Source organism: Patagioenas fasciata, chromosome 16 (assembly GCF_037038585.1).
Source record: "Patagioenas fasciata isolate bPatFas1 chromosome 16, bPatFas1.hap1, whole genome shotgun sequence".
In the NCBI taxonomy this organism is placed as follows: Eukaryota; Metazoa; Chordata; class Aves; order Columbiformes; family Columbidae; genus Patagioenas; species Patagioenas fasciata.
This window is the reverse complement of record NC_092535.1, coordinates 10,175,568-10,314,750: the sequence shown is the minus strand read 5'-3', so window position 1 is coordinate 10,314,750 and position 139,183 is coordinate 10,175,568. Positions and strand designations below refer to the sequence as shown.

The window sequence follows — 139,183 nt, the reverse complement described above, 5'->3', positions numbered from 1 at the left end:
GGCAATGGGTGCAAACTGAAACACAGGAGGTTCCATTTAAATGTGAGAAGAAACTTCTTCCTGATGAGGGTGGCAGAGCCTGGTCCAGGCTGCCCAGGGAGGTTGTGGAGTCTCCTTCTGTGCAGACATTCAAACCTGCCTGGACACCTTCCTGTGGAACCTCAGCTGGGTGTTCCTGCTCCATGGGGGGATTGCACTGGATGAGCTTTCCAGGTCCCTTCCAACCCCTGACATTCTGGGATTCTGTGTAATCCTCTGGTTTGTGGTGTGGGCTGGTAGGAAGCGTGCTGGCTGGAGCAGCTCAGCTTTTCCTCCCATCTAGCTAGCCAGTCTTTTTGCTGAGGTTTTTGAAGGAGGAGAGGCAGCTTCCTTGAGGTTAGATTGTCCCACCTGGTCTTCTGGTCTTAGAGCAGAGGCCACCAGTGGGTGTTGGAGAGAACAGTGACCAACAGTGTGCCAGCAGAGGAGCTGGAGAGACCAAGATGTTCTCTTCTTTAGAGAAACAGTGGAAACAAGTCTATTGGAATTGTCAAAGCTGGAAATGCTCAGAGAGGTGGCTTTTGCAACGAATGTATGAACATATATTATGAGATATATCAGATAACTATCTATGTACCCCATCGCTTACTGGGTTATGAAACTCAGAACACTCAGACATGCCGGTTATGAACCCCAGTACGTTCTAGAAGTGAGGCCCGGGCTAATTATTTTTTTAAAGTCAAACTCTGTTTTGTTTGGGTTTTTTGCTTTGGTCTGGGTTTTTTTACACCTTTGTGTACTTTTCCTGGAGGCCACATTCATTATTTCTGGAAGGTAAACCTTTTATACTCACCAAGCCAGACACTGTGATTTGAACATCATTCTGGGTACCAAACCATTCGGGTACCCTCTATCACCACGTGTGATAAGTGGGAGCAATGCAGAGGGGGATGCTGGAGGTAGCAAGTGTCCAGGAGTGGGTGTCACTGGGGAAATGTCTTCGTTCTCATCAGGTCTGCAGCTGTTACACCAGAAGCAATAGGTTTTGCACAGGTATAGAGGGTGTAATGTAGCACATGAGCACTTCTTCCAGGAGGGAGTGTGTGTGATTGCCAGTAAGTGTCAGGGAGGCACCTAATATCTGTATCCCTTCCAGATTCCAGGATGAAATTTTGTTTATTGTATTAAGGGATTTTACCCCTGCTCACTCTCGCCCTCAGTCACTTCTTCCAATCCGTTTTTGTGATACCTTTTTGTATTTCCTGCAGCAACTGTCAGTTCCCTCCCAACAGACTTAATTCTTTCTTCCCAATTGCATGTCATAGAATCATAGAACCATTTTGGTTGGAAGAGACCCTCACTAAAATAATCTGCATAGAATTATTATCAACATTAGCATGTAATGGTGGCTTTCCACATGACTGCCTGTGGGGAAGAGGAGAAATTAATCTGTATTTTAGGACAGTATCTTCTGATGGTTACCTGTGAAAATGAGTTGCTTGGTGTCTATCTTGCTAAACAGAAATCTGAAAATCCAAGCACCAGTGTGACTGCTTGATTTCTGTAGATTCAGACCATTTAATGAAAAATTACTGTCTCCTGCAGGTAGCTGGAAATTTCCACTTTGCTCCAGGAAAAAGTTTCCAACAGTCTCATGTACACGGTAAAGTATTTTCTTCTCGTGCTTGTGGTGACCTTTAGCTTCCAAGTGTATCCGACTGTGTTCTTTGAATACCTTTGCATTGCTGTCCCTAAGAACAACGGCACTGCTTTAGTGGGGAGGCTGTTGTTGAAGTTTTGTTCCAGAGGTTTAGAACCACCACGAACAAGTAGAAAAGTGTTTTCTGGAGGTGCCGCCACGTGGGTGTGGAAGAGCTTGGAGGAGAATGTTCCGGGCAGTCTCTCAGTCTCACTTGTTCCACAAAACTTTGCTGTAAAACAACCTCAAGTCAGGTGTTCGGACCAGGACCTGAATATCAGTATCTCTGGAAAGGGGTATTTTGGAGAATGTGTCAGGAGAATGTGAAAGCAATTCCGAACTTTTGGAGTGGAGTTGTAAAGGACTTTCACAAGTATGGAAATAGATATAAATGCACAGTGGTCAGCGTAATAGTGATAGCTTACAGAATCGTAGAATGGTTTGGGTTGGAAGGGACCTTCAAAGGTCATCTAGTTATCATATCACTTCCTTCTTCCTTGCCATCTTCTAGTCAAGGGGAAGCTGAGGCTTCTCATTCATCCTTTAGATTATCTTTGCACCATTCTGCTGCTGAGGTGCCATCTTCACTATTTTTTAGGGAAGATATTGCCCATCGTGCTGTATTGGATTTGTGCTTTTCAGGATGCATTAAAATGTGTCATTAGATTCCTTCAATTCCCTAGAAAAGAAGCTGATGCTGATGACAACATTCAGGACGTTCTCTGTCCCAAGGACACACTCTCTGTGACTATTGCTGTGGGTGAGGAAGTTCTGTACATGGTCCAGATTTTGTGCTTATCTTACACCCTACGTGGTCAACTGGAGGAACAAAGTTATCTCTGAAGGCACTGATTTTGTGATTACCATTTGTTTTCCTCCTCAGTTGTGGAAAGAAGAAACCCAAGTAAGCTGCTCTTTGAGACGATGATTTTGGAAAAGGAGCTGCCTCCTCAGGGCCACCCAGCTGTGCCTAGAAATGGGTGAAGCTCTTTTAGCTCTCTAAGAGCACACATTCACGGGTCAGTTGTACATCTTCGTTAACGCTCTGCCCATGTATTTAAGGGAGAGTTTATTCCCATCTCTACTGGAGATTTGTTTGACAACCAGAACTGATTTGAAGGCATCCTTGGGCACTATGGATAATCCCTCACAACCTCTCTTATTTTACGTACTTTTTAATGTTTTGAACACTGAAGACTGGTTGTCATTTTTTAGGTCCCTTGGCATCTTCTCATTGGCAACCAAGAGCAAGTGAGGCTAATTCTCTTTTTTGCAGAGACCGCAGCCTCTTCCTGTATTCTTGTCATGGAACCCAACTAGTTTGGGGGCTGTCTTTATTGCACAGGCCTTCTGCAGATACCAGTTCCTCATCTGAGCTCTTCTCCTGCCCATCAGCATTCTTGGAAAAAACATAATGTGAGACTCAATCTCTGTCAGTCAAGGCCACCATTTCAGTGTGGAGGAGATCCAAATCCTCCGCTTGATGACCTCGACCGGATTCCTTCCGTAGCGGGTGTTTGTGCGAGCTCACTGTAACTTCTGTCCCAAAGTAGCATCTGACAGGGAGTTAATGGTTTTCATCCCCAAATTGGATGCTGGAGCCTGAGATTCTTATTTCAGCCTCAGCATTGCTAAGGACTGTTCTTCTTATGCTGGTAAACTCCGAGTTTGGTTGTCTTGGTGTTGAAAGGTGCAATGTCTCACCCATCTCTGGGCAGATGAACAAACTGTTTTCAGGTTATATCAAGTGTGTTTTGGAGACCACAAATGTGACATTTCCCTTTGTCGCTGGTTGATAAGCCATCAGGGCTCAAGCCATACCAGTTGTTGGGAATGCTTGACATTTGTCACGGCTCTCCATACCTTCTCCCTACCAGAAAATGCACCACTGGGGATGCAGCATTTGGCAAAGTGGTTTGAAATTGCTGTGTGAAGGATTCGGAGACCCATCTCTGAGGAGGTGTAAGTCGATGACACTGGTTAGCCATGCACAGTGTTGAATACATGTCAACAGTCTTTCAGAATAAGAAAGGAGACTACTCAACCTCATTTGAGATACGCCATCCAAACATACATTTCCCCTGCACCCCGTCCTTCCAGGTATTCACATTTCTTGGGATCTTGCAGCAGAATGGACAAAAACAGCCTCATGGTTTGCCGCCTTCTCTGTGCGTCAGGTCTGATGAAAGAAGCGTGGGACTGATTAAGAACAAAAACTTGTTGCCCAGGTTTGAATGTTAGTATGTTGTGAATGTAACCCTTGAGTGCACTGCTGAATAGCTTTGCTCCTGAAGTGACCTCACCGTTAAGGCTGAAAAAGAACCTGAATATAAGCAGCATTGTTATCTGGCATGCTGCGTTAGAGCTCAGTTAACATATGGACATAGCACTGTATTTTCCCTTTTAGTGATTCATCCTGCATTTTTGTTTCTCTGTTACTCTTTAAATGATTGCTTGTCCGTGTATCAGTCCTTTGGCTAGCTAGGGAGTAATTTTACGTGGCCTAGAAGGCTGTCTCTCTTCCCCTTTCTGGTACGAGTTTTAAATGCTGCTCTATCTGAATCTCTGTATCTTTTCATTGTAAGGATCTGAATATGTCTCTTTTCTCTCCTACTTTGCCGATTTTTGCAGTGCACGCTGTTGAGAGTAAGTGTTGCCGTATCCATTTTTATTTTCCAAAACTGTTTACTAGAGAACTAATGTGATTTCTGTTACTTACTGTGCCCATAACTGTCCTTTGGGAGGAGCTATTGATCTAGGCTGGGATTTGAGAAGGTTTCCTGGAAGCTCAAAGGAGAGCTATTTCAGGTCATTCTTCTGTGGTAAATGAGGTCACCAGATGGGAAAGGTTGAGAGTCTTTGTCTTAAATGATTTTAATTATATCAGTGTTGTAGATAACATGTTGGTGGATTATCAGTTGCTCTGTGCAGATGATGTAATTGAGGGGGACATTGTGACATGCTGGAGACTCTTCTGCCTTTTGAAGTCAGATGGGATAATTATCTTATTTAATCTCATTTGTACAACAGGCTAGAGAGTTTCTCCTGGGAATCCATGCACCAATCCTGCTAATCTCAGAATACTCAGTAGGAGGTTTTCCATGGGTTTGTAAACTATTGGATTTTTTTAAGGGTAATCATAGAATCACAGAAAAGTTTGTGTTGAAGGGACCTTCCCAGCTCCCCAGTGCCACTCCTGCCATGAGCAGGGACATGACTTGATAGGTGCTTTTGAAACCAACCTGACTCAGCTACAGAACGCAGGTGACATCTCTCCGGTGAACTTTCTGCACCCCCCGAACTTGGTCCAGAATTCAGTCTTTCACAAACCTTTTTAAATATTGACCTCAGAGATATAAGTCTAGTTGTTGGCTCCAAAAGTGGATTTTTCTGTCTGTACCTTTGTATTACTAAGCCAACATCTGGGGAGAATAAAACTTGGTGTGGGAATCATAGAATCACAGATCAGTTTGGGTTGAGGGGACCTTCCCAGCTCCCCCAGTGCCCCCCCTGCCATGAGCAGGGACATCTTCACCAGCTCAGGTTGCTCACAGCCCCGTCCAGCCTGGCCTGGGATGTCTCCAGGGATGGTTCAGCCACCACCTCTCTGGGTACCTGGGCCAGGCTCTCACCACCCTCAGGGCAACAATTTCTTCCTTATATATACTCTAAATCTCCCCTCCTTTAGTTTAAAACTATGACCCTCTGTTCTGTCGCAACAGGCCCTGTAAAAATCTGTCTCCATCTTTCTTATCAGCCGCCTTTAAGTACGAAAGGCTGCAATAAGGTCTCCCGGGAGCTTCTCTTCTCCAGCTGAACACCCCAGCTCTCTCAGCCTGTCCTCCCAGCAGAGCTGTTCCAGCCTCGGGTCATTCCTGTGGCTCCTCTGGCCCCTCTGCAGCAGGTCCATGTGTGTCCTGTGCTGAGGACCCAGAGCTGGACCAGCACCGCAGGGGGGTCTCAGCAGCAGCGGTCGGGGTGGTTGAAGGACGAGAGCTGGCGAGTATGATGGCTTCTGTAGCTGCAGTAAGAAACCATCAACAGGTTCCCCTTGATTGCGCAGTGTGTAGTAGTCACCAACCACAAGCTTCCCCTCATTGCCTCGGTCTGTAATTCTTATCCAAATCAGGGTAGTTACGGGTTGAGATGTGATGTTTCAAGTCAGCAACATCTCTTGGAGGGCTCAGTCTCTCGGCTTTGCTCACTCCCTCCCCTACCTGCATTTTCTCTGTTGCTCCCTGCCTCAGTGCGCTCTTCACAATGCATCCTTATACTGCCCATCGTCTTCTGCCACTGTGCTCCTGTAAGGTGTTTTCCTCCAGAAAATTCATCTCCAGTTTGAAAACTGGTGTCCTAGCTGTGTCCTGGGTTTCTTGCAGTCTAAATGCATTTATTGACAGAGTTCTGAGTGGTCATAAGTGCTACAAGTGAGAGCCTGGCCCAGGTTGCCCAGAGAGGTGGTGGATGCCCCTTGCGTAACCCGAGGCCACTTTTCCTTTCTTTCCGTGCCTGCCATTTCACATCTATTTCCAAATTATTTTAGTAAGTCTCTTTTGTAAAGCCAAGCGAGTTCTGTGGTCCGCTTGCCGGTTCAGGCACACACAGCGCTGCGCTGGCGGCAGCGGTAGGGCCGCGCGCTCCTCAGAGACAGAGACGGCAGCGGGAACGGCTGAAGCCAACGCAGCTCTGAGCTCTTCATAATGCAGAACCAGTGCGTTCATCCCAGTGATTGCAGCCTTAGGTTCTGGGCATTTTAACTGTGGAATGCAAGGGTCTCTCCCTAGGTCAGAGCATTAGGAGGAGTATAGTTGAGGCTTAGCATTTCATTTTCCAACTGTACATTCTCTGTTTTGCATATCTATATCTTTGGGTTTAGTAAGGGTTTTACACAAACACAAGTAAAGCTTCTGGATGGATGCTAATGGAAAAAAATGAGTTCACAGCACACTGATATTAAATAAATGTTTCAAAGGAGAGGCTGTTTTCAATCAGTTCTTTAGCTTTGCAGGCAGTCTTGTGCCAGGCTGTGTATCAGAAACCCTTCAAGGGAGCAGCATTCCTAATCTTGGTTAATAGTGTAGCAGCACTTGGTGATCTGACTCCATCAGCTCCTGAAATAACAGCCCACGGTTTCTGAAGTGCGTTTTCCTTTGCTAAGGCGAAGGGTGAGCTCTGCTTTCCTTGAGCACACGAATTTGCCTGTTAAAACGCACCACCGCCTCTGGCTGCTTTGAGATGATTGTGGGACTTCAAGTAAACCCGGTGATCGCTTCTTTAGGGCACTTGCATGTGATATTAAGGCCTGCGCTCTGCTCAGCTGCTAGTTTAGATCTGTTGTGCCTCTGTGTTTTACAGTAGTTAGAGGAGTTGTGGGCATCAGGTGGTGACTGAGATAACAGTAGAGTTTCCCTTGCTTGCCCCATGGGATCTTAGTTTTGCCCTAGGTTGAGAATACATTCAGGTGAGGACTGAGATACACAGTCTGAATTAACCCCGAATTAAAGTTGCTTCACTCCAGCAGTGGCTGGTCTGCGTTAGGAGGGGAGTTGCAGCAGTTTTATCTGTGACATGCCTTACTGCAAACAAGAGAGACACTCAGGCGATTTTCTGGCCATTTTAGATCACGATGGAAATGAGAGGAGCTCCCTTATAGGATAGAATGAGGTAAATAGATACCACAGTGTGAACTATATTGTTAAACTATTTTTCTGTTACAGTTCACGATCTGCAGAGCTTTGGACTCGATAATGTAAGTGTTGCCAAGATAGTGTTGTAGTTCTCTTTGTCTGTTTTCCTCCTGGATTTCCCTCCCTTTGCCACACTGAGATCCTGGTGTGCTGCACACAGCCGGATTTGGCTTGATGGGTCTGAGCAGAACCTGGGACCTGCTTCCCCACAGGGCTCTGAAGTATGTTCTGGGACATCTGCACGTTGCTTGGCAAGCCTGTTCCCCTCTTCCTGAGACTGCCTTGCTCTTTCATCTGTGCTTCCCAGGTTTCCAAGGTTGTCATTTTCACAACTGCTGTTGGATCTGTTGGGGGAAAAAGCGGGTGATGCCCATTCCTTTGCCACCGGGGCAACTGACAGCGTGTGCTCCTGTGGGTGGGAGACCCTGCTCTGTAGGTGGGAGGGAAGGGCACTGCGGTCTGGGGGCTTCCAGCAGATAAAGGAGAAATTCTACATCTTGGAATCTCCCATGAATAAGAAAAAAGAGCAAGTGCTTTGGAGTTTAGCATATGGATGTGCAGAGTAAGGGACGATTCATCTCAGTTCCAGAGCCACACTCCAAAAATATACATATAATTAACTTTAGTCCCCTTATCTTCACACTGGGATGTTGTGCCATTGATTGAGTTATTACTATTTCCATTTCAGATCAATATGACACACTACATCAAACATCTCTCATTTGGAAGGGATTATCCAGGCATTGTGAACCCTCTGGATGGGACGGACGTCACTGCACAGCAAGGTAAAAGCCAGCTGAGAGAAATCACTTTTTAAGTGCCTGTATGAATAAGCGCTAGAGGAGAACAGAGCGAAGTTCCCAGTCTTTAACAAGAACCCTGACAGCGTTGTGTAAAACGTGGACTCCTCCACTTTGTGCTCATTCTCAGACAGTCACCTCCATTCATCTGGAACGAATCTGCCAAGGTGTTTTGGTTGTGACCTTTCTGAAAGATCTCTTTCACTGTTCATGGGTGCACAGCAGCACGTCCAGCACAGCGTTGCTGAACACCTGCACCAGGTGTAGCTCAGGGACAGCCCTGTCTGGCTGCTGTGTGTGGTGGGAGATAACCAGAAGATGCAGGACAGAGGAAAAAAGCCTAATTGATAGTTGCTGGAAAGCTGTGGTGTCTGCTTGGCCTTGATCCACCCAACAGGAACAGCTGAACAGCTGCAGGGCAGTGGAAATTTTGCTGATCTCTTCTAGAGAGCTTGAGTTTGCTGGAGAGAGAAGGAAAAGCAGTTCCCATGCAATTGCTGCTCAAACTGCAATCAGTTTATTCACATAAACCTGCTTGTGTGTGTTCTCCATGAAAGATCCTGACCGTACCACTTTCTGTGCCACTGCAGACTTTATTATCTTTTTAGTTCTGCTGAAGTCTGCAAACTTTGTCCTTGCAGGTACTCAGGGTGCTGATAAAGCCTGGAGAAAGCAGCTGTATGCTTTGAAGTTCTGGTGGGGTTGCTAATCCTGCCTGAATCCGTTCTTTTAAATTTTCCACCATCAATTTTGATTCTTATACCCAAACCGAAGGATGGTGCTTAAAATAAAATACAGAAAAAAGAAAAAGTGTCAGAATGCTCGATACAATCATGGTGCCATAATTTTTCTCTCTGGGCGGGCGCCTGGAGCTGGCTGGTCAAATGCTCTGTAGGGTGAAGGTTTCTGTTCTGGGCCTCAGAGAAAAAGCTGCCAAATTCCTGAGGAGCTGAGATCGAAGATGTGCTCTGGAAAAGAAGTGGGAGAAGTAGATTGCAGGACAAATTTATGTTTATTGCAGACCAGCTAAAGATATTATATATGAGAATTACTTCTTCTGTAGAAATGGATTAATAGTCTTCTCCTCTAGGGAATCTCATAGAAAATACGTTTCAAAACGACTCCTGCCTTCCATTATCCTTAAAAGAACTGAAGGAACAGGCTGGTCTGAGCAGCAGAAGATCTCCTATTTTTATTTTCTTCACTGGTCCAGATGGTCCTTTTCATCTCCTACAGGAATAAACTGTAGTGTTAATTGAAGCTGATGTGGGATACTCATTTAGAGTTGAGTATGTTTTCTTAGGGCTATGCTGTTAAAGTTTTTCATGTGCTAGAATGTGTCACTAATTGTGTCTCTGTCTTTGCTCACAGCTTCCATGATGTTTCAGTATTTCGTCAAAGTGGTCCCTACAGTGTATATGAAAGTAGATGGTGAAGTAAGTACCATTTTCCCTGTTTTTTTGGCAAGTGAAAGCCTGCAAACTGTCTCCTCATATCCTGACGCTGACCATATCTGACCTCTGGTGGAAGCAACACAATCTGTTCAACTTTCTTGTAACCACCCCAGCAAGAGTAAGTGTCCACGGTGTGATGTTGTCTGTAACGTTGCAGCAGTGATGATACAGGTCTCAGACTCATCCATCCCACCTCAGTCAAAGTGACCACGCCATGTTCATCCTGTTCCCTCGTGAATCCCTCCTTGTGCATGCTCAGGTGTAGTCAAAGCAGCAAGGAGATCCTAAAAATGTTCTTTGGAGAATAACCCAGAATCAGCTTGTCTCCAATGTGGAGATTCCTTTAGCCTCCAAAATGGTGTGGCTAGATTTCCAGCCCTGCTTTCAGAATATATCTTCTTTTGGGACAGGTAAAATAAATTACTGAGGAGATACCTGGGTGAGACAAAGATCCTGAGAACAGAGACAAACTTCTGCTCTCTTCTGAAACCAGCCTGAGGGAGCAGAAAGAGCTGTGATTTCTTTCATTCATTTGGAAACGTTTATCTTGGTTGCTGTCATTCTGCAGGGGATCTCAAGAGCTATGGAGAACCTCTTTTAAACACCAAACCCAACCAAACCAGACCTGTCAGTTATCATTTCTGGGCCCCCATACTCTTAGGGCAGAAGAAAGATGTAAGCTGTTACATTTCTTTTGCAGAGAAAACCCCAGTAGAGACAGCAACTCCAGACTTCCCTGCTGGCGCTACCCCATGTATGTGTCTAACCCTGTGAGTGAGGGAGTGAGTGAGTGAGGTGCCAAACATGATTCCTCTGAGGTGAAACCCAGGTGTGGTTCTGGGGCTGGTTCAGTGCAAGGACTGATGGACTGATCTCCATGTGGATGAAACTACGCCAGAATTTGACTCCCTTGTCTTACACAGTTTTATAAGGCAGTGCAAACCGCACAGTGCTGGGACCACCCAGCTCTTCACCCAAACCCACGGTGCTCTGGGGCACGTACCACATACCCCTGCAATCAGAACAACGTTCTGCTGCACATCCACACAACCTTTATGTTGCTTTAGGCACTCTGAAGTGTAAATCACCGGCAGATTATTAGTAATGTCCAAGGCTGTGTAGGAAACACAAATCTGAGGAGCCACATGGCCACAGGAGATAGAGTGCAGACCTTGTAGTGAAGCTGTCCTGGAGCAGTGTGGGCAGAGCAACCCAGCGGAATCCACTGGAAATGCAGATGTAGTTTGTATTTCTTCATTTGCCCTAAAGATTGAAACTGTTTGCAAGACACGGTTCTTGTGTGATAAATCCTTATGTGGACCACTCTTTCTAGTCCCTGCCTAGAAAGGACCCATCTGACTTCTCCAGGAAGTTTGGTGAAAGTTATATGCCATGAGGTGATGTTGGGAGAACCTTCAGACCATGTTTGAAGCTCATTGTGCTTGGATTCAGGATGCTTCTGGAGATGATTGAAATTCCTGAAGTACAAGGGATAGTTAATCTGAGCTCTTATTATTGCGGCCACCTCTCAGTGCCGTCAAGCCCCCATGGTTTCTGTTTCTCTTGCTGAAATCTCGCATTCTACTGTAGAGCTGTGCTGTTCTCAAAGGATTTCTCCTGTCAAAAGAATTACTTTTTATTAGTCACCAGGTGAGGAATCCATGCAGACCATGATGCTTATAGTAACTATGGATCCAAGTGTGCTGCCAGATCCCAGGCTGGTTGGGGTTGAAGGAACCTCTGTAGATCCCCAGTCCAACCCCTGCTCACACAGGGTCACAGAGCAGATCACACAGGTGGGTCCAGGGGATTTGAATGTCTCAGAGAAGGAGACTCCACACCCGCTCTGGGCAGCCTGGGCCAGGCTCTGGCACCTCCCAGCAAAGAAGTTTCTGCTCGTGTTCAGATGGACCCTCCTGTGTTTCAGTCTGTGCCCATTGCCCCTCACCCTGGCGTTGGGCACCACTGAACAGAGTCTGGTCCATCCTCTGACACCCACCCTGAGATATTGATCCCATTGATCAGATTCCTCTCAGCTTCTCTTCTCCAGCTGAACAGCCCCAGCTCTCTGAGTCTCTCCTTATCAGCAAGATGCTCCAGACCCCTCAGCATCTTTGTGTCCGTCTGCTGGACTCCCTCCAGTAATTCCTTGTTCAGGACCTGGGTTATACATTCAGTACTTGGAACCCCCAAATGTGGAATTTGGTAAAGAAGCTGGAGAGTATCTTTCTTGGCTTGGATTGTAATTTGTGTTAAATAGCTTATTAAGGATCATAGAACATAATTTCCTTTTACAGGTGTCACGGGGGTGTAATTTAGAGTTCTGTTTGCTGCAGAACAGTGTTTAGATTTCTTAAAGAGAAGCGTGACATAAAAGAGTTTGGTGGCAGGTTCACTCTGTTATTTACTGCATGGGGAAAATACACCAAGCTGAATGCTGCTGAATTTCTCCCCAGGAGCCTGTACCTGTTCATGAAGAAAACTTTCAGACATCTTCTCTCCGTGGTAACCGTTCACTCTGGAGCTATTTTTAAAGCTCCTGTGGCAAACTTTGAGGCGAGGCCCTTAACGCGTGTAAAACAGACTTTCAGGAAACTAAATTCTCAGAAAATAAAAGATGTAATAGAGTAGAACAGCGGAAGGGCTGGCTCACGCTGGGTACCTGCGCAGAGCTCCGCCCCAGCATAGAAAGCTACAGACTTTTATATCTTTACAGACCATTCACACTCAGATTCAGTCCAATAGCAAAATTTCACCACTGGGTTCTTTTCTGCCCATTGGGCCCTTTTTCCCTGACTCCACATGGGCCTTTGTTTTGTTCAGATGTAGACATTGGTTTTGGTCCATATCCCTGAAGGTGCCATTCTGTCTGGATAAATCCTTTCTTCTCAGCAAAGTGCAAAATAGACCGTGCTTTGCGGATGTCTGCGATGTCTGTGTTAGCCTTGGGTTGTTGTTTTCCCAGTCAGTTCCATTTTTCCCAGCAAAATGCAAGCTGGACTTTATCTTGCAGGTGTTTAATGTAACCTCCAGTTGCTTTTGGTAAATACGAGCTTAAAATTTGAGCAAATCTAGTCTACCAAGTAACATGAATCAAAGAGTATATTAAAAGTCATACAACCTTATATCTCTAAATAATCCATTACATTTGGTGTGGATCTACTTAAGCTAAATGATTAATATTGAACTTGAATTGAGCTCATCTGCTGACCTCTGAGTAAGCAAAAGCATTGCCATACAGCTCGCTTATTTAGCAGGGAGAGCTCAAAGTGGCTCACCCAGGCTGTTGTATCTATAGAATGAAGTGGCTGACTCATAGTCAAATTGCACACAGTAGGAAAAGTCTGCACGAGACTCCCTGTGCCCACCAGCCACTGGCGTTCGGTTGCGGTTCTGCTTCCTTGTGGGTCTCCTGGAAGAAGATCTTGGCCTGGCTGCAGCTCAGGCCCTTCCCTCCTCTGGAGCCTGGACCAAACTGCTCTGGTTTGCTTGGGGGGGTCGAGTGCGTCCACCACAACAAGAAACCCAATTTGTTTGCTCTAAGGATAAAACCGGTATGCACAACGTGTAGAAGAACAGCAGGGCACAGAAGAATGCTGCAGGGTGGTTTTCTTTTCTATAAAGATGGGCAATCTGTGTCCTGCAGCCCTGGCACTCTCCTGCCTTTACGTATGATTTCCTGTTTTCTCACTCTTGAATATATATGGCTTTCTCAAAGCAGTTCTGTCCCCTGAAGCAGCTTGTGTGGACTGCATTTTGGGAGAGGATGATGTGGACTTGGCGTTGAGGCCGAGAGGGGCAGCTTGTGCCATTACTTGCCCACAGAGAGCAAAACAGTCCAGCCTGGGGACCGATGCATCTCGCATTCCTGAGGCTGAATGGGGCTTTAGCTGGCAGACCTGATCCTGGTGGTGCTCTTTGTCACCCTTTGTGACATTGTCAGGCCCTTCACAAGGGCTAAGTTTCACTGAGCTCATGTTTTAGTAGCCTTTCCTATCCCTCGTTAACAAAACGTTTCCTGTGCTTGTTTCCCTCTAGGTGGTGAGAACTAACCAATTTTCGGTGACACGACATGAGAAGATAGCCAACGGGCTACTGGGAGACCAGGGTCTGCCTGGTGTGTTTGTGCTGTACGAACTTTCGCCCATGATGGTGAAGCTGACAGAGAAACACAGGTAAGAGACATGTCAATCTGTTTCATTCACCGTCCATTGATTTTTCACATTTTGCATAGCTTAGAACTGTCTCCGCGATTAGACAGGACAGTGCAAACGCCTGAAAGCCATCCAAGCTCCTTCCCAGCTGGTGATGAGGAAGAGGCACTCCTGGGTGCCATTCCTCCCAGTGTGAACATCTGGAAGGGATTGAGGTTATTCTGATATTACTTGAGGTGTTTTAATCCAGTGTCAAGACAGAGAAAGGAAATTGGCACAGTGGGCAGAAGTCTGATATAATGGTTCTCGGTTCAGACTAATTCCTCAAAGTCTTTTTCAAAGGGAAGACTAGAGCAGCACCTACAGCAGCACCCATGCTCATCCACCCTGCTTACTTACTCTGCATTTGCTATTGCTTCTCTGCATGTCGTAGTCAGTGTGCAACCTCTTCCTTCTTTCTGGATCCTCCATTAATCACAGGCATGTAACTGCAGGGGAATGGAAGGGGCTGTAGCTGTCCCATCTTTTGGGATCATAACGAGGGACAGCCAATGTCTGTACCTTAACATATGCCTAGGGATTTAGTTTCTGTGGTAGAGCAACCTGCTGTGCATTCTGACTGGGTAGGAATGGATAGAATCTTAGGGATTAAAATGCTCTCCTTCAGGTTTATCAACTCGGTACTTGCCTCCTAAGGTTGCCATTGAGCTCGTTAGAACACACTGCTCTAATGCTGCTCAGTAAAGGTATCAGCGCCAAACTCCATTCTGTAGCCAGTAGGAGTTATTTTATTGTTAAATCTGGTAATTTTCAGCTATTAATATTTACATAATGTATACTTCTGTGCTGTGATGAACATTAAGATAATTGTTAGTTTTTATTAGCTAACAGTTACTTATCTGACATTGGTATCTGAGCTCGTTGTTCCAATTGTTTTCCTCATTCTAGGTCCTTCACTCACTTTCTCACGGGAGTTTGTGCCATCGTTGGAGGCATCTTTACAGGTATTGCACCCTTCAAGATTTTTTTCTTTCTAAAGTGTAAACACTTGACGTCTTAACTCCTCCTAAAGTCTGCATGGCTAGTAATAAATCTCTGTTTGATGGGAAGACATTATTTCAGCCTTCAGGATGGAATATAGCATGTTCTGCAGAGCCATGGGAACAGCAGCAGATGGTAATTCACACTGCAGACTTCTGAGATGCTGTAGATCAGGGGTGTCAAACTCATTTTCACTGGGGGCCACTTGGCCTTGTTCTTGCCTTCAAAGCACCCAATGTAATTTTAGGACTGTATAAATGTAGTAGTAGTTACATTTGTACAGTCCTAAAATTACATTCAGCCCTTTGAAGGCAACTGCGAGGCTGATGGGACCCCTGGATCTGATTGTATTAATTTTGATGGCTGTCTCAGGGAAAGGTTTTCGAAGATTATTTTGATGAGGAATGCAGGTGCCCTCTAACACTGATCAGGTTTGACAGCCAGTTTGTCGTGCTCACTGCCATATGCCATGTTCAAACTCCACATTCTAGAGGACAGACCACGTCAGCTGTGTATCAGTTTTTGTGTTGCAGCATCAAATTGGTTCCACAAATAGGGATAATTTTAGGGCAAAATAACCACAAAAACAGTCATCTGAAGCATTACCCAAAGACCGAAATATAAGGCCAGTAATTCCATATTCTACAGTAATAAACAGAAGACTCAGTTCCCATTTTAGCTGCTACTTTTAATCACAGAATCACACAGAATCCCAGAACGTCAGGAGTTGGAAGGGCCCTGGAAAGCTCACACAGCGCAATCCCCCCATGGAGCAGGAACACCCAGCTGAGGTTCCACAGGAAGGTGTCCAGGCGGGTTTGAATGTCTGCAGAGAAGGGGACTCCACAGCCTCCCTGGGCAGCCTGGGCCAGGCTCTGCCACCCTCACCATCAAGAAGTTTCTTCTCATCTTTAAGTGGAACCTCCTATGTTCCAGTTTGCACCCATTGCCCCTTGTCCTGTCATTGGTTGTCACCAAGAAGAGCCTGGCTCCATCCTCCTGACACTCCCCCTTTCCATATTGATCCCCAGGAATGAGTCCCCCCTCAGTCTTCTCTTCTCCAGCTCCAGAGCCCCAGCTCCCTCAGCCTTTCCTCACACGGGAGATGCTCCACTCCCTTCAGCATCTTGGTGGCTGCGCTGGACTCTCTCCAGCAGTTCCCTGTCCTTCTGGAACTGAGGGACCACAACTGGACACAATATTCCAGGTGTGGTCTCCCCAGAGCAGAGCAGAGGGGCAGGAGAACCTCTCTGACCTACTGACCACCCCCCTTCTAATCCACCCCAGGTACCATTGGCCTTCCTGGCCACAAGGGCCCAGTGCTGGCTCATGGTCACCCTGCTGTCCCCAGGACCCCCATGTCCCTTTCCCCTACACTGCTCTCTAACAGGTCATTCCCCAACTTATACTGGAACCTGGGGTTGTTCCTGCCCAGATTCAAGACTCTACACTTGCCCTTGTTCTATTTCATTACATTTTTCCCTGCCCAGCTCTCCAGCCTGTCCAGGTCTCTGGATGGCAGCACAGCTTCCAGTGTCACCACTCCTCCCAGCTTGGTGTCATCAGCAAACTTGCTGACAGTCGCTCTATTCCCTCGTCCAAATCATTGATGAATATATTGAATAATACTGGTCCTGTGTAGTATTGAAATGTGTGTGTTTGTGTAGGGCCAAGTAGTATCTTACTTATTCCTTAGATTGAGGTGTTGAATAGAAGAAAAAAGAACCTGAAGCTTCCCGAAGTTGTTGAAAACGCCTTCACTGACTGGCAGCCCCTGTTCCCTTCCTGGCAGGAGCTCAGGATTCCTGTCCTGGGAGACGCAGGGCTGTCCGGGGTTTGTGCTGCAGCAAACCCATTCTGAGCTTCTCTGTGGTCCCAAACAAGCACTGAATTATTAATAACAGGCTCCTCCAGTGCTGGAGAGATTTGGGGAAAGTCCTACAGGAAGAACTAAAGGCATTGGTTTGTTTTGCTATGTGTCCTCGCTGGGGGAACGTTGTGGTCTCCGATAAAGAGCATCCTTAGCGGGCAGTGTGGGGTAGAGCAGCTCACCTGTGAGGTTACTGTGAGATGGCAAGAAATGGGAGACAAGCCCTTGGTGAGCCAGGTCAGGCCATGACATGGCACCAAGCTCTCAGCATCAGCTTCCTCCACAAACCCTTCTCACTCCTCAGTAAACACAGGGGACTCGGCCTGGCTCATTTTTACTTCTGTAAGAGATTTTTTTGGGAAGCAGGGTCGCCTCTGCCCTGCAAGCTGGATCTTGTCTGTCCTAATGAGACGAGGAGTTGTTTCTTCTGAGCAGCAGCAGCTGTTTTGTCTGGGGGAGCTGGAATTCCTTTCCACCAACAGAATGGTTTGTGTTTCTCTCCCTGGGAGTTGTTCTCTCTTTGAGGCATGTCCGGCTTAATCTGTTTTTTCCTTTTAGTTGCAGGATTCATTGACTCCTTGATCTATCACTCAGCACGTGCCATCCAGAAGAAAATTGAACTTGGGAAGACAATATAAACAAGCAACGACCTCACCCCACAAAAAAACTCTAAGGAGAACTAAACAGGTTTTTCAAAACACAAGTGATGCACAAGAGAAGAGGTTTGGAATTACCAGATGGCCCGGACCACTGCCCCATCATTCCTCAGCATTAATTTGTGGATGGAACTGTTTGAACCTTGCTCCTATAAAGATCGGCCGCCTGGTCTGGCTGTGCAGACCCTACTGTAAAAACCCCTTTGTGTCAGTCCACGTTCAGCCGGTTCCACCCCTCCCCAAAAGAGCTGCTGGAGATGCTGCGTTCTGTTCGCCTCCAGACCCAGGATGGATTCAGGTTGCCACCGAATAAGCTTTCTAGTGGCACCATCTAGCTTTTTAGTTTTCCCTAAACATGTTTCGGAGTGTCGTGGTGCTGCACACCAGACCCCTGGGAAGACGTGCCGGATCCCGCACGCCTTCCTTCCAGCTGTCCTGGGCAATTGGGATGCGCTTACGGAACTGGGGGTGTTGCAGTTGCTCCAGGTTCCTCTTAAGAAAGATGCAATTTCATGTTTCAGGAAAAAAAAAAAAAGTGAAGTTTTAATTGATTTTTAAATTGAATTGTGTTTTTCACTTCCTCTCTGATTATATTTCGAAATAAAGTCCATCCTCCGTGTGTTTTGGTACAGCATTTGAAAGAATAATTAAATTATTTGAACTAATCCTGGTGCTGAATTGGAACTTATGATTAAGAAACACACCTGCATTGCAGCAAAGTTTGTTGATACCCTGATGATGATGGATTTATTTTCCTTTTTAATGATCTACACAAGTGAGTGAAGCGCTTGGTATGTGAAGTTATATTGGGAGGAAACTGAAAATAATGAGGAAGAGTAAAATATTGTGAATTCTTGCCTAATTTTGAGGCAAAATAGACTCATTACTCTTACATCTCAGCTCTGGATTTGCTTTGGTATTGACTCTACGCTTGGTCCAAGCAATTGGTCCAGCAGCGCACAGTGAGCATGACAGGCACGGGGTCAGATAATGCAGAGAAAGCTCTTCTGTAATTCACTTCGAAGCGGTTTTTGGGGTTTTGTGTGTGTATTTTTGTTATTATTGGGTTTTCTTAAATTAGCTGAACTTATCTACAAACTAGGGAGTATAAAAATTTGGGTTTTTTCTGTCAGGAAGAGGAGCAATTTGAGGTGTGGGTAAGGAGACTGGAGGGAACATGGTATCTATGTAGTGACCTGAGCAGCTTCAATTGCTCCAAAGAGCACATGGCTCTCTGACTCAATTAGAAAGAATAATCAAGAGGGGGAAGATGAATGGAAATAATGTAGCAAGAGTTTAACCCACGGTTAAACAACGAGCAGCTAATGGCTTGGCTTTGATGAGAAAGCCAAGTGTAAACCTCAGGAAAGCACAAAAGCACCAGAGACAGGGAAGGAGCAGTAAGGGCAGGACTTGTGCTCATTGGGAAACTGGATTAACAGAAGAGAAAACACAGAAATGGAGATTCTGTCTGGAGAGGGAGGGAATCAATGAAACTGATAGTTGGCTCAAGTGATACCGGCTTCTGCTGTAAAATGGGTGGTTTTGAGTCGGAGAGATCTGGTGATTCTAATAGATTGAAAGAGCAAGTAATAGCCATGGAAAAGCCGAGTCTGGTTTGGGAGGTTTGTGTTTGTTACTGAAAGCAGAAGATGCCCTGCTAAGCCTGTTCTGGAGGAGAAAACCTTTGGGGAGCTGTCTGCCAGGTCTGCAATGTTCTAGTGCTGTCTTTCCAAAGCAGTAAGGGCTCAAAAAGTAAAGCAAATCTTAATAAGAGATCTCCATGTGTTTTCAAAGTTTATTCAATATAAGGTAGTTTCAACTGTACCTGATTCTGTTAACATGCTTGATTTTTTTCCTTTTTTACTCTTCTTTGATATATTTTCTTAATATTTCCTTAGTTATAAAATGACAGGAAGGGAAGATGCCTTTCTCCCCCTGCCCGAAGAACAACTACAAACCTCCCCCAAAAGCCACCAGTGGGTGGAAATATCAGCTCTGTCATGTGGACAGCCACGTTTGAGCAGCTGCCGTCACCACCACCACTGTCACCAGTGGCTCTATGGCCACCACAGGGACACGCATAGCAGCTCCCGGGCCACACACCCACCTCCAGCCCCACCGTGTCCTTCTCTCCTGGCAAACGTGGGCAGGGCTGCGCCCACCCTGTGTCCAGCCAAATGCAGCGTCCCCGGTGCCACAGGAGTGCGTCACCTCCTGGCACCCAGAGTGCCCGGCTGGTGGCACCAGGACAAGCAGCACCGAGACCCTGGGAGCGCACGGTCTGTGAGTGGAGCATCTCCCGTGTGAGGAAAGGCTGAGGGAGCTGGGGCTCTGGAGCTGGAGAAGAGGACACTGAGGGGGGACTCATTCCTGGGGATCAATATGGAAAGGGGCAGTGTCAGGAGGATGGAGCCAGGTTCTTCTCAGTGACAACCAATGACAGGACAAGGGGCAATGGGTTCAAACTGAAACACAGGAGGTTCCACTTAAAGATGAGAAGAAACTTCTTCCTGGTGAGGGTGGCAGAGCCTGGCCCAGGCTGCCCAGGGAGGTTGTGGAGTCTCCTTCTCTGCAGACATTCAAACCCGCCTGGACACCTTCCTGTGGAACCTCAGCTGGGTGTTCCTGCTCCATGGGGATTGCACTGGATGAGCTTTCCAGGTCCCTTCCAACCCCTGACACTCTGGGATTCTGTGTGAGCCCGAGGACGCAGCAGCACTGGGGGACAAGCAAGCTGAACAGCTGAAGCAGCTGCTGGCCACACAGGGGCTGCCAGTTCCTGCACTAACAGCCTGGCTTTGGCTTCTTAGAAATGCATCATTTGTAGAATAAAATCCTGCCTTCGGCTGCCAGTCTCTCGATGAGGCTGAATTCCACGTCAGCGTCGTGGACCCTCGTCCTGCGAAAGGCTCCGGACCAGCGGTTTTTCTCCCAGTAGTGGTGCCAGTTCCCATCACTGTCTGCTCCGAAGCCAAACACGGAGACCTGCGCACACCCAGCAAGAGCCATCACTGCACAGGTGCTCCGGCAGCCCGAGGCCGCACAGACATCAGTTGCAGCGCTGGTGAGGTGACAGCGCCCGGTCCCGCGGCCACACTCACCTGCTGGCAGGTGTGCAGGGCAAAGAGCAGCGCTGTGAAGCCGGTCGAGGGGTATCGCCCGTGGTGCTGTGTCCAGTTGTCGTGGATGTACTTGAGGAAAGCCGGGCTCAGGACCAGCACCTGAGTGGGGAGCGGTGGAGCCATCAGCTGTGAACAGGACAGCCACCCCAGCGCAGCCATCAGCCCCAGAGCAGCCATCAGCCCTGCCCTCCCGCTCTGCCCACATCCCACTGATAAACAAGCCCGGTCTCTGCCCAGGAGGAGCTGGAGCCTGTTGAGCCCCTACCTTGTTTCTGTCAGCTTTGATGAACTGTTTCACTCTCGTGTAGGTGCTGCAAAAGCCAGAGGACAGCAGTGAGCGTGGGGCACTCCTGCTGCCGCGGCCCCTCCTTCGGAGGCAGCTGTTTGCGGAGGGCGGCTGTGCCAGCCCGTGTCAGCCTCATGGCACCCCCAGCCCCCTGGGCTGGCCCAGCAGCATCCCCTGGCTCTGGGAAGAGACACACCAAGCCCATTGCCCCACAGTGGGGACAGCCACCATCCCACCTACTGGGAGTGTGGGACTGCAGGATGCCTGAGCCTCAAGTGGAGGGGTCAGTGCCCCCTTCGCCAAACTGTGGTGTAGGGGGATGCCAGGACCCCACCCAGTGGCCCAGCATCCCACCAGGACCATGGTACCAGGGCCCCACTGAGGCACCAGGGTCCCCAGGACCACTCCACGTCATCCCCCGGGTCTCCAACACAAGAAGTGCTGTCCGCTGAAGCCAACGCACCGTGTGAGCGCTCCAGTGGAGAAGGCGCTGGCCACCCACTGCAGGTCCAGCGGCTTGAAGGGGACAAGGACGAGGTGGACACCAGGCCCGAGGTTCACTGCGCTCTCCGGGTACATGAAGTGATGGGTTGTTCTCATGCCAACATCCAGCTCAAAGCCAGCAACCTTTGCTCTGTTCATCCTAGGGACAGCAGGAAGGCACATCCCAAAGTGAAGGTGGACACCGCGCCAGTCCCAGGCTGCTGGTCCCACCAGACAGGGACACCAGTAACCTGTTTAGCAGCAAAGAGGGGTCAGGGCTGTCACAGGGCCTGCATGTGCCCCAGGGCGAGGGGCTCTAAGGAGCTGGGCCAGCAGCCCCTCTGCCTTCACAGGGCTTGTGCTGGCAGCTTTCACAGGGCAGCTGGGCTGTTGCACACCAGAGTCCCGGGGAGACAGGCGCCAAGTCCCTTTGGGTCACCCACCTCAGCACCCAGTCATGGGCATCGATCTCCAGCCCGTGGCCAGAGCCATTTAGCCGCCCTGAGTTCCCCACCACCGCACAAGTTCTGCAGCGAGACGGGTCCCACATGTCGCTGGTCGGTGCTGGGAGGACAGTGAAGAGCTGCTGAATGATGTCCTGGAGCTGGATGCCATTCGGGTGACCCTGCAGGGTCTGGGGAAGTGAGGACAGCGAGAGGCAGCATCAGCCCCCCCCACCACCAGTGATCGCAAAGGGGACAGAGCCCCACTCCTCCCAGCAAAACCCCGGGAAAGGCACAGAAAAACCTGACGGGTTATTAGGAAAGGGGGGCAGGACAACCCAAAGAGGTGTGGAGGGTGGTGAGCTGGGGTCCCTGCCCCCCTTCGTCCTCCATCACATCTGTTGGACTTCACCTTGGCCCCGCCCCACCACAAACAGATGCACCCACCCATGTCCCACTCACCAGCCACCACCGCACCACGTCGGGGGAGAGCTCGTGGGCTGCGCCCGTCAGCAGAGGCCCCATGGCCGCATCATAGCGGGTGTGGAACCACGCGGAGCTGTTGGCGCCGGCGGTGCAGCGGGCAGCAGGGGTGTTGAGGAGGGAGGGAGCCCCAGGGAGGGGACCGAGGTTGTCTGAGGGGGCTCGGAAACATTGCCACAGGGCCAACAACCCGCATAGGGCCAGCACCACCTGCATGCGCCTCCGGCACAGCATCCCTCATGCCACCTGCAGAGAGATGTCACAGAGACCAGTGACACTGGCACCACAGGACCCCTTCCCACCCACCCTCCGTGCCCAGCCTCCTGGGACACCCCTTGGCTGCTCACCAACCCTGCAGGGACCTGAAACAGCCTGGTACGCATTTCCTTTTCAAACCACTCCATGGCTTTAGTGCTGTGCTCTGCTCCTGGCACTGCCGCAGTTCCTTAGCTCTGGGCAGGGCTGGCTGGCAGCGTGTGCTGTACGCGGAGCTGCTCCCTGCCTGCAACACTTTCAGGGGCTGCAAATGGACTCATGAACAAGCAGCAAAGCGTTATCGCCTGGGCCACGAGCCAAACTCCAGCTCCGCTCTGGAGCAGCAGCAAAGCAGCTCCTCAGCTGTGGGCAGCCCCGCCGCCTGCTCCCCACACCCACGGCTCTGCCAGGGAGCCGCCGGGCACAGGAACCCGCGGCCTCTCTGCCGAGCCCACGCAGGCGCTGTGCAGCCGCCGAGACGCTCCACCCCAGCAGCCCTGGGGTTCTGCAGCTTCAAGGGCATTGAATCATTACCAGGAGGAAGGAGCAGGCAGTACTATCTGCCATCTGTGGGCATGAACCTCTCATAAATACCCATATTTAAGTGACATTTCCGTTCTCCATCTAAAAGCACCCATGTTAACGTAAAGTCAGGGCAAAGGGTTGTCTCATCCTCAGGGAGCTCACTAAGTGCTCATCCTCTCAGGATCTGGCTTCCCTGGACCGAGGCAAGAGTGATGCGCAGGGATGCAGGGACAGCTGCCATCCCAGGGTCAGAGTGACTGTAGCAGGTTTGGGGGGGTGGCCCTCTGTACTGGGAAAGCTGAAGGATAGAAGCCCCTCCTGTCCTCACAGGAGCACCCTGTGCTTCCCCCTGTCCCCTGAGTGCTGACATGGGGCCACGGATCAGCACCAGCTTCATTGCTCTGTGTGAACTGTTTGCAGCTCTTGTGGCACAGACGTACCTGCTGGCTGTGGGATCCACCCAGCTGCACTCACTCTGACCCGCAGGATGGCACCTCACAGCAAAGCTGCTGCTCCCCGGGGACTGAGCAACAAACAGAGACAGGAGTCGCTGGGGGGAGCTGGATGATCCCAGGTGGCCACCATGGGTCTCAGCCCCCTGCAAGGCTGCCCTTTCCCAAAGTGACAGATCCGTCACTTCTCAAAGGGAAGTGCGAACAAGCCACCACCAGCACGCTGGAGACACTGATGTGGTGGTTCCCCGGCAGGAAGCAGCCACAAAATGCCGGCTCTGCACCCTGCAGGTTCGGTGGGAACCCAAAGGCCCCTGATGGTCACCCTGTCAGCAGCTGCAGATCCTCGTGACTTAATCTTCTGCCATCCTGCAGCAGCCATGAGCATTTGACATGATGGAGGCAAAGAGTATCCATCTGATGTGCTGGTCAGGCCAGGAGCCAGCGGTTCCCCGGGCTTGGATCGGATGATCATGGAGCCTCAGGGGTTATTCAAACTGCAGCCCTTGGAGGGGGACGAGCTGGCTGGCAGCTGCATGATGGGTGCCAGTGGCTCCGTTAAGCCCAGAGCCAGGGGGCTCGGGCAGTGCAGTGAATATTTCACAAAGCTTTCTGCAGTCGCCTGTCGCCAGGGAGGACAGGGTGGGCGTCCCCATGTCCCTGCCTGTGCCCACATGCAGCCCCACAGCATCTCTCTACCTGCACCCCCACAGTGGTTGAACCTCCCCAGCCCCACACCCAGAGATGACCTTGCCTTGAGGTTCCCAGCCCAGCACCATCAGCCACAAGCCACTGTGCTGCGGCCCTGCAGCTGCCACATCAGGCTGCACCCAGTCCCCACAGACCTGTCCCTGTCCCCACTCGGCCCCAAGGGACACCGCCACGAGTTCCCCAGCCCCACAGCCAGGAAACAGGGCCTCATGGCGCCACAACCCCCTGGTCCCCAGCCAGCTGTCCCCAGGGCCCCTCACCTCCTCGGAGGACGCGCCACTGAGCAGGGCCAGGTGAAGCTGACGCTCCCGGGCTCGATGGCCTCGCCAGCACTGGCTGCAAGTTGCAACAACCACCACGGGAAGAGGAAGTGTTGCACCATGACGTGGGGAGAACGGAGCCTCATAACAAGCAGCGGTGAGGGCAGGACTGCCCCCTCCTCCAGCGGTGCCCACCACCCTGGCATGTCCATCCCACACAGACCAGTACCACAGTGGCTACTGATCCTGCTGGAGCCAGGTGCCCTGGTCGTGTTCCCAGGGCTCAATTGGGAAAGTCATCACCTAAATGTTGCCCTGAGGGTGGGAGGAGCTGCCTGGAGTGGAAACACCCTCCTGCCCCTACAGGTCCTGCTGGGGCAGCTCAACTTTTGCCACCACTGACACCAGCAAAACAGAGGTGTCAACAGCCTCATGCATTCAGCACAACACTGGCTGGTTTCTATTGCCCTCCAGGATGGGATTTTGGCTGAGCGGGGGCTGGAGAAGGATGTGGAATGTGCCTCGGCAGCTGGAAAAAAACACAGTCAGTGGAGAAAAGCCATGCCAGCTGAACTCTGAGTAATTTTACCCGAGGGGAGGTCAGCCTCCTTTGGTCTGATGCCTGTGAGGGGTTTGGTGACTGGGAGAGAGTGGCAAAGAGGAAGGATCTAGAAACTCAAACTAGAACAGCCCTGTGAAATACAGAGCACTGAAGAGCTGTTATTTATTGGCACTGGGCTCCAAGGGGCTCTCCACCGTTACTGGCAACGCAGGCACCGAAGGAGCAATGCCCTGCGCTACCCCAGGGCACACACAGTGAATTAAGGACAGCGCAGGCTCGGGGTGGTGCTGGCTCGACATTTCCAAGCTCCTGGTGTGCTTGGCCCTCAGCAGAGTCCATTTCCCAGGGTGTACATGCCAGCACAGTGTCACCTGCAGCTCCAGAGTCCCACATGGCACAGCACTGCCTGCTCTGCCATCCTGTTAGCACCAGCCAGGCAGGGAGCACCACGGCACAGACAGCATGGTCAGGGCAAGGCAGGGGCTGGGAATGGAACCACATGGTGCTGCAGGGATGGTTCCTGCGTGGGGATGATGATGGGGCAGAAGCATAGCTGTGGAGCATATAGGTTGCTGTGCTTTCTCTGTTTGCTTGGCCAGGTGTTCCCTGGGACAGCCCAGCACAGCCAGCATGGACAGACAGGGATGCTGGGGCAGTGGAGCTGAGGGAGGCAGCAGCGGGTGAGATGGTGCTCACAGCCTGCTCATCGCTCATCACTGGGGCCCTCGATGCAGTTGGGAGTTTGGGGAATTGCATTTTAAGCAGCTGATCAGATCTTCTTGAATTGAAGAGGTCCTACTCACTGAGCACATGAACAAATGAAGCAGGGAAAACACCCTGCCTGTGAGGCTGTCCTTCAATCCACCCTTTCTGTGGGGAGAAAGGAAGGAAAAGGAGCAGTGAGCACAGCACAGGGGTGTCCAGTGTTTCCAAGGAAAAGATGGAAGATGGAGAGACAGATGCAGAGCAGGAGAGGACAATGGGTGCCACAGTCACAGGACAGAGGTGAGAGGTGGATGGAGAGGGGATCATGTGCATCCCAGCACCGGTCAGCACACATGGGTTCACTCACCCACCAGTTGCTGTCCTCCTTGTCAGACACCACAATGACCTCGCCTGTGCGGAACGTCAGCTCATCTTCCCGGTCAGCATCGCAGTCGTAGAGAGCACGGACCCTGCGGAGCAGCAGCTTGTCCTGTGAGCAGGAGAGAGCATCGCCAGGCCTCCTTAGCTTCATCAACACAAACAGAAACAGCTCTAGTGTCTCGATCCCAGAGCCCCAGGCGAAGATGTGGGGAGCAAGGAGGAGAGACTGCGAGGTTTCTTGTGGCAGGTCACCTGCTGGGAGTTTGGGAGGGACAGGGAACCAGAAGACACCTCCTTCTGCTGGAGCATCCTCCTGGGGCCACCTGCTTCTCTGCCGCAGGACTGCAGCATGTGCAGCTGCACTGGCCGGGGTCCCAGTTCTCTCAAGGCAATTCTGTGCAAGGAGTCAGCGCTGCTGCTCAGCACAACCCCAAGGCCAGGCAACCCAAGTGAGGTCCCCTAAGGAAAGGGCTCTGCCTCTGCACAGTGTCCCTGGGGAGAAGGGTGTCCCCTGGAGCACAGAGAGGCAGGGCCATTGTGGACACCGCACCCTTGTCCGTGTCCAAAACTGTGCTCTGACTTGCTGACAACCTGAAATCATGAATGAGGCTTCCCTCAGAAGGCAGTAGAGCCTTATGGGGATTCTGGTAGCATTCCCAGCACCTAGCAGGGAGACGTCAAGGCCAGGGAGTCACAGCAGAAGTCCTAGGAGGACAAGTTTCTGGGGCCAGCCTCAGCTTGGTTCAAAACTGAAGGTGATAAATATGGGCAGATGTGGGACCTGAGCTGACCTTGGCCACTGGCTACCTACCAAACTGCTCCTCTGAGGAAGAAGAGGTGGACCATCCCAGGCACGGCCAGGACGTGGATCTGGCTCCTGGAGGGATTGGTGTGGGCCAAGCTGTCCCACTTTGCTGGGGTCAGGCATGCAGACAGAGTCCGTGGCTTTCAGGGCACCTGTGACACAATCAGGCTGGTCATCTCCCACCTTTCATCACACGTGGGCAACAGCAAGCACCATTGTCAGGCAACACAGTGTGGTGCTGTCCTCCACGGTACAGCGTGGGCAACAAGCATGCAAAAAAGGCGAGGAACTGGGGACAGGATGGAGAGGGGCAGCAGGCGAAGGGGACGTGGCCAGGAAGGACATAGAGTGGAGGCTGGGGTGAGAAGTGTGTACTTGGAGATGAGCTGTGCAGCTCCAAGGTGCCCCATGAGCTGCCAGCACCAGGGGAAGGATGCAGCTGCCATGGGTTGTGCACTTGGCACCCTCCATCCCACCATGTTCCCCTCGTTGCAGAGCCCTGCTGGAGTGAGGCTGTTCCTGGAGACACCTGGGGGCTCCAGCTGCCCAGGTCTCCATCCTGGAGCACCTGGGACTGCTCCGGGCAGTGCTCACCCCTCGGTCACAGGATTGTGTTGTGTAACCCACAGCCTCAGCCCCAGGCTGCCACCCTGCCTGGCTGTGGCGAGTGTAGCATCTTTCTGCCACAGTACACCCGTGGAAACAAATCCACTGCCTGAAAGATAGGAACGGGGTTATTCCCATCTCCAAATTCAGCATCTTCCACAGCCCAGCGAACCCCAGCATAACCCTGCCCTGGAGGCACTGGTGTCCAACAGCCAGGGTGCAGGGAGCCCCCCTCATGCTCGGCTCTGGGTGCGTTGCCCAGCACTGCAGCTCCCGCAGCTCTTCCAGCCCCACAGCCTCGCAAGCAGCCTCGTGGACCTGTTCATGAACCACAGACAACCCGACCTAGTGTGGGTGCTGGACTGCAGACTTGCAGCAGGCCCTCCACATCGGTGTGCTCTGGCTCCCTGTCCTGCGTTACCTGGAGCCAGGCTGGTCAGGCTGGGCTGCTCAGGGCTGAGCAGGACGCACGGTGCTGGCTCTGAAGATGGGTGCTTGTGCTTGATGCTCGGAGGTAGAGGTGGACTCCTCCTGCTTCTTGTGTCCTCAGCAAAGACAGACGAGCTGGTGAGGAAGGGTGAATATGCCCTCTGGGGAGCTAAACACAGAGGGAGAACAGATCAGAGGTCAGCAGCAAGCTGGTGAGCTCCTGGGGCAAAGCTCCAGGAGAGGCTGGTCACAAACAAATAGGCAGGGATTTTCTTTTCTCTGCTTGCAGGTCTGGCTTGAGAAATGCATCAGGTTGGCAGCAGAGCTGAGATTGGCAGAGGGGAAGTCAGGTAGGACCTGGTGAGTCTCCCAGAAAGCAGGGCGGACTCTTGGATGTGGGGCACACCAAGGGAAGGCTGGGCAAGGAAGGTAGGTGCCAGTCTTGCTCCAGACCTGAAGTGCTGCTGTTTCTGCTGGTGGCTTTGTCTTCCCAGCCCTGCCTTAAGATACTCTGCCTCTCCCAACAGCAGCAGCATTGGGGAGGGGACAGTGCATCCAGCATAGGATCTCCAAGGGCAACCATGTGCTGTCCTGCTCTTCAAAGCAGGGATCAGCGCCAGGACAGACGGGCCAGCAGAAGCCAGCCCTGGTCCCTCAAGGAGCCCTGGGGCACCAGACAACCCCTCACACGCCATGGGGGCCCAGCTCCCTCCCAGACCACCCTGTGCTGATGGAGCCAGGCTGCAGCCCCTGCCAAAGGCTCTCACCTGTCTTTGCCCGCTGGGGCGGGACTGGAGGGGCATAGGAGGGGGCTGGTGGCACATCCAGGTTGCAGAGGTGGGTGGCTGGGGGAGGACAGGTGTCCGGCCACCCCTCCCAGGGCATTGTTCCTTCTGTCTCTGGCCTGAGGGCAGCAGCAGGGGGACGGTAGCAGGTCTGGGGACAGGCAGACACGCTCCTCACATGACCCAGCTGGGAAAGGGATTTTGTGGGTTAGACAGAGCAGGTACGGCCAGGCAGGTACTCAAGTGCCCACTCCAAAGTGTTAAGAGTGGGAGCAGTGGCAGCACGTGTGGCCCCAAGCCAGAGCCTGTCAGGACCTCACCTTTGCATCCAGGTCTTCATCACTCTCATACATGTCACCCTGGCACAGCCGCCACTCATACTCCACGTGGACATGGGGGTTGAACTGGTTGCTCTGGGCCTGCAGCAGCTGGGGCACAGAGGAGCTGCCTGAGGACCCACCAGCCCTGTCCTGCCCCATCTCTGACCACCCACCCATCAGGACAATGTTTGCAAGTGGTGCTTCTCAGCAGCAAGGAGGGTTGCAAAGGTCTCCAAACACACAAATCAGGCCTTGGCAGAAGAAAAGCTTGGATTTGCTGAGATGTGTTCACCCCACACAGCCTCAGCACAGCTCCAGGTCCCTTAGCCCAGGCACAGCGTGACCCCTGCCTGGCCTGTCCCCAACCGCTCGGCCCTGAAGGACCCCACACCAGCACAGCCAGCACCCGCTCAACCCCTCCGCACCCTCCTCTGCATCCCACCCTGGTGCTGGAGATGCCAAGGGGTGCGGGTGGCCCTACGGGACACGTCCACATGGGTGTGGGTACCCACTGGTCTCTGTCACTGGGACACATCCTGAAACTGGAGGGGTGACAAGACACAGTGTCTTACCAGCTCTTCACACAGGGAATGTCTCATCCTCCTGGCAACATCTAGGGCTGTCTCTCCCGCTTTGTTGGCTGGGGGGGGGAAATTGCAGCCTGGAATTCCACGAGCCCACACTGCGTTTAGCAAATTGAAGAGCAGTGCTGCATTTGGGGTATCTAGGGGCAACCAAGCTTAAAGGAAGGGATAGCCTGAACCCTGACCAAGCAAAGGAGCTGAGACACCCACATAAGGAGAAGGAGCATGAATAAATCCTGATGACTCACAGGTAGTACAGGATAGAGGGACAGAAGAACTCAATCACTACCAGAGTCTAAAGGCTATAAAACCAGAGGAGGATGCCATAGCCAGCACACTTTGTCATCTGTGTCACTGCAGGGAGCTTTGGGCAGACCCAGTACATGTGTACTGATGCCTGACAGACACAAAGACTGCCCAGATACCCAGGTCCCCGTGCTTGCAAGCAGGGGTATGAGTGCAAGTGTGACCAAGTGACAACTGCTTTACTTCAGTTTCACTTTAAACTAAAACCCCCTCCTTCCTGGGAGGTCTGAGGGTGGCACCTGTGATGGTGTTGCTGTAACTCTGCAACCTTCTTATTTCTGCAAAATTCCTCCTTGCAGAGCTGCAGCACAAGTCTGGCTGGGGAGGGGTGGGCTGGGGAGACTCTAGAGAAGAGGGATGGTGGAGAAGGGAGCAGCAAGAGGTCTGCACCCTGAGAGGCCACAGAGCATCCCCAGGCCAGCAGCAGGGTCTGCTCTGTGAACTCAAGAGGCTTGAGGTAGCGGTGGCAGTCAGCAGCCACAGATCAGGAACGGTTGTGACCAGCATGGCCAAGGCAGCAAGAAATTTGGCTGCCACATCACTGGGGGACACACACACAGTGCCTGTCACCCCACCACAGTCTCTCTGCCCTCCAAGGGGCAGCCACGATGCTGCTTGAAGGGGGAAACGGGAGCATCCCAGGAGGCAAGCCTGAACACACCGACCAGCTCAGCTGGTGCCTGATGGTGTAGACAGTTTTGCCCCCGCGTTTCATCAAGGATCCTAGTTTTTAAGCTCATTTCTGCGTTGTGAGGAGGAGATTCATGGGCCGTATAAATGGCTGGATCTGTGATCTGGGCTCCAGAGCAGCAGCACAAACCAGCACTTGGGCAGCCCACCCACCTGCTCTCCAGCATCATAGCATTGGCTTTGAAAATGAGCTAAGTGCTGTGCAGGTGCTGTGTGTGGAAGAGCAGCTCAGGTAGTGTTTGCCTTGCTGGGTGAGCCCACCCCGGCACAGTCCCACCTCAGAGATGCCACCCACAGACAGGCCTGCGGCTGCGCATCCGGGAAGGGGGCAAGCGAGACAGAGCAGAGGTGTGAATGAGCTGCCTGGGGTCAGGAGCACTCCAGAGCAAGCTGGTTCCTCCCTGGGAACAGAGAGGAGCATCCCCTGCTCCAAGCTGGAGAGCAAAGCCACCGCTTCTGACCCAGGCTGTCAAGAGCAGGAACCTGTGAGGTGTGGTCACCCCACCGGTGGAGAGCCACATGCACCCCGAAACGCTGAGCCTGGAGAGCCAACCAAGAGCTGTATCAGAGCAGGGCACCTCACTGGAGGTGCGGAGAAGAACCTGGGGCTGCGACCGTCACCCTGTGGCCATGGTCCCCACCCACCGCTGTTAACATCCCACCTCTCCCCAGCCGCAGACGAGCACTGCTGAGCACTTCAGCAAGGTTAAGGAGGTGTTTACGGAGAAGAGCTAAGACACCCTGTGTGTGCATTGGGTGGGGGGTCCTACAACCACTCACTGATGGCGATGTCGGCTTTGGCCTTCAGCAGCAGTTTGACACAGTTGGGTTTGTTGTGAGAGCAGCTGTAGTGAAGTGGTGTGTTCCCCTCCACCGTCCGCCTCGCCAGGCTCCCGCTGCAGCAGGGGATGGAGAATGTCAGTGCCTCCGGGAAGGGGCTCCGGCCACAGCAAACTCTGCCTGGTGCTGGCACAGGAGTCCTTCTTCCCATCTCGCCCGGAGAAGAGGTGGTCACCACCACCGTCACACCTCAACCCAGAGGAGATGAGGGAACCCAAGGCCCCTCTGAGCAAGGAGCAGTTACCCCAAGCCCAGCCCAAGGCACGTTTGCTGGGAGACCTGCCCTGGTGATATTTCTCTGTTTTGGGAACATTTTGGAGAAGATCTTCAGCCTTGCACCTTTCACTAGCACAGCTTAGCTGTGAGAAGCTGAGTGGGTGTTATGAGCTTACCTGTTCTGGACAAGAAAATCAACGATGTGTAAAGAGGTTCGATCAGACAACAGCACAGCCAGGTGGAGAATGGTCTCTCCAGGTTCCTGTAACCAAGAAAAATGCAGGTGTCTGCCTGCACCACCACCACAGATAGCAGCACTGTCCTTCTGGGACTGTCCTTACACATTTAATATCCCTGAGAGGTGAACAGGTTTGACTCTTTCAGAGCCATGGCCACCAGGGCTGGTGAGAACCTAGTTAACGTGCATATAGCCATGGCTCATGGCTTCATGAAGAATAATCAATCAGCCCCTTTTCACATTTAGAAACTGAGGCAACCAGAGGTCACTTCTCTCTCCAGGCCAGTGGTTGAACTTTGACGAGTTCATGATCCCACCAGACCCCTGGAATGTGCAAAAGCTGCTCCTGCAGCTGCTTCTCACTTGCCAGTTTGTCCCAACACATCCCACAGCAATGGAGCTCCTTGATCACTGCAGCATTTTGCTCCTTCTTCTTTATTCTGGAGGGTACCTGCTGTGTCCTTGCTGGCGAAGGGGGTGGCACGCTAGTCCCTGCAGCTCCGAGGGTTTGGGTTGCACTCACCTCTTGCATTTCCAGCAAGGACCCACACTGCAGTTTTGCAGGAAAAAATGCTGCCCTGATTTTTTCACCTCACAGCGAGACTTGGATGTCCTGAGAAAATCCACTCGGAAGTTTTCAAGTAAATCTCAGTTACAAACTGGCCTTTGGAAAGCCCTGGACTTGTGTTTGTGACTTCTGGCCCCTGCACACACAGCACGAGAAGGGCTGTGGGGTCACAGCCAGAAAACCTCCCTGTGCCGTGATGCTCCTCACCCTGCTCATGTCTGCCGGTTGCTCCCAGAAAGCTCTTTTTTAATGAGCAAACTCTGTCCCTTCCCAGGCACAGAGACCCTTATGGACAGGCTGGACGGGAGACAGCAAAGCTGTTTGCCATACAGGCCCACAGGACAAGTAGCCGTACCTGCAGAGGCGCCAGCACAGGCTCGCTCAAATCCACGTTCTGCGCATACGCTTGGAGCAAAGAAAATATGTCTTTGTCCTTGATGGCTTCTGGGAGGCTGGAGCACTGAGCAGCAGGGCTCCTCTTGGCATATTTCTTCTCAACATACTTGGAAATGATAAAATTTTTCCGCAAGGCCCTGTCAAGGACCAGCCGAATGAGAGTTAGGGGCCAGAGTGACCCAGTGAGCAGTCCAGGGCCACCCCTCCTCTCCCGCTGCCCCAGACACCTCCCTGCTCTCTCCTCCACACCTGCCAGGCAGTTTAGAACCTTTCCTCTCTGTCACATTCCCCAAACTCCCCTGCAGTAGCGTTTACAATAACTCTTCCAAACTCTTACTCTCACAGCTCTCTGCTGCTCTCCCCCTGCCCAGTGCTGTTCCTCATCCACCTGTACACTGCAGGGTAAGTCCACACTGTCTGAACGGTGTCCTAGTCAGGACTTACACGCCTTTAACGGAACCTAATCGTGCCTGGTCTGCCCACTCTCCAGCCTCCTGAAAGTGCCCCTGCCCCCTAACAATAAGCTCCCCAGCTGTAAGTTTTCCCCAGGAGCTCTGCTGCACCCCAGATTTAAGGCACTAAGCCCTGGAGCATCCCCCAGCTATTTCTGGTACCAGCCACACACCCCAGCGCCCCTGTCCTCTGCAGAGGCTGGAGGCTGAGGTGCTCCAGGATGAAGGACAGGGGTTCCCACATCCTCAGCGGATCTTTGCTGATCCAACTGGTCCCACTGACGCTGGGACCCCGCCACTGGACACAGTGAACCATTCTGCACCACGGCAGTCCCTGTCCCCATCTCACTCCACCCTCCCACCCTCCCCTGCCCTGCTGATGTGCAGCCAGGGACATCCTGCTTGGCTTTTTACATTTATCTTCTTGCCACTGCCTTTCCAGCACCAATTCCTCAACCCTCGCCCTGACCTCAAGGCTAATCCTTGAGCTCTCCTGCTGACTCTTCCTCACTCTTTGTCTCTCCTTTATCAAACCTTTCCCTCTGGGCTCGATCAAATTTCTTCTAAAGACAAGCTACGATCTGGGGAGGGGATCCGGCAGCATGATATGTCCATGTGGGCAGCACACAGGACCACAGAGCATGTCCCCGTGGGTGAGAGTCCTGTATATAAGCTCCCACAAAAAACAGTCCTGGCAGAGCAACTCACGTGTCACTGTGCTCTGTGGGCTTCAGGGAAAAGCTGGGGAGATTCGCTTCCATGATGCCATTGAAACCAGAGTTGCCAATATTCCTCACCACCTGCAAAACAGAGAAGCCAGAGGTGACATGGGACACACAGCAGTTCTGCATGCATGGCAGCAGGAGAGGGAGCTCCAGGCTGAGGTCCTGACCAGGTATCAAGGGGATGTCCAAGGGGTACCAGCATGTGTATTCCCAATGACTGGAGACTCTGCCCTGACTCCTACTGCTGACATGTCCCAACTCCAGCAGTGGAAACAACCGCAGAACCAAGCCCTGGGCTGGCATCTGGTCTAGCAATGATCCCTCCCAACTGCCCCCACCCCTGCCCTGATCCCCACCAGCTGCCGGCAGTTCCCATCACGGCCCTACCAAACCCATCAGCACCTGCAGCACCATGGTCCTAAAACAGCCCTATGCAAAGTCTCCAGCCCCCTGCCCACCACACGCTCTGCTGTAGCCCAGCTCATCTCAACCCTGCCCCACAGCTCCCCAGCACCAGGGGACACAGATGGGGAGAGGGGACTGAGGGAGATGGGTGACGCAGCAACAGCAAAATGACTCACTCCTCTCCTCCCTGAAGATGATAATTCCTGCCACAATAACCACTGAGCCCTGGGAATTACAGGTGGGTATGGGTCAGTTTGACAGGTGAAAAAGCCAGTGGATTAACTTAGTTTCAGGAAGGCACTGGAGAAGCAGGGGAAGGCTTGAGGGCAGAGCACACTGGCAGCATCCTACCAGCAATTCGGAGGTTGCCAGCCTGTCCAGAGACAGCGACTGGATGCGGGAGAGATGTGCACCTATCTCTCTGTGAATCCCAGAGCACTCGACGCAGATCAGGATGCCCAGGTTAATGGAGAGCCAAGTGGGATCTATAGAGACAAGACTGCCAGGCTCTTGCACATCTCCTGCCTCTCCTCCCCGTCAGTCCCCACCACCCCAGGGCACAAGCCCCACAGAAGGACAGAGGGAAGAGCAAGACACCAGGTGGTTGCAGGTCTCCAGGAGATGGATACCATGAGCAGGGCAGAGCTCTGCTTGTCCAGGAGGAGGAAACATGGCAGCACCACAGCCATGGGCTGGTCCTCACCTGGGGCCGAGCAGTCGCAGCACTCCCGGTTCCCGGGCATGCCCCTGACCTCCTGGATGATGGCCTGGGTCAGCTCCTCCCGGCTGCTCTCCCCTCCACCCTGCGCTTTGCTGAAGGCCACGTTCAGTGCCTCCTCCTTGCTGTTGCTGAGGACGGACACCCAGCTGCATGGCAGAGAGCGGCTTAAGCGTTGGGTTCCCTGCAGCCACGCTCGGGCTGCAGGGCAAGGAGAGCAGTGGGGCTCATCCCACCGCTGCAGGGACATCCCGCTCTGCCCCAGCCTGCCAACAGCCACCACACACACAGGTCCTGCACAGGACCCCAGCAGCAACCTGGGTGCCAGGAGCCTCCATCATGCTCCATGTCCTGCTCGTGGCCCGCCAGCCCCCTTGGTGTGACCGGGACACAGTCAGGATGGGAAAGGCAGAGAACAGGGGGCTGTGGTGCACTGCTCAATTAGCCAAAATGCTGGCTCCATGCCAGCAGCCAGAGGAGTATGTTTTCTGTACTTACATGACACAGTCCTGCTCATCCTCTGCCAGGAAGCGGTACGTGCGGTTGTCTGAAACACACAGAGCCGATCTCCTCTAGACACCCCACTCATACACCTCACCTGCCAGGCTCACAGTAGGGCACAACACACCTGAGCTGAGCTCAGCAGAGCTGGGAGCAATCTCCAGCGTGGGTAGCTGGGGTGACAGTCACTTCCATCTCACTCAGCACCCCCCAGTGCACCCCGCGGACTTGCTCCTGTACCAGGGATGCTGGTGTCAGCTGAGCTCCAGCCTGGGAGCTACAGTTGTGTGGTCCCCACACATCCCACACTGCCCCACGTCAGGGCTGCCCATCTCGCACCCTGCATGTGCATCGCTGCTCCCGAGCAGAGCTGCCTCCTGGCATGGTTTCCCCAGGCTAATCCCCTCCAGTTGGCCCAAAGTTGCAGAGATTCCTCTCATCCCTTCCCTGTCCAAAGCTCTGCCTCTTCTCCAGGCCCTTCCCGGAGGAACCACAGGGCAGGCGCCAGCACTCACAGGAAACCAGATCGAAGCATTTCTTGTCATCTGTGTTGGGCTTCACCTGGCAGGTCAGTAAATTCAGCTTGGCTGGTGGGCGGTTGAGCTACAAGCAGAATGAGGAGGCATCAGAGGGCTGTGGAGCAGCAGTGATGAGCGCTGCCTGGCTCTGGAGGCAGATCTGCCTTGTGCCTGGCGCTTTGTCTTTGGCTCCACTCTCAGTATCCATACAAGAAATAGCAACATGGACCTTTTCTTTGCCAAGAGCCACCCCATGCTTGGAGCCAGGTCTCTGGGCTCATGACCCTCCATGCACACAGGCACGTGAGGACCTCCTGTGTTTGTATAAAGTTCTCTGGGGCTGCAGAGACTTGAGTGTCAACAGAAGACCTCCCGCACCAGGGCAGCCCAGCAGGGCAAGCAGCAGGCATGAGGGCTCTGAGGAGCCCCAGGAAGCCACCACGGTGTGGGGCAGCGTCAGGCTCTGTGGACACTGTGGGGACGGGCAGCAGCTCCCAGGCAGTAGCAGAGCAGAGTGGAAGAAATGGTCCTACCGTGCTGTGAGAGATGGTCAGGTAGCCATTGCTGATGGTGCATTTCCTCTTCTGCCAGACTTTCCTCAACCTGGAGATGAGTGGAGCGTGAGCTGAGAGGACACACACATGTAGAAGAGCATACATGCAACACAGTGCAGCACTGGCAAATGCAAGAGCCGTGCAAGACAGCATAGGGCTGCGGCTCTCATCATACATGTCAGCTGGGCTGGCACAGACAGGGTCTGTTGCTCTTAGTCTGTTCTGGGCTAAGAAGGAAACATCATATGGCATAAGACAGACTTGTACAGACAGGCAGTACAGTTGCTGTGGAGGTGATTCGGGTGCAGGGCATCAGTCGGGGCATCAGAACCAGCCAGCAGAGCATGCAGCCGTTTGCAGAAGCCCTCAGCAAACATCCGAGACCATCACCTCCATGTTGCTCCCAGGTTGGCTGTCCTGAAGCTGCCAGTCAGGGCAGACCACAACCTGGGAGAAAGCAGGAAGAGATACACCCGAAACGGGAGACGAAACTTCAGTCTGCAGTGAAGGAGACTCCTGAGCCCCAGTTCATGATTTTCAGTCCAGTTTCAGGTTTTTCTAGGATCCTTCACAGGCCTTTCCGGGTGTGGAAGTCTCCCAATGCAGGACCCCTGTGATTCCCAGCAAGCATCCTCCCATGCACCAGTGGGAGATGATCCTCTTTGCAGGGCCTGGCTCCTGGCAGAGGAGCCCAGGACAGATGCTGGTTCCCTCTGAGTGTTTCCCACAAGGAAGGGCGGAGGGGAAGAAGCACCAACCCTCCCAGCACAAGAGCTTGGGGTGTTGGGTGAAGGTGGTGGGATCCCCATTGGAAGGAAAGATGGGGAGCTGGTTCTGGCTTTCTGTGATGGGTGGAGGAGTCCTTGCCCCCAGTGCTCACAGGGCCTGAGGGGATATCGTGCAGCTTCACGGGAGCTAAACGACAGACACAAGGTCCTGCAGCTCTGTGTTGAAAGCCGCTGGAGGCTGGGACAATGTCAAGCACCCTTCATGTGTGCTTGTCCTGTTCCCCTGCCTTGTGGCCACCCCAGGAAGAGGAGGCTGATCTGGGTGAGCCCTGCTTTGGCCCCAGCTCACCAAAGCACAACTGAAAGGGCCATGCTGGATCCCAGCTTACCCGTTGCTTTTCTTGAAGAGGGTCCCTGACTTCTCAGTGCTGTGCTGCTTGTTCCCCTGCAGCTGGTGCATGTTGTACCCTGCCTGCTTGTTAGCAGGGTCCTGGCAGAAGGAGAGAAAGAACAACAAAGCCTTACCTCATCTATACCACTGACAACCAAGAGCATGTCCTCATGGGACTGCCACGGACCCTGTGCTGCCTCAGAGCTCACCACGGCTTTCTGCACGGCAGGCAGGCACTATATAAGCAGCTGCCATGCCTTACCCTCTGCAGGCACCACCCGGCTTTCCCAGACAAGGATCAGATTTTACCTCTTTCTGCTCCAGGTGCAACGCTGTTTTCAGCTGATCCCGGAGGAAACAAAGCTGCTGCTTCTCCTCCTCCTGCCTGATCTTCATCTGAAAAGCGCTGGCGCACAGTGAGCTGCTGAGATGGCAGCAGGAGGCTCCTGCCGCAGCATCCCCCTCATCCCAGGCACAGCGGAGGTGTCCCCACGCCATCCTCTGCCCTCATCACCGCCCCACGGCCGTGGGACGCACCGAGCCCCATTCCTAGGGTGGGAGGCTGCTGCTCGTCCCCTGCAGTCCCGTGGTACGTGCCATGTGCAAGAAGCACCTCCCTGGAAACCTCGCTGAGGGAGGGAGCCGGCATGTCCCCCGCACCAGCACTCCTGCGACGTGAGGCCACAGGAGAGCAGGCGGCATTTTACTGAGCAAACAGCTGTTTGCAGCTTTTTGCAGTTTGAAAATAACCAACGGCTTGAAGGCCACTGTGGTGGTTGCTGTTTTTTTTTTTTTCCCTTGGTAGTGTTAGTCATTAAAATAATTAAAAGGCCTCCAAGCCATCAAAAAGTTGATGGACCTTCGCACATGGCTGAGGCCCTGAAGCGAAGCCTGGGGGTTTGTTTGCGTGGGGGATCAATTAGGTGCTGCTTGCTGTGCTGTTACCCTGCTCTGGGGTGGCAGCTCCCCTCTTTTTGTTATTTACATAATGAATTTTAATATGAGTGATTACAAATTATGGAACAAGCAGGTAATAGCCCTAAGGGAGATTAATTAAAGGAGATTAAAAAAAAACCACTAGACACTCAAACGACACATGCACTGCAGGACCAGGAGAGACGAGTACAAGTGATGTCGACACAGGAACGGGGTGGGGAACATAACTCAAACCTCTGCAAGTCTTGGTTTGCAAGGAGGTGTGGAGAAGAATGAACAAGCCCAAGCAAACTGCAACTGAGGTGTTTCTAGACCTGGGAAACCGAGAAAAGCTGAAGTTCACAAGGCTTACATGACCTGCCTCTACAGCTAACAAAGCCCCCAAGGAAACGCATTAAGAGCTTAAGTTGGCAGCAACAGGCATGAAAAGATGAGAGCACAAATGAGAAATCTGAAAGTCCGCAGAGCACCCAGGGTTTTGGCAGATTAATACATCAGTGTCTCCTTTGTACCCATGTTTATGCTTGTTCTTCCTCCTCGCTGCCCTGGGTTATGGCAACACAATTTTTCCCTTTCCCACTGAAGGCTGCGTTTCACCCTTCCATGGGCCACTGCGCATCAGAGGATCAGGAAATAACAGTTAATAGATGTGAAGAGCTGCCGAAGTGCTCAGCTCTGCTGCTGCAGAGGAAGAGGAGGCCCCGGGGAAGACGCCCCTGCTCTCCAGGCTGCTCCTGCTCGCCACATCTCACTGCAGATGGATACTCACACTCTGCAGCTCCGGGATGAGCTTCTCTGTAAATTTAAGTTTTGCCATTGTGTTTGAACACTCCTGGAGAAAACTGAGAGGGAAGTATAACATAAGGGCATGTCCTGAAATCCTGCTCTCAGCACCATCTGTGATGGCTCCAGTTCCTGGTGAGCTCCTGCCTCAGAGCCCATCGTGCCTCCAGCAGGCAGCATTTTCTCTTTATAGTTGAAAAACTCTTTCTTAGGAAATGCATTTTAGAAAGATTTGGAGGCAGCGAAGTTCATGGAGAGTGCTCAGCATTCTGTTTTCTTCGCATCCCAGATTTGTGGTTTACACCGCCCTATGAAAATGTCAGAATAAAGAGAGGAAACACACCCCACTGAGATCCTTGTCTCCACTGTCCAGGAAAAGAGGACTTGCACCATGTTACAGAACAGGCGAAGCCAACTGGATGAACTCAGGTCCTGCAAGTTAATCCACCCCCAGGTCCCCTCTACAACCAGCCCTTCTGGAGAGAAAGGGTGTGCGGGCAGGTCACCGGTCGCTCTTACTTGAACTTGAGCTGCAGTGCTTGATGTGGTTCTGCAGCAGGTCAATCCCTTTCTTGGTTTTAGTCTCATTCACTTTGTTTATATATGAAGGGAAAAGGACGCAGGGAATGACTTTGTAGCTTAGAGAGAAAAGTCCTTTCTGCACTATTTGATGACACCATGGCGCGCTGTGCCCATCCTCGCAGCCCTGGCTGCTATGAAACAATCCCAGGTCAGGGGGCAAGTGGGAAACAGCAGCATGAGAGTCATTGCTGGTGTCTGGCCGCTCCAGACCAGGCTCTGCTGGGGCTGTGGGATGGATGCTGTGCACCAATGGAAGGGAAATTCATCCCTTGGGTGCCAAGTCAGCAACTCTGACAACACTCCACGTGGCACAGGCTGGTTCCTGTCCTTGTCTCACATGTGTTCAACTGGAAGGTCCTGTGCTCCTTTCCTTCCTCTTGGGTGATCTCCCCCCAGCTCACCTCACTCCACACCATGCCATGCTGCTTGGCCAGCTCATGCTTCTCCTTCTTGATCTTGGCATTCAAGGAAAGAGGAGAGACACGTGAAAGGTTCCAACTGACTGCTTGCCAGTGAAGGCAGAGAAAAAACAACCTCTAAGTCCAGGCCTTGGGGCGAGGGAGCCTGAAGACTTAGATTGCTTTCACAGTCTTTGCAGGCCTTCTCCAAGGGCTTCTTGAACTCCTGGGAAGATCCAAAGGCACCATTTAATGAGTACAATGAAGACAGAGCCTTCCCCATCCTCAGCATACTGCATTCCCGTTGGGTCACCCTCAATAAGGGCCCTTGCAGACCCAGGACACAGCTGTCCACAGGAGCGTCCGTCCCCAGGAAGGTCCTCGCCTCTCCTCAGTGCACAGCAAACCAGTGCTCACAGGTGCAGGTCCACTAACGGGCACGTGCTTGCACACACATGCAAACACACAGAGGCTCCAAAGCATACATCACACATATGTGCATCACATAGGCATGTGCCCAGCAGTAACACCTTTCTCAGACTCGCAGTTTAAGGGCAGAAGGAGTTGCTCAGACATGCACAACCCAGAAAGTACCAACCAGGTTCTCACCTGATGAAGCCAGAATGTTGGGTTTAACCAAAATGCCACTCAGAAAGACATCAGAACCTGACAACGTCAGCACAACCTCATCCTTCCCTGGGTATTAATTTAAAGGTGAATTAGTCTTGCTGCTAAAAAAGCTGTCATTTGTTTCCCATTTACTTCACATGACTTTAGCTTCTCTCCAGTGGTTACCATCTTGGTATGTTCATCTGCATTTGTCCATTAAATGCATTTACTGAGATTATGCATGTTGTGCCATGTTCTCACCACTGACTGCTCTGCAAACCTCTGTGTCAAAGACACAGTAAATCAGGTTGGAGGGGACGTCAGGAGGTCTCTGGTCTAACCTCCTGCTCAAGGCAGGGACGACACTGAATTCAGACCAGGCTTCGTGCAGGTAGATGTCAAAAAACCCCAAGGATGGAGATTCGACAGTCTTTCTGGGTCCCTGTCCCAATGCTTCTCTGTCCTGCGAGGTGAAATTTCTTTATTTCTTTTATTTCTATTTTATATATCTATTTTATTTCTAATTTTTATTTCTATTATTTTATTTCCTTATTCTTAAGGAATGGCTGAGGGACCTGGGGGGTTCAGCTGGAGAACAGGAGCTGAGAGGAGACCTTCTGACCTCTGAACTGCCTGAAAGGAGCTTGGAGCATGGAGGGGTTGGTCTCTTCTCCCAAGTAGCAAGTGATAGGACAGCAGGAAACAGCCTCAAGTTGCACCAGGGGAGGTTTAGATTGGATATTAGGAAAAAATTCATCATGGAAAGGGCTGTGGGGGCATTGGAACAGGCTGCCCAGGGCAGTGATGGAGTCACCATCCCTGGAGGGGTTTAAAAGGTGTTTAGACAAGCTTCTCAGGGCCATGGGTTAGTGCTAGAGTTAGGTTAGGTTATGGTTGGACTCGATGATCCCGAGGGTCTCTTCCAACTGAAATGATTCTATGATTCTCTTTACATCAAGGCAGAACCTGTCAGGGCAGATCTTGCATTTGTCTCCACTCTAATGAAAACGTCAGACTGATTCAGGTCAGCCTCTGGTTGCTGTTGGATCCCATTAGGCATATCTTTAGCCTAATCATGACTCCTTGCAGGCAGCTGGTTTTTTTCCCTCTCTGCCTGTTTTCTTTGTTCCAAACCTTCTTGACATCATCCTTAACAATGTAAATAGTGGATTTTTTCATTCATATTTTACAAACTTTTATCAATTTGGTTCACACCAGAAAATCCAGATTTTGTTCTCTCCTTCTACTTTCATGCTCCATGCTTCCAAATGGATGCATAATGCTTGTAATTTGTTTCAGTATTTGATAATTAGTCTTTCGGAAGTCCCCAAACTCTGCCACATCCCTTTCTGCAATACTGTCCAAAACCCTTCAACTGTTTGCTCAGGGAGCCCCTGGCCCAGCTCTGATAGAGCCCAACCGCAAAACCTTAATCAAACATCAGGGGAAACTGCAGAGCTGGAAGAAAAAGCTGGAACAGAATCTGCAGGGTGGATCTATACAAGAACACATCTTTTAAACCCCTCCAGGGACGGTGACTCCACCGCTGCCCTGGGCAGCCTGTTCCAATGCCCCACAACCCTTTCTGTGAAAAGCATCACCTCCTGCACCACGATGAGACCCCTGAGAAGGAAACTGTCCTGTCAAAACCCAGTGGGAAGCATCTCCCCTTGAGACTGAATCATCTCACGGCTTGTCTGTGCAGAAGACAGGAATCCTAGGGTACTGGAGAGCATGTTGAGAACAGGTCTCATTTAATTTACATCAGCCCAACACCACCACATAGATTCATGCTGACGACCCCATGCGGATGTCCCAGTGCTGTGCTGTCCGGGAGGACGGGTGAAGGGGCATCAGGACAGCTGGCAGCAGCCTGGGCCCAGCTCCAGAACACTGCTACAAAACACAAGCAAGATTGGAGAGAGAAACCAAGGAGCTTTTATTCCTGTGAAGAGCAAAAATGAAGTTTGAAGCAAGCCTGAATCCAACCAAGCAGATGCAGGAAAAGCTGTTAAACAGCTTGTAAGGAGTGACAACCAGAAAGTCCGTGTTCTTGGAGAGCGCTACCATGTCCAGAGCCGACTCCAGCTCCAAGAGCCGTTCCTGTGCTCTTGGCACAGCAGGAAGCTCTTGGCTGCTCTGGCTCTGTCGTCCTTCTCCCTGGGGAGCCCCATTCAAAGGTCTTCCAGGTCCCACCTCTGCCAGAACCCTACACCAGACCTGCCTTCCCCCTGTACAATGTGTTCTGAACTCTTCAGGCAAAGGCCTGGGAAGTGCCAAGCCAGGGCATGATGGCTCCGTCTGTCTCCATCCCTGCCAGAATCACTCTCAATGGCACGGGCTGGTTTCAGCAGCCATGTTTGTGGGGACAGCCCAAGCAGACCCTGTTTTCCCACCCTCCCACCCCAGTCCCACAAAACTCAAATTTCTTCCCAAAGCTGTAACTGTCCTTCAAGTTTGCCTTATTTAGTAGGTTGGTTACTTGGTTTCTTAGTAACTTGACTCCCCAAAGAGAGGCCACTTCTGCAGGTCTCTCACTCTGGTGGTTGTTTCTGCACCTACAGGTTTCCTTAAACTTTCTGGCTGCATCTCGATTCCCGCAATAATCACCCCTGTCTTTGAGCAGTCCTGTGCTGAAGAGCATCTAGCCATTGATGATCTTCTCACTGATGTATCCAGGCATGGTGTAGATCAAAAGAACTAGGAAGATGGTCAGAAGAGCAACAAGGAACAGCACAATGATGTATTTCTTGTACCGTTTCCAGATAAAGAACACAAAGGTCTTCATGGGATTCACAAACCAGTTGAAAGAAGTTTTTGGCCGGCTGGAACAGGAAAGGAAGAACAGATAAGCACAGGTGCAATCCACAGAGCAGCACCTCAGCGCTTCTGCTTTGGTGCCGTCTCACCCTCATGGGTCAACAGCTCTTCCTGCTGCTTCCAGACAGGCTCAGCTGGGGGCTGCAGTAACTGCAGTGCCCATGAGAGCACTGGAGACAACAGGACCTGCTCCTCACGACAGCCCCTGCAGAGCTGTTCTGCACCCATGTGCCTAAGGGGTACGTTCACATGGTTAAACCAGAGCTGCCCTTGGTGTACAAGTGATGTTATGGCAAAGCTGCACCGGCTACCTCACTGAGATCAGCCCTGGCCCAGATGCTGCAGCCACAAGTCCTGCTGGAGCCACTCAAGCTCTGGGAAGCTCTGGCAGGTCCTGCAGACCCCACTATCCAGGGCCTCACCGGTTGCTCTCAGCTTCCTGACAAGCAGATGCTCCTTGTCCCCAGGCAAACAGCTGCTGAAAACACAGCACTGTCCATCCATGTTCAAGGTGATAGCACAGATACTCACTTGGGCTTTTCCAGGGGTTCAGGTTCTTTTCGGCCCAAACCAACAGGACTTTTCTCAGCCTCCTCCACAGTCAGCAGCTGGAACTCTGCTTCCACCTTACCCTGGAAGGGGAACGTGTCTGAGCCACAGCCACACATGTTGCTCTGCAGACCGGCCTGCTGACCACACGCCCTACCAGGAGTGGGTGTTTTTCTCCCAGTTCCACTTACAGATGCTCAGAGCAACTAACTTTTCTCTCCAGGCATTAGCTACAGAGTCTCTCACTTCACAGCCAGCCAAAACTTTGGCCTGGCCAGAAGCTGTTTTGCCGACAAGTCACTAAATTGTATTGTTATTGTCGGTATTGTAATGCACTCCCCAGCTATCTGGATTTGTCTGCAGACTCCCACACTGGCACTGAGCAAAACTCACCCTTGGGGACAAACAAAGGTCCACAAGGGCCATCAGCAGCAAGTCTGCCCTGGGACAATTGCCACCTGCCTGTCTGGGGTAGGCAGAGACCCTGGGACAAGCTTTTGCTGTTGTCCAGTCTGTCTGATGGGGAGCCATGTGCCTCTTGCTTTGCTGCCCTCCTTGAGCACTGCTGTGTGGGAAGCTCAGAGGAAGACATGAAGCTGGACACCCCCTGCGATGCCACCACAGCTGGCTGGATCTGCAGCAGAGGGAACAAGTCTCCAGGACCCTGCACAAAGTCCCGGGCAGCTGGGCCATTGCTGTCCCTGTATGTCATGTGCATGCAGGACAGGCTGCCCTGTCAATGCTGAGGCAAAACATGGGCTCTCCGCTCCCCCATGCCAGCACCCTGCCTCACCGTCAGGAGGTACTTGTTCCCACTGGGGTCTGTGAACTCCACGTCCTCTGGTCTGACTGAACGACTCCATTTCTTTTTCTTCTTCTTCTGCTTGTACTCCCTCTCTTCTCTCTCCTCGTCTTCTTGATCTTTGAGTTTGATGAAGGGCCACCAGCCCCTCATGCGCTTGTTTCGGAAGATAGAGAAGCGAGGTGTTGCGTTCTCCTTGGCCATCTTGATGGTGCAATGCTCTGAGCTCTTGGCTGCCCGCACCATGTCGTGCAGCTTCAGCTCGATGGAGCCTGCAGGCACAGTGAAAAGGAGAGCTCATGGTGAATGATCTAATAGAGTCCTGCACATTTACAGCTGGAGAACCTAAAGCTCAGCATAAGAAAGGCACAGTCCAAGAGTGAGAGACAAAGAAGCAGAAGCCACAGGGCTTGTCTCATCTCTGATATGGCCAGTTTGGTTTGCATGAGATACAGTGAGTTATTTTCACTCCTTTACCATGTCCCACCCTGCTCTCCTCACATGTCCAAGCTCTTCTTCTCCTCATTCCTGCAAATGTCAATAAAAAATCTAAAAATCTAGAAAACTCCTTAAAGGTTTCAAGTCTGTCTTATATCTGAAACAGCCTCCGTTCATTTCCTTGCTTGGCCTTGTGCCCCTGTCCTCCTTGGAAGAAGCTTCTGTCCCACTTCAGCACTGAGCCCTTGCAGCAAACCAGTCTTATCACATACTGATCTGTATTGGCAAAATCACGGCCAGCAACCAAGGGATGTGGGTGTTCTCTGCTCAGCTCTGCTGAGACTGCATCTGGATACTGTGTCAAGTTTTGGGCCACCAACACAAGAAAGGCATCACCTAACTAGAGAGAGTCCAGTGGCTGAGCTGGTCAAGGCTAGAGTACGTGCCACAGCAGGATGGGTTGAGAGACCCGTGTGTGTTCAACCCAGAGAGGAGAGGTCAAGGGAGAGATCTTACTGCATCTCCCACAGGCTAGAGGAAGCTACAGAGCAGATGGAGCTAGATTCTTCTCAGAAGTGGATGATGAAAGCATGTAAGGCAAAGGACACAAGCTGCTGCAGGTAAAAGAATTTCAGAATTATGAGAATGGTGCAGCCAGAGACCCAGAGGGGTGCTGGAATCTCCATCCTCAGAGATACTCAAAACTCCCCCAGAGAAGGCCCTGAGCAACCTGACCTATATTGCATCTAGCCCTGCTTGGAGCAAGAGGTTACAATAAAGACTGGAGAAGCCCCTTCCTGCCCAGAAGTTCCTGAGATTGTATGTGCGGGGAATTGTTGGTACTGCTGTCTAATGCTTTCTTCAGTGCCTGAGTAGCATGGCTAAACAAACCACCACTGGAAGTGCCTCATGAAGGTGAAGCCCTTCAAATACGCCACTGAAGGCTGATGAATAAAGAGTGTATTATCCTGCACAGGACACAGCAGGGCAAAGGGGCAGCTTTTTAATGGGGAGGGCAAAGTTTGAAGATGGGACGGACAACAGGACAGAGTGCTACAAACTTGGGCATGGCAGCAGAAGCAGGAGGGAAGCAGCAGTGTTTGTGCTAGTGTAGTGTGGGTGGAATCGCCACCAGCCCAGCTTCACCACCAGACCCTACTGCGTGCCCAGCTCCGTGAAGCAACAGAGCAGCTGGGGAGCTCTGAGGGCCCAGTGATGCGATGCCACAACTCAAGTGCCTATGGTCTCACAGAGGCTGCCAAATTCTGTGCCCATAACATAAGCTCCTGGGAAAGCTGCTTGTTGGCCAAGTCTTTGGGATCTGCAGATCTAAGTGAGAGCAGGGAAAATTAGCAAGTTTATCAGAAAAGTTGTGAGGAAGAAGAACCTGGAAGTTCTGCAGCATGACAGGCCCGGAAAAAGGATACCAAGGCCTTGGGACACGTATGCAAGCTCATCGTGTCTGTGTAGGGGAGGTGCGCATCTCCAGGCTCTACCTATAGCTCACGTGAAAAACCAGCCCAGGTGCTGAGCTGAAGCACTTGCTCTGATGCTCCTGGTGACCCTTCTCAGGGGGATGGGACCTGGGAGAAACACTGTAATACTCCAGCAAGGTGAGGGACAGATCATGCCATCCCCAGAAAGTCACACCATACCTAGAAAGTCATTAGCTGAGATCCTGTCGTAATCCCAGACTTGGAGGACCAGAACAGCTGGTTCCCGAAACTCCGATTCCTCCACAGAGAAGACAGAGTCCTTCTTCTTGTAGGTGATCTCCTTCTCGGTTGGGAGATAGTTGAAGCGGAAGATGAACCTCCAGTTGAAATTTCCCTCCCCGGTCAAGGAGTTAAAGTGAACGTCTGTCTCCTGCTTGTCGTGGTCCAGACCCTTTATCCAGCTGCAGGAGAAACTCAGTTATCACCTAACCCGGCAGCCAGCCCCAAAGGCAGAGCAGAAGATGGAGGGGCTGAAACCCATGGGAGAGCAGGAAAAGAAGAGTCAAAGAGCCAAACTGGACCAACACCTGACCAACATGTTTGGGGGCAGAGCAGTCCATGCAGGGGACGGGAGTGGGGACCCTGTGCTGAGGCAGGGAGGAGCAGAGGGTCAGCAGCGGCAGGGAGAGGACAGCCGCGCTCTGCCTCCCAACAGACCTTCTCACGTAGATATCACTGGAAGGCTCTCCCGTGACTGGGTTGACATCATCGAGAATCACGTCGTCCGTGTTCCAGATGATCACACGCAGCTCGTAGCTGTGGGAAGGACACAGAGGGAAGTGAGACCCATGCTCTTGCCCCCACCGCCTGCGAGGGCAGGTCAAGCCTGCACCGGAGCAGTAGGACTTGAACCTTCCTGGCACTGTGGTCCTCTGCCAGGTTCCTCTGGCCACACAAAGCCCAGCAGTCTCGCTGCCATGCAGAAAGCCTTTCCTGGGAGGCTAAAACCCCACAGACAACCACCCACAGTCAAACCAGGCAAATCCCTGGTGCATGGGGAGCCCACCCAGCACCACTTGGACACAGAAGCACAGAAAGGCTTAGGCAGGAAGAGACCTCTGCAGCCTTTGCTCCAACCTCTTGGTCAAACTTCGTACTAGAGCAGATCGCTCAGGGCTTTGTCTGTATGAGTTTTGAGTATCTCCAAGGATGGCTATACCAGCAGCTCTCTGCATCACTCTGTCCCAGGGTAAGTACACTCTCACAGGGAAAATGTTTTCCCTATATCCAGTTGGAGTTTCCCTTGCTGCAATTTATGGCCATTATCTCTTGTCCTTTCATGTGCACCTCTCAGCAGAATCTGGACCCTCCATCTCAAGAGCCTCATTGAAAACAGCAGATCTCCTCCTTCAACTTCACTTCTCCAGACACCCAGAGGACATCTCCCTGCTAGCCAAATCACAGGGTGTTTCAAAAAGATGGATCTAGTTTCAGGTGTTTGAAAAAGATGGACCTGATTTCAAAGCGATATATTTCACAATGGCAACATGTTACAATTACACAAACATTTACAAATTATTTAATGAGTTATCATGTTTTAGTAACCTCTTTATAAATCTTAGAATCACAGAATCATTTTGATTGAAAAAGACCCTCAAGTTCATCAAGTCCAACCATAACCTAACTCTGGCATTAACGCAAGTCCCTGAGAACCTCATCTCTCTCTGTCCAACCCTCCAGGGATGGTGACTCCAGCACTGCCCTGGGCAGCCTGTTCCAATGCCCCACAGCCCTTTGGGGAAGAAATTGTTCCCCACATCCAACCTCAACCTCCCCTGGCCCAATTTGAGGCCGTTTCCTCTGCTCCTGGCGCTTGTTCCTGGGGAGCAGAGCCCGACCCCCCTGGCTCCAAGCTCCTTTCAGGCAGTTCAGAGATCAGAAGGTCTCCCCTCAGCTCCTGTTCTCCAGCTGAACCCCCCAGGTCCCTCAGCCGCTCCCATCACACTTGTGCTCCAGCCCCTCATCAGCTCTGTTCCCTTCTCTCAACTTGCTCCAGCACCTCAAATGCTCTGTGTTGCCTCCACCTGCTATATGGACAATATCGAGATGATACAGTGACTTCAAATTGAGTCCAGCTTTTTGAAACACCCTGTAGAGCTATTAATAGATGAGTAGTTCTGACCTCAGTTTCTATCGCCTCAGGGTTAACCCTGAGGTTAACCCTGCCCTTCACAAGCACTTGCACAGCTGAAGCACTTATGCCTCATGCTGATACACCCAAGAGACCACCCCACATCCAGAGCTGAAGCAGAGAGGATGGCTGTGTGCCAGGCTGGCACAGACGTCAGGACCCTGGGACATCCCACCAGGCATGGAGATGGACAGTGACCCTCCGCACTGGTTCACCAGTGCCAGCCCTGCTCCCACGGGTGTCACCTGACAGGCAGCCGCGGCTTGATATTGACAGGCGGTGGTGCAGGGACGTCAGTTGGAAACATGTCAATCCACATGTGCAAGGAGCCCTGATGAGAGAAGACAGCAGAGAGACTTCAAAAGACAGACCACCTCCAGCTCTTCAAGGAGCAGGAGCTTGGTCCTGCAAGGAAAGCTCTCACCAGAAAGGCACTGCTTGGCTCTCTCCATCCCCAGTACTTCAGACTGGTGTGTGACTGGATTTAGATACAGAAAAAACGAAAACTGCCAAAAGTTGTTTATTTCTCTCCCCACCCTGCTCTCAAGAAAATAAAACATTTCATCTGGACTGAGTCTGTTTCAGACAGTGGCAAATGTGTGCCTCTGTTTTAATAAGAAGCATACAATAATGTAATGCTTCAGCATAACAAAGAAATCTAAAAAGTGATGGGTCTGACCCATCTCCCCACATACATTTCCAATGCCAACCAAACGCAGAGTGACCGAAGAGCTCTGCTCTGTCACAGAGCTCCGGAACCAGAGGGAACAAGAGATGTTCAGTGCAGGACGTTGAAATGGTTGAGTTCAGATCACTGCACTGCATAAAGCTAAGGAGGAATGTTTCTCCTCCAGCCAGCAGTTATGTTGTGCCCTCCAGGGAGAAGCCAAGGGTGCAGAATGGGGCTCTTGCTGGGGAGCAAAGCAGCAGTGAAAGGGGACAAAGCAGAGGAAGGTGCTGGGGCAGACAAGGACAATCCCAGCCACTACGGTGCATGGTGGCAAGGCAAGACCAGGTTCCTTCCCACACACACAGCATCCTCATCAGAGCAATGCTCCATGGCCCAAGGAGACAAGAAGGACTCTGGGCCACCAGCATTGTGATCACAACATCAGTGGACAGCGGTCTCTTGAGGAAAGGGTGTTCAGAAGCACCATGAGAGGTCAGAGGGTGGATCTGAGCAAAGGACACCCAAGGCAAACAGTCCTCATCTCATAGCAGGGCCAGCCACCCACAGACAGCCTACCCAGGAAGGGGCAATGTGTGGGATTCATATCGTGACAAGGAGAAAAAGGGACAACAGAGACCAGCCAGGGGTCTGGGAACCAGCTGCCCGAAGGTCCTTCCGCAGACCAACATCTAGGCTGGCCAAAGAAACACATCTCACCTGCACCAGCCCAGGGTTCTCCGGGTTGTACAGGGACCGGATCTCCACATGCTCTGGTACCAGCTTGTACCCATATCCTGGCATCTCTTCCCAGTGCTGCAGGACGTACAAAGCCTTATGTTCATCATCCACTGACCAGTTCTCATCTGCTACTCCTCTCTTGTTCCTCACAGAGGCCTCTGCAGCAGGACAGAGCCAGGTAGAAGGTGAAGGCATCTGGCCAGCAAGAGCCACGTCAAGGTGTTAGTCACAGGCACAAGTAAAGGAAGATGATGGACTGAGCAAACAAGGACCTCCCCCAAAAAACAAAATGGGGAGAAACAGGAGGGTGAGGGTGAAGAAGAATGAGTTCGATATGTTGCAGTGATGAGGAAAGTTGTAGGCAGGAAGACAAACAGGCTAAGAGAAATAAGAGGAAAACGGCGAAAAATAATTTACAGTGGCCCTGGGAAATGGAACCAGGGGACACCAAGGAGGTTGTGACCCTCTGAGGCAGTTTAAGTCCCTGTGGTAGGGCCAACAGGTCCCTGGATGAGAGGTCTCACCCTAAAAGTGCTGCAAGAAATCACCACTTGTCACTTAGCAGTGACACACAGCTGTGTTCTCCATAAATTCACAGTCTTTGCAATTAATTGACTCATTTGGCATGGTGAAGTCAAATAGCAGTTCAAGACCAAATCCTGCTGGTGGGGAGAAAAGCAGGAGCCAACAGGTGAGGACACAATGACCCACCCACGCCTGGGTTTATGGAGAGCATCTGCACTGTGGAGATCGGTCTGAGACCAAAACCACCCCAAGCAGTCCCAAACACTGCAGAGATTCACAGGGCAACCAGTCACTAGTGGGGTTCCACAGGGATCCATCTTAGGGCCAGCACTCTGCAATGTCTTCATAAATGACTTAGACACAGGACTTGAGGGAATACTAAGTAAGTTTGCTGATGACACTACATTTGGAGGAGCTGTTGACACTGTGGAGGACAGAGAGGCCCTGCAGAGGGATCTGGACAAATTGGAGAACTGGGTAATCACCAACCGCATGACGTTCAACAAGGGCAAGTGAAGCACTGGAACAGGGTACCCAGAGAGGTGTCACAGCCCCAAGCCTGACAGTGTTCAAGAGACTGGACAACATCCTCAGACACACAGTATGAACTGTGGGATGTCCTGTGCAGGGACAGGAGTTGGACTCCATGATCCTTGTGGATCACAACTCAGGACTTTCTATGATTCTCACTGCAGCCACGTTTGAACCAGAGCCAGCTCTCAGAGAACACCAGGAGAGCACCTCGCTTCTCCCTTTCCAGCTACTCAGTGAGCTGAGAAAAGGGGAGAAGGGCTTCTGGAGGCTCCTTGCCCTCTCCTGAGCAGGATTTCTTTCCCCGTCATGACCTAACCCATTGAAGCCTGCAGAAAGCTGAGGAACAGCAGCACTGAAAGGAGCAGAAAGTAAAACTGGCCATACACACACAGGGCAGGTGAGGCAGAGGGAGCATCTTTCCTTCAGACTACACAGCATTGCCTTGCAGCACTCAGCCATCCACAAGCAACCCACATCTGCTCCATCTCCTCCAGGTTGGATTCAACTGCAGAGGTGCTGGCCACTGGAGGGATGTGCATAGCGGGGACAGGCCAGTGCTCAGGGAAGGTCTCCATCACTGCTGGCGGAGGGCATGAAACCTTGCTGTGTTCTTGGACATTCATGGTCCTGGCTCGGGGTTTGCAATGCCAGTGAGAAAAACAGCAAAGGAAAAACAGAGGCTGCCCACAAGGAGGAAATCAACAGCAGTGAGGAGCACTGGGGAGTCACCCAGGGCACGCAAAGCCATCGGAAGCAGAGAGCATCCCTGAAGGACAAAGCCAGCTATAAACTGGAAAAGAGACTGAAGAGGTCTCCTCACATTTCCCATCCCCCCAAAAAACCCCAAAACAAACAACACCCCCCACACACCACAACAAACAAACAAAACTAAAACAAAACAAACAAACAAAAACCCCAAAACAAACAAAAACAAACAAAAAACCATGAGAAAAAAAGGAGGTGTGTATCTTGCTGGTGGTGGTCACAAGCAGATGGAGGTCCAGCTTTGTGCCAGTGTCAGCCACCAGAACAAGCTACACCTTCTCTGGCTGCACAAGCCATCAACCCCCCAGGCACATCCCTGCCCTACAAGTGGATTTACTTTGCTCCACCCACTGCCTGGGAAGCCGCTTTGGGATCTAACAGCCTGGATAACATCTTCCCCCAGTACAACACTGTCACCCACTGAAACCGGGCCACTGAGCACCAAGGATGGTCCCCATGGTGACACAGAAAGCTGAGTTGTGCAGGGCACAGGGTGGGACACTTCAGGACAGAGAGGCTGGTGGGCTCCCAGCCCTCTCACCATCTCACCAGCACGGGCACTGCTGACAACAGGCAGCTGTTTAAAGGAGAGGTCATTGTTCTCCGAGCACTCTGTACCTTCAGGAAAAGCCTCTGGAGGGACCTTGAATATTTTACTGTCCACTTTGACCTCCTCCCGTCTGTACTCTGCTGCAGGGAGTGAGTTTTTCTTGCATAAGCTATCCAAGATCTGTGTGGGCTTGAAAGCATCTCGCCACATGTTGTAGCCATTTCTGCATGGAAGAGAGAACATGGAGAACATCTTCACCTTAGACACACCAGGTTTTTCTCCTAGGCTGTGAAATGCCCTGCCCTCTCTACAGCACAGGCTATGCCACCTCAGATTTTCACTGAGAAAACCACAGGCACACAAAACCTTAATGAATGAAGAGCTTAACAAGATCTCCTCCAGAAAAGGGAGGCAGGATTGTGCCCCACAGGCCATTAACTTCAGAGCAGCAACAGGAGCATTTCCAGCTGCAGCTTGTAAGTAGGAGAGAGGTTTTATCAATGCTGGGGCACAGCCAGTTCTCCAGCAGTGGGGTAAGAGAAGAAAAGCTTACAGAAAACTGGCCGAAGACACCAGAGAATCCATACTGAATGAGGCCAAAGGAAAACAGACGTCATGAGTTTTGCTGCTGACTTAATTGGCTACTGCCAGAGAAACCACTCTACTTTCTAAAAGAGGTCTAAATCACATCTATGTCAAGCGAGAGCTTTTCTCACAGAACACCAATATGAAAGGATTAAAGAATTTTTTTGCTACCGCACACAAAATACGCTAGTCCTCAGTAGGAATTAGAGCTGCCACAGGAAGCTGGGAGGAGTCTAAAGGAGATGAAGTTATCCGTGTAACCTATAGTGAATCTGTGGGGCACCTGCTCCGAGGATTCTGTGGACCCAAGCTCCACCCAGCAAAACTGGAGGTGTTCTGTTACCCACCCGAACGGCATGCGGGAAGAATGCATCTCATGGCCCTCATGAGCCACACCAGTACCTACATGTCGTACTGAGAAGCCACTCCGCAGTTGGCCCTGTGCTTGCTGTAGAATCGATTCTCCAAGTCAATCTTGGTTTCCCCAATCAGATCATCAGACCCAACCAAATCATGGTCAAATATGGCCACAGTGAGTTCTGATTCCATGGGAAAGGAGACTGTCAGCTCCACAACTCTGGACCGAAGCAGACAGGGAGAGTGCAATTAGCAAAGAGGATGGAAATTAAACACATGCTCTGCTTTAGTCATCCTACACATTTAAGAACTGTATTTGACAACTCAAAAGACCTCTGATAGAGTTTTGTTCTCCAGTAGTTTGGCATGTGCACTTTTCAGTGCGTGCAGTTTTCAGTGAGTGTGTTCAAACAAAGTAGTTACTTTTCCAGGAATGTATGCCCTTGGACAGAGGCCCTGGAGCCAGGGGAACAGCTCTCCAGTGCTCTGTCGCTCCTTGGCTTGCTACTTTGGTAAATCAAGCCCTTGGGAGTGCTTCCCTCCTAACCCAAAACACTTCTGGCTCCTGTGTCAGCCAGAGGCAAGAGATGTGCCTGGGACCTTGTGTTACAGCACAAGATCCTCCAGCAGAAAGGAGCAGAAGATTGCACGTGCTGGGCCACAGCCTCGGCCCCAGATTTGTGCTATTCCTATTAAACCTGCTGGATGAAAACTTCCTGCATACTCTCCGAACACAGGATTGAGCTGCTTTGGGATGTATCGCTCCTTTGTGTCCTTCTGCTCCTGCCCCACAGTCACCACCACGTAGGGGTCTGCCTTGCCGTTGGGGTCTGCTGGAGACAGGTTCGTAGCCTGGAACACACAAGGGGTACAGCCATAGGTTGGCCGCAGAGAGCCACTGGCACAAGGGACACCGTGCAGGCCTGCGAATGCCCAAGCCCACTGGGCAGGTCCCTCCAGCGGCTGCCTCGGCGGTGAAACAGGCACTTGTGCCCACGCAAATCCCCACTCAACGAGCCACCGATGTCCCCAGCTCTCAGCACACCTGCAGATGGGGATCCAAGAAACACTTAACTGGATTTTTAGCACCTTCTGAAGCTACAAAGCATAGAAGGCTCCCCATGGACAAGAGGTAGCTGACCTCCACTGGGCTGGCAGAGCCTTCAAACCAGTGCCGAGCTTTTCACAAGTGTCACTGCTCATATTCACTGAGTGGGGAACGGCAGGAGGTCCGTAGGAAGGGACAGACCTCCAAGCACTGCCACCAACACCAGAGACTTACCTTAACGATGTAAACTCTTACAAGAACCTTGATAGGTCTGTTCCTTGGAATGCCTTGGGAGACCTTGGGCTCCGTGCTGGCTTCCTCAGTGGGGTAGACGTAGAAGGAGCCCTGCAGAAAAGACATTGCAAGTAACAACTAGATACAAAAGAGAATTTCTCATATGGGGTTGGACCCCCCAAGACCAGCTTCACCTGCCAACTGGAAAATCAGAGCCATTGCCCGACACAGACCTCAGACACCCTGTGCCCCGGGGGACAATCCTTTCCAAAGGCAGCATCATGACACATGGCCCAGGTGGCTGGCAAGTTGGGCTGCAGGCTGTCAGACCTCTGCCAGTGCCACACGTTCTGAGCATCTCTAGGCACTTTGGACTGCCAAACGCAGGGAGCACCAAAGGTTTTCTAGGGACCTCTTTAAATCGGCTTCTGTAGCTGATATTTCAGACTCTTCAAGAGCTCCTGGGTGGGAGAATGATGCTTCTTTTAAAGAAGTTTTACTAATTTTAAAACCAGTGAAGCTCACTGATTCTTACTGGCATATCAAACATACCATAAGGCCCCAACCAGAATAAAAGTCCTTTATGCTTCATGCTCTCTCCTTACAAGAGCTAAAAAAAAATATAAATCTGGTGCATTTATCAACAAAAGAATACAGCACACAATTGCTTCAACAGGCACCACCAGCACCCTGCCATGCTGCAAGTGGCCTCACATTACCTGGCACACAGGTGCAGTCTCAAAGGCTTTGCTGGTGTCAGCACGCCCCAAGATACAGGTTGTCCTGTGGATTTTCTTCCACACACAGCACAAACATCATTCAAAAGATACGGTACCTTGTACTTGCCCAGAAAATGTTCATCCTCCTTTCCATCTTCATCCTCATTTGCTTTGCCACGATGAAGGGGGAAAATACACAACCAATCTTCAAAATTATCAAACTCATTTTCCAGCTCAGAGTTGTAGATCTAAAATAAGTAGAAAGTAATCTGGGGCCTTTTCCTGCCAGGAGAGTCAGATGGATCATCCTTTCCCTGCTTCAACTATGCCACCTGGTCCTGCCTTACGCCTGCATAGCTCAGCTCAGGCTGTTACTGTTTTCCCACCCTCAGATGTGCACGCACACCCCAGCCAGGCTCCAGGGTATCACCAGCTGTTTCAAAGCCCAGTAATGATGCGGGCGCAGCGCACACTGCAGTTTCTCCTACCGGTCTGACCTCCAATGCAGGTAGGTGAGGAGAACATGGACAAAGGGCTGGGGTTGAAAGAGATCTGTCAGACCAGTAATCACCTGAAGGGTGGCAATGAGCTTCCTCTTGGGTCGAGGAGGTTCAGCTTCAATTACTGCCTCATCTTCTGCTTCCATGTCAATGGAAGATGCATTTAAATTCCCTCCATCTAGAAATGGCAATAGGGGGTTAGGAAACACTCTGATTTCTCCCATCATCTCAAGCGTCTGTCCAGAAAATGACCCCAGCAACACCTCTCACTTTCACCCAGGGCTTTGACCCATGTCAGGGTAACTGGAGCTATTGCTGTCTGTCATAGGTGTTCTGCAGCACCTCAGGTGTCCCAGTAAGGCATGGCTGGACCTGGTGGGACACAAATCAGCGCAGACTTGCTGCCTGCATGGCCACTGTTTAGGGAGCAAGTGGGCAGAGACCAAATGCAGGAGGTGGCTGAAGCAGCTCACAGGTGCTCCCAGAGAAGGCACAAGTGGGAGTTAACCCTCTTTGGGTGGATGTTTATCTGATGGACTGCTGGTTTGGGTGGATGTCTAACTGAAGCATCACTGCCACTTTGGGCATCAGCAGCTTTGCCTGGAGAGAGCACAGCGAGATCTTTCTCTGGGCCACCAGCAACCCAAGGGTGCATCCTTGCCCCATTTCCCAAAGACCCCAGATCCCTTGAGCACTAATGCCATGCAGGAACCCTCCAGTCCTCTCCTAAATAGGATTTACATCATTTCCGTACTTACTCATTGCTAGGCGAGTCACTGCTTACACGTCAGCAAATGTGACCCTGCAGCTCTAACACTGTTCTCAGACAATCTGTTTGTTATTACAGTCTTGCTGTCACCTTGGAGTGAATCCTGTAGCCAGGTGAGTATCCCGCATGCACAGAGTCATGTCCAGCTCCTGGACTGTGTTCCGTCTCCGCCGTCCTCTATCTAAACCCAGCCTTTGCTTCCTGCTCTCACCCTGACAATTCCATGATCCTTGCAGATGATTTTTCCAGAGGTTTTTGCTCACTCAGGAAGGCTCTTGCTTCAACACAATCGTCCAAACTTTTCTGAGGCAAGTTTGGTGTTTTCAACTTGAAATAGCCTTTGTTAGCCCTTGCTAATGTTTTGGAGCTCTTTGTTCCCTTTTGTGTTGTTTTTTCTGAATGTTGCGGAGCCATTGTCTGCTCAGACCCCATTCCCATGAGCCAGGTGCTCTCTGGGATGGTGTAAGTCCTGGCTCTCCCCCAGAAGAGCTGGGTATTGCTAAGGACTCACCTGTGTCATTCAACTCATCATTCTCAGCATCCTCCTCATCACTGCGTGTCTGAAACACACAAACAGTCATCTCACATCCCTGAGAGCAAAGGCTTCTCCATCCAAGCACAGGACACTGTCAAAGCTTTCCTGCCAGCAGGGTCAGTAATGCCCAGCCTGAGCTCATCTAGCATTAACATAACTGGAGGAAGGTATCTGATGAATGTCTTGATGACATTTTCTCCTCCCCAGATCTTCCTGCTGGATTTTTGATTGGGATTTAAGGGACATGAGAAAAGAAAGAAATGTGGGCAGCCTTGCTCCCGAAGCATATCCCAGGAACACAGCCAGGACAGAGAGTAAACAGCATGAAAATCCCTGCATGGCAGCTAAAATCATCAATGTCACATTTTCAGGAGTGCCTCAACAAAAGGTCAATGGGATTCTCAAAACCACTTGGGCACGTAGCCTCAGGATGGTTCAGCCTCAATGCCTGCTGAAACCAGCCTACTCGGTGGATGCTTGATACCTGGCTACCTTAAGTGTGCTTGACACGCATGATCCCACTGCAGATCCATGCCAGGAGGTCTCCTATGACACTCAGTGCTGCTGAAAGCATCTCCCTCAAGCCAGTGCAGCCACTTCTACCCTCTGCTGCCAGCTGTCACAAAAGATTACCTGGTTATACAGCTCCTTCAGGGACTCATAGTACTTGGACCACCAATCCAGTTCTTCCAGCTCTGGTTTTTCTTCTTCATATTCATCCTCCTTCTTTACAAGTTTGTTGATAGGAATTTTCTTCAAAGGAGCCTTAAAATAACAGAGAAAAGGGTTCAGAGGGAGGAAGCAACCAGCCAGGACACCCATGCACCCAACTCTAGTGCCCTGTGAGCCACTGACAGAGGCTCAGCTTTCAGGCAGAGCACAGGAGGTGCAAAACTACCTGTCGCCCCAGGTTTGTGTTTGCTGCAAAGGCAGCAGTTCGCAATGCACAAGGCAGCGCAGCTCCTCCCTGTGCCAGTGAACAGGCAGGAGAGAGGAGCGTTTGGGTCTGGAGCAAAAACTGTTGGTTGAAACCTAACTCTGAACTTCTGAACTTCATTTCTAGTTTGTAACCTTCAGTTTGGCTTTCCAAATGTCAAAATTTGCTGGGCCAAAACCACATCACTCACCTTCACAAGACTTAGGGGGTGAGTGCTGGTACCTGGGTCACCGGCTGCTGGGCCAATGTTCACCACAGTCTGAGAGGGGAGATGCTGGGATGAGACTTTCCGAGCTGAGATGAAGAGAAAGAGCTTCATGGTTCTATGCATTTATGTCTTGTCCACTGATTCCTACTCTTTGACCAGTTGTTATTCCACAGGAAAACCCTCCCTGTTACCTCACTATGGTGTGGTTGTTTTTAAAGCTTTTAAAAGCAGACCCTGAGAAAATATTATTGGAAAACCAAGTACAGTGCTGAGACTGGCCACCATCATCAACATGCTTGTTGCTGACTCCCAGGAATTCAGATTTATGAGAGAAATGACCACAGATTGATCAGTCCTTAGCTTCTTCTACTTCATGTCATATTTATTTACACACATCTGGATCAGGAGCTCTGGCTATTGCTATCACAGAGCTATTTAGTGAATCTGTTACTCAGCGATCACAGACCCATCAATGTGAGAGAAATGTGAACCTTTCAGTCCTTGGTCCTAGTGGACCAGCTCCCTAAAGCCTGATGGAGGTGTCACCGCAGACAGCCCTCCAGCCCAGCTACACAGGGGTTGAAACAGGCGAGTACAATAGTCCTTCCCAGGGTAAACATCTAGACACAAACTTTCCACAGGGATAAGTTACTGTCTTATACACAGCCTCAGCTAAAAGTGCTGCTGGACTAAGATGTCTCCATGAGCCATTCTCCCTCCTCTAGTTTCTACAAATATAAGGCAAACCGTGCAAGGGAAAGAGACCCCAGGGAGATGCCACATCCACAGATGAACTGTCCTGCTGGTGTGGTGGGGAGGCAAATGATTAGCTAACCTTGCAGAAAACAGTTTTAAATTGCCCTTTGCCACCCAAAAAGAGAGATGCCAGCCCTTACACAGCACTCCATCACTTTGTTGCTGCTGCTGCTTCCCGAATACTAGTCTGGAGCCAGAATCGCAACTTGGTCCAACCCCGACCTGCCCCACTCTGGACTTTTGCTGGGCACCTTATGGCTCTGGGGAGAGGATTTTTCTGCCTGGCTGGGAGGGAGTGGAAGGGCCAGGGACCTCTGCCACTGGCAGAACCTGCCTGCTGCCTCCATGGGAACCTCACCAAGCAGCTCACCTTTGGGCACATCTTCTGGTTCCTCCTCCAGCTCTCTGGGAGAGAACTTCATCACATCGGACACAACATGGGTACCCACCAGCACCGTGCGCCCAAACGCGCGCTTCTCCACCACAAAGATGCTGAGGGGAGGGTGCAGGTACACCTGCTCTGGGAGCTCCTGAAAAAGAACCGTGCAGGGGTTCAGAGGAGCAAGGGCAATACTCATGGCAGCCCCACCACAGACAGCAAGGTCTGATGGTGTCTTTCAGCTGAGCCCAAAAACCAAAGCCTTGCAGTGACAGGCAATGGCTAGGACTGCTCTTGGTGGGGAGTTTCACAAAGGCTTTCATCCGCACCTAAACCACATGGCCATGGGATAGCAAAAGTCTGGGGGCATCGCCTCTCCTGAGACCTTGGCCCTTGCAGACAGGCAGTGCCAGGCACAGGATGGCCATGGTGCACCGTGGCATGGCAAGACCCCCCTTCCCACTCACCACGTCCATGTATTTGACCAGCTCGGTGAAGTTGGGGTTCTCTTTGTAGGCCATGATCACCTCCGACTCCACCTTCTTGCCAGCACATTCAATGATCACCTGGGGCTGATCCACCTCAAACAAGTTCACCCGCTTCAGGTCCCGCAGGCCCCAGAATAGGATCTGAAACACAACACAAAGCCGCTGGGCGGCTTGAGACACACGAGCCATGGCACGGCCACGCCGCTGGCCACTGCGCCTGGTGCTGCCACCCCCTTCACCCGCAGGACTCAGACCCCAGGAGAGGCATGAGGCCACTCTCCCAACCCAGCCACCCAGCAGCTCTGGCTGGTAAACTGCTGAGACGGTTTATCCCTCATGTCAAGCACATCCATTTGTACCATCTGCTCAGGTCACATTTGAGCTCCAGACCCAACTCCCTGCCCTCTGCGCAGGCCACCCATGCCATTACCCGCAGCAGGCAGCGCACCTCTATGCGAAACTCCTTCAGCACCGGGCGGATGCCCTCAGGGATGATGAACCGTCCAGCACGGGGGTCTCCCAGGTAGCCGAGCTCCTTGGGCTCCACATCCTCAGGCACTGATGGCTGCAGAGGTGAAGCCAGGGCACACCAAGCAGTGAAAGCCATTTCCACCCCACACCATGTCCCTCTGCCCCCCCAGCCTGTGCTCGCAGGCTCTGTCCCTGCAGCTGAAAGCCAGATGTGGCTTTCAACAGGGTGGTCCTATGCAGCCAGCTCCTCACCACGCAGCTCTCCCCTGTGGGAAAGCAAGACGTGAGGTTCCAGCCACCTGCATGATAAAGAAAGATCAGTACTAAAATGACCATCCGGACGGTGAAAGAAGAAATAATAGATAACAGCAACTAGTCAAAATATGAATGAGTGAGTCAGAATGCTGCCCACAAGATACACATGGGAACGTGACTGAAAACAGTCACGAGTGTGGTGTGTTTGGGCTAACATTTTTTGAAAAAACATCCTGTCTAACCTCTTAGTCCAGGTCCATATCTGTAAATCTATGAATTGAGAACTGTTAATAAAATTCAGCTCAGCCTGGCTCAGCTCTGCTCAGCTTTGCCTGGTCCTGCTCTCGCTACTAACAAGAACTCTGTGCCTGTATGTCTCTGTCTGCATCTGTTTGAATCGTTCCTCATCGCCACACTCCCCCGAGAGCTGGCAGCCCTGTGCAGCTTTCTACAAGCCCGTTACCTCCAAGTAGCCGCTGTAATCCAGCTCAATCAGCTCAAAAGCGGCAATGAGCTCTCCGGCTGCTTTGGTGCCTTTGTAGAAATCGAAGAACTGCAGGGCAGGTGTGGTGTACGGCTCGTCCACCAGCTTCACCTGCGGGACGGCAAAGGCCTGGCCAAGGAACTCGGGGGAGCCCTGTGGGAAAGAGGGGATGGGTCAAAGATCCCTGTGTTTTCTCACCACCTCAGAGAAAAGATCACCACTAATTTCAGCCAATCTGGGACACCACAACACTGTGCTGCTTTGATTTTCTCTGCTCTGCCCAGAGCTAGGAGCAGATGAGACACATCTGCAGCAGCCCCTCTGAACTCCCAGTCCAGCTTCATGCAGAACTGGGCAAACGGCCTGGGACCACGCACCAGAGGACATCAGAGCTGGATCAGGTTGTGAGTCTCCTCCAGCCAGGGTTTGAACGCCTCTGAGGATGGAGACCCCACAAGCTCCCTGAGCTCCAGGCCCAGCATTTGAACTCCCCCTAGGTGAAAACTGCTCCCTAAAATCAAGTTGGATTTTTTTCTTGTTCCAACTTTTGTCCGTTGCCTGTCACCCTGCCCTGGGTACCTCCAAGAGAAGCCTGACACTACGTTTTCTACTCTCTCCCATCAGGCAGCTGCAGGCAGCAAGAAGACAGTGCCTCAGCCTCACCTTCTTCAGGCCAAATATACCCAGCTCTCCATCTCTCTTCACTCTGTGCAACCATCTTGGTCGCCAGTGTCTGTCTTGTACTGCGACCCATGACATGGGCCCAGGAAAGCTGCTGAGCTACACAGGAGGCAAGTTGCACCATCTCACAATAACAAAGAGGATCCAGAAGAGGAGTGTGACTTTGAAGTACTAATGAGAGAACAGGGAGTGAGGAAGGATGGAAAATGACACTTGGGGACAGAGGGGAAGGAACAGACCTAAGAGCTACATCATCTGGCTACATCATACATCCCCTGGCTACAGGCACTCGTGCAACATGAGCCTGCCGAGGAAGCGGGCCACAGTGCTTCTCCAAAGAGAGATCCCAGATCCACCCCCAAGGACTTGCCAGGCCCTGGCTCAGGGCACCTCTGAGCCATTCGCACGCTGCAGCCAGCGGCTTCACCCCAGCTCGCAGCAGGAGTCTGCAGAAAGTTACAACCTCAGCCACAGCCCCCAGGACCCATTGCCACCGGTGGACCAGAATCAAACTGAGTCATGGAAACCAAACAGAGATGTGGCTCCTAAGTGCCCACTCGCAGCACCCACGCAGAGCTCCTCTGCCTTTCCCGCCCTGGAAATGACACTTACAAATTTATTGTGGCTGAAAAGGTTGATTATAATGATGGGGGTCTCTGTTTTCAGCTCTTCTTTTTTCCCATCAATAATGAGCTGATCAAACAGAAGTAGCTCATTCCACATGGGGCTCAGTGTCTCCTCCAGCACCTGCAGAAGAGACAGGAGCTCTGAACATACCACAGCCAGTGGAAACAAAACCCTATGCATCTTGCAAAGAGAGTGAGGAAGTGTGGGCTGATTCCCTCTCCCATGCAGCCACACACAGCTGGCACCTGGCAGGAAGGGAGATGGTTAAAGTGTGAAATCAGCACTTGGGGCCAACTAGCACATGCCAATCAACCTTTGAGGCCATGCTCAACGACGTACACATTTTGTCAAGTGTTCCCTGAACCACCCAGAGCACAAAAACACCTCGTGCCTGGAGTTACCAGATTTCCAGGAGGACCATCACAGCCCTGGCCTTCAACATGTCAGTGAAGACATGATGAATTTTACCTCCCCAAGTTCCCAAGATGGCAGAGGAAAGAGTTTAAGTGGTCTCACCCTGGTAGATTGGCAATGAGTTGAAAACACCACTTTCGCAAATGGATCTGAAAGGCCATTGTCATCTGCAGGGAGGATCCCTCGAGCCTGATATAGGTGGGCTCGGAGCTGGAAATAGCTGAAATCTGGTAAGAAAAAGAGGAGAAAGGTCCAGGTTCCCTGGTCCAACCCTGCAGGAGGTCAAAAAATGCATGAAGAGGGTCAGCCTGCTAGGAGTGGGCACATGCTGCAAGGAACAGGGACACTTCTAGAGCACTCACTATGGTTCTCAGAAGGCCAGCACATCTCAAAAGGTTTGGCCAAGCAAGACCAGCTCAGCAGGCTCCTCAGACACCTCTGGCAAGGACATGACACCTGAAATGCGCTGTGAGCATCTGCTGTGCGGGAGCACCACCAGGCTCATGCCCACCACCAGTTCAGTGCCTATGGAGTACCCGTCCCACCTGCTCCAGCTGTGAGTGTGCAAACCTGTCCTCACAAGAGCAAACTGGACCTGCCTGTCCCAGCCATGCCATGGAGATGCCATGGAGATGATAGGTCAGGCCTTGCTCCTCAGACACTGACCAGGGGCAGGACCTCTCACCCCTCTGCTCTCCTGCTCACGGTTAAGCCATGGAAAACCAGCATCTGCACTCACCATCCCTGCTGAGCCGGCTGGGAGGGCTGTGTGCAGAGAGCTGGGCAATCTCCTGTCCACTCTCAGAGAGGTACTTGAACTCCTCAGGCAGCTCCGTCAAACAGTTCTTTGCATATTTGGTCACCCCAAGCCACATGTAGACTTCCAGTTTGGCAAAGATCTCCCCAGTGTGTAAGCCAGGGACCTGAAAGCACAGGAGGTTCAACGTGTTTCCCATCCCAGCAATGCTCCCTTCAGACCAAGATGACCACCCTCAGCCAGTGACCGACTGGAGAGCACAGGAGCCAGAGCACCACGCTGGCAGAGCAAAGGGTAGTGGTACAAGAGCCGTGCTTCCTTGTGAACCCCAGAATTCTGGAAGGAGGGCTGGAAGCAAACAGAGAAGCAGCGTGAAGCAAGAGCACACTGTTCTGGTATAAACCTACCTTCATAAAGACAGTCTGGATCTTTGCACAGTCCTTGCCTCTCTCCTCTTCAACTACCGAGTAGAGGATGTTCTGTGCAGGAATTCTTGCGTATGCCACACGCCGGTTGTTGCTGAGCATCCAGATGAGGACATCGGGCAGGGTGCACTGGGGCTGGAGGGAAGGAAGAGAGGAACGTCACAGCAGAGGGACAGCACGTATCTCGTCCTTCCTCCACTGACACAGTGTGAGCTTCGTCTCCTGGCAGGAGGGACTGCTGGCTGTACAGTGCTTCAGAGGTCCAGAGGCAAATGAAGGGCCTGACGTTGGGCACATGCTCTGAAAGTCTCAGCTCTGCAATATGGTTCTGCAGGTTTCTTGGAGTTACATGCAATTCTCCTTGTTTTTCTTGGCAAACACCTGCAGGATGCACTCAACCCCATGCCATGCTGGGGAGAGGGACCCCCCACAAGCCTGGATAAGTGACATTTTACTAACACCTATGACAGGAGCCTGAATGCTGATCCATGGAAAGGACCCACGTCAGCTTGCATCCCAGCAACAGGAGTTCCGAGGCGTAAAGCTGTAGTTTGGGTTGAGAGCAGGACTCACAATAAAGCAAATGCACAGATGGAAGCAGTGACTTCTTTTAAACTCTAACCTCAGTTCTCTTCCCTGTCTCCCTGCTATTAGTGTTTGCACTCGCCCTTGGTACTTGTACTTGCAATTTTTCAGTACACAAGTCATTGAAGCAATTTATTACTCACCCAAACTAAGACCACCAGCCTCCAAGCAGGGACTAAATGTATGTGCAGAGCTGACTCTACAGAGAGCAACATTCCCACCCGATCGCAGGGGTTTCTCTCTGTCGGGATCAGCTGCAGGCCTGAAAGCCTGGAGCTCAAGGGCAGCTTCTCTTCCTGGTGGTGTGAGGGCTGACATCTTCATGCTAAAGCCTACCCCCACATAGCTAAAGGTGTGATAATGATTTGACTTCACTTAGTGGAAGACTTCTCCAAACTGCAACAACATGTGTCCACCTGACTCCAGCAAACATTGCGTTCTGGTTTACACTGCACAAATGCCCTGATTTTCCAGAGTCACTTAAAACAGAGCCAGTGAAACTGAAAGTGGAGAGTCTCTGCTGTGGATGAGCTTATTTCAATGCAAGTTTGAATTTTCAGAAGGTGTCCAGAGTCAGTCCCTGGTGGGAGTAGGGGCAGCACAGACAAGGCTGTTTTCTCGGGCCGGCACGGCCCTGGCTGGCTGGGAGGGCTGGGTGTCCTGGAGCTGCCCCAGCTCTGCCCCCAGCCCGCCGCTGAGCCGCTGGGACCTCTGCTCTGACACCAACAGCCCTGCAAAGCCCCATCCCTCTGAGAGCCATCACACGAAATATGGTGATTTCCAGCAGCTGGAACTTGGGATTTTACGCAGCGAAGGAAGACAGCAGAGGAAAAGCTCCAACTCCAGCGAGCAAGAGCACCGGCAGCCCAGTGCCCTTGTCTTGCCCCTGCCCTCTCCTGCTCAGAAACAAGGTTCCCCCTGTACCTCTTGGGCCATGAAGCGCAGCTTTGCCAGGACCTTCCTTGTCTCCTTAACTTTCTCTTTGACGCTGGCTCGAGTCAGCCGCCGCTTCAGGCGCAGCCCCTGCTTCGCACACAGGATCTGAACAGAGAGCACGACTGTCAGGCGCCTGGCCGTGACCCAGCAGGCCACGCTGCTGCCCCCGCGGGGGCTCTGCCAGGAACCATCCGTGTGCTGACCATGTCCACCCTGCCCCATCGCACCCTGACCCCCACCACAGCTCACCCCAAGCTGCTGCAAGCAAACCTCCATGAACCTGTCACGTTCATTCAATGAAGGGTTCCAAGAACTGGAGCCTCCAGTAACTCACTGGCTCTGCTGATACCAGCCAGTAGCAGAAGTCCATGAACTTTTGCATAGAATCACAGACTCATTTTTGTTGGAAGAGACCCTCAAGCTCATCGAGTTCAACTGTTAACCCAGCCCTGGCATAACCCCATGTCCCTGAGAACCTCATCTCCATCAGTTCAACCCCTCCAGGGATGGTGACTCCACCACTGCCCTGGGCAGCCTGTTCCAATGCCCCACAGCCCTTCCTGGGAAGAAATTTTTCCTAATATCCAATCTGAACCTCCCCTGGCGCAACTTGAGGCCATTTCCTCTCATCCTATCACTTGTTACTTCGGGGCAGAAAGGCGTATAGGGAATAAACATTTCAGAAGCCGGAGGTCTAAGGCTCCAGATAGCGCCTGGGGGAGACTTTGCACAAGGAGCAACTTGGAGCCACAGAAGATGTAGGAAACTGGAAGATGGGGCTGGGATTTTATGTCCATTAGTTGATAGTGTACACAGTCTCTGAGGAGAGGCTTTGTCACGAACCAGAACTAATAATGAAATCCTGAAAGAATTCAGGATGCAAACCCAGTACAGACTGGCAAGGCCAGAAAACCCATGCCCTGGGCTGGTTCTCTCTTTCAGAGGGTCTCAGACTGAGCAAAGAGCCTTCACCATAGCTCAGGTGACCACGTGTGGGAAGGCAGAGGGAAGGGAGCTGGGACCCAGACATGCCTAAATTTTGTTTCCTGCTGCTGTCATTGCATTTTGGTCAGCCCTTCAAAGCTTTGTAGTCTGATGGGGACCACGATTATAACTGTGCTGTGCTGGAGGGTATGTAGCTGCTCTCATTCAGCCTTGTCTGCAGGATTAGGAGCGCTCAGATGTTGCCTCCCAGGGACAGGCAGAGGGATGGCTGTTGTAGATCTGCTGGGTGGGTGTGCAGCCTATGGGCTGAGTCTCCATGGACAGCAGGTGTCAGTGAGCTCCCCCAGCAGCCTGCTGAGCAGCAACACGCATGTGCTCAGCCACATGTGCCCCACAGGAGAGAAAGAATGGCATCAGGGCACAGCATCTGCATAAACGTGGAGGCAGCCATGAGCAGTCCCTGTCTCTGTTCCCTCTGCTGGAAGCTGTATTGCTCTGAGCAGAAGTGGGAAATGTTGCAGTGAAAGCCTGTGAGTGACACCATGAGTCTTAGCCCCATGTTTCCTTCTCAGCATCAGCTCCAGAAGCATCCCCCAGAGCAGAGATCACATGGGCTCCCACCACCAAGCCCTACAGCTTACGATGTTGCGCATTAGGTATTTGGTCCGACATCTGTCAAGGTTGTTCGGATGTGCCATGGTTTTTCTCTCTGCACTGAGTGAATATTGCCTGCAAAGAGAAAAGCAGCACAGGCTCTGCATCCCTGCACCCCACAGGCAGAGCACAGCTCCCAACAGGGGCACGAGCTCCAGATCCCTGGTACTAATCCAGGTGCATCAGAAACCCCCCTCTCTACAATTTCTCTTCTGCAAGCTCTTTGATTTAGAAGGTACACTGGGGTTTGCTCAGTGCCTGAGGCTCCCTCTCTACTGTCCCCAACACAAGGATGTGGACTGAAGTGCATATGGGACCCACCAGGCAGTCCCAGTGACTGAAACACCTATCTCTTGTCTGTGTGACTGAAGAGAGCGAAGGAGATGTCCTAACATTTAGGAAACACCCAGGAGTCCAGGAACATCGAGGCTGCAGTCTGTGACCCCTGTGCTTCCCAGGACTGGGGTCTCCCCTCTGAGGTTGAGGAGCTACAAGTTTCATTCCCCAGGTTTTCCTGAGTTCCTTCTGCTCATCCACCTCAACTGCATGAGAGACCAGGCTGCACACAGCCCGGGCAGGACATGAGACAACCTGCTAACCTGAAAACAAGAAACCTTAGGAAATCAGGGACATGCTAACCTGCATCCAGCTACAAATTCCTCCAGCACCTCTCTGAGCCGCTCTTCTGCTTTAGCCTTTGGCCTTCTCATGAGCTTCTCCACATCATCCAGCCCCTGCTCCTGTGGGGAAAGCACAACAATGAGAGACCTTGTGAAGCGTTGCAAGGATGTGTTTGTCACAAATGTCTTGTGCCCTTCTGCGAAGCTGGGCATCATGTCACCGCTGTGCTGCCAGGCACAACCTTCACACTGGTTGTTACAACACCTCATGTCTCAGTCCTTGAGCAGTCACTGAAACACACTGGCAAGCTCTGCTTTCAGATTTCTAAGCCCAAAAGGGAAAGATGAGGTCCTGGGAAGAGGCTGCACCCCCCTGATGACAGCCATGCAGCTCAGGACTGGCAGCAGAGGAGCTTTTTGTCACAGATGCCATGTCACTCCCACCTCTGGACTGAAGCAGAGCACGGGCAGCGGCTCTGCCCTCCTGCCCTACCCCACATGTCTGAAGGGCAGGTAGGACTGAGCCTGCGAGATACAAAGACTCACATGGGGTTGTGAGGATGTTTAAGGAAACATCTCACAGAACAACCACGTGTGCCTTAAGTAAAGCAAACCAGGAGGGGCTGTGCTGCGGACAGACACTCCAAACACGCTACCAGGCGCTCTGCCAGCTTGACAATCCAGTTGGAAATGCAGAGTCTCCAGGTGTGATCCTCCCAGTAGCTCCACACGTACAGGCAGGGTTTCTCATGTGTCATGGGCAGGCAGCTGTATGACCTAAGGGCAGGAGGCACAGGAGGTCACGGCTGCTGTTTGCAGAAAGCACGTGCCATGTCACAACGCAGCGCTCGTGCTCCCAGCTCACAGAGAACCAGCTGGTTTGGGCCCTGCACCACAGACATGGGCGCAAGCTGCTGGACCTGCCCTTTGCCATCCCAAACCAGCACGTGGTTTCTGGCAGGGGGAGCAGCACACTCCCAGATGAATGAGGCTGATGGGAGCATGGGATGCTACGACATTTCTCACTGCTATGGGACTGAGTAGTGTCAGACACAGGACTCACAACACAAACACCAAGACATTGCCAAGCCTGTGGGACAAATCTGGCAGAGGCAGAGCAAACATATCATCAGAAGAGCTCATGTCTATGTTTCTCCTGCCCACCATAGGATGGCATGTGCCAGAGTACTCGTCTCCTTCCTCCCCACTGGAATTAAGCTCTTAGGATGCTGCTTACTAACCAGAAAAGGGAATCCTGTCATGGATGGGTCACAGTTTACCTGGGACCCTGTTCTTGGCTACCTGCACACATCAAGCAGACACATAGGGCTCCTAGGGCTAAAGGGCAATGGCAGCCAGCCAGGCCACAGCAAGCTGCAGGGCTGCAAAGAGCAGAAACACCTGCACAGGAGCCACATTGCTGAGCAGACCTCTAATAGCATCTGGAACAACCACCTGGGAAGCTGAAGCAGGGCCAGGGCAGGTGGGAAAGAAGGACAAAGACTCACTTGTCATACTCCATGGGCTCTGTTCTCTGGCTTTTTGTCACCGACTTGTTAAGTGCTGCTGAAGCTGGGGCCAGGACTTCAACATCCAGCTCACTGTCCGAACCAGGGTCCAGCAAAGGCTGCTTTTCTTCTTTCACTTCTCCCTTTTCTACTTTTCCCTGTACTTTGGTCACAGCCTCTTCAGCTTTGCCATAGTTTCCTTTAAGTTAAGCATTAAACAAGCTTGCTGCCTTGCAAAATCAGAATGCAATCATTCTGCCAAGCCAAGCACATGGGCATGCACTGCTTTCAGAATCAGCAGCTCAGTGGCATCCAACCATCAGAGCCTCACATGGACAACCAGGAGGTCTGAGAGGGAGCCGGGGAATTGCAAGGAAGTGCTTGTGTTCTGCCTTTAAGACCCACCAGCTCCAGCAATGGCTGCAAACTGCTATCTACACCCCTACACTGGGGTCAGCCGCAGTCACCCAGGAAGACTGGTCAGCATCAAACTTTCTTGCTCCCAAACCCTTCTATACCTTCTCACCCCACTTCCCAGGAGAGCTTCAACCACTCTCCCCAAACAGGCAGTTCAGACAAATACTGCAAATCTCCAGTCCCATAGGAGAGCATCTGGTCTGTTAATGTAATTAAAGTACCATGTGCACTCCCTGGTTTCATCACTCATCCTTCCTGAGCTCCTGTTTTGGTGGCACAAGCTGTGCAAGAGCTGGCACCTTAGGACCGCAGTGCTGACTTGGGCTGACAGAGGGAGATGCGCACTGTTCCCACAATTCTTGGACATGACGCCCATGGGAATACGCACCTATGGAGACTTCAAAGCTGACAGGCTTGGAGCTGAGAGAAGAGTCCATCATAGTGGCTTCAAAGAAGGTGACGAAGAGGAGGAATTCCTCCTTCCTCCCCAATGCATTCTAAGCAAGGAGACAGAAATCAGCCCAAGACCCTCAGCAGAAATTTGGAGAGCACCAGAGCATGGCCACTGCCTGCCAGCCCTCCCAAGGGACATCAGTGGGATGCTACTGAGGTCACCACCACTGGGCTGCCAGATGTGGGACAAGTTTTCATGGAAATCCAAGGGGGCTGATGCAGGCCCATGGTTTTGGCTGATGCCTGTGTGAAGCCACTGAGCAGGTTTGTAGGCTGAGGGATGGCTACTGGATCAACACAGCTCTGTTTGCCTGCCTTTCCCAGGCCAAAGGGAGACCCGGAGCCAGCAAACAGCTCCCTGGCTCCCGGGGAGAAAAGGTACATGCTGAGAGGCAGCTGTGCCCTGAGAACGACACCCACATCAGGGTCCTCCCAGCACCATGAAGGCAGCACATGTGTGGATGCTCCAGTATTACTGTGGGTGGCAGTTCTGGGGCTTTGAGTGTGGCCTCCACCCTTGCAGAGGCTCAGGGAGCCCTGGGTGGCCCAGCAACGGGCCGGCTGGTTTGCTCCAACACTGTTACACCAGCAAGTGATCCCACCACCCCTTCCCCTGAGGCCTGTGTGTTGGCCACAGCAGGACTCACCTCAGGGAGTGGATGAAGCTCTTCCACCTCCACAGTGACCTCCCCGGGTTGCTCAGCCTCCTGAGAGCCCCCAGCCTCCTCCTCTCCCTGCAGCTGGCTCAGGTGTTTGGCTTTCTCCTTGGATTTCTTACTTTTCTTCTTCAGCTTCAATTTGCTCAGGGCACCCTTTGTCTTGTCCCCAAGCTTCCTCTCAGCCACGCTGGGGCTACTGAAGATCTCCACCACGATGGCCATGAGTATGCGCCCGCGGTAGAAGATCCCCTCACCCATGCCCTCATTGAGGTCCTTGTGGATGTCCCGCAGCGTCGAGTTCTGCGGGGAGCCATACAGGTTCACCCAGGCTGGGCCAAATGTGGGGTTAAAGCCTGTGGTGACAGGGACAGGGGTTAATTGCACCACAGGCTGCCGGTGCAGAAACCCTCACGCAGGACACAGGGATGTGGCACGTCCTTCGGCCACTCTGCTCCTACCCACAGGAGACCCCCACGGCACAGGGGCGCCGCGGGCAGCCAGGCCAGGCTCACCATTCCTGCCAGCGTCTGAGATCTGCTGCAGGTCAATGTAGTGTGTAGCGAGGGCAACATCCCCAACATTGGCATCATCCAGCACCTGGACTTTTATCTTCCTGGCCAGAGGTGGGAACATCTCAATGAAGCTGATCTGCTCATTCCATTCAGGCTCAGTAGTGTTGGTCTCCACTGAGGTTTCCCCCTGAGAAGGAGAAGGTGTGAAAGCCACACAGTCACAGCCAGTGGCCAGAGCAAGGGAAAAGCCTTTCCGGGAATAGCACATTCTCCTGTCCCGCCTGCAGACGGTGCTGAGCACACTCCAGAGGCCACAGTGTCCCTGCTCCTGCCCCCTCCCAGCAATTGCTCTCTGTGCTTCATCAATGGGTCTGTCCCAAGGCCCTGGTTGTGTCCGGCACAGCCAAGGCAAACACTGGAAGCAAGCAGGCAGCACCACCAGACCCAGAGGTGTCACAGGGTCCCCTGGGAACACCCCCAGGCTGCCCAGGGACTGATTCTCATCTTAATCGATATTGTAGGACCAGAAATCCGGGCCTTGGGTGCAAGAAAAGGGCCATGAGCTCAGCAAACTCTCCCGGGGTGTCAGGCTGAGTCCAGGTTGCCTTCTGCTCCAGGATTTACTTGACCCTCTCCTTATGCTTTGGGATATGAAATCTCTGCCTGCACAGCCGGTGGCTCAGCCAGTACTGTGCTCAGGGCTGGGGCTGTCCCTGTGGAGCGCTTTGCAGAGACAAAAGTCCCATAAAAGCCTTCTCATCCAGACACCATGCATCCACGGCCACACCGCTCAGGCCACTGCCAAAGACAGCAAGACTTGGGCTGTCCCAGCCTGTCTCTGGTGGGATTGCTGTGTCCCACGGAGGCTCCCGGCAGCACCAGCCCAGCACGTGCTGCTGCACAGCCAAGAGAGGATCAGCCCAGCCGCACACAGACTCTTGACAGACCCACCTGCTGCCCGCAGAATGAGACCTGCACGTATGGGTCAATAAAGACTTTCTTCTCCCCTATGATCTTGGAGAAACCACCCATGATGCCCGCGCTCATGCTGGGCAGCCCCTCAGCACGATACAGTTTGATGCAGACCCTGGCCCAGGGTCTCTCTGCAGGGACTCTCTTAGGAAGCAGCAGGTTCCTGAAAGACAAATTCATTTTTCTGACTCTCTCCTGGAATCCAGGAAACACGATGCTGGGAAAAACTCTGACTGGCAGGAGGTTTGGACCCTGCCCCACTACAGGTCTCTTTCCCTGGGTCTTTCCCCATCAGAGGAGGGAAACATGGGGCAAAAAAGGTAGTGTGAAGAGAGATGTGACCGCAGAGCCATGCAAGGCTGCACCGCACCTACCTTTCAATGTCCTCATCTCGGCTGCTGGAGGAGGTGGGAAGGGAGCCCACAACGTCCCCACGTGCAGTGACAGAGATGTTGCACTTCACAAAGCCTTTCACGCCTGCCCGGGTATCCGTGGGGTCACTGATAACAGCCCACTTCTGGAAAAACCTGTGATCTGAGAGGGAAGGAGTTCCCTGTGGAGAGCCCCGGTTACCATTTCACATCCCAACTACATCTGTACAAAGATTGCACTGACCCTGCCTCCGAAGGTGCAGAAGCAAAGTGCTGGTCCTCATGTGAACTAAGTGCTTTAAAGACAGGGCCCTCACCAGACCCAGCAGAGCACCAAGGAAACAGCCGTTTCAGACAAAGCCGGGGGCAGGGGGCAGGTACGCGGTGCAGTTGGTCATACCTGGCTGGCTGTACACCGTCACAACGTCCATCTTGAACGTTCCTATGCACGTTCCCAGGAACGGTATCTTCTTTGAGTGAAAAACCTGCAGACAGCACAAATCCCCCTGAGCACCAAGAGACATGGGCAGCCAGCTGACACATCCAGACACCCCTGAGGAGGACGGGACTGCAAGAGCTGCCTGTTCCAATGCACAGCTCAGGCAGCAGTTGCAAGCTCCTCGTGCACATTGACACATCTGAGTCAGCCCTGGGGCAAACCCATTCCTGCCCAACTGTTCCCACAAAGCCCACCAGCCCATAGCCCTCAGTGAAACCTGGGCCAAGGCAAATTCACATGCAACAAGTTCAGCTTCTTCTGCCAGCCCCAGATGAGCCAAACCCCTAGGACAGACCAGGAGCAGACCTGCTTTCCTGCAGGGAGTCCTTCATCCATGTCCTGCTGGGGTAGGGCAGAGCCATGCCCCCACCAGACTAGTGTATCTCCCAAAACATGAGCTTTGCTTGCTGAAACCCATGCTGTGGGGCAGGGGATTTTTGACGACTACTCTCTGCCTGCCTGGGCTTTTCTGCAAGCACAAATCACTGCCGAGCTCCCCTCATACCAGTCATTTACCTCTGCAACCTGCAGGATGAGGCTCCAGGGTAAGGGGTAGCAGGAAGTCACCCCAAAACAGCAGGGCAGCAAGGCAACGGGCAAGAACCTGCCCCAGAAACCTCACTTCAGTCACTGGATGCAAAGAAAACCTGATGTAGAGGAGGTGGGAAGGCAGCACTGCCCGGCGCTGGCCCAGAGCAGGGATGGGTCTCTGCCGCACTGTGGCCGCAGGTCCTTTGGTCTCTCTATGGGCAGATGCCCCTGGCTAGAAAACCTGGCTGGTGCTGGTGCCCATCACTCCCAGCATCCACATGCAGAAGCATCGAGCTGTACCAGTTATCAGCGAAGGATAAAGAGGAGGACACACTTACCGAGATCTCTATGAGTCTGTGGAATAAAATGTCCCTTGGCTCATGGAATTCAAAGAGAAAATACTGAAAGAGAAGAGCAAGACAGCTGAGCCTCAGGCTCCCAACATGGTCCCACAAGCATCTCTGCCTGAGAGCAGCTGCATCCCCAGCATCCTCTGCAAGGATGGCCCCAGCCATTTGGGACACGGGTAGGGCAAGGTCAGAGCCTCTGTCCGTGTCACCTACTTCATTGTAGAAGGGGCAGTTTGTTGACTTCTGTGTCGCCGTGTGCCTCTTCTCCTCTCCAACCTTGACTACCACAAAGGGGTTAATGTTCACCCCCACCAGCTTCTGCGCTTCAATTATATTAATCCCAACCTGAGAAAATCAGAAGTCATAGAATAGTTTGGGTTGGAAGGGACCTTTAAGGGTCATCTGTGGGAGGAAACATCCATTTGTGGGAGAACTCCCTCAGATCAGCACTCTCCTCCTTTTCAGCTCCATTTCATGCCTGTTTCAGCACCAGTACACAAATGTGCAAGAGCTCTCTCACCACAGGGGTGGACACGTGAGGCAGGCAAGAGCATGGCTGCTGAAATCTGCTATGGCCAGGACAAACCAAAATGGTCCTCGAGATATTTCTTTCACACAAGCAAGGAAATAAAGTGTTAAATCTCCAGCAGCTTTGACAAGAGCAGCCTCCCCAGCCGCACTGTCATTACTTAGTTCCTGATCACAAGGGGATGCAAACCCACCGCTCCCACGTGATGAGGTCTACAGAGCATCTTGGAGAAGATGCCCTTTGTATCTTCTGCCAATACTTCTCTTTGAATCCTACTGAGACGGACACCATTGCAAAAACTGGAATGTGTCTGTCTCATTTGCTGTGACTGGTTATGGGTCTAAGACACGGGGAGAACTGTTCTCACATTTGCTCTCTGAACAAGCAATTAGGCAGTTATTAAGGTGAAGAATAATAGCTACAAGGAGAGGATGGCAGGAAACTCCATCCCTACAAAAGTTTCCTGCTTGGTGGACAGGACCCAGCCCTGACAAGCAGGAGACCCAAACTTGAGTCCACATTTACTTAGAACCAGAGAGGATTTAAATCCATAGCCAGGCTGGGAGAGCTGCCCTGAAATCTCCAGGGCAAAAGATAGGACTGAACTCCATTTCCAAACTCCACAGTGGTTTCACATAAACCTGATGTCAGAGCATCAGCCAGAGCCACAGCTTCACACCAGCCTCCTGGCATGTCCAGGAAAGCCCTGCAGCAGCCCCCACTCCCAGCCAAGTCCCACAGAGTTCCCTGGCGGACCAAGCAAGGCCTTGGGCAACCTGGCAGACACCAGCCCTGCCTGGGTTTCTCCAAAGCTCTGCACACGTGGCTGTACAGGAGACTGTACATCCATAGCCAACTACCTGGCCCAAAAAGAACTTCTGCTCTGGTTGGCGATGCTGGAGCCAGCACTCACAGATGCAGACTGTTCAGGGAGTCTCACACCTTGCCCAGGGAAGCCACACAAAGCAAGAGGGTATCTTCGTGCTAGAGGCCTCACCGGCATATATGGCAACTGGAGAAGCCCAGGCCCACAGTGAGGCAGCTGCAGGGACACACGCCCAGCGTTGCAGTACCTGGAAACTCTGCGGGGCAGGGGTGGCAAAGAGGTCCCGTGCGGAGCAAAGTCTGGAGCGGCTGCAAAGAAAAACAACACAGGTGAGCCGGTCTGTTCATGTACGTGGACCTGAGTCTCCACCAAGGGAAGCAACAGAAACCCCGGTCCTTTGCCTTGGGAATGAGCAAATCACCAACAATCCGTGTTTGAGCCCATTGGGGATGGAAGGTTTCTGACATTTTGCAGAAGCAGAATGCCAAGAGAAGCAGGATTATCCCACAAATCACCCCATGAGCTGGCACTTTCTACCCAAGGGCTCAAGCGGGAGCAAAAGAGAAGAGCACACCGTGGATACCTCTTCACAGGGCTGAAGACAATGCCTGAGACCTCCATCTCAGACACATCATAGAAGTCTTCTTCCTCCTCTTCCTCTTCCTCATCAGTGTCCAGGCCTTTCGCCAGCTTCCTGCCCAGCGCAGCAGCCCTCCTGTCCAGGTCTCTCGCTCTCAGCTCCTCCGCCGCCCTGCAAACCCCATCACATCCCACACCATCAGCCCTGATGAGCGGGCTGTGCGCTCCCCTCCACCCGGGAGATTGAGCCGACGGACTCAAGTACAGCTACTTACTCCAGCTCCTCAAATCCAGGGTTGCAGATGATTAACTCGGAACTGTAAAAAAAAGAGATGCTTTACTGAAAAAAACAGTGTCAGGCAGAAAGGGACCTGGGGGGACTAATGGACAGGAAGCTCAACATGAGCCAACAGTGTGCCCAGGTGGCCAAGAAGGCCAATGGGATCCTGTCCTGTATCCAAAATAGCGTGGTCAGCAGGACAAGGGCAGTGATCCTTCCCCTGTGCTCTGCATTGGAGCGGCCACACCTGGAGTATTGTGTTCAGTTCTGGGCCCCTCAGCTCAGGAAAGAGATTGAAGTGCTGGAGCGGGTCCAGAGAAGAGCAACAAGACTGGGGAAGGGACTTGAACACGAGCCCTATGGGGAGAGGCTGAGGGAGCTGGGCTTGTTTAGTCTGGAGAAGAGGAGGCTTAGAGGTGAGCTCAGCACTCTCTAGAACTACCTGAAGGGCAGTTCTAGCCAGGGGGGGATTGGGCTCTTCTCCCAGGCAGTCAGCAATAGGACAAGGGGGCATGGGCTTCATCTCTGACAGGGGAAACTGAGGCTGGAGATTAGAAAGCAATTCTGTGCAGAGAGAGTGGTCAGGCATTGGAATGGCTGCCCAGGGAGGTGCTGGACTCACCGGCCCTGGAGGTTTTTAAACTGAGATTGGACATGGCACTGAGTGCCATGATCTGGTCAATGGACTGGAGTTGGACCAAGGGTTGGACTGGATGATCTCTGAGGGCTTTTCCAACCCAGTCCATTCTGTGATTCTGTGTGTTGTGGCTGTTCACTGGGGCATTTTAGTACCAGAGCCACAGCCGTGATCCTGCTTGCCTCTTGGCAGGTACACGTGCATCCTCTTCGGCGATGCTTTTCCACTGTCCACCCCGTGCCTGTGGCACTCCACAAGTGACACTCCCCAGACCCTGCTGCCTGTCACCCTGTCCACCCAGACACCCGCACCTGCCCTGGCTTTGAGCACCACCTGTCCGCAGGGTGCCGGGGGTTGCTGCAGTCCAAAGCCGCGCTCTCTGCAGCTTTGCAGCCACAGCGCCTCGCTCCCGCCAGCCAGGAGGCTGTGGAAATACTCTCGAGTCCCAAAGGACTCCCAGGGTGCAGTGGATTGTTGCAGTGACAGGTTCTTTGTGAAGACAAGGTATTTTCTTTCCCAGAGCCCTTGCTCACTTCTTGCTGCTGTAGGGCAGAGATGTGCCAGCCTGGCCAGAGGTGGAGAGTGAACACAGCTGGATTGCACCCCAAAGGCTGCCCCTGGCAAAGGCAGTGGGACAAGCTGCTGGGAAATTCGCTCCTCCCAGGATTTCAGTACCTGTCTCTCATCTGATAGGCAAAGTCCTCTTCATCCCACGTCCCAACTGAGCCATCTGGAGGCTGGTAGCGTAAGTCCAACTCAATGTAGATCTACAAACAGAAAACAAAACTGCCTGAGAGTTCGGCAGCCACAAAACAACTGCAGAGGAGGGGCCACAAAAGAACTGCAGAGGAGAGGAAGGGGAGCATGGAAGAAAAAAAGAACTGAGATGCTGGTAGAAAGAAGAGGAAGGAAGGGAGTCATAACCTCATAAGGAGCCTATTTATGCCAGGGTCTCCTTGTCTGCCTCTTTCAACAGGCTAGAGTTAACCAAACTCCCTCCCCTAGAGCTTCCCAAACTCCAGGATTCACTGAATAAAAGCTGGCTCAAGTTTCCAAATGTAGAATATACCCCAGAGAGGCCTCTGAGAGCCATCTGGGGGCACATTTGGCCAGGGAAGTGGGGACAGCCCTGCAGCAGAGCAGCGGTTTGGAGCGGTGTCTCTGTGGGAGGCAGGAGGCAGCTGGCAGAGCATCCCCGACACGAGAGCTTGGGCAGAAACACCACAGGAGCCACAAGCACACCCAGAGTCTGTGTCACGAGAGACATCCACTTAGCGTTAGTGATGAAGGAGGATGGCGAGAGAAATATGGAGCACATTGGGTATCGGCACAGCCAGCACAGGGCTGAGAACACTTGTTCTGTGGGTGAGCAGCCTGATTTGAAGCCAACACAACACAGGCCAAGCCAACACAGGGAGCAGGTCACTTCTGAGGAGGCTGAGGGGATGTACAAGCTGGGTTCATAGCTCAGTCCCTGGAAAACACATGTTTCTGGGAGGAGAAATACAGCCCAAGAAAACAGTATCACAGTGGCTGGGAAAGACAGCAGGAAAGGCTGGATGGATGCAGAAACCTGCCATAAAGCTGGGTGAATAGCTGAGGTTCTGAAAAGAGCCCTTCAAACCACCAGGAGAAAAAAGGGGTGCAAATAAGTGCCAGAGAAGAACAGGGCTTGGAATAGCAGGAAAGACTCTGTCCCCACTTCGCTGAAGGAGCAGTGGTTGAACAGCCCCTCTCCCCTGGGGAAGTGTCTCTTACCAGCTGAGAGGGGCTCAGGCTGCTCTTGGGTGGGCACCAACCTTGCCTGCCCTGTTTCTGTCCCCCACAGCCCTGTGTGGCCAGGGCTGCACAATCAAAAACTGACCTGGCAAAACCGAATAGGGTTGGGTTTTGGTTGGAGCAGCTCATCAGCATGAGTGCTGCTGTTGGCACAGGGAAGAGGCAGCCAGGACCAAAGGGCTCCCAACGGTATAAGTGCCCCCAGCTCTGTCCCCTCAAACTGTTGCCAGCAGAGAGTGCTGCTGAAGGGACGGTCTAGTCCCTGTCCTTTTACTGGCACAAACATTTACACAGTGAGCTGCATCAGGCTAAAAATCATCCTGGAAATGCTCACTTTCCACCTGGACCCGTTCCCTGATCCAGACAGCTCAGCAATGTGGGAAAGGCAAGCCTGTGCCACTCGGGCTTGTGATCTGGTGGCCACAGAGCTGTGCCCCACATTCCAGCCTGGCAGTGAGTCAGATCACCCATGGGAAGGGCAAACGGGTGCAGCACATCGCAGCGCTGTCTGCCTCCACCTCTCCTCCTCCTGGCCCTGCCCGCAGCCCTGGCACCAGGCAGGAGGGGAGTGGGACCCTCAGCGCACAGCAGGGGGCAGGAAGGGTCCAGAGCCGCTCACGCTGCCCTGGACCATCATTAAGTCATGCAGTTAGCATTGGTGCTTAACCCAAAAGCTCACCGGGGGTCCCAAGGCATCCTGCCACCTTCAGCCTCACCCCGTCCGCTCCCCTCTGCTTCACACCCTGCAGCAGCACCTGCCCATGCACTGCGGGAAGTAGATGGAACACCAGCTCTATCATCTCCCACATTCATCACCCACACCTGGGGAGGTTTTGCTAAGCCCCCTCTGCTCATCCAGGACCTCCACAGGTCTCCAGGGCCCCCAGCCCACCCCACGCACTTCTGGATGTTCCCAGAACCACTAGATGGGTGTGAAGTGCCTGCACCCCTGCGCACCACAGCCCTCCCAGACTCAAAGCAGCACCTTGGACCCTCCCTTGGCCCCAAATCCATCTGGGAAACACCACACAAGGTTTCCCACAAAGCTTTCCTGATCACTGATGGCCAGGCCACCCACGGGGGACTTACACCAGTGACTCTGTGGTTCCTGTCAACAAGGGCCTCCCGGATGATCAGCCTCCCAGACGTCATCAGGTGCTGAAGGCTGAGGACAAGGGTACCGAGAAGCCTGGAACAAAAGCAGAGGCTGCAGGAATACCGCACATAGCATCGTCCTCCACCAGGGGAAGGGAGCACCAGGATCCCACTCGCCTGCTCACTGCCCCTCAGAACCGCAGTGGAGGCAGCAAAATGCAGTGTTTTCCATAGGGAAATACCTGAGACCTGCTGACCCACAGCAGGTTGTGCCTCCACCCCAGCCATGCTCAGGCAGCTGTTGCAGCCAAGCTGCCGTCCATGGCCAAAGGCTTGTGCAGATCCAGCCCCGCTGTATGGGAATGCAGCGGAAGATCGGCAAGGAGGTTGGTTAAATGTAAATACAAGCGAGCTCAGCAGGCCCAGCGATCTCCTACCAGGGCTGAACTGACCAGCGCCTGCGGCCCCGCTGGTGTCACCTCTGCTGAGAGCTCAGGTGCCACTTCAGATATCCCCCGGTAGAGAGGGAACTACAATAAAACTTGCTCTTCGCAATGCATTCATGGCCTCTGGCTCTTCTTGCGATGTGTCCGCCTACGTGCACACATCACGTTTGTCACCTGCCATCGCTCTGCTCCCCAGCAGCAGAGGTGTGTGGGCAGATGCTGGCAGTGCCAGCCCAACCATTTCCCATTGGAATTCTTTGCTCAGCACCATCAGGTTCTGGTGATTTGTTGTTTATTTTATCTATTTGTCCTATAGCTGTTTCTACTGACATTTCAGTCAGCCCCAATTCTTCTGATCCAGCTCCCGTAAGGAAACCATCCAGTCAACAGTGACACAAAGTACAGCCACATTTTCTGCTCTGGCTTTATCTTTAAGTGCCTCACACGTGCTGGACTCGTCTGTTTCCTCCACACCCTCTCTGACACGCTTGTGATGGCTTTTAAAGGTTTGTATTATTAGGTGCCTCTAGAAGGTTGTTCCTGCTGATTTTCCTTCATTTCTTAGATTTTGCCTATCAGGGCTGGCACCTTTCTCCACATCCTGATGTCTCACATGCCCTGGAAGGACAGGCCCCTGCTCCCTCGCCTGCTCCACCACCTCTGCTCAATCTGTCACCTCTACTCTTGGGCTTCTCTAAAGTGTTTTACAACTGCTGGAACAGCCACTGAGCCCACAGTATTATGTCTGTGCCACCTAGGAGTATTTTAAATTCTGGCTGATCCTTTACATCTAAATTGCTATCTTTTTCAAAGGTTAAACCATACTACCACGGGCTTGGGGCTTTTTGCTGCTGATATGCACGTTGAATTTGGGTGTGGCATGGTCATGGTCACCATCTACAGGGCAAGAGCAGGCCCACGCTCTGCTGAAAGTCCTACACTTGAAACTCTATTTTTTAGGGTCCTACTTTAGCTTCGTCCCACCTGGGGGTCTGATCTGGATCCTTAGGTAGTTTTTGTTACTGTTGGTACAACTAAATCATTCCCCATATTTAACTTTATACAGCACCGCTGCCCCAGCCATCTCCATCCCTCTTCTATGACTTGTATCCTGCTCATCTTCCTTCAGATTTCCCATAAAAAGTTTCTACTTCCAGTAGAGAATCTGAGGCCAATTATGTCTTTTCCTCCACCTCTGCTGGTCATCCCAGCAACCACAGGACCTACCTGTTACTGAAGACCTTGCTGCAGTTGTAAACCTTAATGGACAGCATCTCTCCCATGACGAGCTTCCCATAGTGAGGCCAGCGAAAGAACTACAAACAGAGCAGGAAGAGATGACAAGTCATCCCCAGCCACTTTCCCATGTTTGGTACCTGGTTGTCTCTGCAAAGTGACCAAACCAATGACTGTGACATAAAGCTGCTGTGGTGAGAAGTTACCTTCCTGCTGGCCAGGGCAGACCCTGCGGCTGAGAAAGGAGGATGGACAGGGAGGGGTTGAGAGCCCTGCCAGCAGCACAGAGCCCCAGGTGGGGTGCTAAAGAGCCAGAGCACCACCACGCTGGAAAGAGGAGGATGTTTTTTCCTGCTGAGGTCCCTGAGCTGGCAGTTTGTGGGGTGGGGATGGGGCATGGGCCCCTCACAATAAGAAAGGCCTTGAGGTGCTGAAGCGATGTGAGAGAAGGGAACAGAGCTGGTGAGGGGCTGGAGCACAAGTGTGATGGGAGCGGCTGAGGGGCCTGGGGGGTTCAGCTGGAGAACAGGAGCTGAGGGGAGACCTTCTGATCTCTGAACTGCCTGAAAGGAGCTTGGAGCCAGGGGGGTCGGGCTCTGCTCCCCAGGAACAAGCACCAGGAGCAGAGGAAACGGCCTCAAGTTGCACCAGGGGAGGTTGAGGTTGGATGTGGGGAACAATTTCTTCCCCAAAGGGCTGTGGGGCATTGGAACAGGCTGCCCAGGGCAGTGCTGGAGTCACCATCCCTGGAGGGTTGGACAGATGGAGATGAGGTTCTCAGGAATGTGGGGCAGTGCCAGAGTTAGGTTATGGCTGGACTTGATGATCTTGAGGGTCTTTTCCAACCAAAATGATTCTGTGATTCCATGGAAAGGTACAAGAAGTACTTGGGGAGAAGAGATGACCCAGGGCAAGGAGCCACCCGGCTCAGGCACATCACAAAACTGCGCCCCAAGGTGCGATTCACCTGACACCCAGACTGGCTGCCCTGCGGCTGGTAAGAGGGGAAGGTCCCCATGCCCCCAGCCCTGCTCTCCCTCCCCGGGCTGAACAGGGGCATCCAGATGGGACACAGGCATCAGGACCAGCCACCAGCCTGGTACATTCAGGCTTTTAGGGGCTTCAGGGCTGTGAGGATGACAATGATGAACGCTTCCCCCTACCCCACGAGCACCGACCGAGCCAGTACCATGTCCTATGCCTGCCCATGGACGACGTCTGCAGGGTAACCCCGGTCTGCCCTCACCTCCCCGAAGACAGCCTCGGGGCCACAGCGGATCCTCCTCGTCTTCTGGGTGAAGCCTTGGGAAGGAGAGGGACGGTGTGAGGTGCTGGGGGACCCGGCCCGTCCGCCGCGGGAGGGCAGAGCCCGAGCCCGGCCCCCCGTATCCCGCCCGAGACCCACCTCGGAAGCTGAGCTGCACCTGCCGCTCGCCGCGGCCCGGCAGGCGGGACAGGCGGCGGACACCGACGCTGAGCGCCATGGAGCCGCTGCCGGCAGCGCTGCCCGCTCGGCCCCGCTCCGCCCGCCTGACTCAGCCCGACTCGCCCGGCCGGTTCGGCCGCCCGCTCCCCGCCCCGGTGCCCCCGCCGAAGGACTCGGGGAAGCGGGGGGGGGCAGCCCCAGCTGCTCCACCTTCCTCAGCCCCGGGGCACCGGGCTGGCTCCTGTGGGGGGACCAGCATGAGGACCCCGGGGCCACGGCCCAGCCGGGCCCCTCACACTAAGAAAGGCCTCGAGGTGCTGGAGCAAGTTGAGAGAAGGGAACGGAGCTGGTGAGGGGCTGGAGCACAAGTGTGATGGGAGCGGCTGAGGGACCTGGGGGGTTCAGCTGGAGCACAGGAGCTGAGGGGAGACCTTCTGATCTCTGAACTGCCTGAAAGGAGCTTGGAGCCAGGGGGGGTCGGGCTCTGCTCCCCAGGAACAAGGGCCAGGAGCAGAGGAAACGGCCTCAAGTTGCACCAGGGGAGGTTGAGGTTGGATGTGGGGAACAATTTCTTCCCCAAAGGGCTGTGGGGCATTGGAACAGGCTGCCCAGGGCAGTGCTGGAGTCACCAGCCCTGGAGGGTTGGACAGACAGAGATGAGGTTCTCAGGCACGTGGTCAGTGCCAGGGTGAGGGAACAGTTTGACTCGAAGAGCTTGAGGGTCTTTTCCAACCAAAATGACTCTGTGATTCACAGGGGCCAAGCCCTGGTGTGGCACTGTCCCCTTGTGCCCTGGGGCAGCACTGACCCCCAGGGGAGCACTGTGGTGGGTGCTCAGCCTTCCCAGGAGGGAGAAGGGAAACCTCTCCTACAGAGGCCATCGAAGGCCACACTTCAGGGCAGGCTTGGTGCCTTGGGGGGAACAGAGGCTTCCAAAGGCAGAGGGTGCAGGCCTGAGCCCTGCGGTGAGGACAGGAGCCCCGCTCTGTTTGCAACCACACCAACCCTGCGGTTTCTCCAGCACAGAATTGTGGCTTCCACAGTCAAAACTCTCCAAAGCAAACAGAAAGAGGGTGGGGAAGGGAAGCCAACCTGATTAGGAGGGTTGGGCTCTCATGACAGGAGGAAACTGGCATGTGCTCAGCAGCCCCCACTCACCTCTCACCCGCCCCGCACTGGACAGAGGAGCTAAGCTGGGTTAGGTGGGACTCCAGTGTGCTTGTGGGGACAGGCTGCAGCCCCCATGCCAGCTCTGCAGGCAGAGACAAGCACTGAAACACACGGACATTGAGGCAGGAGCTCCAGCTGCTCCCAGGGTGCTGGCACCAGCCGCATGCAGCAGAGAGGGTGCAGGAGAGAGACCCGGGGCTCATCCTGCTGGGAGCCAGCTGTGCTCACAGCTGCACCTGCCGGCTTGGCTGGAGACAGCTCGTCTCACCTGCATGAGGCCTGGTAAGTGAGAGATGCTGGAGCCCTTCTGGAGCACAGATTCAAACCAGATTAAAGTGGTCATACAACCACGAGCTCAGCAGGATTTGGAAGCATTTCTTCCTCCTGGAGGTCTGGCTGTTGCATTCAGAGCCCAGCACCAAATCCCTCCATCCACACACGCTGTACAGGGCACCTTGCAGCAGGCCAGGGTGGCTAATCCAGCTCTGCAAACACCAAGGAGTGAATCACGCCTCTCCAATGAACGGCTGCTTCCAAACAAGCCCTGTGGCTACTCCCTTTATTTCCCTCTCACAAGAGCTGCCTGGACCACCAGGGAAGCAGCGTCAGTGGCAACAAGCCATGGTGGGGAAGATGCCGCTTCACAGTGTGGCAACAAAATATAGCAGGTTGGCAGGATTTGACACCACTTTTGTGAATCCAAATTAGTGAGCTGATCAGTTCAGGGCAGCACAGGAAGCTCAGTGCTCTGACCCCACACCCAGCCATGGCTGGAGGGTGCAATTTAGGCTGTTTAATGGGACATTCAGACCATCCCTGTGTGCTGCTGATGGGTGGATCCTCAGACACCTGCAGCAGTGCCATCACTTGCAGTCACCTCCAGACCGTGCCTTGGTTTTGGTGAAACAGCCCCTGGGGGAACCAAACATTTTAGAGCCCAAGCAGGTGTTTGGGCAAAAGAGAATGGAGCATTATCTCCCATAGAGCAGGGAGCTCTGGTGGGTAGCACTGCACAGCCTGGCACGAAGTATCACCTGTATTTATTGCCAGGTGTCCTTCTAGGAGCGCTCCCACGTGCAATAGCTTTTGATTTATACAGAGCCCCAAGGCCGAAATACCTTTGGGTACGTACAAGGGTGCTTGTGCAATCTCAGTCAAGGCCCAGGTGAAGAGACTTCTGGGGTGTCCCTGTGCTTGCTGGGGAGACGAAGCGAGTGACCCGGAACGACACGCTCTCCAGAGGAAGAAAAGCTGAGCTCAAACCCGACTTCTTGTCTACCTCAAGCGACAAGCATCCCGTGAATGCGCATTCCAGCTACACCCAGGGCAGCACAAGGCAGGACACACCTGCAGCCTCTCACTAACGCCCAGCTGCCGTCCTCATTGCCTCTAAACCCAGGAGCCCCAGGAGACTCAAGAATGAGAGAAAATGGACAAAACTCTGCTGTCCTGGTTCAGCGGCTTCCAAACTTGACCCTCCCACGGCTTTCCATCTGGGCCCACACCCGTGTAGCTCTCACTCTGCTCCACTGACAACCACAGGACTTGAGTCCCTTTGCTCGTTCACATTTCAAACCCTTACCTGTGGGTAAACAGCATCTGCCTCGGACCTGCCTCTTCCTCCGCCACACAGGGAAGGTCTCTCCTGCCATCAGTAGGACCAGCACCTGACAACACCTCGGCTGGCTGCAGAACAGACCCCACTCCTCAGAGTCAGTGCAAAGATGGAGGATTCACTCTCTTCCCGGAGTGGAACTAGCACAAGTTTAAAAAAAGAGGTGAAATGAACTTCTGCTGTGCATTCTGCTGTCTCAGAGCTCATCTTCTGGCCCTCAAGGCTGGAGCAAAGCAAAGTCCCCGTGTGCTTCTGACATCTTGTCAAAGAAACCATTCATTGAAGTCAAGTACTACACACTGCCACTGGTACCTCATCCAAACAAGGGACTGGTGAGCCTTCAGAATTGCTGCAGCAAATACCCTTTAAAGAACACTTCATTTCAAAGAAAAATAATAATAAAAAAAAACCACCTTAAGTTTGCTTCTACACATAGAAGGGAAGCTCTGCCTACGGATTTTAAGCAGCTGAACATACAAGTAAAGGATGCTCTCAACCACAGTGCAGTTTCTCAGAGAACACTTAGCAGTCTTCCTCCCTCTCTTCCACACTTGTAACACATCTCAGTTTAGGCAGCCACTCAAGAAGACAGGTTGCTTGGTTTCCTTCCAGGATCTATGTTCAGTGCAAACTGGGAGCTGCAGGCTGGACGCTGGAGCCTTTCAGGAGAGACAGTTGAGCTTTCTCTCAAGGAAGCTGCCTTGGAGCAGCTCTGCTGCCTGTGGAGCTGGGAGAACACAGCGTGGGCAAAGCTAGGTGTGAATAAAAGAACCAGCACACATTCACCTTTGCCAGTTTGGTGGCAGGTACCATCTGGAACGACAAGTCTAGTTGAGGATGAGGATTCAAACCCAGGTTCTGCTTTCACACGGGTTTGTAACCTGCCGCTTTCATAGCCTGAATCATCAGGGTGGGCTCCCTCCTACTCTCACAATTTCCTGGTTTACCTGGTAGAACAGACAAGTTATTTCATAATTTCACAGGAAAGAAACAGCTTGTCTTACTGCAGGATACACATTCAGCAGTCTCTAGTGATTAACAGGTGACGAAACTAGGGACGGACAACTTGCTGTGCTTCTGCAGCTGATCACACTCAGCCCACGCTAACTCAGGCCAGTACTATAGCAAAGACTTCCTATAAACCTCTATTTCTACAAACCATCTACATGGCTGCAAAACCAAAGGAAAAACTCAGACAGGAAATAAGAGTCCAGACACGTTAAGTAAAAGCAGATTATTTATTTATATGAAACTGAAAGCAATGACCACTTGTAGTGCAATGACATGCCCAAGTTTCTTAATCTCTATTTTGAAGCGAACCATCAACTCCCATCTCTCAAAACGATTCGTGCTTTGCTCTTACGTTCCACAGTCCCCAGGCCACGTAACACACACCTCACACTTCTGAGGACATGGAAGCACCTCTCTGGAGCTCCACAGAGAGTTACTTCTTCAGTTTGTAAGTTCTGTGATGCAAAGAAATCACTCAGAGCATCTTTATTTCAATGTTTCCAGTTGCTGGATTTTGAAAGTCACATTACTGTGGCTCATTAATCCCACCCCCCTGATTAATTAATGGCTAATCCTTGTTAATCCCACCAATAATAAGCAAAGTGCAGTGTTCTTAAACTGTAACAGTGGCTCCAACCAAGAGGCCATCACAGAAGCAATTTTTGATAATGTGATTAAAAAAAAGATTGCACAGAATGGTCACTGAAGTTTAAAAATAAACCTCTACGTATAAAAATATATTGGCACTTTATGAAGGCACAACAGAACTACCTCAAGCATCCAAGTACCAGCCAGTACAGAGAGGTCCCCATTTCCAAGGCAGCTGGATAGAAGGAGAAACACCTACGGAGGAAGACATGATAAGTCTAATTACAGAAAACATGACTGCAATGCTACTTCTACCAAACTCAGGCTGCAGCAGCGCTGCAGGAGCAGCGTGGTGCTCGTGCTCACCCCGACACCCAGCATGACCGGGCCGTGTCAAGCAGTGACGCACGGTGTGATGTGTCAACAGTGCACGGTGGAAACCCAACACGGTTTTCTGTGACAAAAGCTGTCAGTAGTTGTGTTTTTTCTGTATTTACAGTTCTTCCAATAAGGAACACGAAAGATCAGAGATACAGAGCACAAGCAGGTAAGTGAGTTAGTGTGACTGGTACAATCTCAAGGTGCTGAGCACCCCAAGTGTGCAAGGAGAGTGTGGGTGCAGCCAGCTCCCTTCACCCCAGCGATACAGGTGGCCAGGGGCACGCTGCAGTCTACATCTTCTTTATTTCTGGTGGTTTCACTGGTGCCCATCCCTGCCACTTGTAGTATGACACCAGCTGCTTGGGCACTTCAGCCAGAACCATCTGGGAAAGAGCTTCCCGAGGAGCCTGCAAGGAGAATGGGGAGAATAAATCAGAAATGCTGCAGAGAAAGGGTTTATCAGCCCGGTGACAAACTCTCCTGCAGATTTCAGAGTGCGGCCCCCCTTGTGCCCTGTTTCAAGAGTTCCTTGCTGCAGTTTTAGGAGCACTTCCCATCAGGCTCAGCGAGCACTGCTGATGAAAATCACTTGTTCCCACCCCTGCGCTGCTCTCACCTAAAGCCCAGGCTCACACAGCCTCTGTACCACAGAATCCCAGAATGTCAGGGTTGGAAGGGACCTGGAAACCTCATCCAGTGCAATCCCCCCGCCGGAGGAGGAACACCCAGATGAGGTCACACAGGAAGGTGTCCAGGCGGGTTTGAATGTCTGCAGAGAAGGAGACTCCACAATCTCCCTGGGCAGCCTGGGCCAGGCTCTGACACCCTCACCATAAAGAAGTTTCTTCTCATATTTCAGTGGAACCTCTTGTGTTCCAGTTTGCAGCCATTACCCTTTGTCCTGTCATTGGCTGTCACCAAGAAGAGCCTGGCTCCATCCTCCTGACACTCACCCTTTATATATTTATAAGCATTATTAAGGTCACCCCTCAGTCTCCTCTTCTCCAAACTATACGGCCCTGGTCTGGGTGGGAAACTGCCCCAGCCACAAGCAGTTTCTCTTTTCATTTGACTCCACTCATCAACCTAATTCACTGTGCAACGTGCATGAACGCTTGTGCCAACAGTGGGAGTCAGGAGGAGCAGGGCAACAACAGGACTGCTTTCAACAGCAGGGAAGACTTAGCTCAGCTGAAACCACTCATGGGACTCAACAACAGACTGATAATATGATCTCAGGTCTATGCCTAAATGTTTGCATCCAGGAAACATCTCATTTAACTCTGCAATAGCCATGAGACAGTACGTTAAATCAATGACACAGGGAGAGCTCTGTAAGAGAAGCTGCAGGAGCTGCGAGAAGGCACATGGCTTCAAACACAAGAGCAAACACCTCAGCTCTCTCTGGGGACAAGCAGCTTGGACAGCACTTAGAGCAAGCTACCTTGCCATGCTCATTTTTTTAGACGTAATAACTGCATATATACTGGCATCAGGACCCCTCTCAAGTTAAAGACAACTCACATTTTTGAACTGTCGGAAAGGCACGAACTGGACAATGTCTCGTGCGGCTGGCTCTCCTGCTGGGGACCTCAGCACACCGTTGTCTCCGTCCAGGAACTCCATCGCTTTGAAATCAGCTTCACCGACTCCAACAATGATGATGGACATGGGTAGCTTAGAGGCGTTAACAATCGCTTGCCTGGTTTGGTCCAGGTCAGTGATCTCTCCATCGGTGATGATCAGCAAGATAAAATATTGCTGAAAAACATTAGAAAACACCCAGTTACGGAGTTCAGCAGCAAAGCTCACATAACCAAAGGCAGATGGAACAAATGATGCTGCAGATAAGACAAAACCAAAACATTAAAGAAACTTATGTTTATTCCCACTTTTCCATACGCATAACACTTCTCATCATGCACTTCGGGTTTCCTCTGTACTAGTAAAAAAGATAGGGGCTTAAATTCAATTTGTAAAGAACAATTACATCAATTGGTAGAAAGTACTAGAGATGAGTAAAGTACCATAACACTGCATCAAACAAAGCTGCATATAAAATTTACTGATGGATGCTGCTTTACTCACTGACATCTCAAAAGGCTGAAGTTTAATACTTAACATCCCTGGAGCGTAACTCAAAGAGCCTTCTTTTTCCATTACCAATAATTTAAAGTATTAGAAATCTTGAAAGATAGAAGTGACAGATGTTCTAATACAAAGACACTCTAGAAATACAGGAGGGGAAGAATATGGGAGGTTTTCTAGAAAGAAAAAAATACCTCAAACCAACACAGTAGCATGGTAAAGTCTCTAAAATTCTGTTCCTCTTCCAGAGGTTAAGGTTTAGTACCTGGTTATGAATCGAGCAACCACTGATTTATAGCAGCTATCTACAGACTTCAAATTAAAACTAAAAATGAGACACAAAATGAAAATAAAACCCAATTTCAAAATCCAGTTAACACAAGTGTTACTGTGGTTGTACCCCATTACTGACAGATTCTTTATTAAAATAGTTTTTCATCTGTAAGAAAAAGTAGAGATATTTAACATATAAAGAGAAATAAGACTTCCTCAAGTCTTGGGAAGGCTAAAAAACACCCTCAGAAATGTAAGAAATGGTTGTCCACAGACTAAGCACCTCTCAGCATGGGAAATGTATTCAACGTACACACAAACAGGAGTAGGACCAAAAATATCAACACAGCTGGATCACAAGCAAGTATCAGTGTGTACAGCAAAATTCCTTCTGACTGGTCTGTCCAAATGGAATCAGTTAAATCTGTCAGAAAATGAGTCCTTCATCCTTACACAAAAGGACTGAAGTTTTAAGAAATGGAGACAAATTTTAAAGCAGCCGTGGCCACGCCAGCACAGCAATGAGACACGCAGCATGACGTGGGGCAGCGAGGACACGCTGCAACATGATCACCACATCGAGTTGTGGTGAACAGAGCCACATCCAGTTGTTGGCCGGTCACGAGTGGTGTCCCCAGGGATCAGTACTGGGGCCAGTTCTGTTTAATCTCTTCATCAATGATCTGGATGAGGAGATCGAGTGCACCCTTAGTAAGTTTGCAGATGACACCAAGTTGGGTGGAGTGTTGATGTGCTGGAGGGTGGGAAGGCCATACAAAGGGATCTGGAGCGGCTGGATCGATGGGCTGAGGCCAATTGTCTGAAGTTCAACAAGGGCAAATGCTGGGTCCTGCACTTGGGTCACAACAACCCCATGAACGCTGCAGGCTGGGGAAGAGCGGCTGGAAAAGGACCTGGGGGTGCTGGTGACAGCAGCTGAACATGAGCCAGAGTGTGCCCAGGTGGCCAAAAAGGCCTCCAGCATCCTGGCTGGTATCAGGAATAGTGTGGCCAGCAAGACTAGAGAAGTGATTGTGCCACTGTCCTGGGCACTGGGGAGGCCAAACCTTGAATCCTGGGGTCAGTTTTGGGCCCCTCATCATCAGAAGGACATTGAAATACTAGAGAGAGTGTAGAGGAGGGAACGGAGCTGGTGAGGGGCTGGAGCACAAGTGTGATGGGAGCGGCTGAGGGACCTGGGGGGTTCAGCTGGAGAACAGGAGCTGAGGGGAGACCTTCTGATCTCTGAACTGCCTGAAAGGAGCTTGAAGCATGGAGGGGGGTTGGTCTCTTCTCCCAAGTAGCAAGTGATAGGACAACAGGAAATGGCCTCAAGTTGCACCAGGGGAGATTCAGATTGCATATTAGGAAAAAATTCATCATGGAATGGGTTGTCAGGCATTGAACAGGCTGCCCAGGGCAGTGGTGGAGTCACCATCTCTGGAGGGGTTTAAAAGGCATTTAGATGAGGTTCTTAGGGACATGGGTTAGTGCTAGAGTTAGGTTAGGTTATGGTTGGACTCGATGATCTTGAGGGTCTCTTCCAACCAAAACAATTCTGATTCTATGACTGAAGAGTTCTCTGACTCCTTTATTTACCTGGCCCACCAGGTACCCCAATTCTGCGTGCCACCACGGCAGGATGAGCCCTCTGATGTTTTCCTTGGAGGCCAGCTGTTTACATTCTTAGGAGCAAAATCGTTTGGAATAAAATCTCTAGGACCCCTGTACACCGTCCGCATTCCCTGCAGGTGGTGGAGCTTGGTCAGAGCAGTCAGAACAAGGCAACCGCTGACAGAGTGTAACTGCTCTGAAAGCCAACACAGCACCCCTGTGTACTTCAACAGTAAGTACAGCACCAACAAACTGTGAAAAGATAAATATCACTTGAGCAATGGAAACTAATGTCAATGTCTACCAAGTAGAGGTTCATGTCACTCTGTACCAAGAGCGAACCAACAGCCTCTCTGGAGGCTGGGAGGAGAAGACTAAACTTGGGATCCTAAGGAAGGAAGACAACAGCACTTTACCATCCCATTCTATCCCATCATGAACATGAAAACAGAAACACCAACCCAACGCAGATCCCCAGGAAAGGACACGCACTCACTGAAGCAGTTCCCTGTTGTGCCGAGTGCGCTGCAAACCTTGCCACGTGGTTTATAATCGGAGAGAAATTGGTTGGCCCATAGAGCCGGATCTGTGGAAGGATCTGGCGATAGGCGTCCACTATGCCTTGGATCCCTGGAACACAAGGAAGGTGAGCTGCCATGAGAGCCCCACAACTTCTCCTGTCATTATTGTATAAGCATTACTACATAGTACAGCAAAATGATAACAACTTTCACACAGCTGTGAACTCCTAAAGGACAAATAAGCAGCAGGATAACAGCAAATATGCAAAGCACAGGGCAGAAACCTGTGGCCATCTGCAGAGACAGGATCTGCAGATTTCTCCTCCATTCTATACTCCTAACATTAGGCTTTGTGCTTCTAATATCATAAAGCTCATGGAAGCTGCAGGAAAAACTATCCAGTGAAGGTCTGCTGATGCATATGTTTACCTTGTTATACAATTTGTTTTGCTTAATTGCTTACAGTCTAATTAGACAACAAAGTCAGAAACTCTCTGGAAGAGCAACTTTTTCTTTTCCTTGCATGAAAGTTAGACAACGATCTCTGATTCTGTATTCAAACATTTCTGTAACAGAAATAGCAATCCCTAAGGATTTTCCTACACAATAAGCTTTTCTCAGGTTAAACAAAATCTTTTTAAAAGTCTGATTTCTAAATGGTACGTATTCTTCTTTGAATTCATCTAAATTGGCCTGTTCCTGGCCTGTATCAATGTAGCTTCATTTGCCACTGCTACTTGCATTGTCCATCACCCAGCTTTTAGTGCAGTAACTCTCAAAACTAGCACACAGGATCCCTTAAAGCATGAAGAGAGAGATCCCAACACAGCAGACAATGCTGAGGTGACAGCAAAATGCTTGGATTTTAACACTGAATCTCAGATTCCATTTTTTGTCGGCCTTAGACCTGAGAGAAAAACAGAACTGAGATTAAAATGCTTGTTCAAGAACAATTCAGTGTCACGGAATGCTGAGAGAGTTCTTAGTCCTAAAACATCACAATGCTTCTCAGAGAGCAGCCGTTAAAAGCAACTGAGACAACCTCCACTAAGGAAGGTGGCTATACAGAAAATAAGCGTCCAAGACAACCCTTTAGAAGACAACCTTCAAACACAGACACATTGTTGATGGAGTGAGTGTCCCTGGCCTCTGTCAGCCTTAGCAGCTGGTCGCTCTGGAAGCACAACCAGCACAGACACATTGCGGACCTAGAACATACCAGAACTAATCAAGTTGCATGAACAAGAATTTCAGCACAGACTAACAATCAAATTAAATCTAGACCCCCTTCACTGGAGCTTACATAGACCGCACCATCACACACCAACTTTCCTCAGCATCCAGGTGAGTGCAGATCTAGTTCGCTGCAAGACTTGGTGCTGCATCTGTTTTTCACCAGTCATGAGACAAATACACCACTTCAAACATCTGTCCCTCTCAGTGAAATATTCATTAACAGGTGTCCTCACCTTGACAGTAAGGGTTGCTGGGGTTGAAGTTCAAAGCAAACTCATGAGATACCTGGAAAAGGGGATATCACAGTCAGGGAACGCAGATGTGGACACTGACTGCCCGGCGCTGTGAGGGCCCTACCTGCCAGTTAGGAGGAACCTGAGCTCCAAAACCGAACGCAGGAAACAGCTTGTCCCTGGGGAGAAAGGGCAACAATGAGAAGTGGGAAAGAGCAATACTTTAATAACTCACTATTCTGTTTTATGGCCAGAAATCAGCTGGAGCCAAGGTTCAATTCTTGCCACAAGGAACAGGTATGCCATCCAGCTCCCCATGGCCAGTCACCGGTTACCCAAGGGTTTCAAAGCTTAGGCCCAACAGATTCAGAATTTCTTTCAGTGCAACACTCCAAAGTACGCTCAGGAGATTTCAAAGTAGCAAGAGAAAAGCCAACCCAACCATGGCCTGGCTAACGGACACAGCAAACATGCTCCCATTGCATCAAACGTTCATGTTTGAAACGCACCATCGGCAACAAGTGATTAGTGACCACCTAAAGCAGCGTTACAGAGTAAGTAACCCAGGGCCATAAAACGGTAGAGCTGGAGGGGTAAAACAAACAAATCTGCCAAATTACAAAGGGCTGCTGTTGCCCTCCTTAGCAGCAGCAGATGCAGGAATGCTGAGGGGATGTGCCGAGGAAAGGCAGCACCTCAGTCACTCAAACACTCCAGCTCCAGAACAAGTTGTCAGCTGTGATCACTGACACTACCTGCTGTGACTCGTTTGATGCGGTGGTTAGATCTGTTAAGATCATTACGTACGTGTCATAATCCTGGACTACACTTCCCACACTCCAGATGGCTATCAGGTACTCATTTATCCCATCAGGGCTGATGTAGTGAAGAGAATCTGGTGACCTGGGATCTCCGTTGGAGCCAGTGAAGTCTACACCCACCTAATCAGTTGAGAGGGCAACAGCAAGTCACTGGTGCATCACCATAAGGAAACGAGAACTAATCAGAAACAGAATCCAGATCAGGTCCACACAGGTCCCTCCTCCAGGCACACATGCAGCCCGATACAGGAACAAGCCTGTGCACCTTCTCCCGCCAGGGTACACGCATGTTTAAGAAGCAATCCTTCCCATTGATTCGCTTCTCCAAAGTTTAAGAAACCCTAGTTCTGTTAAAATCACTATTTGATCACAAGTAGTAAAAATACAGTATCATTTGGTTTTTTGCAATCTTCATCACTGCAAAGTGACATTGCATTCGCTGTCATTCACACTGCAAATTAAAGTACTAATCACAACTTCATTGCTCTTGTCCTGACATCTACCAAAACATGCCGCGGGGAAAAAACTCACCGTAAAGTTAATCTGGCAGCCTCCCATGACGTAGTCCAGAAATGAATATTCTGTCTCAATCTAGAGGAACAGACACTATTACACCTCATCCCCACAAGAAGAGTTTTAGAAGAGTTTTCATTACAACCAGAAAATTTAAAAAGCCAGAAACCAACAAGAATCTTCCTACCTTGCAGGATTTTATCCTGATAATGCCAGAGTTTTTGTAGCTCTTTTTCTTCTGCTTTTTCTCAGGATGAATGCATTCAAATTCCACCTACAGAAAGCAAGCATGCAAGAAGCAAGTTCCAGAATATCTGCATTTACAGCTGGGAAAATTATTCAAATAGACAGTGTCAGACACCATACAACTTCAGAGAGATCCAAATATCTGGCAGAATTCTGGAACTTAATTTTAAAAAGGTTTGCAACTACTTGGACTGCTATCTGACGAGTTAAACGGGATGTTCTTGCTACTAGCATTGAAGACCTCAGAAAAGTCTCTCTCCTTAACAATATAATTGGTATTCTGCGTGCAATCATGAAACAGTGCCATTGTATCAGAGGGAAAAAGAGCCGATCAAAAATACGAGTATTTCTCTTAACATAACTGGGTTCTTTTTGGTTAAGGGAAGGGAATGCAAGAGAAGACAAGGAGGCAAATTCTCAGGGCGGGGGAAGCCAAAAAAAAGGTTGCAGGTTCCCAATTGCACTGTTTAATGTTTAGTTTCACTTGCACTGGTTCTGATTTCACACGGGCCAGGGAAAAAGGCAAGGATCACAACAACTACATCAAGCTGACTGGCAACTGGAAGCAGTCGTAGGCTACATCCTGTCTGTGGATTCATCTGTCTGAATTCACACGAGACATCTCCACCAGAACAAGAGTTCAGGTTTTCTCTGCAGACAACAGAGAGAAACGGGCACCACCAGCAAATGATCCAACTTAATCTAAACTGGATGCCCAAGACAAGGTAAGAAGAGTCCCCCTTGGAAGCACTGCTGTTCTCTGTTAGCTCGGAAGGCAACCCGAGTGCTCGTGAGGGTGACAAGCTCAAGCACAAACGTTACCTGAGACAAGCCAACCTCTGAACTCGTCTGTTAAAGTGTGAACAAGCCCTTTTATTTCCACTTGACTCAGCAGAGGTACCAGCAAGCTGAACTGCTGGGAAAAGCAGCTGGTGGGCAGCAGACAACAGATGTCTTCAGGAATAGGAATGGTAACAGCACCCAAGGAAAACAGAGCAGTGTAATTCTGCTCTGGGGAGACCCCCTGCAGTGCTGGTCCAGCTCTGGGTCCTCAGCACAGGACACACATGGATCTGTTGCAGAGGGGCCAGAGCAGCCACAGGAATGACCCGAGGCTGAGAGAGCTGGGGTGTTCAGGTGGAGAAGAGAAGCTCCAGGGAGACCTTATTGCAGAGTTTCCAGACTTAAAGGCGGCTGATAAGAAAGACGGGGACAGATTTTTACAGGGTCTGTTGTGATAGGACAAGGGGTGATGGTTTTAAACTAAAGGAAGAGAGATTTAGAGTAGATATAAGGAAGAAATTGTTGCTCCTGAGGGTGGTGAGAGCCAGGCCCAGGTACCCAGAGAGGTGGTGGATGAACCATCCCTGGAGACATCCCAGGCCAGGCTGGATGGGGCTCTGAGCAACCTGAGCTGGTGAAGATGCCCCTGCTCATGGCAGGGGTGGCACTGGATGGGCTGGGAAGGTCCCTTTAACACAAACTGTTCTGTGATTCTATGATTCCCACACCAAGTTTTATTCTCCCCAGATGCTGACTAAGTAATACAAAGGTACAGACAGAAAAATCCACTTTTGGAGCCAACAACTAGAAGTATATCTCCAATGTCAATATTAAAAAAGGTTTGTGAAAGACTGAATGCTGGACCAAGTTCAGGGGGTGCAGAAAGCTCACCGGAGAGCTGTTGCCCGCATTCTGCAGCTGAGTCAAGTTGGTTTCAAAAGCGCCTATCAAGTCATGCGACCCATCGCTGTCGTGATCTGCACACTGTACCTGCAAGGGGAGAGAGCACAAGCAATGGGCAAGTGTCCCACGTTATGGACAACGGCAGCTGCTCGCCACACGATCTCCTGCTTCCGAGAGCTCTGCAGCTACGCGAGTGAGCTCCCATCACATCAGAACTGGAGGTGTCATCCGTGGCACTAATTGAAACCTGACAGGAAGCGGGACACCCGGAGTGAATCTCAGAAAAAAGGAGATGTTCAATTGTTCACTCATTTAAGTACACACAGTTTAAGCTTTAATTAAAACGTTTCCACACATTAAATACAATAGATATTAAACAAACACAAATACCCCCAACGTTTCACAGCCCTCATGTATAAACGCAAGATCATTTAGAACAAGATATGCAACTGGGGTAATGGGAAGAAGCAATTAAAATTTTGTTCTCTAAGCACTTTCTGAATGTACTATTTTCTTCTGCCCAGTAATAGCATCGATCTACAAAGAAACGGTAATTTCCACTGTCTGTCTTTTTCTGCATCTTATAACAAGCAAATTATAAATACTTAAGAACCAGTCATGTTTAAATCAGCATGAAAGCTTCAGAACTAGATAATGCAGAAAAGCAATGCATTTAAAAATCAAAATATGCTAATAACTATGGCTTAGAGGAAAGACGCGTATTGACGATAGTTTGCCATAAAATCAACTATGAGGAGCATTTATAACATGCACAACACAAATGACTGCAGAATGCAAGTAATTCCAGACTCAGTCAATCAAGAAACAGTCTGTGAACAGCTGCTTCCCCCCGCTGAAGTTCACACGCTGGACAGATTCAAAAGCTCTCTGAGATCTGCCTTCAGTACCCAAGAAACCGATGTCACCCCAGTACAAACCACAGTGACAGCTTTTCCTCAGGATGAAAGGACAAGAAAAATCCATGGGTAACACCTCAATAAGGATGCCAAATTTGGTGGCTCAATATCTGAATTTGAGACAAGGTTCTTCTAGGTCTACTGTGGTCCAGTAGAGATCTGCCACTGGGACAAACAGGAAACCTGGACAAAAAGCTGGGTGGATTATGGCCTAATCCAGTCACCCCAACAGGAGGAACCATGTGATCCTTCAGCCTCTGAATGGGAAAACACGATCACTCCAAAGACTGTGCCCCTTCTGCCCCCCATCCTTCCCAACCCACCCCTTGTCGCTCCTCTCTTCCGCACACTCCCAAGAAGCAACTCCCCCGCCCGCCCTGAGCTCCACAAAGCCTCTTCCCAAAAACTCTGATGTTTAAACACCACCTAGAAGCACCTGGATTACACGGGGGAGGCCAACACAGGACGCTCTTGCACAGCAGCACAGGGCAGCTTCTCCTTCGCACCAACACACACAGAGAACTGGGCAGCGGCCGCCCCCACACACCTCCCCTGCCCTCCTGCTCACTCCCACCCCGCCACACCAATAAAACTGTATTTAGGATCAGTTTTGCCATTAGTTCACAACACAACACGGCTTAAAACAAAGCTCTTGTTGCAAGGGTTTTCTAAAACTGGCCAAGATTCACTGTGTGCAGCCCAGAGAGCGCTGCTGCTGCAAACAGCATCCTGCCGGCAATGCTGCAGGACAATGCACGTGCTTATTTACTGATTAATTATGTCTTCGCAAATGAACTATTCAATATTCAGGGCAAGCCTTGGAATACAGTCAGAGGATAAAAGGCCCCTTTCACCTACAGGAGGAACTTTCAAAATGCACAGAGAATGGATGGGCTTTTCTGTATACACCATCAAACGCGTGGATCGGCAGCTTTAGTGTCAATACCAACACCCACAAAGTCCACATTCGCTATTTCCATTTAAATAACTATGGGGGACAGATTCTACTCACATTGGTCCCTATTTGCAACAAAACTGTCAAGATTAGGCAGTTTCACAAATCTGAGTTGTTCTTAACACGGAACAAGGAGAACATCACGCTGAACAGAGAATCACCGAAACATTAGGTAGCATCATTAATTTGACCAAGAGATTTATGCTCACACACATATTCAGTACAGAACCCTCCTGCACAGCTGGAAAGCTGATGTTCATGGGACACATCAGAACGGCCATTTCCACTGTGCTGAACTACACAGGGAGTTCTCCCCTCGCTACTGTTTTTTCACACATAATTGTTCCTACGTACATTTTCGGAAGCCTCAAACGAGAGGTTCAGAGCAGCAAATACCAGATGAAAAATGAAACACCAACGCAATATTTCATCCTCTAGTGCTGCCTGTCAGCCTGAATTCCCCTGGCTCACTGATGTCCCTAACGTGTACGTACAAGAACAGTGTAATCCTTTTTCACAGCTGCATTCTGAAACTTGTTAGATTATTTGCACATGCATCAAGAACTTGGGCTGAAACGAACTAACAGCAAAAATCTACCCTTTTTAAGAAGCGGGTCATTCCAAAGTGAATTCGAAAGCACAGCAAGTTTCTGGAAAACAAACAAACAAAAAAAAAAAACCCCACCAAATAAAAAAATAAAGAAAAACAAACAAAATACAATTTATAAAACATACACAAATCTTTTTGGACTACAGCAAGCGCAGCCTCATGTAACAGCATGTGTAAGCCATGCCATCCCAGGTCAGTTTTGACAACAAAGTCTCTTTTTCCCACATCCTTTCCACATTTGCTGCTCACTTTTAGACCAGGAGGATTCCTGCTGACCCGGGACTGTTGATTCCCCAACAGTAAAAGTTCATGAACACCACTTAGAACGTGGCCACACACCAACAAGCCCAGCACACGTGAACATCTATTTCCAGGTTAATAACCTCAGTAATTCTTTGGCCCTGCCATGCTGCACAAATAAAATAATGGCACGCATGCGTTTTGCTAAACCTTTCAGATCAAACTTCCAGCATGAGATTTCTTCACAGACAGGACAAGGCAGGAAAATTCTGCAAACGGAAAGTGTTGAGGAGTTGGATAAGCAGAGAGAGACTACACAGACATAGAACTATGTATAGATTTAAATGCCTTCACATTATCAACACATTGCTTCAAACAGAAATTAAAAAATTAATTTGCTATCAGATTTTCTTTTGTAGAAATATATTAACAAGATGCAATTGTTCTGCTACCATCTCCATAAGCCAAGATTAGAGAGAATTAGTCATCACATACAAAATGACAAGGAATTGCAGTTCTGACTCAAAACTACATTTCTAGTTGGAAAGACAGAAAATGAGTTGGGACAAGCCTGCTGGGCTCATGAACGGAGGAATCTGCACAATGCATTGCGGTCCTCTCCATGTCAGCATCCTAAGGCACTCAAGCTTGTCCAACATATATGAGTTAACTTAGAAACAGTGTTAGAGAGCCACAATTAAAAAACAAAAACAATCCCACCACAACAAAAAACAACACCTGAAACCTTGGCCAGAGTAGTGAGAAAATCAGTTATAATTGTTCTTATGACTATTCATTAGAAAGTGTCACTTCTGCATTTCCCAACTTCGCAATCTGACAACTCATAATGTTTTAATACAGACATCATATGTAATAAGACGCATAATCACTTATCTATCATGTTACTGCTCTAGAAAGGCAATCTAAACATTTAAATATGACCAGACAACATGATAGTTAACATCAAAGATTAGATTACTTATAACAACAAAGAGAATTTCCGAAAGCTGTACCTTGATAGGTTTATTAAAATCTCCACTGCAGAATGTCTGCAAGGGAACACTGAACTTCCTCCAGCACGGATTTAAGTTGTTCTTAATCACCTTAAAAAAAAAAATTACAGCATAACGTCACATGAGGGATGTGACATGCGAGTCACTAAGATCCATAACCTGAGGGTTAAGAACAGCCTCAGACAGCCCACCCTGACACGTAGGGACAGCCAAGCAAAAGCTCTCTGAGAAATAAAAGCTTGAAGTTCAGGGTAAAGTTAAATTTCAGAGTCAAGCCAACCTAACAGCTCATCACCACTGAAAGGGAGGAGAGTCCAGCCACTCTGCTCACGTGGTGCACGGCTGGACCCTTCACTGAGCCACCATGCGGCAGATCAACAGTTTTCTGCCAAGTCAGTGAGCAGAGCCCCATTTTTAGCACACAAGACAACTTCCATCGCAGAGCTGCAGCAGTGGGGCTCCCAGTTTCAGGAGGAGTAAAATGTCTGATCAATTCAAGAAAAATATCAGTGTAGAGATACTAAATCTTACCTCCGATCTGTACACCAGCTGCCACGTTCCAGCATTGCTCTGCTTGTAAAACTCCAAAAATGGATCCGATTTACCTAAGAAATCCTAAAAAAAAAAAAACAACTGAGGTAATCAGCCTCCTATATTTTACTCAGATGAGAGAAGAGCTGGCTAATCACTACATGATATTTCAAACAAACTGTAAATCGGTCTTCTATTTTCTCCTTTAAACTGCTGCACTTTCTAAGTCATCAGAATTCATCAGCTCTGATTCCAAGATGGTCTCCTCAGACCATTTTTCTTAGTATAAGTCACATAATTTTACTGACTGAGGAGTGAGGTCACTAAATCCCTGGACTGGTCTTTGGCTTTAAAGAACATTGAGGAAGCATACCAAAATTTCCACCTTTTCTTCCTTCATAACATTACAAAAAACTCAGGTCACAGCTACAATATTCATTGGACACAATTATGTAATTGAACTGTATTAAAATCCAGAATATGCCAAAGGCACATTCCAAATAATCCCGCAAAACTTAAGCTTGGCGGTGGAGTTTCTGGTTTGACGTTGTGGTTTTCAACATGAAATTACATCTCCAGTTTACATCACTTAAGTAACAAAACACAGTAAGCCTTTTTTCATCCATGGATTGCCTAGCTTAGTTGACTGTCTGCAAAAACAGAGAGATTCCTGCCCAAAAGCCACTGACTGTAAATATCGTAGAAGCACGCAATATGGTTTTTTAAAAAAATCAGTACCTTTTTGTCCAAGTTTTGGGCTTCAATTTCCAAGCACACAACTCTGGTATCTTTAATCTCCTCTGCTGAAATCTGTGCCACGGAAATTTTAAGAATAAAAATAAATAAAATTAAACAAGAAACCTCACAGAGTTTTGTTCGCATTTTGTCTGTGAAATAAACTGTAGTTACAATATCTATCTTTCCTGTACACATGTAGCATTTGAAGATACACTGACAGAAACACAGAAATGTTACTTTGTGTCAGACAACATATAGAAGAATAAGAAACGTTTTTTTTCTACACAGAACGTTTATTTACCGTAATGGTGCCCCTTCCTGCCGGCTTTCCCTGCTTCAGTTCCAGTGGTCGGGTGAACACCGAGCTGGACACAACCTGAGGTTAAAAGACAGGCAAGAGAAACATCGAGCTAGACCAAAAGCAAATAGGTACTTTTCAAACTCTCCTATAAGATCTAAAAGGATTTAAATGCATTTCCAACAGTGACAGCCAGAGTTTGTGCACCTGAATGGTCTGAAAATTCTGAGATTACCTTCTCTCACTATCCGCCAAACAGTACCCACTAATGCCTCCAAACTTCAGCCTCCTGTTTTTACCACCCCTGAGACAAAAGAGGCACTTTCTACACAAGTAACCAAAAAGCTACTAAAAATCAGAAAAGACTATTTATCAAGCCTTTCTTTAATAGCACAAATCCTGCTTTTTCTTCTCCTACCCAGTTGTACAAACCCCTCCCTGGGAAACGCAACCAAATCTCAAACAGCCTGACTTCCCCAGATTTACTGCCTGTGATCGCTTTGTGCAAAGGAAACTCCACCAGAGCTCCCCAAGCACCATGCCCTCCTCACCCCAGCCTGCCTGCTCTGCCACAAGTGCCTCCGAAGTTAAGCAATTAATTGCAAACCACGTATATCTCTAACCTTCGCTTTGTGATTGACACCATCATTTTCTAGATAAGTTCAACAGTAACACAAACCGACCTGTTCAACCAGATGTTTTCAGATTTGAACATGCTGAAGCCTTTAATACAGCAGTCTTCCACCCCATTTTTCATAACAAACCCAACGCTTGCTGCTGCTTTGTAGATCACTTAACCTGTGCCTTCGCGTACCTGTCCCAGCGTGCACTCGATCCCCCCGAGGTAGTCATCATCACTTAAGTCAAGGGACTTGTTATCGATATCATAAACGCCAAATTTCAGCTTCTGCACTTTCTCAAAGTAGTAATCCACAACCAGTTTCTTGCAGAATTCAGGGTCCTGGCAGTTCTTGATCCTCTCCGTGCGATCTAGCTGCACAAACACAGAAGCAAAGCTGTTGATGGTGAGCAAGAACCAGGTTTTCTCCCATGCAGCTTTTCCTCTGCGTCCCCGGGCCCTGCGCTGGCTGAACATGGGCACAGGCTGGACTGCACATCCCAGACCGTGCCTGGAGCTCAGGGAGGAACCGGGGCACTGCCGGACTGACCGACAGCTCGCCAAGAGAGGGAATTGCACTGCATAACAAGACATTGCAGTATGGGGAAATTCTGAAAATCAGGGGAAAAAAGGCTGGTGCAATGCTGTGTTCTAGACTGCGTGCTGTGGGGTAAAAAGGACAGGCCACATTGTAACAGACAAACCAACATCCTGATGCAACTCTAAGCAAACACATCAGCGATTAATGAAAACAATCAGTGTAAAACTCCAGAGCTGGAGTGTGGGCATCGGGGACTGCTCAGTGAATGCAAATCTGAATTAAACACATCCTGCACCCACTAGGAAAACCAGCGCCATGGAAACGGGGAAAGCCGGTGTGTTTGCACCCACAGCACAGCGGGGGCTGAGGTGCTCTCACCTCATTCCCCTGCCCTCTTCTCAGCCCCCTACCCTCACCTCACCTCATGCCCCTGCCCTCCCCTCAGCCCTCCCCTCATGCCCCTGCCCTCCCCTCAGCCCTCTCCTCACCTCATTCCCTTGCCCTCCCCTCATGCCCCTGCCCTCACCTCAGCCCACTGCCCGCCCCCCGCGTCCTGCAGCAGCACACAGAGCGGGTCGGAGCGGGAGCCCAGGTCCCTGTCCAGGAGGCTCCGGCAGGACACGGAGAGTTCCACGCGGGACACGCACCCGGACATCTGTGGGCAGAGCACAGCGTCAGACAGACCGACAGACCGACGGACAGACCGACCGCGACCGTCTTCGCGTGCTCCCGGCGGCGCGCGCGGCCGCTGCCGGGCGGGGCTGCTCGGGGCGCGCGGGCAGCGCCGCCAGCGCGAGACAGCGGCGGGAGCGCGCCCCGCCCGGCCCCGCGCGCCCCCGGCCAGCGGCACCGAGCGCGGCCCGGCCCGGCCCGGCCCCGTCCCGCCGCCGTTTCCCTTCCTGCCTCTTCCTCGGGCTCTGCCCGCTGCTCACGGCAGCTCCCGCTCCCCGCGGCGCCGGAGCCCCAGGCCCGTCCCTCCCCCGCCGTGCGCGCTGCTCCCCCGGGAAAACCAGTTGTTAACAGCTGTCGCGCACGTTGTGACTCCGCCGGGCAGCTGTTGATTCACCCATCCGCGCAGCTCAGGCCGCGCCTGTGCAGATGCTCTCGCAGCGCGTCAGCGCCCGGGGACACGACACCCGGGACAGGCCAAAATCCGCCGAACGGCCCCGGTCCTTACCACTCGGCCCCGGGAGCTGCACAGCCCAGGTACCTGGGGTGCTGCCGCCTCCGGAATAAACTAACCATCCTGTAACAAGGTGACAGCTACATTTTATTAGATATCAAACTGCGGGCACTGCTGTTCAAGGAACAGCTAGAATTCTCAGAAGTGAATTTTGGAGATAAGCCTTCAAGCATCAAAGCATTAAAGAGAGCTTGAGAGCTCTAACACGTATTTCAAATGTGAATATTTCACAGAAAAGCTCCTTCAGAGTTTGGAAACAAAGAAATAATTGTTTGCTCTTTCTAGTATCCAAGTATTCACACAGCTTTCTCATAGTCACAGGGTGTAAATATTTATCTCAATGGAAAGATGAGCTTTTATTAAACAACATTTAATCCCTTAGACCTCCCAGTCTGCCCTGGACAGATGTCAACAACGTCACTTAATACACTATCGCACAGCACTTGGATGCTCTGGTAATGGGGCAGGACAAAAGCAGCGCTCAGCAAGAATTAGCAAAGCTTTAGGCAAAGAGGATCATCGTTCAGCTTTCTACTAAGGTCACCGTCATCATGATCTGCTTTAACACCGGCATCTTCAAAGAGGCCAGTTTGAAGTAGGCTGCTCAACTGTTCAAACTACTAGTTAGAGCCATTCATCTTCCACCGCAGTCGCCTTCAAACCCAAGTAAGATCCACAAAGAAATCATTGCCTTCAATAAATATGTTCGTCCGCAAACCGCAAGTCCCAGGTATCAGGTTTTCTCTCTACCCACACATACCGTTCCAGCAGAGCAGCCTCGTGTCTGCGGTTCTACAGACAACACACCTGGCTGTGGGACACCGGGGGACATCAGCACAGCCAGCGCTGGCTCCCGCAACATCTCTGCGTGCCTCTACTGCAACAGATGTTTCTGTACCAACAGGAGACAGAACCAGGAGCCACCTTTCCTCCCCACGAGAGCACAAAGGATCAGGAGTAAAGTTAAGCTCAAAGCATCCCCAAGCAGGAGGAAATGTTCCTACGGGTTTCAAGCTGCATGCAGAACAAGTCTGTACGTATTTATTCCATGCTACAAAGACACCGCTAAGGAAAAGCTAAAATTTTGAGATGGAAACTGTTAAAACACACAATGAAGCCAGGAGCTGAAGTGACACAAGTCCTCAAACCTGACCACCTCCCATCTGCTATCTGAATCCCTTCTCCAGATCAGCAGCAGTGAAATTAGAAAAATACTCCTCTGTTTTAAGCATTTCTCTTTCAATACACTAACACCCAGCAAGCTGTCTCATCCTAATGTTGTGGGTTTAGTTGTGGCCCAGGATTTCCCTTGAAACACAGCCCAGATGTGCTGCTGAAGCTCTGGGAAGTCACAAACCACAGGGGATCTTTCCCACTGTGTCCTCATGGCACAAGGTGATGCAGGGGACAGCCAGGCCACGCTCCTCACCAACTCAGAGGTAACCAGAAAGCGGGTTTAACAATTAGACGCAGAACCCGTATGGAAAGCAGAGGGATAGCTCCTTAACAGATTCAGATTAAAAAATCATGTTTCAGTTGGAAACATCAGTGTGAACCCCAGCCAGCACTTGTTTATGTATTGCTGCCTACGGACAGCCTTGACAAGCCCACACAAAGTTTCTTTACACTTCACAGCTTTCCAAATACACTGCACGGTGTTCTCCAACTTCAATCCGGCCCTTGAATAATTGCAGCAGAAAATGCTGATTGCAGACTAGTGTGAGTCTCTCAGCAGCCAGGGCCGGGAGCAGGCTGGTCTGTGAAGACACAACGTCCATTCCAGTCCCAGCTGCAGACGTGCTCAGCTCCAGGTAAACACCCTCACTCCGCTGGCCCCGGTTAGAGGGAGAAGCGTAAACCTCTTGAAACCTGCCTGCGTCTGAAAAGCTTAAAAAGATCAAAAGCTTAATATATTTTAATTGTCAAACACACACAAATAAAACAGTGAATGGGGAAAACCAAATAAATAGCAGAGATCCTCAGCAATTAGGAGAACTAACCCCAACTTCAGTTATCAGCTATTTTTAAAGATTTAATGATGATAAGCACTGGTTCAAATATTCTCTTTTCCCGCCCAAGCAGGAATTCTGGAATTTACTTTCATTCTTCACAGAATCAGAATCACAGAATGGACTGGGTTGGAAAAGACCTCAGAGATCATCAAGTCCAACCCTTGGTCCAACTCCAGTCCATTGACCAGATCATGGCACTAAGCGCCATGGCCAATCTCAGTTTAAAAACCTCCAGGGCCAGTGAGTCCAGCACCTCCCTGGGCAGCCATTCCAATGCTGACCACTCTCTCTGCACAGAATTGCTTTCTAATAGCCAGCCTCAATTTCCCCTGGCAGAGTTGAAGCCCATGCCCCCTTGTCCTATTGCTGACTGCCTGGGAGAAGAGACCAATCCCCCCCTGGCTAGAACTGCCCTTCAGGTCGTTCTAGAGAGTGCTGAGCTCACCTCTAAGCCTCCTCCAGACTAAACAACCCCACAGTAAACTGTATTTCACTATAGCAATTGGCACCTCTTTTCCTATAAAAATCTGAATTGTCTAAGTGAAGTGCATCAGTTGATTTCCATCTCTCTGCAAAGGCTCCGTGCGCCTCCTCTGGGAGAACTGACCAACCCAAATGCCTCAAAAACAGCACCAAATGGCCTCGTGCCCAACACACCTCCCATCCTGCTTCTCCGAGAACCCTGTGATACCTTCTCTTTCCTCTTAACCTTCTGTGTTCTGAGGACTCGCACAACCCTGCAATGCCCTCCTGCTGTTTCATTCCGAGAACACCCATCTTATTCAGCTTGTGCATTCAAGTCAGTATTTCAAAAACAAACATCATGTTGTTTCATCGAGTTTTTGTACAGCGTGCTTATACCCATTCACACACACGAATCACTTCAGCTTCTAGACTTGCAACAATTAATCTTTAGAATGTAAATAATATTCTGTCATAGTATTTTCCAACAGTTCCAGAAATGCTAAGATTCATTGATTTCTTATTTTCCCTCCTCACAACCATGCTGATAACTAATATTGATGTCTATTATTTGAAACTTCTGGATTACAGAAGACAATGGATATTCCTGAAGCAAAAGCAGCAGCTAAAGTGAATTGCTTTCCATAAAGGTATTTAAACATATTCAATTTAGAAAGGATTCCTTATAGATCTATCCTTAACAGCTTGTAGTAATGACAATTTAACAACCTCTCCAACTTACTCACCACTGGCACTATAAGGTACAGCTTGGTCTGGAAGTCACAACACTATTCCGGCAGCAGAAACTCAGTTTGCCAAATAAAAAGGAACTCCAAAAACAGTAAGAAATTCAAACTCCATTTTAAAAAAATACATAAACCAGAGGCACTGGGTGCATCCCAGCACAGGGGTTTCAGAAGATAAGGCAATGCAAGCAAGTACTGGGCAAGTGTTGTTAGAAATAGCCCATAAAATCACAGCTAATGTTAGGTTAGGTTATACCCTCACGGTCAACAATTCCTATTGCCAAGAGCCACACGCACCTGATCCAAGGCTCTCACAACCCGGGGAGCTCGCTGGCCAGAGGCATCGCCCATGTTGTGTCATCTGAGCTGAATCCTGCACGTTCCTCTGCATCCCCTCCCTTCCAAGGGGAGAATGTTCAACACTCAGCTTCACATCCAACAGGCACCTGTGTTTTCTTGCCTTCAGTTGGAATTGCACATGATACAACAGCACATTTTGAGGAAAAATAAGACATCACCGATGTTATCCCCATGAACTCTAGAGCAGAACAGTGTCCACAGACACCTGTGCGATCCTGAGCACATACCCTGCTCAACCAGACATCATTCCCAGTTATTCAAGTAAAACTGGGCTCTGGGCTAAGTACACTTTAAGAAGTGCTCAGACAACCAAACTGAGGTCCAGCCTAAAAAGTTAAAATTATTTTTACAATGCATACCACCTCTCCCCTGTAAAGAGGCTCATGAACTCCAGCAGATGTGGAACACTGAAAGATAAATCCCATATTTCCAACAAAGCTGTTCTACACTGAATTAAAGCACATCATGGTCCCAAATAACCAAACCAACACCAAAAATACAGGACATTCTAGGAAAATCACACAGGAGATCCATGTTATACATTCAGAAGAATAAGGAGTTACCTGTTACTTTCTCAAGTTTTATATAAGCTTTGCAGAACTTCCAACCCTTTTCACACCATTCTACAGAAAAACCAACTTCCTTTCACACAGAACATTCTCCCATGCAAACAAAACCAACTCCATAGACAAGTCTAATGCTAATTTTATAATTATTATTCTAGCGATTCAGCTTAACCAAAGCTAAAAGCAAATCAAATCTAAGACAAGAAAGCACTGCCCATCTCTGCTTGAATAAAGCTCCAGAACAAGAGCGCCGAAAGATTTTCCCTGTCCCAATTCAGAGCTTTGGAGCGTCTCACATTGCCCCAAAACGCCACATATGGGTGTTTGACGCATAAACAAACTCTGTACTTATCCCTCTGCAGTAAGAGACCCACTGTTTAGTCTACTAAAGATCAAGCGTTACACGGCACAAGGTGAGACTTAGAGAGCGACATTTCTTGTTCAGACGCTTCCAGGCCACGCTGGGGCTGGGGAGCACATGGGGACGGGAGTGACACAGCTCACAGAACCCACAGACTCACTGGGCGGACAAGAAAAATCTACCGGCTTCATACCATGCAACACCACCAGCACGATCTGTAGAGGGCCAGGAGCAAGGTCTTCCGGAGGGAAAATGTTCGTGTTATTGCAGAGTCCAGTCTCACTGGTCACCTTGGTTTCACTGCACCACGTAAGACGGAGCATAAGCAAGGATTCAGCACAGGAAAACCTGCAGTTTGTTCCTAATTACAGTAATAAATTCTCATCGACTACATCACTCTGTACAGGATACCCCACACTCTATTTTAGTGTACACCAAATATTACCCACTAATTCAGAAGTGCGGCTCTAATACACGTGCTTAAGGACAGCTGATTTCCCATGAGCTTGTTTTGCACCAGGCTGAGCACAGCGTCTGCCTTCCATCCTGCTTATAGACACAGCAGCAATGCCAAAAATCCTGCCAGCCATACGTACCAACTGCAATTTTCACTGTCTTGGCATTATTCTACCCAACAACTCGAGAAATACACCCAGCAGAACATCACAGTTAATAGACCCTGCACTTCCCAACAATCCATAGTCCCCTCCTTGTCCATCGCTTACTAATCCCACAGTTTACAGTTAGCACCCTACCTCCTTCAAAACAGCTTCTCCCTGGCCTGCTGCGGCCCCTGAAGGTGCAGGCCACGAGAACCGATGCTTTCTCACAATACCAGCTCAATTTTCAGGGAGCAGCCTGTTACACTTCAGGTTTTGTTATTACAAAGCCCACACTAGTGCCAAGGTAGTACCAGCATCACTTTCTAAATATATTAACAACATAAAAATTCTCATGTGATCCTGAAGTCCAATAAGGCTCTAAAAGAAACCATAAAGGTAGGTTTGTATCACTAGATGCACTACGAAAGCGTCTTTAGTTTAAACTATCAAGAGTCTCATGAGAAAGGCCACAGTACACAGAAGTTCTTAGTAAATACAGCCTCTTGCCAGCACACCCGCTCTGCCACAGGCCACGCAGCCTCATCCCACAGCCCTGGAGAGAACACAAATGGCTACAGTTTTTTCCATCATTTCATTATTCCTGGTGGTTTGCAGTTGGGACAGTTAAGCCCAGCATTACTACAGGTAGATAACAAATCAATATTCTCTATATGGTGTTCCAGGGCACTACTGAACACGCACAGGAGCCAGGATCTGGTTCTACTCACCGAGATGCCTCCACATGAAGCTCCAGTATCATCACGAGAACTGGGGGTTTATATTTGAAGGCACCACAGGTGCAAGTGCTGAATGTGTGCGGGGCAACCCAACCTCCCAGACATCCACAGCAACCGAGAAGGCAAAGCTCCCGTTTATAGAACCACAGGGCTGTTCAGGTTGGAAGGGACCTTTAAGATCATTGCATTCAACCATTAACTTAATACCATCATGCCCACCACTAAACCATATCCCTAAGACCCACATCTATATGTCAATAAAAATATCTATGTGGTACTATATACATTATCTATGTGATAATAAGTTCTGGACAGCCTAAAAAAAAAAAAAAAAAGCTGAAATAAAGCACAAGAATCACAAATAGGACTGTAACTCCCAGCAGAAAATGCAAAAAAGAACTTCAGTCATTTCATCTCCTTCACCTCAGCTTTTCCCTCCCAAGGACCAAGAGCCACATCCCAATACCAGGGAAACACCTGAAACACCTTCTACCAGTTCAGCTTCCCACTGCTCTTCACCTCCAACTTACCACCGATGTCCCCTTAACCACAACCAACAAGCTCAAAGGCCAGTGCCAGCCTTTACTATCTACTCCACTTTTCTGAGAAATACATAAACAAATTGATAGGTCAACACCAATTCTATTTCAAATATTAGTTCATAATATATTAAATTACAATGGGGTTCAAATTAACACCTCAAACAAAACCTACGTTGCTCTTCCAAGTAACTTTTCTTCATGCAAAAGAAAACACATTTCAAAGTTTTCCATAGCACTCAGTAGCAGAATATCAAAAAACATTGCCTTGAAAAATGAACTTAAAGCAGGTTGGGCTTTGGAGTCACTCACTCCTTAAGCTGAAGCTGAACAGTAACTGTAACCCTAGCAGTGCTCACTGACTGCTCCCAAAAAGGAAGATTTCCTTCAATCCTTTCACACTCTTTCATTCACCTCCCTTTTCCACCCCCCCCCGTGATTCTCCAAAATTTATTACCGAAATGTAAAGAGCAACCCAACTGAAAAACAGACTTAACCTTAAGCTGAGACTGAAGACATCACCACACTCCTCTTTGGTTCTTCAACTACACTGCAGCTTCACCCCCAAGTATCTCAATATACCACTTGCTATTTACACGCACCCACGATTCCTGAGGCGACATCTCAGCCCCCATCCCGCTGACCCCTTTACAACCTCTGCGCCCTCCATGGGCTGCAAACCAAACCCACCCTGTACCCACTGCAGAGCCCACGGGATCTCACCCATTCCCTCAAACAAAGCTGTGATATTACACTTCAAGGCACAAACTCATCAGGGTCCATCTGTTTGGACTAGCAACTACTGTAGAACAGCACGAGTTCAAAATGAGACTTTAAAAAGAAATATGCCAGCAAAGGATCCAACTGATACTTGCTGCTTTATCAAACAAATCCACATTACTGAACAACTTCAGGGACCACGTAGCACCAATAGCCACTCAGTTAATGAAATGTTTGCCATATTTCTTGTTTGTATTGCACTGTTGAATGATCACCAAAAATGGCTGAGATATCCCAGATGAATTCTTCAAACCCTTCTCAGTTGCCCTGGAGTTATTACTGCACAGTGACAACTCTTGCCCAAAAAATGAATAAGGACATAAAGTAGAAGTGGCCTTTCAAGTTCTCACTCATTACAGAACATGCTCTCACATGATATCATTCAGGATTTCTTCTTTATGGACTTCAGTTTTGAATCTAGCTCCTTGTGAAATACAATCAGGTAAAAAATCCCATAATGTTGCTTCTGCAGCACTCCTAAGAAACTGATTTCAGTTTATTCATTGCAAGTTCAGCCTTTCTTACATCTTATTTCAGTTCTTTCTCCTTCTGAGCAGATGGTTCGTTTTACAAACAAGATTCACACCCCCATCATATTTTTTCTGTTACTTAATTATTACCATCTGTAATATGAACATCTTCAATTCTCCATTCTAATCTGTTGCAGAATAATGATGCTTCAAATCAGAAAAACCTATAAAAAAAACACCACCACAAAAACCTGACGTCAAGTAGAACAAAGGAAAGGGTTTGGCAGGGACTTTAAAGGCTGTTTTTTTCTCCTCCAACCAGACTACAACCAGAAGTACTGAAAGGTCACAAAACACCACACTGACCTCCCATCCCTTTTCTGGGCTCCTGATCCACCTGCTCCTATCGGTGTCCCTTCCCAAAACCACAAGCTCATTATGATGACAGATCAAACCTATCCCCCTTGTCTCGGTGCCAGAACGACCACAGCACCTCCCTGCAGTGGCTCCACCGCAGTAACACGCGTTTCCTCAAGTGCTTCTTCCACATCTGCTATCCGTAGTATATATATCCGTAGTATATATACCACGACACTTTCCAACCTGGACCCTAGAAAAGTCTGTTTTCATTAAGTTTGAATTTGCTACAAATGAGTTCCACACCCTTTAGAGTCATCGCAGAATCATTCTGGGTGGAAGAGACCCTCAAGATCATCAAGTCCAACAGAAAACATGCCTCTGCAAGTCAAGAACCTGAAAACCCTATAACCCAGGAGTGGGAAGTCTCAGATTCTCCCATGGGGCAGCATCTTAATTTTCTTCAAGTCAAATGAGTAGTTTCAATAATTTTTTAATAACTACGATCAAACTAAGGCAGAGAGAAGTTGTCTGAGCAAAAGGTTATCTGAGCATAAAACTTATCCGATGAAAAACCTAAATTTAACAGCTGTAAAAGCATGAACTGAATTATGTCTACTCCAAGCATAGAGGCTGGGAGTTGTCAGCGTGAGGTGGAACCTGGACACTCGGGTCACAACCCGCAGGTTCTCTGGGCAACAAGCACCGTTGCAGGAACAGAACAGCTGAGCACCCGAGACGGGTGGCGTCGGGACAGACTGTCAGAGCAGCTCGTTCATCGCCAATCTCGCGCCAACAGGGCTTGGACACCTACCTAACACAGCAGCAGAGGGACTCGAAGGTCACAAAGAGATGAAAACAGCGGCTGTTTTGACGTTATACATGTGAACAATCTTGGAGTGTGGGCTGCTCAAAAACATTCAAACCAACAGGTTCTTACTCCCTTTTCAAGGCTACAACAGAGGACGGTTCCATCCTCCAGCCCCAGACCGCAGCTGGCGCCGGGATTCCTCCCCCCTTCCAGTCACAGAATTAAATGATACTATGGTCACATTCAGTCAAGTCACTGCACTGAGAGTAGCTGATACTTCATACAGATACAATGTTATCTGCAGACTCATATTAGGATTTCTGTTAAATTGATTGATTTTGTTTAAACCAAAGCATTTCTGGTTTCAGAAAAACTTATTCTTTTCACTGCTGGAAGTTATTTTACAGGCACAACCACGGACAAACTGCAGAAGGAAAACAGTCCGCACACTCTCTGCTCCTGGAGTAATTAGGGCAGCCAAATACTACCTGCTCATGCAAGAAACAGCATGACATATTGCTTGTGTTGCAAGGGAGAAATGCCGTCTGGATTATTGTCTTAACAAAAATACAGTGTCAGTCACCCAAAGGGAGGGATGAGCATCCAGATGACAACAAAGGTCTCCAAAAAATCCAGGACACTTGTGCAGCATGTCGTGATGGTGTGTAATTATTCAGATACATTTAAAAGGCTTTTAAGAGATGCATCCAGTTTACTCAAAATGCTTTTATATCCATATGGGTTAGCACTGACTTAACTGACAACAACTACAGTTGTCTTTGAAAACCTTAAAACAGACTTGACCATCAAAACCAATTTGGATTTATAATCTAGGAATATGTAAGACTGTGCAGGGCTCAGGTTTAACCGTTTAACAGCAAACCATTTAGATCAACTACACAGTTCGTACATTCTATCATTAACAACTGAATTTAAATTAGTTTAAGAGTTTAACTATCTACTCGTTGTTTTATTCTGCTCTTTTTCACACAAGCTTGGTGCTGAAGTTTCTGAACCAAGAACATTCTTCATGAGATTAGGGCATTGCTTGGTTGTTTTCACTCAAGCTAAGAGCGAAGTTTGGTCTCAAACTTTCAACTTCAACCTACTGCCACTTCACCGTTAACACTGATGTGCCTTGAAGGTGAGGACGCAAACATCTGCCACCGGCTCCTGGTTTCACACGAGCTGTGCACCAGCACCCGCACACACACTTACCTCCCGAAAGCACTCACATCCACAGCTGAAAACAGCTCCAAGAGCTAGAAAAACACTCCGTTTGTTCGCATGAAATTGGACCTATAACACAGACAAGAGGCTCTGCAGCACTGCTGGAACGTAGCGGGGGAAACCTGGGCAACTGAGTTACTAATACTGAACAACTCCGCCTTCCCTCCTTGAAGAAGGGGTTTCACCTACATTCAGTCTAATTTTACTCTATGCTTTTGAAGCTGATTGGATTAGTGTTCCTCAAGAACACAGGATTCTTAAGTACTGTCCTTTTGTAAGAAATACTTGGCTAATAAAAAAATGGTATCGACAACCATCATTTTCAAGTTGAGCTTCCCGTTCAAACAAGCAAGGACTTCGCACATTCCATATCCATTGTCCCGTCAAAACACGCAGCGGTGCTTTGGTTATACTGCTGAAAACAAAAGTTTCACTAAAAGCTCATATTATGGAGCACATTCTGGCAAATGCCACCCCAGAAGGAAGGTCATCAAGCAAACAGATGCTACACAGAGGCTTGAAATCTTAGTAAGTGACAGCAGCCCTATGAATTCCTGTGCAATCTACTCTGGTGAACCTGCTTTAGCAGGTGGGTTGGACTGGATGATCTCCAGAGGTCTCTTCCAACCCCAACCAGCCTGGGATTCTGTGTGAATTTTATCATAAAAAGCACTAAATCAAAATTACCTAGGAGGAATTCTCAAAGTAGTTTAGGTTCTCACTACACTGCTCTGTTCCTCCCCAATTCTGCTGTCATTTCTAAGCGACTAGAAAGCATTTCCAAGCTTTCTAAAGTCACTCAAAGCAACAGTACATTCACATAAGTCACATTCAATGGGAAACAGCTGAATCAACCTCATTGTTCAAAATGAAATATCTGGCTGGAAGTTCCACCTACCTTCAGACGGCCACAAATCAGAGCGACACCATCCTACCAATTCTTCAGTTAACAATTCTGTAACTACAACATGAAGATTTCAAAAGGTCACCAGCCTTCCAGAAGCAGCGACAGGTTCAAAAAGCCAAACTATGCCAACCAAAAGGGTTTTAGGCAGGATCGATTCCTTCCAAGTCCTTCTCAGTTTGAAACTTCCCAGGGAAATGGGGCTCCCTCAGCCGTGGGCTGTGCGGGTGATCCCCACTGTCCTCGTGGAGCTACCCCAGCCGGGATCCATTACCAACCAAGTGAGGAACTCCAGCCTAGTTCACTGGTCGCTTGTAACAAAAGACCCCCCAAAAGTCAGGGAAAAAACAATGAAACTGGTGTGAGAGCAGTAAATAGAGATTTACAAAACTGATTTTGCAGAAATCAGACTCACATTGAAAGGAAATATACTCACTGTTCCTGAAAGCTTACTTGAACATAGTTGGGAAGCAACTGGTGAGACCATTTGAACTTAAGGCTGTAGACATGAGAGCATACAAGGAAAAACAGGGAGCCTGGGACAGCACTCATCTCTTTGCTTCTCTCCTAAGCTGCCATGCTGTCAATACACATATAAAAATAGAAGAATGATAACAAAGAAGCTGCACAGATCTGAGAGTCAGCGAATGAAGAGAATCGCAACTAAACCATCCGACATGTGCGGTCAGTCCGGAGCTACCGAACGGGAACACTTCAGGGCTGCGCTTCTTATGCACGGTATTTATACCCAAGTCAGGAAGGTGGAAAGCTCTCCCCGACCAAACAACACCCAAACATTGCACACAATAACAAAGCTCCGAGAACATTACTGACAGTGCCATCTGTACGGAAAACAAGCTCCAGAATACCTACCTGACCATGAGATAGGGAAAGAGCAGCAGAGTTCAGTACACAGACACAAATATTAAGTCAAACACATACACTGCCAACCAACAGACTTCCATCTCGTGGGAAAGCCAAATCTTTCACCTACAACCATGTTCTCACTGCCAAAAACAGATAGGAAGAGAATCCCATGAGGTTACTCTTTCTGCAGAAGCATTTAACAGTTTCGTTTCCTCTTGTTCCAGGAAGAGTCATTTGCCCCATACACAAATTCCAGCTCCGCTTTCCCAGAACCATGAAAGAACACGCAGCCACAGAACAGAAGGGAGCATCAGCAAACCTACGAGAGGGCAAAGACGAGCACGTGTATTTGGCAGCGCTGCCTCCTGGCCCAAGACACCATTTCTGAAAAACCTCTTCCAGCAACAGAATTTAGCATCTCTATTTTCTTTTTAAAGACCTGCACAATATCTAAATAAACTGACATAAAACAAATTCATGTCTCTAGACTCAAACTAAACGTTTCCTGATATACCAGTCCAGTTTCAAAACTGCTTCCTTCCAACCAATTATCTTTGTCAAAGCTAGAAACTAGTCTTTTGCTTGTACTAGAGTCTGTATTAAACAGGAATTACAGTTCCGTGATTCAGGATCTAACCCATCTATCTGGATAATCATCCTAAAACACCTGCTCTCGGGGTGGTCCGCCGTCCAGCCAGCTTTAAGTGCTCCATAGTAAGCAGTAGTTTCAATTTTGCAGATCAGAGACACACGCCGCTGAGGACCAACAGCATCCGCTGCGGGAATCACCACAGAACACTGAGGAACAACAGAACACAGGAACTGAAGTAGTTATTCACAGTCAGCGCACTGCTGGTGTGCCCAGGTAACTGGAGATTTTTTTCTGAAGTCTTCAGTGCGCTAAAATAGTCTGAGCGAAACAAGCTGCTAATTTCACACAGTATAGGCAACAACTTGCGTAAGGCCAGCCTGAGCAGCTCCGAACTGACCAGCGCCAACGTTCTTTAGAGGGCAGACCTTCAACAGCAACTGGCGCATCACTGCTCTTCATTTTTGGATCAATCTTCCTGCCCCCTCACAACAGATTCACAGCAAAGACATTCAAGAAAAACATTCAATGCTACAAAAGGAACAGTACTTAGAACAGAAGTTTCCTTCCGTTTTCTTTAAACCTACAAAGCCTCAAACCTCTCACAAATCTACATTTAGAACCTGGCAACAACCTATCAATAAAGAACTGGCTTTAATGTCTGTGATATTACAGAACTGACTTGACTGCGATATTTACATGCAGCTGCTTGTAAGCTTGGCAACTTTTAAGTCATACTTTCATCTAACCATTGCAGTTCTTCCATGTAGGTCACACGTTAATCACTGAATAATTTATTATAGCCATACCTTCTCCTGTGAATGAGACAACAAAAATAAGTATGTTTACAAGAAATCATGTTGTGAGTGTAACATTTTACCACTTTGTTTTTTTTTAACAAGTAGTAATTTAACACTTAAGGAACTGCTAAAAATCCCATATCGGCCAGTTATATAAACAAAAGTACCTTCTTTCTATAGCTTGAAGAAATGGGGACACCAGCGTGACTGACTGCATTGATCCGAGGAGGTTAAGCAGGGGGTCAGGTCCCGACACTCAAAGCATCAAGGCCAAAACAGCTGCGGATTGGAGCTGTGTCCATCAGCCGAGTCCTCCTGTCGCTACCTTGACGTGTCTGAAAGGGCAGTTTGTACCTGCCACCACAGAGAGGGGACCAAAGAGGTCCGACCCCTCGTTCTTAAGGCTGTACACTAACATAAACGTGCAAAGTAAGCAATTTTATCAAATCCAGTCATGTAGTCGTTAACATAAGGGCACTCCTCATAACTTAGCATGACGTAGTTTAAAGTTGCTTCTGCCATGACAGCAAGTTCTTACATTTGCAAGTGACACCTGATAATGAATTTTTCTCAACACACACTTTAAAAGATCAACCATAACTACTCAGGACAGCAGCTGTATTGGTTAGAATACATACTGAAAGTCTCAATATGCTACAACTTCTTGTTTTTTCCAAGAGCCAGCTCTGGAGGAGGAGGGGATATTTACTGACTAATTTATGCTAAAGGACATGGAGTATCAACTGCCCAGCAAAACGAAGAGCCCTGTCCCCAGCCCGCATCCTCCGCTGCAGCATTCCATCCAGGTCAGCGTTCCCAACAGCAATGGTTTTTTGTACTGGTTTGCATTGTTGTTTTTTTTTCCTTAAGACAAGCGTTTAAACATCTTTCGACCATAAAGAAAATCAAGAATCAGAAAATGAAAGATTTCCAAACCAAACCTGCGCTTTGAGCAAGTCCCAAGGACCAGGCACGCAAGCACGCTCCGCAGCACACGCCGTGTCGAACGCAAACACTAATCACCCTGGATCCCTTACCAAGGGGATCGAGACAGGAAATCAAAAGACAGAACTGGGTATCTAATCCCAGACACCTGTAGTTTAATTACGTTTCACAACAAGGCAAGCATTGTTGTGATTCATTTGAACTTGGAAAATAAAAAGAGTTATCACCAGTTTCCACAAGTCAACACACACTAGTATCTTAAATCAATTCTGTGAACAATGAAGCCAAGTTTTCCTTTTCAGCAATTTTATTCTAATGTGAAACATGAAGAAACAAGCACCCAAATAACTCCGATATAGTATGAAACTTTAATAAAAGTTGTTTAAAAAACAAAGAGCAAAATGTTAAAAATAAACGGAAAGGCTTGACTCCTAATCACACATCTTTCTGACATCAGCAAGAGAACTTTCAGACTTTCAAAGAAAAATAAAGGAAAAAAAAAAAAAGAAACAAAGATCTGGTGTTGAAACATTACTCCCAAAGACTGTTGAAACGCATAACATGAAGCTTCAGAGACAGACAGTTTTATTAACAGGAGGCTTAATTTTAAACAGTATATACAAATCACATGACTTTTCCAAAGTTGGGACCACCTAGTAATCCGTCAAAACAAAATTATGCTAATGAATTACAGAAGCATCTGTGTAACGTGACCGCCTCTTTATTGACGTACACCTTTGCACACTCCTCGCACAGTCCTGGCCTGGGAAATCCTCTGGGGATGCAGCGCCGCACAGGTTTGCAAATCTCTCCTACACACCACAGGAATAAAACTGTTGCCACTTGCACCTCGCAATTTTGCCTGACCATACACTTCAGTGTTCCATGATATGCAACACCAAAAGGCACTGGTTTTCTTTGTCCAAAAAACCAAAACAGTTTCAAGTTGGCTATGTTTAAGTACAATGATTTGCAGGGAATAGTAGCGTTTTTCAGGCAATGCCCAAGCTTTAAAATTTATCATAAGCCAAGCAAGGATGAACAACAACAACAACAGAAATCTACTTTTCACGTGTGTAAACACTTCCTTTCCAATTTTCTGGTTGTCCATGGAAGGTTTTACTGCACAGCAAAGAAAATGGCAACTCTTTACAGACTTTGAATACAACAGCACAACTTTATTGCAAAAATATATAGTAAACTCAGTATTTTCAAGTTTTGGAGAAAAATAAATGTTATCTCTGAATTCACCCATAGCAATAATTCTTGACAGAGTTGCTGAAGATAAAAATTTCTTTCATATATAAACTAATTTAAAACTTTAGCTGGACTCCAATCTTCTACTAATAATCACCACTTTGGTTCTCTTAGCAGAGACTACAGGAGGAGTTCGAGAGACACATGAGAAGTACAATGCCAATATCCAACTAGTGTCAAAGATCCTATCCCAACAGATTCACATAATCCTAACAAATCAAGCTACTTAAACAATAATGAATATTTTCAAGTTGTTGCTTCTACTGCAAATGTTTTATAAGTGTACTATAAAACTCAGACGATAACGGTTGAGGTTAGCTATATTTGTGGCAAAAGTCTTATTCTGCACAGTTATAATTCCAATATATAAATAACTAAAGGTTATTCCACAAAGAAGCAGCTTGAATTTTACAGAATGATTCTGCTCATACTTATAGGAATTAGTTTCGTAGACACATCAGCAACGGGCATAATTCAACTGTTCATACAGTGAGAATCTTGGAAAAAATAAAGATACATACACAAAACAATTCATCTGTGTACACCGAGAATTCGTTCAGTTGCAGAGTAAAATCAGGACTTTAAACAAAGCTTTGACCTGTAAACAAAGCAAATTCAGCCAGCTTTTAACCAAATCTAGAAATAGCTATCTATTTTACAATGGCTTGCAAGAGCACCCACCGAAGAGTTTCACTGACTTCATCTAGTTCCCTTATCCAAAACTACGTAAAACCAATCTAGATTCCTCGAGAAGCACTGCGTCCAGTACAGTTTACCAGACTTCTGTGACGAGTAAGAATCTGTCTGGTTTTTCCACATATGTGTACGGGAAAACCCACTGCGCATCTGGCCTTGCAGTGTCCGTATGTAATGGCTAACGCAGTGCTCTGTCTTCTCAAAACCAATCTGTTTTACGATTTAAACAACCCACAGGTTCTATCCTTGAAATACTACAAAAACCAATCCAGATGCATTTATCACAGCACTATGAATATCTATTCTACAACTACTTCATATTAACAGCTACCCTAAAACAAGTTTTACTTTTCTGGAGCCTATAGGCCTGTCATTTAGATCAACAACAGCGGCCATAGCTTCATCACGAGACTCGAATGCAACCATTGCTTCTCCAGTGGGCATGCCTTTTTCATTGTATTTTAAGCACACCGAACCAGGAATCACTTGGTAACCATAAAAGAAATCCAAAATTTCATCCACCGAAACAGTAAAGGGCATATTTTGCACCTTAATGACAGTTGGTCCTGGCTTCCCAGACCCTGTTCCAAAACCTGGGGGTCCACTAATATGTATATTTCCCGGTCCAGGTCCAAAGCCTGGAGGTCCAGTTAAGTGTCCGAGACCACTAGCAATTCCTGGAGGACCAGCACCAAAGGCAGGGGGTCCACTTAAATTGCCAGGACCGTTACCGAAAGTCTGAGGACCCCCTGCAAAACCTGCCGGTCCACTCAAATTCCCAGGCCCGCCTGCGAACGCGGGGACCTCGAGAGCTGCGGCAGGTAAACCGCTCGCTGCAACTGCGGGTATTCCCGGCCTGGCGTCAGGAAAGCCACCTATTCCAGGCGGCGGGAGAGGGGGACCAAACGTGCCGGACCCGCTGAAGTTACCAGGGAAGTTAAACGGTGGCCCGTTGTTTGCATCTTTAGAATTTCCCCCCAGGAAGGCATGCTCGTCCCCAGCAGCGCCCTGCGCTCCTGGCACAGCCACGTTTCCTTGTATTGGTATTTTCAGTATTTTTTTCCCTTGAGATGGTGGGTTTCTCTCAATATCTCTCATTTCTTCTACAGTTATCAAACGCAAAACAACATCTCTTCCATTCAGTTTTTTACGGTGCAAACGTTCTGCCTTACGAGCATCATCTTCAGCTTTAAACTGAACCAGTGCTTGCCCTAAACCTTGCCCGTTATTATCAACGAGAATTTGTACGGAGTTTTCTTCTACTGCCAGCCCCTCTAGAAATTGAAGGATTTCCATTTTTGTTATATTGTACGGAATATTAGATATATGTGCACACAATTTTGGCAAGCCTGGTTCTCCCTCGGCATTCATGAGAATTTCTCTCTGGTCATAGCTGAAGTTCTGCAACCTTTTACGAATCATATCTATCTTTTCTAACATTGCCTTTTTAGTAATTGGATGAACTTGAATAAAGCGATTCCCTATGTACTGCTTATGATGACACAAAGCTGCTTTATAATCAGCTTCATTCCTGAACTCCACAAAACCCTCTCCGATTGCCTTCCCATTAGGTCCATAAGCTATATAAATGCTGTCTTCAACGATATCCAGCTTCTTAAAAAAATCTATCACATGTTTGTTCTCCGATTCAAAAGGAAGACCTTTCAAATAAACACAGAAACCCTGCTCATGGGGAGATCGCGACCGTGACCTTTTCTGTCCGCTCGGAGATTTGGACCTAGAATGAGGCTGGGGAGGAGGAGGGTGCGACTGCCCAGAGGGACCCATGGTTTGCTTGAAAGTTATGTGGCCTCCAGCAGCCACCCACTGTCTCTCTGTCGCAGGACTAACTTCAACATAGCGCTGAATCATCAGCATTCTGTTTCGCTTCAGTGCTTCAAACGTATCTTGAGGAGAAAAAAACTTAACTAGTCCATTTCCATTATTTCGACCTACGTGATCCTTTAGCATATGGACTGCATCCACACGGAGCCCAAGGAAAAAGTCTTTCACATCAGATTCAGTTGCAGAAAAGGGCATTCCATGAATGCTGACATACAAATCGTCTGGGTTGATTGGAATTGGCTTGACACTACTTTGAGAACTCATCGGGATAGGATTTACAGGATTCATGGGACCAATAAACAATGGATTCAAGCCGCTGTTCATATTCACCGCTGCTCCAGACCCATTCATTCCAGAGGGCAAAGGTGCTAGGGGCGGAGGATTCATAGGAGGCATTCCTGACATGGGAGGCATGGGCGTCATGGGCGGCACGGGGGGCACCGGGGGGATCGGGGGAACCGGAGGCAGCGTGGGTACAGGAGGTGGAACAGGTATTGGGGGGATAGAAGGCATTGGCGGCAGAGATGGCATGGCTGGGATAGGAGGGATGGGTGGAGGAGGTACGGTGTTCATTGGGGACGCTGTGCTAGGTACAGTTGAGCTAAATGTCGGGCTACCAAAGGAACCCCCAAGATTTGGGGGTGCAGTCCCCATACTGGCAGTAGAAAATGTAGATATGTTTTTATTGCTTTCATGCGCAGTAGTAGAAGCAGTTACTACACTAGGAGAAGGATTATTAAAGTTAGGTACAGTAGTAGGTAAGTTAACCCTTCCACTCATTCCAGAACTAGGGGGTGGTCCCGACCTGCTAGCATTTGCTGGTGGCATATCTAGATTGGCTGTCTCGAAACGCCTACGACTCAGTTCTATCATGTTCTGCATTTCAGTTTTACTGCTCAGCAACAGTGTTACTTTCGACCCTTTAATTGTACCACCTGTGCGCATCATACCAAGCCTCGCATCTTCATCAGTGGCAAAAACGATGAAAGCCTCACCCAGTTCACCCCCTACAATATGCACGCCCCCATCAGGGATGGTCAATCCAGAGAAGAAGTGGCGAATGTCCATGGTCCCCGCCACAATCGGGAGACCTTGCAAGCGGATGACCACAGCCATGCTGCGCTGAAACAACACACACCTGCAGATGAGAAAAGGCAACGGCTATGTCAGACTACTGTTCATGGCACCATGCAATTACCTACAGAAACCATCTACTATATTCGTTCACATTCACCTAACAACATCTTGCAAAGATTAAGCACGTTTATATTCCAAGTTCCTTATTCATGTTTGTTTACTTCATATAGATTGAAGTATTAAACATTTACCAACACAATTAGTATACATTTTGCACTGGAAATTCCAAAATAACTGTTAAACCAAGACTCACAAGTGTCACACACACACAAAAAAAGAGAACAGCAAAAAAATCAGATTATATCAGTAGTTGAATATTTAATGGAACATAAGCAAAATGAGTACTTTAGCCAAACAAAAAAAAGTCATTTACCATACACTGATATGGTATCCACTGTACCTGGCAACGTGACTGCAAAAAATTCTGCGCACCTATGTTCCCATACACAGTTCTCTCACATTTGGGGAGGGACTTTATCTCCTGCCATGCGAAGACAACCAGGAAGGCAACAGTCATTGCTTACAAACAGAAACCCATTATGGACAACTAGCAACACTGAGACTCACACAACGTCCTGACTGGGACTATTAGCTATACTGATATAATATTTTTCTCCTAGCAAAGGCAAGAGATCTAGGTGATCACAAAGCTCACTAACCCCAAACATTTTGTGACTATATAGACCTCACCCAAACTAGATGAACATCTATGCATATCCTAGCTAGATATTTGGCTTTTACAACATTCAAAATCAAGGCACAAGGTTTTTAATATTTGCAGGTGTTCTGTGTAATATTACACCTTCCATCTCAGGCACAAGCAAATTACCTTTACCTCTGCAGCTGAGGTTAGTAGAAGCTTAAGATCAATCTTGAACAAGTAGATTTTAACAATTATGTTGTATATGTTCTACAGAAATGCCTGACATCATATCAGAAGCTCAAGATAAACAGGCATTCTCATTCATTCCTGACAAACCTTCAATAAAGACTGAAAGCATCCTATCGACACAAGCACAATTCACCAGTTCAGAAGCCTGAACAGTCAGCAGCGGCGCCTTGTTCCACCTGAGTCGCTTAATCTCTGAAACTTCCTGACTTCCTCAGCCCCCGTTCCCTGTTCGTACAAACACCGCTTGGCTCCCAGTAGCCACATACCAATGGTGTTAACTGAGCATCTGACATCGGGGATGAACCAGCTGACACAATGCAACACCAGGACACCAGCAGACTTCTGTTCACATGCCAAGGCTAAGACCAACTACCACCAGTAACTATCTCCCAGCATCTCACATTCAGCTGGATGTTGTGTCCCAGCACACAGGCAAATCTTTACATCAGATGCATTTGCCTGTCCAGGTCTTCCAATCACTTTAAACACCATGAATACATCCTTAACTACCAGATAAAGCCACTATCCAACAATTTAACCATACCAGGTAAGACTGAATTCAGTACTCAGTGAAAACACGAGTAATAATTCTTTCACATGGAAAAAAAAAGTTATCATTTTGTTTTCATCGTGGAACTTCACATTAGTCAAATGGATACTTAAATACTGTTTTGCTGCCCAATAAATCAGCGCTAACCCCTTCCACACAGTGATGAACTCAAGTAACATCCTGGGGCAATACAGGGAGCTGGTCCCATCCAGCTGCAACCAGATGTGCAAAGAACCTTCCCCTCTCAACCACACACCAGACAAGCCCTCGGGCACAGTCAGCTCTGCTGTGCTACCAACAAACAGCCCATTCCTTGCTACAGCCTCTTGAAAGACAGACTGGAATTTGCAAGATGAACATAAGAAGGTCTTTAAAAAATAAAACATCTTACATAGCCCTAAAAAAACCCTACTCCAGCAAGGGAGGGCAGCAACAGGGGAATACGTACTTGTTTTTATTTCTTATAGTGAATAAAGTTCATTGCCTGATCATTTTCCAACAGCAAAATAACTGCCCCATATGAAAACAAAAACAAAAACCAACAGGTCAAAGTAAGACCACAGGTACACATCTAAGAAAGCAGGTAAGACTTTGCCCTGTTTTTAAAAAGCACTGTTTTCCAGTGATTCTGTAGTTTGACTTTCAATCTGGCTCACATTGGAAGTCAAGTTAAAATGAGAATTCTGCCTACTTTAAGGAAGCCATACTAAAGGGGATCATAAAACTGAAGCTCACATTATGCTCCAGGATTGCTTTTGAGTTAGGTGGTCCTGAGGCAACCAAACAGTATAAAACAATCCCTGTTTTTTATCCATGCTTTGAATCTTAACACTATTAGCAAATCTTGCTAGGAGGTTTACATTTTCTTGATTACTTATTATACAAATAAATGACTGTCCAAAATTTTTATGCATCAGGAGTCAGGCATTTAAAGTTTCTTGTGTTAAATGAGAGATGACTTTTCTTTCTTTCCCTGCTAATGCAAAAGGGGTGACAATCTGATATGGCTGTTAGTTGAACAAATGCAACTTCAGAAGGTTTTTCTGGTCAGCTCTGCTGGTTTAGAACATCATATATTCTTCATCAGAACCGACACCTGCCAGATAAGTGCATTCACTAATGACTCCCTGAATCTAGCCCAGAAGAAAAATTAACAGATAAGGTCACAAAAGAATTCTTAAAAAGTTCAAGCATTTGAACATTTCCATAGTTTCTGTGACAATGCAAGTTTCAAACGAGCACTAAATTCTAAACTGCATTATAAATGCTAAGAGATATCTTGAAGTTTTGTTACTATTCTGTTTGGGTCCACGTGATCACTATACACCAAAAAACCAGCTGCAATGACTTCAGCACAGTTAATTCTGTGCATGACATGAAGCAAATGCTTCCTATTAAGCAAGATCTAACAGTCACATGGCATGAAGAAAGATAACTGTAAGGACTTTACTCCACCAAATATTTTTGGGAAAAAAATATTTACTCAAAACATAATATCTTCAAATCTGCCAGGATTTCAGTGCTTTACCAAAGTATTAACTCAGCTTCTATGATTTCAATAAAATCACAAGGGCCAAATTTCACATTTCTAAGCACTCACAAGTCCAATTTTTCCAAAACGCACTTAGGAGACAATAACCCACGCACTCATATTTTCCAACTAATGCAAAAGTAAAATCTGCTCAAATATTTCAGTGTTGGCTTGTGATCAACACACGTGCAGAGGCAACATTAACGTCAGAGCCGGCACAGGTTGCACAGCTGGTGTTTTGCTGGGCTGCCACAAGTGTTCTTAGTCCGCCTGCTTTTCCCCCTGTACAAAAAGGTACTTTCAGGCAAAAGTAGGGTTTGTTGTAATTTTTTTGCATTTGATATCTTTTTGGAGAGACCAGAAGTGCAAAATCCTACAGCTGTTCTATGGACAAGCCATCCTCATCAGCAAGTTGAGATCAAAAATGGAGCAAAGGGCTGCTGACAATCCATCCGATCCAACTCATTTGATAAACCACAACAGCACGTTCACGTGTCTTGACAGCAACATCTTTAAAAACATGGATGCTACACTGGAAAAAGGTCTCCAAGGTGACAATATTACTTATTCTATTTATGTACTAGACAGTAAAATAAATAGAATTTGGGTCATATGCATAAATTTATAAAAACACCAGACCAGCCCGTTAAGATGTATGCATTTTTCAAATCAAGAAAAGTTTAGAAGACTTAAATAGTCTCTGGGGAGTATTAAAGTACAATATCCACGTGGTACACACACAACATACGTGGCAGTTCTTAGACAAAGACTAAGAACTGGAATAACACTACTGTTGTAGGAGAAATATTAAGTATCCAGGACGAGACTGTCTAGCAAAAGCTAAAACTGTAGACTACAGTTTTTCCCCTTTTATAAGGCTAAAAATCAATCTGTTATAGTAACCTCTGAGCTAAACTGAGTCTCTCTGATCCCTTTAAATGCTGCAAAACCAAATTAGAGCCAATTACAGTACACTTCTAAAATTCCAGTTGTTAGAAATCCGCAGACCTGTGGCCTGCAGCAAAGGAGCCACATTCTCCCACAGTAACTGGGAGGGTGTTCCAGACTAACCACGTGCTGATGAAACAAAACATGAGTTTAGCAGAAAATTCTGTTGACAAGAACAACATTGCCAGAACCACCATCACCAGTGGGAGTCAGAGTAAAGAGACTAGCTATAGGTTATTTGATACCAATTCACAGATGCCAAAAGCTTCAAATATTTCTTAAGATATACGCAATATGCATATAAAGAAGTCTTCAATTCAAAGGCTCTTACCTGCAAAGACAGATGTTTTTTTCTTAACAAGTAGCAGAAGCCAAGCCAATCCTGTGGGCAACCAATTAAAACCAACTTTTAGACTGCAATAAAGAATAAATGGAGGCAAAAATCAATGCAGGCAACACAACAGCAGTAACAGTCCACAAAGAACTGTATAAATAGAAAGTTCAAACCTGCAACCACCACAAGGCACTGTGACATCCACCGGTCACAAGAGTAGGAGCGCATTTCCTAATACCTTATCCCTGTATGACCTGTCAGTAATTGCACTGCACGGTTTTTATATGGTTTCGAGACATGAATATTCCTTCTACAAAGAACATAAAAAGAACCAGAAAACATTCAAAGAATCTTTCAAATTTTCCCATCACCAATACGTGAACAAATCACTTTCAGAGGCAAAGAGCAAGAATACTTGAAAACCCTTAACAAACCCTTTCTCCATCAAAAATCATATTCCTTCCTCCAACTGCGCATCCACCGACTTGAACAAAGAAACATGAGCCGCACCTCAGAAAACCTCCCAACAGCTGCACGTGAATAATTCTTCAGGAGTCGCACAGACTGGTGACATTTGGGAGCCAGCTCTAGGCAGCCACCTCTGCCGAGCAAACAGTAACAACAGGAACAACTCCTCACCGAGATACTGGCTTTTCAGTAGTAATCTGTCCTTTCATTATCCAAATCCTGATCAAATGTTCATTTTTTTCATCCCTGTATAAAAATTGTCTTCCTGTGATTACAACTCAAACAAAAGGGCCAAACATTTTAAGCGACAACATATATTTTGCACTTAAAGGAGGGACGGAAAACGCTTCCATTGCTTAGTAGACCATCTCATACCAAATGGTGATTCTTTGGACAACTATCCAGGAAAGAATTACACTAACAAGTAACTGCGTCCTCCTCACACAACCCAAACAAGTTATTTTCTCTTGCAAGCATCATTACCAAAGAGAACTTAGAGAAAAAAATACTGCCAAGCCATCCACAAACTCCCTAGCAGAGGGAATTAAAACGCACGCAGATATTCACAATCTTCCAGGATGTTAACAGAAGACTTACAAGTGAGAAGGATATGACTGCACTCTTCAGACTTATGTTAAAACGGCAAATGCATTTAAGAAAAGATGACTCTTTTTTTTTCTTATTAGACCTTTAAGAAAAACAAGCATTCCTATATTAGAAGGATGCAACTACATACTTGCACATCTAGCAGTGTCAAACAGTAGTTTATAATGCAGGAAAGAAAGTAATCACCTGAAAATCAGTTTCATGCAAAACCACACCTGCTTCCAGCAGCAGGGAAATCTTACATGCACAAGGAACCCTCCGTTTGGAAGAAAAACCCAAATCATTTGATGTATTTCCAGCACAGCAACCACAGCGTTGCATATGTTCCTCTTCACAACACTCAGAACAAGCTGAAGATTGGCAGTGGAGTAAGACAACATGCTATAATGTGGAACAACATCAACCAAACCAAGCAGCATTCTTCAGAAAAGGTGCAAAGCTCCACTCTGTGTTTAACCTTTCCACCAAACATAATCTATTTTTGTTCACAAGTCTCAATTCTCTGAACTTCAAAGAAAACCATTCATCGCTCTGGTAGGTAAATACATCCTTTCCCCATCAACCCGATACACAGGAGCATGGGAACACGCAAACACGGACCGGGACACAGGTGCTCCCAGGACGCTGACACCACATCTCTGGGACCTCCCGGGGGACCCTGCAGCCTGGCAGCAGCCTGGCAGCTACACAGAGAGAACCACCATCCACTGCACAAACAGCCCAGGAAACAACCTGAGGAGCAGCCAGTTCACCGAAGAAACAACCTGCCGACCTGTCTGCCTAACCCCAGCAGATTGACATGGGTAAGAAAATCACTAAGAAGATAAGCTTAAGAGTGAGTAAAATCAGAGCCAAGAGTTTTTTCGAAAGACAGCTCACAGACTCCTGGCGTACTCCTGGGACCCATTTCAATACTAGGGTGGTTTTGGTGGCTTTGTTTTTTTCTTTACAGAGCTGATTTTTATTAGTGAAGAACATTACGTTACTGCACGACAACTTCGCTGGTGTTTACAGGGTAACTCCGAAGCGGTGGCAGCACCATAAGCACCAGGGACCTTCCCTTCTTCCTTACAAAGTGCAGCGCGTTTGCTTCGCTCCGGCCCCCGGGAGGAGCCGCCGCCGCCCCGCCGAGCTCCCGGGACGGGCCCGCCGGGACCGGCCCCGCGCCGCGTCCTCCCGCGCCAAAGGGCCGAGGAGCCGCCGCCGGGACCGCAACTCCCGCCGCTCCCGGGCTGCGCGACCCCCGCAACAACGTGGCGCTGCCCGCGCCCGCCGCTGCCGGCGGAGCCCCCGCGGGCCGGCCCCGCCTCGGGCTCCGGCCCCGCCGCAAGGTCACTCGGCCGCCGCCGGGCCCTCGGCGCCTGCGCTCGGCCCGCACAGACTCACCTGCCCGCGCAGCTCCGCGGGCCGCCGGGCGCGGGGGAGGCGCGGCGGGAGCGAGGGAAGGCGGAAAGGAAGGAGGCAGCGTGCGGGGGCCGGCCCGAGCCCCCTGGCCTCAGCGGGCCAGGCCGCGGCGAAGCGGCTGCGGCCCCGCTCGGCGCCCCGGGGCCTCAGCGCGGGAGGCGCCGCCCGGCCCGGCCCGGCCCGGCCCTTTGTGCGCGGGGACGCGCGGCAGCCGCGCCGCGCCCGGCCTCCCTCCCCCGGCCTCCCCGCCTCGCCTCGCCTCCCCACGGGCCCGCAGCGCGGAGCATGGCAGGCGGCCCGGCCCGCCCGGGCGCCGCCGCGCTCTTACCGAGGGATCTGTACGGGAAAAAGGGTTAGAACGGAGCCGACGCGCCCCGGGCCCCGCTCCGCGCCGAGCCCAGCGCCACCGACCGCGCAGCGACACAAAATGGCCGCCACGCTGCGGCGCCACCACCCACCGCCAGGGGAGGGCGGGGCCCGACCCGCGCTTCCTGCCGCCCGCCGCGCCTGGGCACGCGGCGCATGCGCCGAGCGGCGGTGCTCGCGCATCACCTCAAGCGGCGCGCGGGGCGGCGGGAGTTCCCGTGGGAAGGCGTCGCTCGCTGTCCCCACCGGAGAAGGCACTGTCGGACCCGCAGTGTAAGATTCGAGCAGCCTCTGGTGCAGCAGTGACACAGGGATAGTGTAACACATCTTCTGGAAATCACTGATGGTATCACTGAGGGGTCTTGCTGAGTGACAACCAGTGATAGGACAAGGGGCAATGGGTTCAAACTGGAACACAGGAGGTTCCACTTGAATTTGAGAAGAAACTTCGTCATGGTGAGGGTGGCAGAGCCTGGCCCAGGCTGCCCAGGGAGGTTGTGGAGTCTCCTTCTCTGCAGACATTCAAACCCGCCTGGACACCTTCCTGTGGAACCTCATCTGGGTGTTCCTGCTCCATGGGGGGATTGCACTGGATGAGCTTTCCAGGTCCCTTCAACCCCTGACATTCTGGGATTCTGTGTTTGCTCTGGAGAACAGGAAAGGTCTGACATATGTCAGGCTGTTACGTCTGGAAAACCCAGAGGAGTTTCTGTGCTTGAATACTGAGGTGATGAGAAGGTGGGAGTTACAAACTGAGAAGAATCCACTCGTGCTTCCTGTGTCAGGCGTGCTTGTGAGTCTCCCGTGTTCAGGCAGGAGGACTTGGGGGCTCGTTACTTTAGCTTCTGCCTTTCCTTTTCTGTAGAAACAAGAGGACAACAGTCTTCCAAATCCTGGAGCATGTCAAACCGTGGTTAGCACCAGTTTATCAGTCTCTGGTGAAAAGTAACAAGGTAATGTAAATTCTAAGAGCTGAGTTTCAAATTAGTGTGGAACTTCTCTAGCATAATAATTTCCCTGGATCAGGGGAGCAGAGCTTCCCAACCGTGCGTCTCAGTGAACTGGGGACAGACTCCTGCAGAAGAAGGACAGTCGCTAGGGTTCATGTGGATTATTGGCCTGTGGAGAGGGCTCAGGACTGGCAAAGACTGTTCCAGTTTCAGTTCTTTGTTTGGGATTTTGAAACGTGGTTTATGTGGCACATGAGGCACTGAAATTTGTCTTGAGGGCAGAAACTTAGTGTGGACTATACTTGACTTGTGTCGAGATGTTTGCAAATGTAAAAGCTGGAGATGTTCTAAAATGGAAATTATACAACTGCTGGAAGCGGTGTTATTGAAGGCTGTAGTTGTATTCCTAGCTATTCATTTTGTATCCAAGGTTAAAAACTAATTGAAATTAACAAACCTGTTTAATTTGCATTTTCATAATCCCAGATCACCTTTAGAAATCTTTGTCGTTGTTTAACCAGGACAGTCCTCCGGTGCTTCTGTTTGCAACTGATTGTTCACGTTGATCATACATGGCAGGATCTGAAGTGTTTTTCACTGGAAAACAGAAGTGTAGGGGTACCTTTAGATTTCAGAGGCTTTATTACATACAACATATATATTGGTTCCTTAAAGATATACTAGGAAATGTTCTTAAAAATGCTTCTAGGACAGTTTTCTTGAACATTACTGTGTTGCATACTCAAGGTAGATGTTAGAGCCAAGTAGTAATATATAGGTACTTGTCTTGATGCATCTGAGTGATCTCATTTTAAAGTGAATGTGGTTTGGGGGGAGTAATAACATTCTGCATTGTTTTTCTCAGGGAATTCTCAGTATTCTGGCCAGATGAGGTCAGCTGTTAAGCAAAGCGGTTGTAATATGATCCTGATGTGCAGTGCAGTGCCTGGAGATGGGAAGAGGAGAAGAAAGATGCAGTGGCTGGCAGTGCACCCAGCTGTGCTCCTGGTGATCCACGTGCCCAGGTGGTGCCTTTCGGGTCGCGTGTCACTGCTCAGTAGGTGCAGCTTGATGCCTCACAGCATCTTCCCTCCATATGCTCTTTATGAGCACCAAGTTGCCAAAAGCCGTGTTTTTATTGACTTCCTTTGCCTCCTAAATGGTGGATTCACAGAATGTTAGTTCAGTGTTGAGCTCCTGTGTTAACTGCATCGCTTCCGCTGCTGCTTTTCCTGGTTCTCTGGTCCCTAGTGCTACTGCATCTTTCTTACGTGTTTTCTTGCTGATATTGATTTGGTGTCTGTTCCCTAGCCACTTCTTTCTTATGCCTTTGCTAATGTGTTCACACTTGGTTTATCTGTAAACAGCTTTTCACATGTAGTCACCTCTTCCTCTCCAGGCCATCCCAGAGCCTCCGGGGCTATTGGCCTCTCTATATCACTTCTGGACAAGCATCCCTGCTCCTTCCTCTCTCACTGCTTTCCCACTCTCCACATCAGGATGGTTTTCCTTGTCTCAGACGACAGGAACAGGGAGGTGCGGGCTTGGCTCATCACCTTCCCCACAGGCTCTCGCCTGCTCATGTCGCGCCTTTACCTGTTCAGTATTTCTTTAAGATCCCTCTCTGAGATGGAACTGCTGATCATTTTACAAACTCTTTACAGGAGAGTTTTCCAGGCTTTAGATCATCACTTTTTTCTGGAACATCTGTAGTTTTTACTACATACGTTACATATTATAACAGCTTCTATGCTTCAAATTCTGCCACTGGATGGATCCTGCCTGTCCAATTAGTTCTTTCCCTCTTTAGTCCCTGTCAGTTAGTTTCAGCTATTAGTTTAGTTTTAGATCCTGTCTATCTGTAGTCCTTCTGGTTTCAGGTCTGGCATGATGCTCCATTGTTCTTGCCTTGCTGTTGTCCTCGTATCACTGAATATTTCCTTTCTTCTTTTTTTCTGCCAGTGCACAACGTATTCCCCTAGCATTATATTGGACAAATACCAAAGTGCATCTTCAAGCACAACATTGACATCTGTTCTTTCCTCTAACATCTCTTGAGTCTTCCTGGTCAGTTAACGGTATCATAGTCAGTCTTCACTTTTGCTTATTTCCCTTTAGGACACCAGATCTGACTCTCACCTATTGTCTCTGTCCTGGTTTCATCTATGTCGGTTCAACCTGCTTCTAACACTGTGGGTGATGTGCTGCCGCACCCTTAGCCCTGGCCTTTCAACAGGCAGAAGAGCAAACATGGTTTTTGTATTCTTCTAACACTTTCATTCTTCTTTTTTCCTCTGCCTGAAAGTTTCCTTTATTTATGTCTGCTTTGAGAGTCATTGTGGGCTTAGGGCCTGGAAAATACAGACAGACAGTTAAGAAAATGGTGTTTTATCTGTAGGAGGCAAATCAGTTCAGTTTTGCTTTGCTTTTCACCTTCTCCTTCACCTTTCCTGCTTCAGAGACACAGATGGCAGAACGCAAGAAGAACTCTCTAGAAGCTGCCTTGCAGGAAGAGGCTGCTGCTCTAAAGGAGGCGGCTGTGACCCTACATCAAGAGGTGGCATCTTTGGAAAGGAAACTCGAGAGCACTGAGAAGCAAAGAAAGGATGTCCTGGTGAGGCTGACAGATACTGTAAAGGGCCATTTCTTACATAATTTTTGGCCTTCTGTTAATAAGCCTAAGGAGCAGCTTTTTCCAGTGGAGAGCTTGTTTTGGGTGGTCGTGTACAGGTTCTGTCCAAATCTTAGAAGCTACAGAGTACTCAGATGCTGACCAAGTTTCCTCCATTGTCCCCTCCCTTCCACTCATCATTCCTTGTTTCCCAGACTGTTGCTTTCCTGCCAGGCCCTGGAGCTGAGCTAGCAGGGTCATCACCTTGGGAAAGAAAACAGTCATAAAGGAGAGGTCATGAAGATGACCAGTGTCACAGACTATGTGGAGACACCACAGACCGTGAAAAGGGCAGAAGAATATAGTTTATACCAGTGGTTGTTTTTTGGTTTCGCTTTTCCAATTGTGTTCTTCTGAAGAAGTGGAAAAAGATGCCCTAGTCATAAAAACTCAGTTATGATTCAGGGTGTTTATTTTCCTCAGTTCTGAAGATTTCTGCTTAAGTCCAAGTAATTTTCAAACTTGTCTCTATTTACATTGCATGGTTTGGGCATTTATTTGTGTCCAAATCCCTAGTTAGATTTCTACATATCTGGATCTCGAAAAAGCGGGGAGAAGACAAAGTTTGCTAATAATAGAAAGCTGTTCAACATTGCCCAGCTGAGAGCAGACAGTAAGGAAATAATACAGAAATTTGAAAAACAGAAGTGCAGATCCAGCTAATTATGTATGTCTGCACAGGGCACGCTCATTGATAGTTCTTGTTCCAAACTGAAAGCTATCAGCTCTTCTGACACTCCTCTCTCCTTTAAGCCGTTTCCACATGGTAACACAACCTTGAAAAGTTTGTAAGGCTGTTTCCATTGAATTCTGTCACCAGAGGCAGGAAATGACGCTGTTTGTGGATGTTGCCAAGTTGGGGCAATGTTAAAAGGTTTGCTTATTAGATATCTCACTCAAATTGTTTCTTGTAGTCCTTTTCAATGACTGTTTTTAGTTCTGTGTTCATCACTTCATTCTCACATGATGCTTACCAAGCTAAACCAGAAACAAAGAAATTGAGGGGAAAGGTGGGAGCCATTTAAAGTGTTTATACTTCTTTTTAAAGTGTTTGTACATATTTGAGTGTATATATTCCCCCCATGGCCTCAGTACAACTCTCATCTTGTGGAGACTTATCCATAGTTTTAGTGGTATATGTCTATATTTACTTTAAATTGAAAACAAATGTGGCTGAATGGATACTTCCTTGTTCCTTCTATGTAAAGATGAGTGTTAATATGCTGTTAGATTCCCTTCCTACGCTGTGGAGGACTGTGCTCATTTAGCCATAGCAGTCTTTCAGCCAGTTTTATTTTTTGTTGACATAAAAGGCTGTGTGTGGAAAATGTTTAGGAGGACAGAATCCTGAGGATGGGGCTTCATATGTGTCTTAACCCAGCTGAACAGCGTATAGCAATGTCTTTTTGGTTGGTTGGTTGAGGTGGAGTGCAGGAATTGCAGTTCTCTGATGCTCCAAAAGCTCCTTTCTTCCCTTTTTCACTATTTGAAGAGGTAGTAATTCTTAAAGGAGGGGAAAACACATAAAGAACATCATCTATCATAATTCATACCGCTTCTAGGCAGAGTCCTCTGTATTTACCTGTTTTTTCAGGGAGAAGCTTTGTAACGTGGTACTCGATGAGCAGCTCTGGTATTCAGAAGTTCCTCTCCCAACTCTTGAGTTTCTTATGGCACTTCTGCAGGCACAAGGCACTTGGCTTCTCTTCGTCTCCCTCCCTGCAGCTCGGGAGTGTCCACCTGGCTGTGCTACTGGAGCAACTGCTGATTCTATCTGAGAGAGGTTTGTTCCTGTCGTTGCCTTTGTCGTGCAGCTGAGGAAGTATTGCATGGAATATTCTTGCAAAATAGCACTTTCCCTTTTTAATGAGTTGCTGTCTCAGAGAACTCTAGCATAGAAAGTGCTGGAGAACGACTGGAGGAATAGCGACGTATGTCTCATCATGCTGGATCGATGGGCCGAGGGCAATTGTCTGAGGTTCAACAAGGGCAAGGGCGGGGTCCTGCACTTGGGTCACAACAACCCCATGACCGCTGCAGGCTGGGGAAGAGCGGCTGGAAAAGGACCTGGGGCTGTTGGTGACAGCGGCTGAACATGAGCCAGAGTGTGCCCAGGTGGCCAAAAAGGCCTCCAGCATCCTGGCTGGTATCAGGAATAGTGTGGCCAGCAGCACTAGAGAAGTGATTGTGCTACTGTCCTGGGCACTGGGGAGGCCAAACCTTGAATCCTTGGGTCAGTTTAGGGCCTCTCACAACAAGAGTCCTTGAGGTGCTGGAGTGAGTTCAGAGAAGGGAACGGAGCTGGTGAGGGGCTGGAGCACAGGTGTGATGAAAATGCTGGTTGCTTCTCACCTCCCTGCATGAGATTCCCTGTAAAATGGGGTCTTAGCATGACAGAGACTGTAGGAGGGAAGGGGACGGATGACTGCAAGGCAAATGCCAGACACAGTCTGGCCTGGCTGGAAGGAAGGCAGGCACAAGCAAGCACTTGGCAACAAACTCTTTATTGGAAGCACGGGGCTGTACTTGGCGGAGCTGCCCAGGGCTCTACGCGTCTCTTGCCGCAGCCCTGCCCAGGACATGGCCCGCAAGCCTCCCAGCTAACGGCCTCGCTGCTGACGCGGCTGCTGGGGCTCGCCTCCCACCAGCTGGCCGCGCGCTGCTCTGCGTCGTGCTGCTGTCTGGGCAGGGGCCCTCGGAGCTGCCGGAGGGACGGGCTGTCTGCAGAGCTGTGGGCCCGTGGAGGGACGGGTGTCCTCAGCGGGACGGCTCTCCTCTCCGCCTGGAGGTCCGGGCGACTTTGCTCCCTTGCCGGCTTCCAGGCTCTGCTCTTGAGGTGCGCCGGGGAATCCTTGTCCTTCCTCCACGCCTGGACTTGAGAAAGGTGCCCGGGGTGGCTGCGGCCGTCTGTTGGAGACAGCTCCTCTGAAAAGCTCCAGCAGTCCAGAGCATGTGCAGCTACAGCCTCCTTCAGCCTGAGAGGCTCCAATGGCTTCCAAGGTGCTGCAGACAACGTTGACAACTTCTGTGGCCAGACGGTCAAGCAAAGCCCCTGAAGTTGCTCTGTCGGAAGCTGCTCTTTCAGCTTGCCCCAATTTCTCTTCCTTGGATTTGCCCACTTCGGTGGTTCCTCCGGCAACAGGCCCTGGCTCAGGTGTGCCGGATGCAAAGTGCTTCCCCAGGCTCTCCGACACGGTCGCTGTAAGCTGCTCGGCCGCCAGTCCAATTTGCTGCCGATGGTGCAGAGAAGAGATCTCCGGAGGCTCTGCAGTTCTGAGCGCACCGGCTGCACCTTCGAGTCCCGGCTCAAGTTGGGAGGGGCTTTGGCCCTTGCCCAAAGCTGCATCCACTCTTAAGCGTCGCCCCCATTTCAGGGAGTTGCTTGCTCCTTTGGGTGGAGGTGGGCACGATGGTTTGTGAGGCAGCAGCAGCTGTTGTCCCAGACAAGATGGTGTCTGAGGCAGCAGGAGCCGCTGTCCCAGACAAGAAGTGTTGATCTTCCCCCGCAGTTTGGGAGCATGCTCTAACTTGGGCAGGTGTTCCCGAAGCTTCTCCTGCAAGGTGACAGCAGGTTGTGTCTGGCTGTGGGCTGGACAAGCGCTCCCGGCCCTGCGTGCTGAGGCGTCCCGCGGGCCCAGGACAGGGCTCTGCTCCAGCCCCGCGACGAGGGCAGAAGGGAAGGGCTTCCCTCGGGACTCTGCGTGTCTGCGAGCACCCCGCTTTGCTGACCTGCTCTCGGATGAACGCTTTCTGGGCCTCCAGCTTGAGCATGCTCCGGTACTGCCTGTACTGGTTGAACTCCTTCAGCGAGCAAACCACCTGTGGAGAGCCGGGGGCAGAAATCCCCCAAGCGCTGTGAAGTCAGCTGCGCAGACTGCCTTCCCGAAACAGCCGCCCCGGCGGGAGGGGAGCTGCTCCCCTGCACACCCTCCTCTGCGCTCGGGAACCCCCTGGGAGGGAACCGTTTTGATCAGCCCCATCTCATCCAAACCTACGTTGCCATCGCTGGTGACGAAACCCTGTCTCTTCAGCCACTGCATGTTGACCTTGCGTTGGTGGTAGGCCTTCAGATGTGGGTCATGCAGGCTGTTGTACTCGTTGCTCATGCAGCGGCCCAGGGGATCCCCAAGGTCAAACGAGCCCGAGGGCCGGTGAAGCTGTGA

At 49.8% G+C, this 139,183-nt stretch overlaps 6 protein-coding genes across 16 annotated transcripts in view; 1 reads left to right on the top strand and 5 right to left on the bottom strand.

Moving 5' to 3' along the window:
* Window positions 1-18,005, top strand: part of ERGIC3 (ERGIC and golgi 3) — a 25,299-nt gene extending 7,294 nt beyond the window's left edge. The window contains exons 7-14 of one of the 2 annotated variants that reach the window (XM_071815746.1): window positions 1,585-1,642; window positions 4,310-4,324; window positions 7,396-7,427; window positions 8,054-8,150; window positions 9,537-9,601; window positions 13,658-13,794; window positions 14,722-14,777; window positions 17,243-18,005. In XM_071815746.1, the coding sequence (XP_071671847.1) occupies window positions 1,585-1,642; window positions 4,310-4,324; window positions 7,396-7,427; window positions 8,054-8,150; window positions 9,537-9,601; window positions 13,658-13,794; window positions 14,722-14,777; window positions 17,243-17,322 (540 nt within the window). In that variant the 3' untranslated portion in view covers window positions 17,323-18,005. The remainder of the gene's footprint in view (window positions 1-1,584; window positions 1,643-4,309; window positions 4,325-7,395; window positions 7,428-8,053; window positions 8,151-9,536; window positions 9,602-13,657; window positions 13,795-14,721; window positions 14,778-17,242) is intronic. The other variant, XM_065849930.2, reaches the window with a different exon arrangement.
* A 1,054-nt stretch (window positions 18,006-19,059) lies between these two features.
* LOC136108259 (CMP-N-acetylneuraminate-beta-galactosamide-alpha-2,3-sialyltransferase 2-like) lies at window positions 19,060-24,986 on the bottom strand. 4 transcript variants are annotated; one of them, XM_065849904.2, is made up of 8 exons: window positions 24,364-24,986; window positions 23,381-23,463; window positions 22,140-22,406; window positions 21,678-21,868; window positions 21,215-21,394; window positions 20,731-20,776; window positions 20,445-20,564; window positions 19,060-20,328 (listed from the first exon to the last, which is right to left on the bottom strand). In XM_065849904.2, exons 3-8 carry the CDS (start codon window positions 22,392-22,394, stop codon window positions 20,161-20,163), a joined length of 960 nt encoding a protein of 319 aa, XP_065705976.2. In that variant the 5' UTR covers window positions 22,395-22,406; window positions 23,381-23,463; window positions 24,364-24,986; the 3' UTR covers window positions 19,060-20,160. The 4 variants fall into 4 exon arrangements, with proteins under 4 accessions (XP_065705976.2, XP_065705977.2, XP_071671848.1 ...); XM_071815747.1 differs by having other exon boundaries at window positions 19,061-20,328; window positions 22,508-23,463; XM_065849905.2 differs by lacking the exon at window positions 23,381-23,463.
* Window positions 24,987-25,058: 72 nt separating this feature from the next.
* On the bottom strand, window positions 25,059-38,326 carry LOC136108319 (arf-GAP with SH3 domain, ANK repeat and PH domain-containing protein 2-like). Of its 3 annotated transcripts, none has more exons than XM_065850009.2 (18): window positions 38,096-38,326; window positions 37,785-37,885; window positions 36,647-36,716; window positions 36,111-36,198; window positions 35,593-35,641; window positions 35,080-35,243; window positions 34,728-34,861; window positions 33,955-34,046; window positions 32,754-32,931; window positions 31,769-31,854; window positions 31,317-31,432; window positions 29,529-29,596; window positions 28,957-29,064; window positions 28,619-28,823; window positions 27,844-28,020; window positions 26,823-26,968; window positions 25,998-26,120; window positions 25,059-25,795 (listed from the first exon to the last, which is right to left on the bottom strand). In XM_065850009.2, the coding sequence occupies exons 1-18, from the start codon at window positions 38,282-38,284 to the stop codon at window positions 25,721-25,723; spliced, it is 2,169 nt and encodes a 722-aa protein (XP_065706081.2). In that variant the 5' UTR covers window positions 38,285-38,326; the 3' UTR covers window positions 25,059-25,720. The 3 variants fall into 3 exon arrangements, 2 of the variants coding, with proteins under 2 accessions (XP_065706081.2, XP_071671846.1); XR_011741646.1 differs by lacking the exon at window positions 25,059-25,795 and adding an exon at window positions 26,264-26,602 and having other exon boundaries at window positions 26,053-26,120; XM_071815745.1 differs by lacking the exons at window positions 25,059-25,795; window positions 25,998-26,120 and having other exon boundaries at window positions 26,880-27,740.
* A 4,683-nt stretch (window positions 38,327-43,009) lies between these two features.
* LOC136108180 (fer-1-like protein 4) lies at window positions 43,010-82,222 on the bottom strand. Of its 2 annotated transcripts, XM_065849792.2 has the most exons (43): window positions 82,152-82,222; window positions 80,473-80,572; window positions 78,280-78,371; window positions 76,963-77,004; window positions 76,692-76,859; window positions 76,356-76,416; window positions 74,967-75,098; window positions 74,742-74,804; window positions 73,774-73,858; window positions 73,377-73,536; window positions 72,982-73,165; window positions 72,031-72,217; window positions 71,507-71,871; window positions 70,795-70,903; window positions 69,990-70,188; window positions 69,138-69,258; window positions 68,501-68,601; window positions 67,849-67,936; window positions 66,251-66,367; window positions 64,724-64,876; window positions 64,299-64,482; window positions 63,662-63,786; window positions 63,131-63,265; window positions 61,817-61,990; window positions 61,076-61,192; window positions 60,607-60,768; window positions 60,131-60,290; window positions 58,987-59,090; window positions 58,493-58,624; window positions 57,836-57,884; window positions 56,627-56,733; window positions 56,172-56,303; window positions 55,337-55,447; window positions 54,779-54,906; window positions 54,104-54,274; window positions 53,181-53,335; window positions 50,718-50,896; window positions 49,576-49,661; window positions 47,857-47,955; window positions 47,359-47,600; window positions 45,257-45,537; window positions 44,446-44,546; window positions 43,010-43,919 (listed from the first exon to the last, which is right to left on the bottom strand). In XM_065849792.2, the coding sequence occupies exons 1-43, from the start codon at window positions 82,205-82,207 to the stop codon at window positions 43,739-43,741; spliced, it is 5,898 nt and encodes a 1,965-aa protein (XP_065705864.2). In that variant the 5' UTR covers window positions 82,208-82,222; the 3' UTR covers window positions 43,010-43,738. The 2 variants fall into 2 exon arrangements, with proteins under 2 accessions (XP_065705864.2, XP_071671742.1); XM_071815641.1 differs by lacking the exons at window positions 76,692-76,859; window positions 76,963-77,004; window positions 78,280-78,371; window positions 80,473-80,572; window positions 82,152-82,222 and having other exon boundaries at window positions 76,280-76,363.
* Window positions 82,223-87,595: 5,373 nt separating this feature from the next.
* Window positions 87,596-131,487, bottom strand: CPNE1 (copine 1). Of its 4 annotated transcripts, XM_065849885.2 has the most exons (17): window positions 131,362-131,484; window positions 128,553-128,603; window positions 104,571-104,699; window positions 103,699-103,878; window positions 102,888-102,962; window positions 102,587-102,658; window positions 101,849-101,932; window positions 101,318-101,407; window positions 97,571-97,669; window positions 95,838-95,924; window positions 95,669-95,728; window positions 95,124-95,257; window positions 94,441-94,495; window positions 94,317-94,368; window positions 92,823-92,956; window positions 89,876-90,112; window positions 87,596-88,758 (listed from the first exon to the last, which is right to left on the bottom strand). In XM_065849885.2, exons 3-17 carry the CDS (start codon window positions 104,697-104,699, stop codon window positions 88,642-88,644), a joined length of 1,605 nt encoding a protein of 534 aa, XP_065705957.1. In that variant the 5' UTR covers window positions 128,553-128,603; window positions 131,362-131,484; the 3' UTR covers window positions 87,596-88,641. The 4 variants fall into 4 exon arrangements, with proteins under 4 accessions (XP_065705957.1, XP_065705956.1, XP_071671743.1 ...); XM_065849884.2 differs by lacking the exon at window positions 128,553-128,603 and having other exon boundaries at window positions 131,362-131,487; XM_071815642.1 differs by lacking the exons at window positions 95,669-95,728; window positions 131,362-131,484 and having other exon boundaries at window positions 128,553-128,641.
* RBM12 (RNA binding motif protein 12) lies at window positions 119,715-128,636 on the bottom strand. Its single transcript, XM_065849882.2, has 2 exons — window positions 128,553-128,636; window positions 119,715-124,301 (listed from the first exon to the last, which is right to left on the bottom strand). The coding sequence occupies exon 2, from the start codon at window positions 124,277-124,279 to the stop codon at window positions 121,646-121,648; it is 2,634 nt and encodes an 877-aa protein (XP_065705954.1). The 5' UTR covers window positions 124,280-124,301; window positions 128,553-128,636; the 3' UTR covers window positions 119,715-121,645.
* Window positions 131,488-139,183: the final 7,696 nt, after the last annotated feature.

Excerpts from the sequence above, each read along its gene's own strand:
- LOC136108319 (XM_065850009.2), bottom strand. The coding sequence starts at position 38,284 with ATGGCGTGGGGACACCTCCGCTGTGCCTGGGATGAGGGGGATGCTGCG. Across the intron at positions 34,862-35,079 it reads CTGCGACTGCTCGGCCCCAG|ATCCCACTTGGCTCTCCATT; the intron begins GTGAGGACCAGC and ends TTGTCTCTATAG. Across the intron at positions 26,121-26,822 it reads TTCCTCAGAGGAGCAGTTTG|GACAAGCTGCTGCTCCGCAG; the intron begins GTAGGTAGCCAG and ends TCCTGCTCACAG.
- RBM12 (XM_065849882.2), bottom strand. The coding sequence starts at position 124,279 with ATGGCTGTGGTCATCCGCTTGCAAGGTCTCCCGATTGTGGCGGGGACC.
- LOC136108259 (XM_065849904.2), bottom strand. The coding sequence starts at position 22,394 with ATGCTGTGCCGGAGGCGCATGCAGGTGGTGCTGGCCCTATGCGGGTTG. Across the intron at positions 21,395-21,677 it reads GCCCATGACTGGGTGCTGAG|GATGAACAGAGCAAAGGTTG; the intron begins GTGGGTGACCCA and ends TGCTGTCCCTAG. Across the intron at positions 20,777-21,214 it reads TCCACTGGAGCGCTCACACG|CACCTACACGAGAGTGAAAC; the intron begins GTGCGTTGGCTT and ends TGGCTTTTGCAG.
- CPNE1 (XM_065849884.2), bottom strand. The coding sequence starts at position 104,699 with ATGTCCGGGTGCGTGTCCCGCGTGGAACTCTCCGTGTCCTGCCGGAGC. Across the intron at positions 101,408-101,848 it reads AGCTGGTGTACAGATCGGAG|GTGATTAAGAACAACTTAAA; the intron begins GTAAGATTTAGT and ends TTTTTTTTTAAG. Across the intron at positions 92,957-94,316 it reads CAGCAACCCTTACTGTCAAG|GGATCCAAGGCATAGTGGAC; the intron begins GTGAGGACACCT and ends CTTGTGTTCCAG.
- LOC136108180 (XM_065849792.2), bottom strand. The coding sequence starts at position 82,207 with ATGGGAGAGATGCTGTCCATTAAGGTTTACAACTGCAGCAAGGTCTTC. Across the intron at positions 55,448-56,171 it reads ATTTTCTGGGCAAGTACAAG|GGCTCCTTCTACGTCTACCC; the intron begins GTACCGTATCTT and ends TCTTTTCTGCAG. Across the intron at positions 49,662-50,717 it reads AGAACCCTGGGCTGGTGCAG|GGCTCCTTGCACATGTGGAT; the intron begins GTGAGATGTGTT and ends TTCTCTCATCAG.